The sequence below is a fragment of the Microcaecilia unicolor genome, chromosome 10 (assembly GCF_901765095.1).
Source record: "Microcaecilia unicolor chromosome 10, aMicUni1.1, whole genome shotgun sequence".
In the NCBI taxonomy this organism is placed as follows: Eukaryota; Metazoa; Chordata; class Amphibia; order Gymnophiona; family Siphonopidae; genus Microcaecilia; species Microcaecilia unicolor.
Window position 1 is genome coordinate 148533930 of NC_044040.1, and position 144179 is coordinate 148678108.

General features: G+C 43.0%; 1 protein-coding gene across 1 annotated transcript; it reads left to right on the forward strand.

Annotated features, from left to right (window-relative positions):
- Positions 1 to 12413: 12413 nt before the first annotated feature.
- On the forward strand, positions 12414 to 101309 carry LOC115478341 (ephrin type-B receptor 1-like). Its single transcript, XM_030215645.1, has 4 exons — positions 12414 to 12534; positions 15556 to 15620; positions 95748 to 96429; positions 101131 to 101309. The coding sequence occupies exons 1-4, from the start codon at positions 12414 to 12416 to the stop codon at positions 101307 to 101309; spliced, it is 1047 nt and encodes a 348-aa protein (XP_030071505.1).
- The last annotated feature ends 42870 nt before the right edge of the window (positions 101310 to 144179 follow it).

Consider the following 144179-nt stretch of genomic DNA (forward strand, 5'->3'; position numbering starts at 1 on the left):
AGGGGGGCGGGTGGAGGGTGGATGGGGGCGGCAGTGACGATGACCTTGGGGCCCGGCGCAGTCTCTTGGCGGCCCTGACTCCAAGGATCTGTACTGGGACCTGTACTGTCAAATGAACTGGGAAATTGAGCAGTGAGTGAGGTGATCAAATTGCAATTTTGACACAAAATTATTCAAAGTTGTTAAAACAGAGGAGGATTGTGAGGACTAGCAGAAAGACCTTGTGAGACTAGGATACTATGATATAGGTTACATTTAATGTGGACAAGTGCAAAGTAATGCATATAGGAAAAAATAATCCCAACAACAATTACACAATGCTGGGTTTCATGTGTGTCATGGGGGGGGGGGAGGGGGGGAGGTTTTGTGCTGCCCTTAGGTGATCACCTACAGCTGTGCTTTTCAACCACTGGTCAGTTGGGTCTTCAGAATACCCACAATGAATATACATGAGACGTGTTAGCATGCACTTCCTCCACTGCATGCAAATATCTCTCATGCATATTCATTATGGGTATCCTGAAAACTTCATTGGCCAGGTGGTCCCTGAAGTCTAGGTTGAAAACTACTGCTCCAGGAATGTGGATAACCCCTGTACATAAGTAGTATTTCTTGGATGGGACCAGGTCCAGGACCAGAATCCTCTGGGAGGCTATAAGCAGCTTCATTCTCTTTCCATGCTTTCTACATTCTCAGTAAGTCAGGCATCTCCAAAGTTGTTGTTCTAAATTAACTGTTTGTTATAACAATGGCTCTCCAGCAAACAATAACAACGTGGCAGAGGAAGATACAAGGCAAGAGGCAACAAATAGCATCTTAATTAAGCAGGCCAAAGCGGTTTACAATAAAGTCAATAAAAGAGAACTGCAATAAAATAAATTGGAAAAGGAATGGCAAATAACGATAGGCTAGAATACAGTCATGCCTGCTATGCTACTTGTTGGAGACAACAAAAAAAGGAGGCAAAAGAAGAGGAGAAGAATAAGAAGAGACAGAAAATACACACATTTATTATTAGGTAAAAGAGAGGGTACACAAGCACACCAACCAAACTAAAATGAAAAAAGCACAAATGGGCCTTCTAGACTAGGGCAATCAAGAGTATTAAAAGAGCAAATACGATGCCCATGGTTTCGTAGGGTGGCCCAGGCTAGTTACAGAGGGATTTTTCTTAAGGCTGAGGGGCAGGGTTCTATAACCCCCCCCCCCCCCCCCTCAGACCCCTTATTGAATTTCTTGAATCTTAAATAAATTGTAAGCTCTGTTGAACCGGACTATCTCTTATGTGTTTGTCTAGTAGCCCTGTAGAAATGATAAGTAGCAGTAGTATTGAATACTCTATTTTGATGCATTGTAATCTGCTATGCACCCCTGTCTAGTGGGTAAAAGCAGAATAAAAATTTCTTAATAAATTAAATTAGTTTGGCTCTGGAGACAAGGCCTGAATTGGCTCAAAAGTTTACAGTATATAACACTTCATCTCTTTTGTTGTTCTTTTAAGAATGTTGCAAACTATAGATACCCCTGCACACATTTGAAAAAAACCTCATGGGTAGACATAGGTTATACCTTTATAAGACTAACAAAAGGTTGTATTTTTTTGTTTAAAAAAATTATGTCATAAGCAAATTGCTTAAAAGGAAAAACAAGAATTACGCAAAGAAAATTATAACAATTAAATGATAACAGCAAACGTAATCCTTACAATAGTCTACAATGCAGAGAGTAAGAGTCAATAGTCCAAGTAGAGCAACAAAAAAGTATATACAGAAATAGACAGTGAATAGGAGTCCATACAGGGCTGGAGGATTGTAGGAACAGCCACAGACCTTTTGGGCATAAATTCTAACAGGTGAGAGGGATTAATAGATTTGTACCTGACTCATTTATAGAGCACACTGGATTTACAAGGATAGTGCAACATGAAAGATGCTTCCAATGGTCATAACAATGAAAGGTACCCTTGTTTTTGAGAACACGTAAAGTAATACAATTTATAGACAAAACATCTTTGTACTTAAAACATTTTAAGCAACCACTGCCTATCTGACTTAAGTGCAAGCTGACCTGATCTCTACAGTGCTCTCTAGGAATATAGTTAAATTAAGGATATCAAAGGACAGTGAGGATTCTTAAGGTAAATAATAACTTATTCAAATATGGAAGGACAGGCGACTCAGGCTTTCAACACTTTATGGAGATATTTTTTAAGAGATCATAAGGTGTCAGAAAAAAAATAATCTGGAGTACTTAATTAGGTGCAAATTTTTTTTTCTTACATTTATACCCCACACTTTCCCACTCATAGTAGGTTCAATGCAGCTTACCTATTATATACAGGTACTTATTTGTACTTGAGGCAATGGAGGGTTAAGTGACTTGCCTAGAGTCAGAAGGAGCTGCCTGTGCCTGCAGTGGGAATCAAACCCAGTTCCCCAGGACCAAAGTCCACCACTCTAACCACTAGGCCAAGCTTGTCTGATCATAGTCTTCAAATTTGAATATTTATGTATTCAATATTCGTTGAATATTTAAGCTATTTGTCATAAACAAGTCACTAGCTTCAGCTTTTTGTTTTAAATTCTTGAGCTTCTAATTTCTTTATTTTCTTAACACAGAATCTACATTTTTCACAAAAGTACATTCTCCTACCAAATGATCCTGTTGAGCTGATAGTCTTGCCATTTGCTTTGTATATTATATATCAACAACATAACAGCTCAGTAGTGGAGATAGAAGGTCATTGAAAGGCAGTGCTCTTCAGCCCAGTTGGAGCAATGCAACTAAGCTTGCAACAGGCTTCCTCTGACCAACAGTATCTGGATTCAATAAGTTCTGAAACACTCTTTTTTTTCCTCTGTCATCTTCCCTTTTTTATGCCTGGCCTCACTGACAGATCACCTCCTACACTGTTCTCCTCCTTGTGGCCTTTCATCTTTTCTGACCACTGTGTCATCATGAAGGGCCAGAACCGGGAAGGAAGTGGCTTCTCTTTCTACTGGCATTGCAGGAGGCACCTACTCTTCCAGAGAAAAGCTCTCAACCTTAAGAAAACACATTTGGGCCTTCTGTTTCCCTTGCATCCCCAGCAAATACTTCACTAAGGTGCCCTTTTACTAAAGGGTTGGCATGTGGTAGTTTAAATCCCCAGCACATGCCATTTCCAGTGCTAAATGAATTTTTTTAAAAAGATTTTTGTAACACCAGAACTTAACTGGCATTAATCGGGCAGTGCCGTGTGCTGCCTGGTTACTGCCAGGTTAGCACGGGAGCCCCTACCATCATCTCAATGGGTGGCAATAAGGGCTCCCTGCCAAAATGGCTGAGTGGTAAATGGTTCACGTACCATGCAGTCATTCTTTTCGTCAAAAATGGACAGCCTTTTACCCGCTGTGGTAAAAGAGGGTCTCAGTGTGCCTAGTAAAAGGACCCCAAGGCAGCCAGAATAACTCATGGATCACAAAGTTGTCTATAGAGTAATAGTCCTGGTCCAGAATAAGAACATAAGTATTGCCATGCTGGGACAGACCGAAGGTGCATCAAGCCCAGCATCCTATTTCCAACAGTGGCCAATAAAGGTTACAAGTATCTGGCAAGATCCCAAAACAGTACAATACATTTTATGCTGCTTATCCTAGAAATAAGCAGTGGATTTTCCCCAAGTCTACTTTAATAATGGCTTATGGACTTTTCCTTTAGGAAGCCATCCAAACCTTTTTAAAACCCCGCTAAGCTAACCGCTTTTACTACATTGTCTGGTAAAGAATACCAGAGTTTAATTACACATTGAATGAAGAAATATTTTCTCTGATTCGTTTTAAATTTACTACTTTGTAGCTTCATTGAATGCCATGTAGTCCTAGTATTTTTGGAAGGAGTAAACAAGCGATTCACTTCTACCCGTTCCACTTCATTCATTATTTTATAGACCTCTATCATATGTCCCCCTCAGTGTCTTTTCTCCAAGCTGAACAGCCCTAGCTGCTTTAGCATCTGGATTCCTACCTTATTTTGACCATCAGGTAAGCTTCAAAGGTAACCAGATCAAGACCATCTTAACAGGACACCCCCACACTTAACAAATGTTTACCTTTGAAACCTGTTGCTATTCTACCTTCAAATGTCCTGAAGCTATTGTATTATTCACTTGTAAAAACTGGCCACCATTTTATCATACAATGGCAGGGAGTTTTGTAGTGAATTCTATTTGTGGTGATAAAATGTGATAGAAACTGTCATGTTATGGCAGGGAAATTCCATTAAAAAAATCCATGTCATGGCAAGAAGTGCCACAGCAAGTGCCATGTAAAACCAGGCGAGAATCTGTGTCAGGAGAGTAATAAATACCTTGTTAGAAAGTGCATGTCTCAGAGTGAAGGTGGAGGAAAATATCATTGCTCTCCAGCATTATTCACCATTTAGGCCACTACCATATGTAAAGCAATAACTGTTCACACTTGTTAACCAGTTAGTGTGCAATAATTTCAGTTAAGTTCATAGGGGCCCTTTTACTAAGGCGTGTAGGCGCCTATGTACATCAATTTGGAACTACCACCCGACTACCATGTGCCCGGGGCAGTAATTCCACTTTTTACGCACGTCCAATACATGCGGCAGAAAAGGGCGGTAATTGGCAGTGTACGCGCTGACGATTACCACCCGGTTAACGCGTGATTCCTTACCACTAAGTCAGTGGGGTACCTGCACACATCCAATTCACCCGCCTACAACAGTGCAGGCCATTTATCAGCGCACCTTAGCAAAAGGACCCCAGAGTTAGTAAATAGGCCCCAATGAGAATTATGGAAATTGCATTTTTTTAAATAACAAAATTCAAAAAACTGCCTAGAGCAATAATTTCAGAAACATATATACTGTTGTCTTGAATCAACCGTATGGATTATGCACTTACATTAAATGTCACTTATTGTAATTTTAATCAAATAAAGCCTCATAAGCCTAGGGTACCACTAAATTGGACAATACCTGAATTGGCTATCATCATTGGCTCCTACCATCTCTGAAAACACCTGAAGAGCAAAACAACTCCGAATGGAGAAAAAAGGTCTGCAGTAAAAAAAATGGAGGGGGTTAATTGTGACTATGTTATAATCGAGGTGCACAAACAATAACCAATATTTATTTATTTATTTGTTGCATTTGTATCCCACATTTTCCCACCTCTTTGCAGGCTCAATGTGACTTACAATACATCATGAATAGTGGAAATACATGAGAAAGCATACATTTAGTAATAACAGAAGGATTTCGGGTAACATGATAATGATAAAACATGATAGTATTTTAACAAGCAAACATAGTAAGACATATTTAAGAAATATCTAAGAATTATATAAGAAAATATACATTTGGTAATAGCAGAAGGATCTTGTTTCTAACTATCAAAAGTCAGAAGAATTAATTCAAAATGTGAACCATACATAAAAGGGAACAAAAAGAGTACTTAGCTTCACCGTGGTAATGCTGAGAAAACACAATCCAGGAAATACTCTTTTTTAAATATGCATTAATTGATTAAAGCTTTTCTTTTAGCAAATGTAAGCTCTCTGGGGACAGGGAAATACCTATTGTACCTGAATAGAACTTGACTAGGAAATACCTACTATGCCATACTTTGTAGTGTTGTTTGAATACTTTTATTGCTGAAATTGGCTATTGCTTATTCTTGCTGTACACTGCCTTGAGTGAATTCCTTCAAAGAGGCAGTAATTAAATCCTAATAAATAAATAAATTATACAGTTGCTGTTTTTACTATTCTCTGGGGGGTCTTTTTATTACGCTGCAGTAAAAGGGGCCCTGCAGTAGCGACAGAGTGTGTTTTTGCCGTGCACCAAGGCTCTTTTTACCACAGAAATGGCCGTACGGTAAGTTTGCACTTGCCATTTTGGGGGGAGCACTTACTGCCACCCATTGAGGTGGAGGTAGCAGCTCTCGCACTAACCCGGCAATAACCGGGCAGCATATGGTGCTCCCCAGTTAAAGCCGGGTAACCCCCTGCTGATTAATTTTTCAAAACTTCCAGCAGCGCCAGTCATGCCTTGCCCTGGGGGCGGAAATACTGCTGGTGGCCATGTTGGGCTGGCGGTACTTCCGGGTTGCCACATGGCAACCCTTTAGTAAAAGGGCCCCTAGGATCAGCCTACTCGTCCTGGAAAGAAGTCAGCAAGTTGATGATGATAATGTTGATTTTGTACAGGTTTATGGTTGTTGTAAAAATGCATGGACAGAGAGAGGAGATGAGATGGTGAGAGTCATTAAAAAAGAAAGGAGCACAGGACAGAGAGAGAGAGAGAGATTACAGTTATGGGTAGAGCCAGTTTAACCTAGGGTTGCAGCTTCTTGGGGGGGGGGGGGGGGGCAAAGTAAAACAGTAAGTCCTGATTCCACAGCACATACCTTTACCCATTAGGAGGGTGGACAATTTTCAGGTATCAAAGAACACAGCGAAGATGACTCAAGGATGAAAACTTGAGATGATGTAGAAAAAGTCAAAATTTATTATGTAGCTCAATAGACACGATGAGTCCAAATTAATAGTATACCTCAAAGAGACTCGACACAGCTGTGTTTCGGCCTACCGGCCTGCCTCAAGAGTCTTTATGGTCTAAATTAAAATACATAAGAAAGCATATTTATACATATACAAGCAAATAAAATTAAATTTTCAACACGACCTTATAAATGTGCAGACATTCTTGAAACGTGTAAATCAAAAGTACAGTGTATATACACAGAATACAACATGTCATTAAATCTAAACATCTAATAAATTTGTACTTTTTCTACATTGTCTCAAGCTTTCATCCTTGAGTCATCTTCTCTGTGTTCTTTGTGATTTTGAATTTGCGAAGACTGTTCTTCTCTGCATACATCAATTTTCAGATAATCCATTTACCTAGATAAATGGCTTTTGGAAATTGCCCTCAGTACATTTGTACATATGAAACAAATTTTAATATTTAATAGCTAGGGGTCAGATTCAGTAAATGGTGCTGAAAATCAGGTGCTGGGAAAAATCCACCCTTGTCACTATTCTATAAATAGTGCTGTGGGCTGAGTGCTCTTTATGGAATAGAGCTGAGCACAGATTCCCTCGCCCAACTTTGAACGTGAGGACATACACCAGCTGAAACTTTGTGTAAATCCTGACGCACAAGATGGACACACATCCCCAGTATTTTATAATACTGTGCCAAATTTTTGGAATGCCCCTGACCTACCAGTGCCTATCCCATGGCCATGCACCCTTTTGGGTTGCGCACCACGGGGCTCTTTTATAAAGTGGCGCTAAGCCCAGTGCGGGCCCTGGCATGTGCCATTTCCTATACTGTGGAAAATCAGCCCATATTTTTTAACATGGTACTAACCCGGCGGTAATCAGGCACCATCGTTCTCTACCTGTTTATTGCTGGGTTAGCATGGGAGCCCTTACCGCCACCTCAGTGGGTGGTGGTAAGTGCTTTCCCTCACATGGCCATGCTATTTTCAGCTTTTTTACTCGCTGTGGTAATAAGAGCCTCAATGCGCAGTAAAATCGGCCTCCACCACTAGTGCAGGGCCCTTTTTACCACAACTTGGTAAAACGACCCGTATGGAATTTGGGCACCCAGTGTTATAGAATAGCATGCAGCCAAATGCATACTCAAGTCTTAATTAGTACCAGTTAACATTGATAATTATCCAATTATTGATTGTTAATGGTTCATTAACCAATTAATTTGCATGTACATGTCAGGATCATGCCCAAATTTGGGTACACAGATTTAGGGAACCTTTATAAAATCGAGGGGATGATGCCTATCTATTCAGTTATACATGGTTGTTCTAGCATGGATGATATTGGGGATGATTATGATTACTGAATTTATCAAAATATTTGGGGAGGGGATGAGGGCACTTAGGAGCATGAAAGATTGAGCGGTTGTGCAAAGCTGAAGGTTAACCTAGGGCACCTGAAAAACCCTTGCACTAGTCCTAGATACAGGCGATCATTCACTATGAGGGAAAGAGAGAAACCAGTGGTTAAAAGAAAACATAATGATTTCTCTTTACTTCTGGTAGAAATTTCAGGAGCTCATGCATTCGTCCACTTTAGGTATAACAATGCAAGACTCTTGGAGCACTGAAGTCATTTTCTCTAATGGCTTAACAATGCTGATTTCCATCCATCCCTGCAGAGTAATAGCTGTATTTCTAAGGATTAGTTCACATTTATCTTTCTGAAGGTAAAATAACTCTTATCAATTTATCTGTCTCATTTATATATCTTTACTGTATATTTAGTAAGCTTCTTAACCGCTCGCTCACTAAAGCATTGCAGAGAGATCATGTAGGTTATTTTTATGCTACTGAAAGGACTGTTTCATGGGGGATCCCTCAGCGTGGTCCTAGACCTTACTATGCATTTAGAGCTAAATCCATTCTTTCCAGACATTTCATTTAGGGCAACCTGATCCTTTACCTCAGTATGAAGACTGGCTCAAAGCTTTTATATTAATTCAGTGGATTTTGGATGTCCAAAGAACATGATGAAAATCTATATAATAAAATATATTCATTCCTATTTATTTTACTGCTCTAATTGTTTTTTTCTGTATTTTGCTATGAATGTTTAGCCTTGAACAGTGGCTATAAGGTGAGTCAAAAATATGTAAATAAATACTTAAATATATATATTTTTAGTAAATATTGAAACAATAAACAGTAATACATTATTATAGTAAGCAAGAAAAAGAAATACAATAACTATAAAATACAATAAAACAATACACAATTTAAACATAAATAGTAAAAATTGATAATATACAACTAGATTAGATACATAAAGAACTATTATTCCAAAATCTTTAAAAGCCTTCCTGTTCAAAAAGTTCTTATCAATGGATGCCAAATAGTCATAAAGAAGGCTGAATGTTTTTCTAAAGCAAATGTATTTGTTAAAAACAAAAACAACTTTTTCTGCACATCTGTAACTTGTTAATTTCTCTGTTCCTTGTAATGTAACTCTATATTAATACATGTAAGCCACATTGAACTGGTACTATTTTGGCAAATGTGTGATATAAATACCAATACATAATACTAAAGCTCAGTGATAGTCAATAGCCTATCATAAGTACCACTTAGTACCAGTGGATCTCAAATTGTCTGCTGGGGTTGAAGACACAAAATTTCCCATTCAATGCATGAAAAACTAGAAAACAAATCTTAAATATGATTTGCTGGGCCATGGACAACTAGTGAAGGGATGCCTGCCAGTGTCACCAATGTCACCGGGTAACCTCCAGCTGCATTGTAGCGGGGATGTGTTTCAATATTGTGTTTTCAATCTCTAGGGACAGGCAGGTTCCCTGGCCTGCATAACTTGCCTGTCCCTCACTATTGAAAATGTGATAGTAAACCAGCACCACCCACTGGCAGGATTGTAGATGGAGGGCTCCCGCTCAGCTTAGAGCGAACAGTGATGCCAGCAGCAGAGATATCCTCTCCCAAGATACACAGCCACAAAACAACCTAGGAACAGAGGTTTAAACAAAAAGCACATTACAGTAATCCAAACAACATAAAACTAATGCTTGTAACAATGAATTGGAGTCGTCTGGAGAAACGTAGGGCAATTTTATAAAAAAGTGCCAGACAAGCATGTAACCAATCATATTACTGATATTTACACATGCATGTTGTATTGATTGAACCACAGAAAGACAGTATATTTTTATTTATTTATTTAGATATTAAATCCCACTCCCTCTATATGTGTATATATGCCAATATTCTGGTCATGTACCTGTATTTAGGGTTATCATATTTGCGGAGACAAAAAATAAAATGTTGCTCCACCCCGCCACCCCATGCCGTGCCGCACAGTCACCTTCTTGATGCCCCAAGAAAGCCAGATTCTATAAGCAGTGAAAATACTGGGGAAAAGTAACAAAAATGCATTTTCTTCCATACTCTGCAAAACACAAAATTAGAAAAGATGTACATTTCCAAAAAAAGCAAACATCCATGAACAGCACGTCCCCCTCTCCTTTCCATGTGCTGTATTTCTCACCATTCTTTTTTCCAGACCCCTCTCTGCTGTACCATAGATGTAATTTTCTCACTGAAGAGCTGTTCCACATGTGAAGCTTTTGTCCACATTAAATAGCCAGTCATAATTAGCTTCATAGTAATATTCCTTACAGCATGAAAAGTCTATGTAGGCACATTAGTGGCCTTCTTAATTTATTTTTATTACATTTGTACCCCATGCTTTCCCTTTCATGGCAGGCTCAATGTGGCTTACATTGGGCAATGGAGAGTTAAGTGACTTGCCTGAAGTCACAAGGAGCTGCCTGTGCCTGAAGTGGGAATTGAACTCAGTTCCTCAGGACCAAAGTCCACCACCCTAACCACTAGGCCACTCCTCCACTCCAATACATTTTCCGCTCTTTTCAAACTTGCAAGCAATAACTTTTGATATCTTGCTGATACGTAAACTTTGCTTCACAATTCAGATGTTTTTGACATGAACCTGTGCCTGGTAATTACATTCTTATGAACTGTGGCCACCACTACCATGGTAAAAGTCAAGCAAGCAATCCAACTTTCAATAAATTTGCTTTCAATAAATTTGCCAGAATCATCAGTGACCTTCTTAAATGCATCTAATGGCCCTTTTTAAAAAAAATGCATCACAATTGATTTTACCCCTAACCAAAAAATCAACCTGTGAATATTCCTTAATTGTATCAGACCAAGGGGTAATCTGAACTACATGATCTCACAGACCAACTAAAATTGTGGCATGGGCATACAAAAAACAGGAATCTAAAACATGGCCAGCAATGTATATTGGTTGGTTCACCATCTGAACAATACCGAATGCAACCATTGAAAACAGGGTTCCTCAGCTTGAAGAAGAGATGACTGAGGGGACATATGATAGAGATCAAGAAAATCCTGAGTGGAGTGAAACAGGTAAATGTAAGTTGATTGTTTATCAAAAAGTACAAAAACTAGGGGACACATAATGAAGTTTCAAAGTAGTACATTTAAAACAAATAAGGATTTTTTTTCACTCGGTGAATAGTTAGGCTCTGTATCTCATTGTCAGATGATGTAGTAAAAGCAGTTAGCATAGCTAGGTTTAAAAAATGTTTGGCTAAATTCTTGGAAGATAAGTCTTTAAACCATTATTATGGTTACTGCTACTGCATATCCCTGAGTGTCAATAATACAGAAACTATGTAATTTTTGGGATCCTCCCAGTGACCTTAATTGGTCACTGTTGGAAATAGGATACTGGACTTGATGGACCTTTGGTCTGATCCAGTATGGCAATTCTTATGTTCTTAATTCTCTCCAAAATACATGGAAGGCTATGAGGCTCATTTTTGAAAGATTAAAAATATTCAAAAAGTGTCATAAAGCCCAATTTGGACGAATTTCTTCTCAAAACGTCTAAATCGGTATTTTCAAAACCTATTTTGCAGATGCATATCTATGCAATTCATCTGCAGTGCATCTAAATCACAAGAGGTTATGTCGGGGGCATTTTGAAGGCAGGATTAGGGCGTGTCTAACACTTGGACGTTTTACAGCCATAATGGAACAAAAGCAAAACATCTATGGTGAAAACTTCAACATTTTGGTCTGTTTTTCTAATGAATAAGACACAAAAAGGTAGCCTAAATGACCAGATAATGACTGGAGGGATTCAGGGATGACCCCCCTTACTCCCCCAGTGGTTACTGACCCCCACCAACCCCTCCAAAATGTGAATGAAAATAGTATGCACCAGCCTCAGATGTTATAGCCAGGTCCAATACAGCAGCATGCAGGTTCCTGGAGTAGCCTAGTGGGGGGTGCTGCGCGCTGTAGACAGTTGGACCCAGGTCCATACCTCCCTCTACCTGTTTCACTTCAGGTGGAAACTGTGAGCCCTCCAAAACTCACTAAAACCCCACTGTAACCACATATAGTGCCCCCTTCACCCATAAGGGCTATTGCAGTAGTGTACAGTTGGGGATAGTGGGTTTTGGAGGGCTCGGCATACAAGGGAGCGTTGGTGAGATGTGTACCTGGGAGCATTTACATGATGTCCACAGCAGTGGATCCTAGGGTGCCCCATTGCTCTCCTGGGAAGTCTGGGGGACCAGGCTGCTAAAAATGCTGACCCCTCCTACATACCAATGACTTGATTTTGTACAGTTTTAGCTTATGCATTTTTTTCGAAAATGGCCTAAAACAATATATGCACAACAAAACCTTGTTTAAAATGGTATTTTCGAAAAAAAAAAAAAAAAAAAAAAGATAGTGTTATATTTTTCAAAAATGGTTACATTTGCTATTCGGATTTGGATATCACTTAGACCTCATATTGAAAATGCCCCTCTGTGTCACCAAGATGTTGGATAAATATCTGGATGAGTATAATATTTTGCATCCATCACAGTCTGGATTTTGGAAGAACTATAGTACAGAGACTGTGGTAGCTTCCATCAATGCACATGGCAAAGCTCTGTTAAGTTGGAGTCAGAATGCAATTATTATTCAGTTTAACATGTCTTGTGCCTTCGATTTAGTAGTCCATGACATTATATTGTCTAGTCTAAATGATATAGGCATCTGTGACAATATAATTGCGTTGGTTTAGTGTTTTTTTATCTATTCGAAAGCTACAGAGTTCAGAAAATTGGAGACCTCTCAGCCAATAAGAGCCCTGGTTTTGGAGTGCCACAAGGCTCCCCTTTGTCACCGACATTATTCAATACTAGTAAAAAAGGCCCATTTCCAAAACAAATGAAACGGGCGCTAGCATGTGGTTTTTTTTTTTGTTTTCTTTTCTGTTTGATATTAAGGGATATATACAGTATTTTTTTTTTTAAAGGAAAAGAGTTTTTTTTAAAGTTGTAAAGTCTGTATGAGTGTTTGTGGTTTTGAGGGGGGGGGTTGTGGGGGTCTATGGGTGTATGCTATTTTTTTGGGGGGGAGGGGTGTTTGTGGGGTAGGGTAGCGTTGTTCTGTATGAGTGTTTGTGGTTTTGAGGGGGGTTGTGGGTGTCTGTGGGTGTCTGTGCCATTTTGTGGGGGGGGGGGGGGGTGTTTGTAGGGGGGTGTTTGTGGGGTAGGGTTGTTCTGTATGAGTGTTTGTGTTTTGGGGGGGGGATTATGGGAGTCTGTGGGTGTTTGTAAGAGAGAGATGTAGGTTTTTACTGTTTCAGTTTTTGTATTAAGGGGGTTGGGGGAGGGAGTGTGTGTGTATGAGTGTGAAAGCAAGATGTTGTCTGTCCATGGCAGTGTGTGGCATTTTGGGTGGTGGGCAGTTTGGTTGTATGTATGTGTGTTAGTGAGTGATGCTGATTGTCCATATTAGATGTGGGGGTTTTTTTTGTGGCTGGTAGGGGGTGATTCTCTGCGTGTGAGTGTGATACAGTAATCTTAATTCAGCAGGGCACTCTGATGTGGTATTTGTAGGCACTTGTATTTTTGTTGAAACCAGAGGGATCCGTTGCAGGCAGGCAGTAGGAGTAGATATGGGTTTTTTTCGAGTGTGGAATGTGGGTGGTGTTCTGTAGGGGGGGATGGGGCTGAGGGCGCATGTGTCTGGAGGTCTCCTTGTAGGCACTGATTTCAGCTGGGCACTCAGGTGGGCTGTGATCCGTTTTTTTTAGGGGGGGTTGGGCGCCGGAGGTTTCCGTTTGGGTAGTTTTTTTTTTGGGGGGGGGGTTGGTTTGGTTTTAGTGTGGAATGTGGGTGGCGTTCTGTAGGGGGGCGGGGCTGAGGGCGCATGTGTTTGGAAGTCTCTGTTGTAGGCACTGAACGCCGGCTTGGAGACTCACCACATGAACAGCTTGCAGAGTAAGGTCTGCGATGTAGTGGTTGTTTAGTGGCGTTCTTCGTCCGCGCTTTCCTCGCGGTTGGTCCCCGTGCTGGTAGCTACCCCCTCCTCAGGAAGGGGTGGGACTCGTGTTTGTTTGTTTTTTCCTGAACGCCGCTGCATTTTCTTCGCTGTCCCACTCCTGCTCCTCTGCAGCACCGGTCCCATTCAAAGGCTTGGTGGTTTCTAAGTCCATGTGAGTGTTTGGGAGGTGGAACCGTACTTTGTGTGCATCACCTGAGGCACAGCCAATCAGCAGCGCGTGGGCGGGGCAAACACTGATGTTCAAAAAGTGGTCTCTGCCGCCTCACTTTAGAACGTTGGGAAAGTGAGGCTTCATTAGAATGTTGGAGGTGCGTTTTATATAGAGAGATACTACTCCAACCCCTAGGCACAGCATTAGAAAAGTTCATCTGTGCAGATGATATTACCATACTGTTTCCTGTGTCCAGGGATTGGACTAATACATTGAATATTACCACTATGTTTATGTTTATTCAGTGCTAGAGCCCGAACATGGCCCAGCATTGAATTTCCGGTGATAATGGCAACGATGATAAGCAAAACGCTGATTGCCGTTGGCTGAATATCGGACTTTATGTCACTATGAAGGTGTAAGTTAGTAACTGTACCCAGAAAACAATACACGAAGAGTCCCAATAGGGAGGATCTCTAAAGTGTATTCTGCTAAGGCTGTGGGCGAAGAGAACCCCTTTAGTGTTGCTGTTAATCGACTTAATTTTATGGAATGGTTCTGGATTTTCTATTACTGTATGGCTATCACAAGAATAAATTTCATACCCTGTCAAGAGTTTTATCCTGTCTAAATACTTCTGGACGTTTTAGTTTTGGGAACAACCCCAACCTATTAAGGCTGGAGGGACTTTGGAAGTGATATGTGGCTCTGAAGCTCCCAGAGGTGTCTAACTCTATGGAAGGGATGGACCAAGAATTACCTATAGTTTCTAGAGCTGATACCAGTTGGATCCTTCTATAGTAGGCTCTAATTTACCTTGTATGATTTGTGTGATATTCTGTGATCAATATGTTTCCTGGCCTCTATAGTAGTGTACTTTACTAAATATACATGTACATTGTGTGTTGCATGCCTCATTAACCTGCGAACAGTATTCTTGTATATACTTTGCAGTTGTGTATTCAGTCTGCACCATAGGCTTATTAACAAGTATGTAATTATAAATGCCTGATTCCTGAAAATTCATCTAGTGAATCCATAGGTACAGTTTGAGGGTGGGCATGGAGGGGATGCCCCACTCCCAAATGTTACAGGTGTTAATGCTGAAATGGTCACCTTCCCCCACTCCTAATATTACTTCCTCACAATTCACCCCCCCCCCCCCCCACCGCCAAAGTAAGCAGGTTAACTATACCTATGAGTGAACTCCATCTGATTTATGGTATATGCAAACATGGTTTATGCTTCTTAACTTGGGAAATTATGTGGATCCAGTAAATATGGGAATCAAAATATGTAAATTAACCTGTTCAGTGTATGCAGATATGTATCAGACATAGTTTTTGTGTCTATTCTGAAGACCATATCTGTTTTAAATGACAGGGGCTGGAGTTGGGACCTGTTCCTGTCTGTATGTAATACAGTATGTGTGAGATACATTGTTGTCTCACTTCTCGTTTTTTTGTGCTTATAGAAACCCTGATGGACACTCGAACAGCAACAGCAGAACTGGGCTGGACTGCTAATCCTCCATCAGGGGTATGTATGCTGTCATTAACTCAACTTTTCAATTTTCAGTCAGTGTGTTCTGGTTGTACACCATTAGACACTGTAGCAACGTAATAGATGATGGCAGATAAAAACCAATTGATCCTTCCAGCAGTAGAACCTTGACCATTGGAAGAATATCACTCCTTATCCAATGCACTGTTTGTTGTCTTTCTGTTTGTTTTTTTACCATTCTAAGGAAATGAGCACACAAGTTCTCATCTTTAATAGAACTCTCATCCCTCACTGCCATGTCTAAATAGCTACTAGAACAAATGTGGCTGTTGCCTGAATGTCTACCATCCAGCAAAGTTAGGGGGACTTAGAAGGCCATTAGGCTGCCATCTTGACCCATTTGGTTTCTGGGGAGTTGTATTCTCTTGGTTCCATCCTGGCTAGCACATGGTCCATCTGTTATGAACAATAATACAGAAACATAGCATGTGATGGCAAAGACCACAAGTCAGTCTAGTCTGCCCTTTACCCTTCCTCTTGCAATACTGTATCATAGATTCTGTTTGAACTCTGTTTTCACATTCATCTCTCTACAGCTAAGGATCTTCTTTGCCTATCCCAGTACCAATACTGTTTTGTCTCCTTCATGTCTCTGCATCATCCACCTTTTTTATACTGACACGGTCATGTCTCAGGTGACTATAATGGAAAATTCTTTTTCTATAGATATTTATATTAGCAGGCCTTGGGCGGGTATGTTAGATAGTACTTAGTCATATGAATATTGTCATATGGCAAAATAAATAAGCACCAATTAATTGTCTAACATGTTTGACAAGTACTTTGGAGTGAAGCATTGTGTAAGTGCATTATTATCTGAGACAATTTTTATAAGAGACCACACACGATAGTTAATTATCTTGTTGATTTATAACTAAGCAATAAGGCAAAATGACATAACGTTTATACTGATTAGTACACTTTTTTGGATCACCTTATTAAACCAGGCGGAAAAGGGGAGATGTAAATGAATGGGTGAGGCAAACATCAGGGTTCAGTGAATGGGAGATCTGAAGAAGAAAACAGACCATTTGCCCCCAGGGGAAAAGGTGTTGCAAATACTTAGACTGTGAGCCAAGGCAAAGCTATTCAGATATGCAGACTTCCAGCATCCTGGGATTGCCAAACTCCTGAAACCGAATACACAGTGCAAGCTAATTGTACAGCCTGCGGCCAGAGTGGCTTTAAAGGATTTGGCTTTGTCAAGAGGAATGACCTTTCAACTATGGACTTCTTTCATGAATGGATAACTGTGGGCTGTAGCCATATCCTCCCTAAAGGCCACTTGATGTGTATCAGGCCTGAGAGATCTCTTGATTTGGCAAAAGCCATTCTGTTTCTTTATTCCCTTTTGTCTCTCACAGTTTTGAATTTAGGCTTAATGATAAAACACAGTGAATGTATTCACTCTGCAGTTGATTTTGTCTATCCTGACTGGCATTACAATTGTTTTTTTCTGATTCCCCTATTGAACAGATTCTACAAATTGTTAGTGAAATTACTGATTGGTTGGCCATATCATTTTATTTATAAATAAAGAGGTCATTTTACTAAGCTGTGCTAAAGAGTGGCTAGCACTATCACTACCGAGGGGCTTTCCCACAAACTGAGGCCAAGCTGTAAAATGGCCATGTTTCTTATTTTCCCAATTAATGGCTATGTGCTATTTTCCTCATTAGCGTGTGGCCATTAGCACCTATTTTCTAGGTGGTAAGGGCTCCCGCGCTAATCACACGCTAATTGGTTGGTGTGTGCCGATGTAGCTGTGCTAACCAATTAGTACAGAGTACATCTACTCTCAACCCCCAAACACGCCCTTAGCGCTAAAAATTAGAAAGTACTTTTCAGCGCATGGGAACTGTGTGCCAATCCGAAAACTACCGCAGGATGCCTGAGTACGCCCCGCGGTAGTGTTTTGTACCCTGTGGTAAACACATGTTAGTGCTTACTGCAGCTTAGTAAAAAGGCCCTAAAATTAACACAGACTGTATGGTATGAAAATATTTTTTTTTGCTTGTTCTGGTGAGGACCCCTCCCCCTCCAGAATCCATATGCATATATATATATGAATTAGCATAAACATGAAGTCTGAGAACAGAGTTCCCTTAGTTTTGTTCTGTACTGAGGTTATCAATAGAAATCAAACAAAATAAAACATGGAAAAGAAAATAAGATGATACCTTTTTTATTGGACATAACTTAATACATTTCTTGATTAGCTTTCGAAGGTTGCCCTTCTTCCTCAGATCGGACGTTCTGTACTGATAAACCTCATTCAAACAGCTTCCATCTCCCAGTTTTAACTCACACACATCACTTGTGAGAAAAAAGAAAGAGAGGAAGCAAAATCGTCAAATATAACAATGAGATTGCTAGGAGGCGACAAAGAAGAGCATTGTTCTTACACAGCTGAGGTTCTCCCATTCCTCTTCCTCTCTGTTCTGCCTGTCATACTTGTATTTTATTGAGTGGTTTTAGGGTCCTGATAAGAATCTCTTAGACACTTGGCTTAAATCAACAACAGCCAAATAAGACATTCCTGTCACCTGACCTCAGGTCACCTAGAGGACTTGGGGTTAATCCTTTTTTGGTAACTCTCCATCTACAGGCAATTTAGCATCTGCTTTTACTATTTTAGAAAATGGATCCCAAGGCATCATGTTTTAAAAAAATAAACCAGACCTAATTTCCAAATCAAAAAGTTGACTTCGGGTGAGCTGGAAGAAATGGAAAGAGACAGTTTGGATCTAGATAAGCACTATAATAGCCATCTTTGTGCTACAGAAAAATGGAGTAATCTTAGGCTGTGATACCTTTTTCATTGGACCTACAACAATTTGATGTTATAGTAGCTGAGGTTTTAAAGACCACAAAGTTTCTTTCTTCAGATGGGATACAGGTAAAGAAATTAAGTTCTGGGTCACTACAGGAATCCAATCACACTAGTGCCTATTCCAGAACATTGTGTTATATAGTGGAAAAGTACAAACAGGGCAGGTGGCATCATGGCACTTACCTTTCATCACAAACACAACACTCCATATATCAACACGTGACAAATTATCCAATATAAGAGTGGAATTTATTATGTCCGCAACATTCTACTACTTACATATGCAAAAACATTACAGTATTACGTAATTACATTCATGCATGCAGCTTACAATATCAAGCAATTAAATACATGAATCAAAATTCCTATCTAGAGTATTTAGGCAGAGTGTATAGTCTTTCAAGTCACACAGCTCTAGCTGTTTCAGCCTTACTCATGAAGCTTGTTCCTGCGCCGCCTGTGGCATATGCCGTAGAAATGCCGAGGCACTACCATCACTTCCTTGAGAAGGGGTTGCCATAAAAGCACATTTCCCTTTTTAACCGTTGACTCTTTCTTGATGCCTTCAGCTTCCCCATACCATTCAAGTCTGAGGTAGGCACCGTTGACCTTCTCTTACTCTAGCACGGGATTGCCCGTGGTTTTGACATCATCCATACCATTGCTAGCATATGACAATACAACTTACATATTTGACCACTATTGAAGCTTGATTTGGTCTGAATCATACTACTGTGTGCTCTGTTAGACTAGGACCCACCACCGATTGCTGTAACATAACCTCTACCTCCCAGAAATTGGGGTGGGTGGGGCAGGTGACCCTGTTGGAGCAGCCTGCAAAATGACGATTGCAGCTTCGCAAATTTCCTTCTTTCTACCTCCAGTGGCCACCCCCTCTCCCTGCAACTAGGACCTCCCCTCCTATTACATACATCCAAACCCTCCCCATCTAACCTTTACTATCTCGCCTTCAGGTACCCCTGATCTATCCTGCCTACACCTGTCTGCGAGCCCTTCCCTCTGACCCCAGCCCCCCCCCCCTCTCTTCCCACTTCTTAGTACCCCCTTCTCTAGCTGGGCTGGGCTGCCGCACACACACACACACACACACACACACACACAAACACACACACACTATACATATCTATATATATGTGTGCGTGCATGCTTTTCCTCAAGAAACAGAGCAAAAGGGCAGCAAATATGTGGCAGGTGAGACCTCATTTTATGGCATTCATCCTTACACATTTATGAATAGCTTTCATGATTTATATTCACCTATTGTGAAAGGAAAACTAGAAACCTAAGGAGAATTTGCAAGAAGACAACAAGTAGATGTGGGTTACCTTGCTCCTCATGATCTAGAAGGATGCAACTTTGGCCAGCTCTAGGCTATCTGTCAACTTGTGCAAAAATTGAAACTGGTTCCTCTATTCATCTTTAGTGGTGGCACTTCAAGCATAGGGCTCCTTCCTTCAGTAGTGAGTGCAGCACCAGTATACCATCCCCCCTCTCTCTCTGCTCAGCATCTCTTTCTCACTTTTCGCCATCCCTCTGCCCAGTAGCATTTCTCCTCCCCCTAATCCGCTCTCTTTTCTCCCATCCACATACCCTCTAATTCTAGAACGTTGCACCCCAGATTTTTGACTAGCACACACATTTGTGCATGCAATGTATAGAATGAGTTCAGATGTGTGCATAACTTAATAAATTCATTAGCTGCTGTAATTGATGTTAAATGGTGTTACTTGACGCTAGTTGGCAGTTACACGTGTAACCGTCCCATAGTCAGTATTCTATAAGATATGCACTTAAATTCTAGAGCGTGCAACTCCAAGGGGGTGTGTAGATCTGGGAGGTGTAGTGGCAGGACAGGGGCATGTCAGGCAGTTATGAGTGTGGTTTATAGAATACTGGCATTTGAGTGTCCGATATTTAAAACCATTTAACTAGCCAGGAACGGCAACTGGCTGGTTAAATGGTACTTAACCATCTATTCGGCGATATTCAGTGGGAAATAGCCAGCTATCTCCCACTGAATATTGCCGGTTAGCATTTAGGACCAAATTCTATAAATGACGCCTTAAAAATCAATGCTGAAAAACCATGCTCTTAGCACAATTCTATAAACTACGCTGAAAGTTAGGTGTAGTTTATAGAATACTAGTAAAAAAGGCCCGTTTCCGAAACCAATGAAACGGGCGCTAGCATGTGGTTTTTTGTGTGTGTGTGTGTATGTGTCACAGAGTTATTTTGTGTGTGTGTGTGTGTGTGAGTGTGTGAGTGAGAGTGCGGTGTGTGTGCAGGTTGTTGATGTGTGTCTTTTTTTGTTTTGTTTTGTTTTTTGCTTGTGGGTTGGGGGATGTGCTGTGCTGTGCTGGCAAAGTGGGTTGGATTGGTGTGTCGCTTTGAGGGTGTGTTTCTGTTGTATTGTGTGTGTGTGTGGTTTTGTTTGTCAAGGAGGTTTGTGGAGGGGGGTCTTTCTGTTGGTGAAATGTAAATGTGAAATGTAAATGTAAATTTTTGCACATACCCACAGCAGGAATATTCTTCTCTCGTTCCAGCGGTGGTTCTGTGCTCTCCGTGCTACACAGATAATGAGCCATTCTGCTGGGGAATGCTCCTCCCTTATTGTCACGTAGTTTCCTCTGATTGGTCCGTCTTACGTTGCCTAGTGTTGCCTGGGAACGGTGTTGTGATGGTCCTTTGTGTTTCAGAATGTTGAGGGGTGTTTTTTCTGATTGGTCCGTCATGTGAGGGCGGGGCAGAGAGACATGGTCAGTGTTGAGGCTTCACCACCATGAATCCATGAACCCTTCAGTGACTGACTGAGTGACTTCAGAACATTGTCTTCAGAACGTTGAGGGTGAGTTTTATTATAGTAGATGCTTAGCGGCTGTTCTTGCAACTAAAATTTAGGTGCACCCATTTAGGCCATCTAAACCAGGCCTAAATACCAGCGCCTAACTTAGGCTCAGATCAGGTATATTCCATAATAGTGTACATAGTTTTTTTGAAACGCCCATTCCACGCCCATGGCCATGCCCCCTTTTTGGCTGCATGCCTTACACACACCACGTTGTAGAATATGCCTAAAAAGTTGAGCGTGTAAATTCTAATTAAAGCCAAATAGTGCTGCTAATTGATTAAGTACCAATTATTGGTGTTGATAAACTTGTTAATTAAGTTGTGTGTACAATTTGGTCATGTGGTCAATTAGCCTGAGTCCTTTATAGAATTTGGGGGTTAGTGGACAGCTGGTTATATCGCGCGATATAACTGGCTATCCACCAATATTCAGCGAATCGTCGGCTAAGTTATAGCAGGTATATCTTTGGCCATGTTAAACTTAACCGGCCTTCGCCGAATATCAGCTTGGATGGTTAAATTTAAAGTGGCCAAAATACACCCGGATTTTCAATGCCGGTCACCAGAAACGGCCCAGCATTGAATATCCAGGTTCAGCGCCGACCGCGGCAGACAGCCTGGCTACCTGTTGTGGTCTGAATATCAGGCCCTATGTATCTAACTGCGGTGCCGAAAGTTAGATGCGAGCATTTACACCAGCTATTGAGCTAGCACAAATTCTTGTGACTAAAGTTAGGCGTGTAAATTCAGACTTACACTAGCACAACTGACAGTGCATGTACCATTGCCATTATATAATCTGTGCTTAGCACGCATCATCCCGGTGCCTAACTTTAGGCGATCTATAGAGAATTATCTCCATAGCTTAGCACTATGTTTATTCACACAGGTCGCACATACCAGAAGCCAGCCTTGGATGCAGAGATCCTAGATTTCATACCATATAGTCTGTGTTCATTTTGAATTGTCTTCAGCTGATGATGTTTGATAATATGTGCTCAGGATGAGTAGTAGTTTCCCTTGTTAAGTTGATAACTTGAAAAAAATCTTAGAGAGCTGTGGATTGCCTTTGATTTTTTGTTTTATAACTGTGCTGTTTGCTGATCAAAGGATCCTTTGTTTACTCACTCAGGCCCCACTGATCAAAAGCAAATACCTTGCTAGAGGCCATTAGCATAAGTACATAACTATTGCCATACTGGGACAGACCAAAGGTCCATGAAGCCCAGCATCCAGTTTCCAACAGTGGCTAATCCAGGTCACAACTACCTGGCTAGGTCCCAGAACAGTACAATACATTTTATGCTGCTTATCCTAGAAATAAGCAGTGGATTTTCCCCAAGTTCATTTTATTAATGGCTTATGGACTTTTCTTTTAGGAAGCTATCCAAACCTTTTTTAAAACCCCGCTAAGCTAACTGCTCTTACTACATTCTCTGGCAGTGAATTCTAGAGTTTAATTACATGTTGAATGGAGAAATATTTTCTCTGATTCGTTTTAAATTTACTACTTTGTAGCTTCATTGCAAGTCCCTAGTCCTGGTATTATTATTATTTTTGGAAAGAGTAAACAATCGATCCATGTCTACCTGTTCCATTTCACTCGTTATTTTATAGACCTCGATCATCATTTCATCCCCATTATCATTTTCATTGCCCTTCTCTTTATCTTATTCTGCTATATCTTTTTTGAGATGCGGTAACCAGAACTACACACAATATCTGAGGTGCGGTCGCACCGTGGAGTGATACAAAGGCTTTATAAAATCCTCATTTTTGTTTTCCATTCCTTTCCTAATAATACCTAACATTCTATTTGCTTTCTTAGCCACCACTGCACACTGAGCACCGGACTAGTGCCCGCATTTGCTACTGCCTCATGCTCAGAGGGCTCTAGCATGATTTATAACGAGCACATGCAAGGATAGTGCAAGAGGCATTCAAATTTAGTCAAATCAAGTAATTACCCATTCCCTCCCAATGCTCAGAAGAACACCACACAAACCCAAGCAGCCTTACCGCCTCAGAAGTAACGCCAGCTCGGAGCAGGCGTTCGGGTGCTTCTGCCGAGCCAGAGACAATAGTACAAGGAATTGCATTTACAAAATCACAATAAGCTCAAAAAAAGGGAAGTGAAAAAAAAGCTAGGATGCTTTGCAAGAAAAATCCTGTAAGGTTTTCTTCTCCCACTGCCTGGATAGAGTACAGCCACAATTTATGCTAAACATGCTTCCAAACAGAACAAGGAAAGGTTGGTAGGGAGCAGCAGTTCAACTAGGGGATAAATTAAATTTGAAATGTGGCAGAAGAAGAAGAAGATATTGCAATTCTTTAAAATAAGAATTTGTGATCAGAAACAAAAAGGAAACAAAGTTCACAATTCTAATAAGAGATTAATATACCAGTGTGGTGTTTGCTTTCAGCCAGGAACTCTCAAACAAGCAGTACAGTATATCCAGGGCTTTTTTTTGAGGGGGTACTTGAGGGTACTGAGTACCGGCACCTTTTCCATTGTCTGCTAAAATTGACCCATGGTCCCCAAGTTTTAATGAAAGAGCTCAGACCCTACACACCAATTCTGCCTTGTCATAGATTCTGTGGCTGGTTGCAGGGGACCTGGCTATTGTGGAGTGGGTCCCTCGGTGATCATCCCACCCCACCCCTGAAGGGTGGCCTGGCATTTGAGTACCGGCACCCTTTTTGCTAGAAGAAATGCAGTGAGTGTATCTTGCTATAGCTGGTACCAGCACTTTCTCCTTCTCCTCCTTCTGGCGTTCTGGGCATGCGCTGAAGTGCTGTGCTTGATTCAGAACTTTTCAGGGCAGGCCCCATCCTTCCCCTAACTTTGAAACTGCTCTCTAATGCTCAGCCCTGACAGTGTGCCTAAACTTGTTTGTCATTAGAGCTGAGCATTAGGGAGCTGTGTTGTAGCGCTGTTGTGGTGGTATTTTTCTGACACTGTACTGAACAATGCCAGAGTTTTGAGCATCTGGGCATCAGCAACTAAAGAGTAGACTTGGTCTAGGAAGACAAAGATTCTTTTCTGAGCCGACATCCTTTGTAAATATGGCAGTAGAAGTTAGAGCGTGTCAGAGGAGGGAAGATCAGATCCTAGGGCTCTAAAACTTCATTGAGGTTTCCTGCACATGAGTTTTCATTTCAACTTTGAAGGTGTTTGAGCAAATATTTCAAACTCAGTGGTGAAGCAGTTTAAATAAAGACTGTGCTGTCTGAATAAAGTGATTTAAGCAGTTAAATGAGCAGAAGGTACTTGTGAATCAAAAGCAGGGAACATATGGATGAATAAAAGGTCTTAATTTTTACAGAGTGGTTGTTAGCAGCAGGGGAACACTCCTAGCATTTCCAGTTCTTCTTTTGGAAAGAAGCATATGGAAACCCGGAAACTGATTAAAAAGAGAGACTAGCGACGAGCAAATTTCTCCATAGTGAGAATGAAATAGCCTGATTTTGCTGTATCGTCTTTGGAGATTTTCTTATGGATGCTCCCTTATTCCACAAAGAAAAAAAAATGCCCTATTATAAGCTGAAACAGTTAATAGCATTTCTGTAATTTTAATGAGATTCTGTCATGGATGTAATGGTGGGGGAGGGAGGCAGACTCACCCTAGTTCCTGTGGGCTTCTCTTAGATGCCTCTTACAGCCTGGAAGTGAGAGAAAATTATTTCTATGGGGGCAATTTTTAATATTACATTACACTTCTTATATTATGCTACTACCTATTAGTTCTAAGTGGATTACAAATAGAGGCTAGGCATAGCCTAGGAATTATAATCAATAAGAGATATATTAACTTTCAAACAATATATATTTACAAATCAAAACAGTTTTCACAGCTTTCTTGAAAACTAAATGATTACTTAGCTGTCTTATTTCAAATGGTAATGAATTCCAGGCCTTGGCTGCCTGGTAGGGAAAAGATAATATAAACAATCTTTGCTATCTAATACATTTTGGATTTGGAAAACGGAAAAGCAATTGATTTTGAAGAGAGCCCCTTTCACATATAGAGAGTATATGTAGCATGTAAAAAGGAGTTTCATCATTCAAAATGTAAATATCATACTGCATAACTTAAATATTAACCTAGTTTCTATTGGCAGCCAATGCTACTGCATCTACAATAAAGAAACACCATCATATTTTCATGACATATATGTATCATAAGGACTGCTGTATTTTGTAATGTCTTTCCCATCGTGGCAGTACTTATGCTTATGGGGGTGTGTCGGAGGTGTGGTGAAGGCGGGACTGGGGCGTGGTTATCGGCCGAGGAGAGATGGGCGTCTTTAGCTGATAATCGAAACAAGAAGGGCGTTTTTAACGAGAATTTGGTCCGCTTTATTTGGACCCTTTTTTTTCAGGTCCAAGTTCCAAAAAAGTACCCCAACTGACCAGATAATTGGGGATCACCTCCCCTGACTCCCCCAGTGGTCACTAACCCCCTCCCGGCTAGTTTTCAACGGCTTATGGAGACAGTCTTGTCAGAGTATGTGTTCCAAATTCTATTGCTATACCTTGATGATATTTTAGTATACGCACCGAGTTTTGAGGAGCATCTGCGACGTTTGGAGCTGATTTTCCAAAGACTGAAGAGTGTGGGTCTGAAGCTGAAGCCTACAAAATGTAAGCTAATGTATGAAGAGGTGAAGTTTTTGGGTTACATTGTCTCCAATCGGGGAGTTTCAACAGATTCTGAGAAGATCCGAGCGCTGCAGGACTGGAGAACCCCCAAATCCAAAACTGAAGTCAGAAGTTTTCTGGGGTTCGCGAGTTTCTATAGAAGGTTCGTAGAGAACTTTGCACAGATCGCGGCACCCTTACACGCTGTCACAGGGAAAATGGTCCCGGAAGAGTCAAAATTCATCTGGAGTGAGGAGTGTCAAACAGCTTTTGAAGTTTTAAAGAGAAAATTGATAGCAGCTCCAGTCCTAGCGTACCCTATATTTTCAGAGCCATTCATTTTAACCACCGACGCTAGTAACAAAGGGCTCGGAGCGATATTGAGTCAAATGCAAGACGGTGAAGAACGAGTGATCGCTTTTGCGAGTAGAGGGCTTCGGAAATCGGAGAGAAATTCGAGCAACTACTCGGCCTTCAAACTAGAGCTGTTAGCCCTTAAGTGGGCAGCAACTGATAAATTTAGGGAGTACTTATTGTACAGAAGATTTCTCGTCCGTACTGATCATAATCCTCTGAAGTATCTTGAGACTGCCAAAGTACAAGCCGTAGAGCAAAGATGGCTTGCTCAGCTAGCGGAGCTTGATTTCGTGGTTGAATACAAGCCAGGCAGGAGCAATGGAGCCGCGGATGTACTTTCCCGATTACCAGAATCAGAAGAACCGGAACCACAGAAAGATGAAGAGAAGGATTTCTTGGCATTGACTTGTGGTTTAATCACAGTTCAACCAAAATCAGGAAGAAAGAGAGTCAAGAAAAGTTGTGGAAACTTGGGACCACAGGAATCCGAGATTTGGAAGCTACAACACGAGGATGAGACGTTGAAGAAAGTTATCGGTTGGTTGGAAAATAATTATTTACCTGAGTCAGAGGAATTGGATTCTGCTGAGAAGCGGGCATTGTGGAAGCACCGAGCAAGATTACGTGTGCATAAAGGGATTCTTTATCGTGCGTTTGAGGATGGACGTCGGGGAGAGGATGTCCTACAAATAGTGGTTCCTGATGTCCTAAAGGAGGAATTGTTGAAAATGTACCACGATCAACGAGGACATTTTGCGTTGGACACAACATTTAAGAATTTGAGGAAGACGTATTTCTGGTCCCAGATGAGAAAGGACGTAGAAAATTGGATACAAAACTGTGAGAGATGTTGCTACTCCAGAGACTTGTTTCCTAAAGAAAGAGCAAAGCTAACCTGCTTCAATGTCATTAGACCACACGAGGTCTTGGCAATAGACTATATGATGCTGGAGAGGGATAGCAGGGGTTTTGAACAGATACTAGTGCTGACAGACTTGTTCTCCAGGTTCACCATCGCCGTGCCCACTAGGAACCAGTCCGCCAAAACAACAGCAAGGGAGTTGGTAACCCGGTGGTTTTCTGTGTATGGTCTGCCAGAAAAGTTGCATTCGGATCAGGGAGCAAACTTTGAGTCAAGACTGATCAAGGAGGTGTGCGAATTATATGGGATAAAGAAAACCAGGACCACCCCGTACCATCCACAGGGGAATGGTCGTTGTGAGAGATTCAATCGCACATTCTTGCAGATAGTCAGAGCTTTCCCAGAAGAGAAGAAAAGGTGTTGGTCAAAATATGTCCCGGAAATCAACCAGATTTACAACAGCTCAATACATCAAGCCACTGGATACACGCCAGCCTATTTATTCCTGGGAAGGGAGGATTTGTTGCCTCAGCACATGCTGGTTAGGAGAGAAGAATGGCCGAATGATATGAAGTTTGGAGGAAGTTTAGAAGATTGGTTACGGCAACATCAAGAAAAATTGCAGTTTGCACGGGAGATTGCTAGCAGAACCGCCGAGCGACAGAATGAAAAAATGAGAGAACAATATAACAAGCATGCTAGGGCAGAGCCTCTCAATGAAGGGGATTGGGTTCTGCTCAGGAGACGGGGATTTCAGGGACGACATAAGATTCAGGATGTGTGGGAAGCTCAGCCATACCAGATTGTAGAGATTTTTGGGGAAAACTCCAATGTATTAAAGCTTTATAATGAGACAAAAGGTGAACAAATAGTTCATAGAAATCTAGTAAAGAGTTGTCTGTTAAAAAATGTGGGGAATGTGATACCTGAATCCTCATTTGAGGAGAAAGAGGTGAGGTCTGTAACCCCCAAAACAAAGAATAAATGTGGTTATGTCATTTACACTGAATATAGTGTGGAGCATACTATGGTGCGAGGTGAACCTGAACAGGGAAGGGAGGAAGGTACAAGAAAGTCACACAGGCAGAACAAGGGAACATGTTCCTCTTTTCTAAGAGAAAATTTTATTTTAAATTAAAGATATATGAAAAGAACTCTATACAAATCATTTTTGAAAGACTGTGTTCAGAATTAGATTTTTAGTTATGAGTTAGGATTGGGAGGGACATGGATAAAAATTCGGGTTAGTGGTGGAAGAAGGAATGAATGGGAATGTGGTTTGAAATTTGGAAATAGATAGGATAGGTTGTTTGAAGTGTGTGATGGTGAAAGGGGTGGTTTTTGGAAGTGGTCTGAGTTAGAATGTTGGTAGGTGTGAATGGAATATTGAGGACAATATTCGATTTCAAAGCCTGGGTGAATGTAATAGGGGGTTAAAAATAGGGGGGAAAAAAAAATAATATTTTTTTTTTTTACTTACCTCGGGCTCCGGGATGTTGGGGCTCCTCGGGGCAGGAAGGTTAGGAGGTGCGCTGCAGGGAGCAGCGTTGAGTTTTTTTTAAAAAACCCGGGGACAGTTCAGAACGTCCCCGGGTGGAGGAGCGCTGCTGGGGCCGGTTGGGCCCGAAAGAAGAAGGGCCGCGTTATGGGAGCGCTGCAGAGAAGGCGCCATCATTTTTTTAGCTCCCGGGGACGTTTGGGCACGTCCCCGGGTCAGATGCGGTCAGCAGGCTTTTCTTTTCCCGGGGGCGCCATTGTTTTTCATGCCCGGGAGCGCCGAAGGATGAGGGAGGCCTGTTCCAAGGCCGAAGAAGAAAGGAAGATGGCCGACGCGATGGGCGCGCGTGTGCATGAGGCGGCGAGCCTCATGCACAGATCGGGAATGTGCGCCGCATCGGAGCTCCGTTTAGGCCCAAGCCGGGGCCTAAATTTTCGGACGGAGCTCCGAGGGTTTTTTGTTTTTTAATTTTTTGGCTCCGTTTTTGTACTGGGACCAGCGGGACCGGAACCGATGGCAGGCGTTTGGTGAGGGAAAAATCCTGGATCAGGTAAGGGGTCACTTGACCCAAAATGTTAATCGGTTGATTTTAAATTTGTGTAAATTGCGTTTTTTATTTTTAAAAATTCGGGGTTTTGAGTTTTTTAAATTTGGTTTTCAGTTTTGGGGTCGGGGAATTTTTGGGGATTTTTGTGGCGGGTTAGATTTTGAATTTGAATATTTTTAGTGGGGGTTTTTGGTAGGGTGCTGTTTAAAGGGGTTTTGAAAGAGTTAATTTTTTTTATTCGACGGGGTAGGTCTATAGGGGGGAGTTTGAATTTTTGGGATATTTTTTGAATTTTTTTGGGATTTTTAAAAGGGGTTTTGGGGGAAAATAGTGAGGTATGGGTTAAAAAGGGTTAAATTTAAATTTTGAAATTACAGCTAGATAGGGAATAAAAGGGTTATTGAGTATGGGAATTTTGGGGTAGATTGGAAAATGTTTAATTGGGTTTTTATTTTAATTATTGATTTCCCATTATTTTCTATGGGAAATCAGTAATTAAAATGGAGATTTAGCACTGCTGGCCAAGATTCCGCCGGTCAGCAGTGAAGCTCGGAATGTTGAGGGAGATGACTGATTGGTTGGGAAGGGCTTGGAATGTCACTGAAAGCTCCGTATCCCTGGTTACGGAGTCATTGGCGGTTGGCAGAAGGAGTTGGGACAGCGAGGAGAGCAGATGTGTGTTGGTGGAGTGGATTTTGTGTGAGGTAGAGGAAAGATAGTTAGATTAAATTGGATTTGGGAAGGGTGGTGATTAGTAAAAAGGGAGTTCAGTGGAAGAATATATTAAGTAAAGGAGTGATTGTGTTATCATTTAATAGTTAGGGGAATTTTTAGGAAAGTTAGGATTTAAGTTAGAATTGGAAATAGAATTGTTGGGGTGGAGATTATTGGGAATTAATTGAATGTGTGATTTAAAGTGTTGGAATTTATATTTGGAATGTTTTGAATGATATGATATAGGTTAGGTGTTATCTGATAAGTTTATAAATTAAGAAGTGATTGACTGCATTGGAGTGTGATTGAAGAAAAATCTATGTTCCTGAAAACTTGCGTCACTCCTTCAGTAGTATAGGATATAAAAAAAAAAAACATAGCATAGGGGATCTAGAATAGGAAAATTAAATTATTTTGATTTTAAAGTTAGTTTTGGCCCAGTCTTTCTAAATAAAGATCCCTTTAGTAAGGAAAATCCTAGAATATATGTAAGGAGGTAGGGTTTTTCTCCTATTTAAGTTATTTAAGATAGGTTTAGGAGGAAGATACAGAGGACGCTGCATCATCTAAGAAAAAAACAACAGGCCCCCACGCAAGAAAGACCTTTGGTGTGAAGCAAGAAGTGGGACTGAGCGACGCACTGAAAGGAAAGTGACTTTCAAAAAGGAAAGAAAGAGGGTAGAAAAGAGGGATACTTACCTGGATCCGACGGGAGGGTTAAGGGTGCTTCTGAAAAACAAAAGGAAGTCAACACAAAGTATCAATTCTTGAAAGCTTGGGGAATTTGAGAAAACATTATTTCACATTTCTTTTAAAAAGTAATAGTTAATCTGAAAAGACTTATCTGATATCTGGTAGCTGTGAGGTGAAGGGTTAACCTGTTGACAACAAAAGCACAAGTTAAAATAAACCTGACATTGCTGTAGCATAATAGACACGACTCATTTTCTGAAAAAGTTAGAAGCTTTACCACCTCAAACTAAGACGGGATTTCTAGTCACGTTGGATGTTCAATCCCTATACACCGCGATACCCCAACGTGAAGCACTAAGTGTAATGGAACAAATTTTAGAACAACGTCCTAAGCCGGTGACTGTTCCCACTGAGTTTCTTTTGAAATTGTTGAAGTTATCTTTATTTAACAACTATTTTTTGTTTAATGGAGAAATTTTTTTACAACTATCTGGAATTGCCATGGGAGCGTCTTTTGCCCCTACGGTTGCTAATTTATTCATGGCACATTTAGAAGAAAATGTCATTTATAAGCTGCCTCGATACCAGCATGTTAAATGCTGGTGGAGGTTTATCGATGACATTTTTATAATATGGGAATCAACATTGGAAATGTTAGATTTTTTTCTGATAGATCTGAATGCATGCCATCCTACCATTAAATTCCAACACACAGTTCACATAAACGAAATTAGTTTTCTAGATGTAAAGATCACTAAACATAGAGATAAACTTGAAACTGATGTTTTCACGAAACCTACAGATCGCAATTCATTATTGTCTTATGACAGCATGCACCCTATACACATTAGGAATAATCTCCCATTTGCACAGTTTCTACGCTACAGACGCATCTGTGACACTTCACAGAAATATAAACACTCTGCCGTCCGATTAAAAGATAAACTAATTGAGAAAGGATATCCCACCAAAATCGTGAAACATGCGTACAAAAGAGCTTTGTACAACCATCGCGAACAGTTATTGGGATCTAAACCTCAGAACAATCAAGAAGTGAAAGATCAAAAAACTGTTTGCATCATGCAATACACATCGGTGGCACCTAGGGTTGCCAATATCATATATAAAAACTGGAAAATACTATCTGCCCATGAAGTGTTTGCTAGACAGAAATGTTTGATATCATATTCGAGACGTGCCAATTTATCCGAGGTGTTATGTCATCCGGACGTTAGAACGGGCACTCACCAACATAAAGAAGTAATGCCTGGTCACAAGAAATGTGGGCAATGTGTCATGTGTGTAGTGATGGAGGAAACAAACAAATTTTGGGACAAAACGAAAAAAGATTGGTTCTATTTGAAGGGAGAAACCTCCTGTACATCAAAAGCAGTGGTCTATATGACCACATGCCCATGTGGTTTGCGCTATGTAGGGCAAACGAAACGAATGTTTAAAGTCAGACTTTCTGAACACAAACATGCGATACAGTCCAGAAAGGTTCACATGCCTCTGGCTAAACACTGTGCTGATAATAACCATGAGTTCAGTCAGTTGCGATGTTTAGTAATAGAACAGCTTACTAATAATAACAGAAGAGGGGATGTTTCACGTGTCCTTCACCAAAAAGAACAGAAATGGATTTACCATCTTCAAACTATTCATCCGAAGGGTTTAAACGGACCGATGGAATGGGAGGCATTTTTCTAAATTGAGAATGCGTCCCTTTCTAACAACTGAATGTTTCGAGTTTAACAGTATGTTAATATATAAATTTTATTTGTTGAACATTTTTTTCTAACACTAGCTCTTTAAAGTTTTTCGAGATTAGTGGTGCGTTAATTGAAATGAGGAGTGAAGCCAGATGATTGGACACTAGAGATAATGACGCAACACCCACCGGGTGGAGCTACACAGTTGGCGTCCTATATCACCATTCGCCATTTTCTGAACCATTGTTCGCGATGGATTGAAAGGAAACATTTTTTTGTTTTTCAACATTTCTCCTGACGAAGATTGCGAAACAGTGGGTCCCTAGCTGTCGGGAAATTTAGTAAGACAACGCGAGTGAGAGCAATACCTTTCAGTATTGCCCACTTTGAAATGATTTAACTTTACAACCGGAGTTATGTGTGATTTAATACATTGAACATAGGAAATGAACTTCCCACTTGTTGACAACGTGGAATCAGGTCATCTTGGATATAGAAGAGACAAAAGCATCCACGTTTCAAGATAAGTGTTTGTTTTTGAATGCTGGAGTGGATTCTAATTGATGAGTCCACTATATAATTGTGTTTCCATTTAAAAAAATTATTTCCACATTACTAAAAGGTTTTCTGAAGTGACTATATAAGTTTTTTTTCTTCCATTTAGTATTCTCTGTAGTGATGAGCATTTATCTGGACTTCTTAATAATTAATTGAAATACTCCACTTTCCGTTTTTTGGTTCACAAGGCCTTTTTCTCCCCAAGATAGGGAGTTTTTTGGCACTTGTGAGGTTTTTTCGGAAGGTAGGAGGAGCCTATGATGCTGGCCAATTCAGTGGAGTCCTAATTTAAGGTTCCCTGGGCTATTGAGGCTATTTGATACACATATATATCATATATTATAGTTCATGGTTTTGCATCAACCTACAGAGCATACAGCAGGAGTGAATTTTTGTATTTTGTTGTAGCATAATAGTTGAATATTGTAGCATAAATAAGGGGTCTTAATTTAGGGTTTGAAAGAGTTATACTACACTGTTTTGTTTAACTTTTAACTTGAATAAAACCAATTTATTGTAAACACCAAGGCTTGCTTCTTTCAAATCTGACCGAGCCTAACAAATTAGTTTTTTTTCCTCCCATCTCTAGCATAGACTTGGGACGAGGATAGTGAACTGTGCCCTGTCCCTTTGCTCCAGGGTGGGTGACATTCTCCTGGCTCGACTACAGGAAAAAGGGGAACTCTGTCACCTAAAAGCTGAAGATCAAGCTTCCCAGAGCAGGGGGTCCGGATTACATTATAAGCATGACTTCTTGACTGTTTTTTTCTTACATTTGTACCTGGTGCTTTCCCATTCATGGCAGGTTCAATGCGGCTTTCATATTATATACAGGTACTTATTTGTACCTGGGGCAATGGAGGGTTATGTGAGTTGCCCAGAGTCACAAGGAGCTGCCTGTGCCTGTAGTGGGAATCAAACCCAGTTCTGCAGGACCAAAGTCCACCACACTAACCACTAGGCCACTGGCTGGCCAAGACTAGTCAAGATCATAGCTGTTGGAATTACGAGCTCTGCAAAGGTCTGCAAAATGATCAGAAACCATTGATGTAATCCAGTTAGAAATAGCAGGAAGGCATGGGTCTTTTCATCTTGCAACTATGACTAATCTGGCTGTCAGAAATAGAAAAACAAACAAATTGCTCTGAACCAACACTGTAAATTGGACTCCAGATTGAACCTGTAGCATGGCCAATCTATACAGCCTTACAAATTGATCTTGCGAGATAAGTTGCTTAAATTTCCACTTCACAATCCAGAATTGAGAAACTGTTGGACAGTCCCTCCACATGTGTTGGGATGTTCCCACCTCCTCACAGTTCTGCTAGCAGTAAACTGGCCTTAACTAATGTCCTAGCATGGGACTCAAGCACTTGGGTTATACCTTTGACTTAGCTCATGATCTCCAATACTGTCTCCATGGAACAGACCAAAGTCCCTTTTGTTCTATTTATTTATTTTGCAGTATCTCAGCTATATTCAGCCCTTACATTAGTTTGGATGTTTGGTGATAATATTATATTTCCATCTTTGTTTTAAATTTATTTAAGATATACAGATGGAGTACTGCACACACTTGTGAGAGTTGTATGTTTGTTATTATTTATGTTATTGACAATGTATATAGAATGTTGTAATGGTCATAATGCTTAGATTGGTTAACAGAATGCTATGTTGTGCTGCGGTGTTAAAACATGGTTAATAAAAATGTAAATAAACAAACAAAAAAGAAACAATTGATGTGAATTAAGAAAGATAAAAGAGCTCACAGAAAGTAAAAACAGAGCTCTGATACAGTTGTACTGGTTATCTGTAGTAGTTATTGCACCTGAGCTTGTTCTTCACATATGGACACTGCCTTCCTAAAGACTGAAAAGATTACTGAGTTCAAAGGAGCCTAAGAATACTCCAACAACAACATATAGACTACGTTCAGTGGAAATAATCTCTTACAAATATTTTCTTATGAAGGACATCTTTGAATTAATACAAACATCTACTCCCTTTGCAAATATATTTCTGTATTATGTTGTGTTTGTATGGGATCTTCTTCAGACAGAGTCTAACCCAAAATGATTCACAAAATGTAGAACAATAAATAAAAATACATCAAACATGATCAGAGCACAATTAAAATATACAGTACAGTTCATAAAAATATAAGCATTAGAACATAAGTATTGCCAAACTGGTCCATCAAGCCAAGTATCCTGTTTCCAACAGTGGCCAATCCAGGTCATAAGTACCTGGCAAGATCCCAAAAGAGTAAAATAGATTTTATGCTGCTTATCCTAGAAATAAGCAGTAGATTTTCCCAAGTCCATCTTAATAACGGCTTATGAACTTTTCCTTTAGGAAATTATCTACACCTTTTTTAAACCCTTCTAAGTTAAATGCTTTTACCACATTCTCTGGCAACGAATTCCAGAGTTTAATTACACATTGAGTGAAGAAATATTTTCTCTGGTTTGTTTTATATTTACTACTTAGTAGCTTCATTGCTTGCCCTTTAGTCCTAGTATTTTTGGACATCTATCATATCTCCCATTAGCCATCTCAAGCTGAAGAGCACAAGCTGCTTTAGCCTTTAATCTTAGTGAAGTCACTCCATCCCCTTTATCATTTTTGTTGCCTTTCTCTGTACCTTTTCTAATTCCACTTTCCATTACGTTCTATCCCACTTCTAGGACAAGTGGGTAGTTATATCCATCGACCAGCAGGTGGAGATAGAAAATCCAGAACTGAGCACTACTACTACCTAGCCACTTGCTAGCCACCCCAGTTCCTCAGTATCTTCTATCTCCACAGGTGGATGGACATACTTCGTTTCTCTCTGTGTTCCAGTTGGTTTCTCCTAGTCCAGTTGGTGACTGGTTCCCAGTTGAGACACACCTGAGGAAATTTAGACATAGTAACATAGTATATGATGGCAGAAAAAGACCTGCATAGTCCATCCAGTCTGCCCAACAAGATAAACTCATATGTGCTACTTTTTGTGTATACCTTACCTTGATTTGTATCTGCCATTTTCAGGGCACAGACTGTAGAAGTCTGCCCAGCACTAGCCCCGCCTCCTACCACTAGCTCTGCCACCCAATCTCGGCTAAGCTTCTGAGGATCCCTTCTTTCCGAACAGGATTCCTTTATGTTTATCCCATTCATTTTTGAATTCCGTTACCGTTTTCATCTCCACCACCTCCCGCGGGAGGGCATTCCAAGTATCCACCACTCTCTCTGTGAAAAAAGTCTTCCTGACATTTTTCTTGAGTCAGCCCCCCTTCGATCTCATTCCATGTCCTCTAGTTCTACCGCCTTCCCATCTCCAGAAAAGGTTTGTTTACGGATTATTATTATTATTTGTTGCATTTGTACCCCACATTTCCCACCTATTTGCAGGCTCAATGTGGCTTACATAGTACCGTGAGGTGTTAGCCACCTCCGGTGATGAAACAAATACAGAGATGTTGTTACACCTTAATACCTTTCAAATATTTGAACATTTGTATCATATCACCGCTGTTTCTCCGTTCCTCCAGGGTATACGTGTTCAGGTCAGCAAGTCTCTCCTTATACGTTTTGTAACGCAAATCCCATACCATTCTCGTAGCTTTTCTTTGCACCGCTTCAGTTCTTTTTACATCCTTAGCAAGATACGGCCTCCAAAACTGAACACAATACTCCAGGTGGGGCCTCACCAACAACTTATAAAGGGGCATTAAAACCTCTTTTTTTCTGCTGGTCACACCTCTCTCTATAAGCCTAGCAACCTTCTAGCTATGGCCACCGCCTTGTCACACTGTTTCATCGCCTTCAGATCCTCAGATACTATCACCCCAAGATCCCTCTCCCCGTCTGTACATATCAGACTCTCACCGCCTAACACATGTCTCCCTTGGATTTCTACTCCCTAAGTGCATCACTTTGCATTTCTTCGCATTGAATTTTAATTGCCAAACCTTAGACCATTCTTCTAGCTTCCACAGATCCTTTTTCATGTTTTCCACTCCCTCCCAGGTTTCCACTCTGTTACAAATCTTAGCATCATCCGCAAAAAGGCAAACTTTACCTTCTAACCCTTCGGCAATGTCACTCACAAATATATTGAACAAAATCGGCCCCAGCACCAATGTGCTGGGTCCCTGTCTTGCTCTTGCCTGGAGGTTTTCTTCTCTTTATTTCCCTCCTGAGCCTCTCTTGTGGCAGTGTCTGTGCAGCAACCAACAACAAAAAAAAAAGTTTCTTCTGGCCGTATCAGAACGGCTCCAGTCCGGCAGTGTCGGTTGTGGCTGGGGAGGTGAGGAGGTTGAAGAGTTTGGGGGGTGTACACCCTGTTTCAGGATCCAGGTGGTGAGTTGGGGATCTGTTAGTGGGCCGTGGTAACGGTCGTGCGGTTCCTGTGGTGCGCCTTTTTTTCTATTAAACACTAGCGCCAAAGTAAAAAAATAAATAAAATAAGAAGAGGTAGCAAGTTAGCGGGCTTGCAGTGCGCTCTTGCGAGTCAGGCCTCTGACTGGGTGTTTTTTGGTGCAGCGGCATGTCGGTCCCCGCTGATATGGTGAAGCGCTGCTCCTACTGTGGGGGTAGACACTCTTCCTCGGGCCGCTGCACAGTGTGCAGACTAGTGTCCCCGAGTGGAGGAGGAGATCCTGGTGGCCTTTCTCTGGGGACAACGGGCCTGGATCAGCGCTCTGGGTCCCTGGGGGGATCTCTTGGCGACTAATGTCTGGCAGAGGCGGGAACTTTGGCCATTTTGTCCTCTGCGGTCAGGGAACATGTCCTGCCAGTGGCAGAGAAAGGGGCAGTTGCAGCAGGGGGCGTACCTGATCAGGGTATGCCTTTTTCACCTGAATTTGTCTTGTTAATGCACCAGGCATTTTTATTGAAGCAGGGGGGCGCTGCTCTGCCTACTCCGGGGGTCCTGGGGGTTGCGGAGTCGGACTCAGACCCTCCTCCTCGGCCTATCCTGTTGGACGACCCTTTGGAGGGTTGTTCACCTGTTTCTCTGGGGTCAGACGCGGAGTCCGCTTCATCGGGGGGCCCTTTGGTCCTGGAGTCTTTAGAGGAGGGGGAACTCCCCTCGGGAGACGGGAATGACCCTCGGGTGCTCCGGCTTTTTCAAAAAGATGAATTGGGTGCGTTGATTTCGGAGTCCTTATCGTCTCTCTCCATATCTGAATCTGGGGGGGGGATTCTTCAGGTTCCCAGCAGTCTGGTCCCATGCGGGGGCTTAGGGATCCCTCTAAGGCATTCCCGATGCATCCAGATATTCAGGATTTAATCTCTGCAGAGTGGAATACTCCCGAGGCGGGTCTGCGAGTGGGGAGAGCCATGGCCCGTCTCTACCCTTTGGTTCTGGAAGAAAGGGAGAAGTTGGGCTTTCCTAAGGTGGATTCTTTGGTGACAGCGGTCACCAAGAAGACGACCTTGCCTGTGGAAGGCAGGGTGGCCTTAAAGGACCTTCAGGATAGGAAGTTTGAGCAGGCCCTGAAACAGGCTTTTGAGGTGGCTGCCTTGGGCTTGCAGGCTGCGATTTGCAGCTCCTTTGTGGCCCGTGCCTGTCTGCAGTGGCATCAAAGGTCGGGGGCCAGGAGTGGCTCGCGGAACGGCTAGGGTGGAGGCAGGTCTCGCTTATCTAGCGGACGCCGTGTACGACATGCTTAGGGCTTTGGCCAAGGGTATGTCATTGGCGGTCTCCGCAAGGCGACAGTTGTGGCTCCGGGCACGGTCTGCGGATGCGGTGACAAAGCCCGGTTGGTCAAGCTGCCCTTTCGGGGGAAGTTACTCTTTGGCGAGAACTTGAGTAATCTGGTGAAAGAGCTCAGAGAGTCTAGACCCCAGTGGCTGCCTGAGGACTGGCCTAGGTCGTCTGGTCGGCAGTCCGGGTTCTCTCGTCCTCGGTTTCAGGACAGTAAGAACTACAGACCAGGTCACCCGGCCTTTGGGAACGGCCTAAGTTTCAGCCCCGTCAGTCGTCCTTTCGGGGGGACAGGAAGGGGACCAGCAAGTCAGGTCGGACAGGTCCTCCTGCCTGACAGTCGCAATGATGGTGCATTGGTCCATGCGTTCAGTCCAATAGGGGGACATCTTCAGGCGTTCCAGGAAGCATGGGCCTTCATCACCTCAGATCAGTGGGTGCTGGACATCCTGTGCGATAGTTACCAGTTAGAATTCTGCCGCCTGGTTGCTCCTTTCTTCTTATAGTCTCCATGTCGAGGTTCTGTCCGAGAGGCACAAGTCAAGTCCACCGTTCAGGCATTACTGTCTCTTCAGGCCATTGTGCCCATGCCACTCGACAAGCGCGGACAGGGGAGGTACTCCATCTATTTCGTGGTCCCCAAGAAGGGAGGCATGGTCCAGCCCATTCTGGACCTCAAGAGTGTCAAGAAGTACCTGCGGGTTACGCACTTTCGGATGGAAACCCTCAGGTCTGTCATTGCCTCCATGCGGGATGGCGAGTTTCTCACCTCTCTCGATCTCAAAGAAGCATACCTTCATATTCCAATTTGGGGCCTCAATCAGCAGTTCCTTCATTTCGCTGTATTGGGTCAGCACTTCCAGTTTCGGGCGCTCCCATTTGGCCATGCTACGGCCCCACGGATCTTCTCCAAAGTGATGGTAGTGGTAGCAGCTTTCTTCCAGAAGCCGGGTGTTCAAGTGCACCCTTACCTGGACGACTGGCTAATTCGCGCGTCGTCCTATCAGGACAACTTGGAAGCGACTTCCACAGTTGTCAGGCTGCTTCAGTCCTTGGGATAGGTGATCAATTTTGAGAAGAGCTGCCTGATCCCCTTTCAGTGCCTGGAATACTTAGGTGTTCTATTCAATACCCAGCGGGATCGGGTCTTTCTGACCGACCCTTGGCGGGTGAAGCTGGTGAGGCAGGTATATTCCCTTCTGTTGGCTGCCAGGCCACGGGTTTGGGACTACGTTCAGCTTCTAGGGTCCATGACAGCGGCCATGGAGGTAGTCCCTTGGGCGCAAGCTCACATGTGTCCACTTCAGAGGTCTCTGCTCTCCCGCTGGTCTCCAGTGTCAGAGGCTTACCAAGTCAGACTGCCTTGGACATTGGAGGCCAGACGGAAGCATGAGATGGTGGCTCTGCTCCCAATCTCTGGCTCGGGGAATGTCCTTTCCCATTCTGCAGTGGGAGGTAGTGACAACGGATTCCAACCTGTCGGGCTGGGGGGCCCATTTCAGGGGCCATTTAGCTCAGGGTACGTAGTCACCGCAGGAGTCCCATTGGACCATTAATATTTTGGAGCTTTGGGCGGTGCGGCTAGCTCTGAAGTTGTTTCTCCTGTTCCTGAAGGGGACAGCGGTCCGAGTCTTCTCAGACAATGCGATGACTAGCTTATATCAACAGGCAGGGGAGACCCACAGCAGCCGTCTGGCCAGGGAATCCGGCCTCTTGATGGTCTGGGCGGAGTGGCACCTGTCTTACCTCTCAGCAGCCCACATTGCTGGGGTCCTCAACATAGAAGCCGACTTTCTCAGTCGTCATATTTTGGATCCCGGCGAGTGGGAGCTGTCTGCCGCGGCCTTCCAACTAGTGGTGCGGCGTTGGGGCCTTCCTTGCATGGACCTGATGGCCACGAAAGACAATGCCAAGGTTCCACAGTTCTTCAGTCGTCGCAGGGAGCAGGATTCATTAGGTCTGGATGCCCTACTTCAGCCGTGGCCGGTAGAGTGAGTCCTGTATGTCTTTCCTCCTTGGCTGATGTTGGGCCATCTGCTGAGAAGAGTAGCAACTCATCGCGGCAGAGTGATTTTGGTCGCTCCAGACTGGTCCAGGCGCCCTTGGTATGCCGACCTCATCAGTCTTCTGGACGGCCAGCCGATGCGGCTTCCGCAGGAGAGGGGTCTTCTCTGGCAGGGACCGGTAGCTATGGAAGATCCCTCTCATTTTGGTCTTATGGCCTGGCCCTTGAGAGGTCTCATTTGAGGAAGAAGGGCTATTCGGATTTGGTTATTACTATCATGCTTCAGGCTCGCAAGTGGTCTACTTCTTCGGCCTATGCCCACCTCTGGCGTATATTTGAAGATTGGTGCGCGGAAAGGGGTTTGGATCCCTTTAGCGGTTCGGTGGGCAGCATCCTTGATTTTCTGCAGCAGGGGGTGCACAAGGGCTTAGCGCTGGGGTCCTTGAAGGTCCAGGTGGTGGCCTTGGCCTGCTTTCAAGGGCACTTGCGCAATTCTTCGCTGGCGGCTCACCCGGATGCGGTCCATTTTCTGAAAGGAGTGGGTCGTCTTCGACCGCCCTTCCGGGCTCCCTGCCCTAACTGGGATCTCAATCTGGTGCTTGGAGCGCTTCAGCGTCCTCCCTTTGAGCCTCTTCGGCAGGCTTCCCTGAAGGATCTTACTCTGAAGGCGGTATTTTTGGTGGCTATTGCTTCGGCCCATCGCATTTCTGAGCTCCAGGCGCTCTCTTGCAGGGACCCCTTTCTCCGTTTATCGGAGGGGGGGTGTCTCTATGAACAGTGCCGTCTTTTCTGCCCAAGGTGGTCTCGAAATTTTATCTTAATCAGTCGGTAGAGCTGCCTTCCTTTCTTCGGCAGGATGTGGGGAGTCAGTATGCGTCCTTGCGACTTCTGGATGTTCGAAGAGTTCTTATCTGGTATCTGGAGGCGACTAACGAGTTTTGTCGCTCGGATAGATTGTTTGTTTTGTTCGGTAAACAGAAGTTGGGCCTAATGGCCTCCAAAGCATCCATTGCCCGCTGGTTGAAGGAGGTGGTGTTATCCGCCTACTTCCTGGCAGGGAAGGCTTTGCCTTTGGGTTTGAAGGCCCACACGACTAGGCGTGTGGTGATGTCGTGGGCAGAGACATCTTTGTCTTCTCCAATAGACTTTTGCAGGGCGGCGACATGGTTGTCGTTGCATTCTTTCAGCAAGCATTATAGGGTGGATGTTGCTGCACGGTCAGATATGTCCTTTGGGGCGGCGGTCTTAAAAGCAGCAGGGCCGATGTCCCACCCTCGCAGGGATTGCTTTTGAACATCCCACTTGTCCTGGAATAGTGGGATAGAACGTAATGGAAAGAGAAATTAGGTCTTACCTGGTAATTTTCTTTCCATTAGTTCTTCACACTATTCCAGGAGCCCTCCCGGTGTTTTCGGCCTATTTTGCTTTTGACTGCCCTGCTCACTGTTTTGGATCCTGTCGTTGGTTTGGATTTTTTTTGCCTTGTTTGTTGGTTGGTTGCTGTTCATGCATTTAGATTGGTTTTCTGCTGGCTTAGGTACAATACTGAGGAACTGGGCGGCTAGCACGTGGCTAGGTAGTAGTGCTCAGTTCTGGATTTTCTATGTCCACCTGCTGTTTGATGGACATAACTACCCACTTGTCCTGGAATAGTGTGAAGAACTAATGGAATTAGTTATCAGGTAAGACCTAATTTCTCCATTTCTTTTTTGAGATGCGGTGACCAGAATTTCATACAGTATTCGAGGTGTGGTCGCACCATGGAGCAATATAAAGGCATTATAATGTCCTCATTTTTGTTTTCCATTCCTTTCCTAATAATTCCTAACATTCTGTTTGCTTTCTTAGTCACTGCTGCACCCTGTCATTTGCCTTTCCTTTCTCCTTTTTTAGTACATGGAATATATCTGGCCTGGGCTTCCAAGATGGTATTTTTGTTTTAGTATTTTTATTGATTTTCAATACAAAGGTAAATCAAGAAATAACAACTATGTAACAATGAATGATTGTACAAAATTGGTAAGAAATCAAAGGGAAGGAAAGGAAAAAACCAACAACAACAAAAAACAACATTCGTCAACATTGCACTCTATGTACTTCTTCATGCATAGGGCTTTGTGGACGCCCCTTAAATTGCATACGATTGACCCCTCTAATTCCAGCCTTTGCTGGTCCTGCCAATCTCAACAAGGCAATATTAAGCGTCTTACATTTGATTGTGCATGTATTCAAAAATATTGGAAAGATATCTGGTCAATAATGGTAGATGTTTTCCACTTTCCTGGTTCAATAACTTATAAATATGTGATGGTTAAAGACCAATGCTTTCAGAATATCCTAAAATCTAGTGAATGTACAATTGTTAACATCATGCTCTCTTTAGCTTTGAAGGTAATTTTTTTGCATTGGCAATCCTTGGATCAGGCCACCTACCAAGAATGGTGGAACCTATTGTTTCAAACTTATAAATATGAAGCATACCTTGCTAAAAATCATTTCAATTTGCTCTGAATGAGGAGAAATGGTTTCCACTTCTTACTTTAAAGTTGCCTAGTGTGATATGTTGTGCTAATATCACTAGCCGCTTCTCTTTGGGTATCTATGGCTTATGCATGAAATGTACTTTGTCAGGATGGTATTTTTGATTCACATCCATGCCTGCTGTAAATTTTTGACCTTTGCAGCTGCTTCGCCAAGTTTTTTTTTTTTTTGACCATTCTCTTCATTTTATCATAGTCTCCTTTTTGAAAGTCAAATGCTACTGTATTAGATTTCCTGTATCTACTTACTCCAGAGATGATATGAAATCCGATCATGTTATGATCACTGTTATCAAGTGGACCCAGCACTATTACCTCCTGAATCAGATCATGTGCTCCATTAAGGACTAGGTCTAGAATTGTTCTCCCTCTTGTTGGTTCCTGAACCAGCTGCTCCACAAAGCAGTCCTTGATTTTATCATGGAACTTTACCTTACTAGCATGCTCTGATGTTATATCTACCTAGTCAATACTGGAGTAATTGAAATCACCCTTTATTATTGTGTAACCCAGTTTGTTAGCCTCCTTAATTTCTGATCACATTTTTGCATCTGCTTGTTCATTCTGACCAGATGCCAGAGGTATGCTCCTATCTCCAGTGCCGCCGAGAAAGCAGGGTAGGGGGGGGCAAAATTCCCCAGGTCCGGTCTCTGGCAAGCTTCTTCCTGCCTGCCTGCTTTCGGGTCTGTCCTTTCCTGCTCTTGCATGCTACCCAGGACCTGGATGATTGCATTAGTGCGATATCACATTAATGCAGTCATCTGGGGCCCAGCATGAACAACAGCAGGACAGGATAGATGGTGGGAGCAGGCAGGCAGGAAGAGCCTTGCCAGCACTGGGCCTGGGCCCTGCCTTGGGGGCAGAGATATAGAGGTAAGAGAGCGGGTGGGCGGGAGCGGAGGTGCGAGTGGGGGGGGGGGGGGGGGGGGTGGCAGGCGGCGGTCTGGTTCTGCCCCAGGCCTGGTAGTCCGGTTCTGCCATGGGCTTGGCCTTGTCTCTCAGCGGCCCTGCCTATCATTATCTAAAAAAAATTCTTTAAACAAAATATAAAATGTTAAAAATGCTTATTTGAGTCTATAATTTTTATTCTTTCAGTTGTAGTAGCAGCTGTCTATTTGCTATTCTCTTTGCTTTCATATCAGTTTAGAAGTTTGGAAATTCCTGTTAGACTCTCAGCAGGAATATTTTACACTGAGGTTTATAGCAGGATCTGATTGGTCTTTATGGCCTTTTTAAATTCATTGTTTAATAAGCGCTCAGCAAAATGGTCTGACTATAAAGAAGCATTTTTTAAAAATTCAGATAAACAGTCCTTGTCCTGCTTTTCCCACCCCCTGTCTTCACGCCAGGTATAAACCATTGCTAGAACCTATTTCTGAGCACCTCACTGGATCTCTCTCCTTCACTCACTCTTTTTCTTTCTACCAAAAGGCCTGTAATTAGGAAACATTAGCAGGCTCAAAGCAGCTTTCATACCTGAAACATCAGTGGTAATTGCACTCAGCAGTACTCTTCCATTGCTATTAATGTCACTTTTATGAAGTAATGAGGAACAAAACACCCGGAGGCACTTAAAACTGTTTTTTTAAAAATACAATAGCAGTCTTTAACGAATGGAAACACACAATAACCTGCCCCACTATCTGCTGAGAGAGCAGAAAGAGCCGAACAAGTAGCCTAAAACCAAAACATAGCATACAGACAGACAGACAGACAGACACATGGATAGGCCAAGTGGTACACACGGAAGATAAAATGTAATATATGGATGGAAACGAATGAGAGAGACATAGAAGTTGTTGGTAGAAAGGGATCATTTAGTGCATATGGTGTATTCAGTTTTGTACCTGCTGACTGTTCTGTCATATAATTTGGTGATCATTTTAGAAAGGCTGTTTGTGTTTGAGACATGCATAAACTGGCTCTTAGGGGCCATTTTACTAAGATTCATTAGGTGATAATGTGCCCCTATTACAGCTTAAAATGGCATACCATGGGACATAACCTCTGAGGGCTGCGAGAGTCAAACCCCTATTACTTATATTCAGAAACTACAATGGGCATGCTTTCTGTATTAAGGGGCATCAACTGCTTTTGAAATGGAAAGAGCCCACAGAGCTTTGCGACCCAGACTGGATGCTCCACTGCCTCCAAGAGCCTTTTTGGTAAAGTTTTTGAATTTTCAAGAAATAAAGATGGTTCTGATAACAGTCAGACAACTTAAACTTTGCCATTACGATAATGTTGATGTGAAGATTTTTCCAGACTTGAGCACTGAAACACATTGTAAAAGTAAAAAGCTCCTACAATATAAAAAAGATCTACAGTATAAGGGACTCCGAGTAAGAATGCGGTACCTTGCAAAATTGATGGTGGCCATGGATGGTAAGCATAGGCGCCCGGTATAAGAGGCTTGGGGAGGCAGCCACAGCAGGAAAGAGTTAGACGGGCGGGCGAACAGCTTCGTGAGTCTCCCTGTTCCCTCCCCTTGTTTACTATGCCCCGCACCATCTTTAATTTACCTGCGTCCCAGCGTCAGCTCGCCGCGTCATTTCAAAGCCTGCCCTGCTGCCTGTCTCTATTCTTCCCTCCCTTCGTGACATGTTCATTCGGCAGAGTCCCGCCCTCGAGGAAATGATGTCAGAAGGCAGGACTCTGTCGAACGAATCACATCGCGAATGGAGGGAAGAATAGAGACAGGCAGCAGGGCGCGCCGGGCTTTGAAATGATACGGCGGGCCGACGCTGGGACGTAGGTAAATTAAAGATGGCGCGGGGCAGATAGTAAACGAGGGAAGGGGAGAGGAGAATTGCGCTGGCGCTGGGTATGCATGGAGGGCAGGAGAGAGGAGGGTTGCTTGAATGGGTGGATAGAGGGGATGGCAGGGGAGAGGGTTGCTGGAATGGGTGGATAGAGGGGATGGCAGGGGAAAGAGGAGGGTTGCTGGAATGGGTGGATAGAGAGGATGGCAGAGGAAAGAGGAGGATTGCTGGAATGGGTGGATAGAGGGGATGGCAGGGGAGAGAGGAGGGTTGCTGGACATAGGTGGAGGGGAGGTCAGGGGAGAGGAGATTTGCTGGACATGGGTGGGTGGCTAGAGGGGAGAGGAGGGTTGCTGGACATGGGTGGATGGAGGGGAGGGCAGGGAAGAGAGAGGAGGGTTGCTGGACATGGGTAGCTAGAGGAGAGAAGAGGGTTGCTGGACATGGATGGCAAGACGGGAAGACAGGAAGGAGATGCACATGAATGAAGGGGAGAAATTCTGGACATGCATGGAGGGGAGGGAAGACAGAGGAAGGAGATGAGATGAGGGAAAAGGGGGAAAACCTGCACATCGATGGAGAAAATAGGCAGAAGCTGGATCCACTGGACAGTCAAGTCTGCAGAGGACCCAGCTTTTACTTACGGATGTAAGGCAAGAAATGAAGAAGAAAGGCAGAAAGAAATAAATGGAAAGGAAGCCCTGGAACCGGAGTTAAGAGGACAGATAACAGCAGAATCGGATACTTGGCCAGCATGATCAGAAAAACAAAGTCACCAGACAACAAAGATAGAAAAGATTATTTTATTTTCATTATAGTGTTTGGAATATGTCCACTTTGAGAATCAGGTGCTCAACATTAAAAGTTTATATTTATTTACTTATTTATGGCATTTTATCCCACATTAAACATGAATTAGGGTGTTTTGTGTGGATCTACATGAGAATTGTGATATTATGATCCCTTGTTTCATATTGTTGACGGTCTGCATTTTCCGTATGGGTGGTATATTGGTGTATTAGGTTCTGCCCAGTGTAATATTTATGGTACAGTAAGGTTCTGAGTGTGTTTTTGCACAAAGTTGTGCATAGTGCTTTGCAGTTGAGTGATTGTGGTTAGTATATGCTTTGAGCAACCACTTTATTCTTTGACATATGATACATATCTAATATCTAAATTTAATAAAAGGTATTAATTGTGACTTTTATTTTTATTTATTTATTTTTTCTGTGTGTTATCTTACAATTATGGATTTAAGCTCCACCTCTGGCCCCACCCCTAACCCCGCCCCCTTTAGCCTCCCCAAACAGTTGGGCCACCGACCGCCTATGATGGTAAGCATAAGTTTTTGGCCACTCCTAAAGAAATCAATAGATTCTTTGCATGTCACGATGTAGCAGCAAAAAGTCACAGGAAACTCAGTCAGATCTCAGTGGGCCGGCACCTTGACCCAAGGAGAAAGAGGAATGTCCCTGAACACACTGGCATCCCTCAATTACAACATTTGAGGCCTGGGGGAAAGACCAGACATCATGGAATCTCTAGGGAAGAAGAAGATTCGGCCTCCGGGAGCCCTGGTTCACTCTCTCCCCAGGGTAGGGGATGGCAGGCATCTCAGCCCCCCTGGAGGAAGGCCTGGAGTAGCAGTGAACTGTAATGTGGAATTTAGCTAGTCTCACGGACTACTGCATTGAACCGGTTTACTTGGAGGGGGCTGAAGGGGTGGGGCAGCAAGGGGTAGTGGGAGATGCAAACCGAGAGTCATTATTCCTTGTAGAGGAGGAACAATATCAGATCGGGGTCTATGGGGGAGAGGAGGGAGGAATAGGGAGGGGGATGGGAGAGAAGTGGAGAAAGAATTTGGTGAAATCAAAGGTGGTGGGACTAAGGGGAGACCCATATGGGGATAAAGAGGGGTGGGAGTGGGTGAAACAACAAGGTTCTGGCAGTTGGGGATGTGAGGGAAAGAGTATGGCTATTGGGTGGAGTGATAGACTCTTTTAGTCATGTATTTTCTTAGGGGAGCTGGGTCTAGGATGGCACCCCCTCTGTGGTCAGTCAGGGTTCTAAGTGGGCTCATTTATGTATATAGACTGACAGAATGGTAAAATTGATATCATGGAATGTGGGGATGGCAGGGAGGATTTCTTTCCTGATAAAGCAGTCAAAAATCTTACAGTCTCTGCTGAGACACAAAGCCTTTTTACAGGAGACCCACCTGCTGGTAACTGAACATGAGAAATTAAAAAAAAAATGGTCTGTGGGAGAATGTGTAGCCACTGTGGCAAGAGCTAAAAAGGGTGGGGTAGCAATATTGCTGCACAAGGTTAGGACTACCGAGATACAGAAGGTTCCGGAAGACACTGAGGGATGATTTGTGATATGTCATCTCATATTGGAATGACAACAGATTATACTATAAATATAGTAATTAAGGGGAGAAATTGTTGGCTGCAATGGTTTCATCACACAAGGGGCCTAAAAGAGTAGTGGGTCTCAAGGATATTGCGGGGGTGGAGAAGCACTCTGATAAGGACATTTATAATGTTATTTATAAAGTTTTTAAGGATAACTACACATGTCTATATGACAAGCCCTTGGAGGAGAGCCTGCAGGGATCAATGTACATAGAAAATTTGGAACTACCTAAACTAACCGAGACAGATAGGGATCTTTTAAATTCTCCTGTGGGAAGGAAAGAAGGAAGTAGAATGGGCAGTAAAGTGAGCTCCCTCCTTAAGACACCGGACTCGAATGCCTTTTGGGTGGAATTCTCTAAGATTTTGGGAGAGAACATTCAGACATGCCAAGTCTCCTGTATTCAGCGGGCAACTCCTGCTATGGCGGTCTATCTCTCACATTCCTGCCAAAGTGGGTAAGTCTCCTACTGAGCATCCCCAATATCAACCTAAACTTCTCCTCATTTCTGTTGCCACTGCTGCCTTCTCAGCTATGCAGCGCAGTAGGAACGGTAATAGCAACAGAAAAGATGCAGCATTGGGTCCATTTTCCTCCTATGTGCACCACTTCTAGATCAGCCAGTCCCACCTGCTTCCGACGCAGTAAGTTTATGTCAGACAGGGGTGGGACCGTCAAAATCAGCAGTGAGGCACACAGGGAAATCATCCTGCTATGTCTTTTCTGCTGCTTTTGCTGAAGCCAGTTGAGGAGAGCAGCAAGAGGGTAAGTGGGAGGGAGGGGAAACTTAAAGAAAAAGGGTAGTGCTGGAGTAGGAGGGTGGGAGAGAGATGGGGCAACACAGGATGGGGAGGGAAGAGAGATAGAAATAAGATAGTGATGGATTGGAGGTGGGGAGAGAGACAGAGAGATGAGATTATGGTGGATGGGAAGAAGAGAGAGGAAGAGAGGGTGATGCTGGATGGGGTTACTGTGGGTTTGAAGGCTGCTTTATGGAAGTCATACATACATACATTGTATTCCTCCCCGAAAGCCAGAGTGTGGGTAAATGGGATTTTTTTCAGAGGATTTTGCAATCTCTAGGAATACCCTAAAGGATTGCCCATTGTCCTCTATGCTTTTTATCTTGACTTTAGACCCTTTAATACAGGACATTACAGCTAACCGGGATGTGAGGGGTATAGAGATGGGGGATAATATATTTAAAATAGCTGCTTTTGCAGATGGCTTGTTGGCACATCTTTAGTTTGATGGGGAATAACCCAAAATGAAGTTGCATTAATTGTATGGTAACTGGCAAAATGGGGACTTAGAGCTACAACTATATAACTATGCTTGTCTTTTGGGGATCTAGGAGATTGGCTGCTGATTGGAAGAGATTATGCTCCTAATCAATATGAATGAGTATTATTCGTACCATATAATTTTAACTCTCTTATTCAGGTGCCCTTATAGCTGTTGCCATACTTCTTGAGTAAGAGTACTTTTTTGTCCATTGGGGGAGACTTGGAACAGGCTAGCACAGTGGTTGGGCAGTGCCCTTCGAGGAGCAAGGCAATGTACATTTCTAACCAGGCATGGGAAAGGGGATGGAACTTGATATACTGCCTAGAGAATGACACAGGGACAAAGTTTGTCCCCGTCTACGCCCCATCCCTGTGGGTTCTGTGTCTTTCCCCACCCCATCCCTGCAGGTTCTGTCTCCATACCCATACTGTCCCCATGGACCTTGTCTCTGTCCCCGCAGGTTCTATCCCTGTCCCATCCCTGTGGGCTCTATCCTCATTTGCAGAAGCCTCGAAGACTTATGATCTTATATTTAAATCTTTTTATTGAAGTATAAAAAGGAACAATATGCTGTGCAACTGTTTATAAATCGTGAATAGAAAACAATAATAACAATGAGCTCCCACTCAAAGAACGCATCACGTTCAAACTCTGTACCTTGGTCCATAAAATCATCCATGGTGACGCCCCAGCCTACATGTCGGACCTATATAGAACTAACACCCAGAAATGCAAAAAAAGCCTCCCGCACATTCCTCAATCTTCATCTTCCAAAATGTAAAGGCTTGAAATACAAATCAATGCATGCATCAACCTTTTCCTATACAAGCACACAGCTCTGGAACTCACTGCCACGTAACCTGAAATCGGTCTACGAAATGACCAATTTCCACAAACTCCTGAAAACTTATCTCTTCAACAAAATATATCATAAAGAACAACACGCGTAACTCTACTTTCTTTAAGATATCCAGGAATGTTCTTTAATGTCTTTTGCTTTCACACTATCATGCACCTAATGTCTATGGCTTTAACACTATCATGTATTTCACCATCATGTAACCAAAACTTCTGCTAAAACAAATGTATACTCTTTTCTATTTCCAATATTATGTATTTCACCATCATGTACCCAAAACTTGCTGTAAAACCAAATGTACATTCTTTTTTATATTACCAGTATCCACGATGAATTGTAAGCCACATTGAGCCTGCAAAAAGGTGGGATAATGTGGGATACAAATGTAATAATAATAATAATACGTAGGAAACTTACGTCAGAGGAGGGCGGGCACAGAAAGAAGGAGATAGACGTAGGTGGAGGCAGAAGCGATCGACGATCTGTTGTTTCATCCCGTGCAGCGCCTTCACACACAGGTGAGAGGCGCTGCACGGCCGGTAAAGCGGAGGGGGGGTCCGTTGGAGGGGGGGAACGGCGGCGACGAACTCAGGGGGCAGGGCAAGGGGCGGAGGATGGCAGGAGGCGGTGCAATGTTGGGAAAAGAAGAAGATCGAGAAAGGAAGGGAGGGGGGCCCGGCGCTGCAAAAGTTTAGATTTTTATTTTCAGTTTTTAATTTAGTAAAGGGCGGAAGCAGGGAACAGCGGTGATCTCGGGGGGGGGGGGGGGGGCAAGGCTGTCCATACAGGACGCTCCTGCTGAGCGTCTTTGCCCCCTCCCGATCCTTTTTTGATGTTTGTAAAGCTTTTATATTTTATGCAGGGGAAAGCGGGGAGCCAGTGTTTGTGGTGTTTTTATTTTTTTTATCTCACTTTTCTGTTTAAACATGCCAGCTTTGATTTTTATGGTGCAGGGGCAGCGGGGAGATGACAGCTCAGGCCTTTACGACTGCTCTGACCATACGTTTAATATGTCGCGGTAAATGATTTGGTGTGATCGTCGGTAGTGTTAGTGCATCCCGAATCGCCCACATTACAATGCTAGTTACTCTTTTGTATTCCATTTTCGTTAGCTGCTTGCTTCATTGGAAAAAGGCCTTTAATGCATGCAATGGTTAGGAATTTCCTTCCTTAAAGGGTTGTTAGAGGGTCATTAAGGTTTAGTGCATCTGGCCCTGAGTGTCAATCAGTAAGCTTATACTGAGGCAATGGAAGGTGGAGTGACCTGTTCAAGATCAGAAGGAGTCTTAAGGGTTCAGGCTATTCCTCCACTTTTTATATAAGGTTGTCTGGGTAAAAATACATTATCTATCTATAATTATCTATCCATCTATCTTTATTTAGACTCAGAAGAGAGATACAAGCACAAAAAAAGCACAAAGAAATCAAATATGTATGATGCAGACAGGAAAGAGAGACCAAGGCACAGACAAAAAGGAAACAAAATGTAATGTACAGACAGGAAAAAGTGAGGATGCAGACAGCAGGGTGGATGACATTTTAAAAAGCACTGATGAGGGATGTTATGAAGAGAAAACAAGAAAGGCATGGCAAAAGAAACCTGTTGTGAAACTCTGGCTGTAAGCATGTGGCTGCGGATATGCAATCTAACTAAAAATATTTTCTTTCTTAACAATGTGAAGTGCAATTTTCAAAAGAATTTGCCAGTGTAACAAATTACTTACCTGGATAAACAGCCCAGGCTGAAAATTGCCCTCTCCTCAATAGCTAAAATTAAGTGTGCTGAAAGGAACAGACCTGGGGAAAGGGTTAGGGCGAGAAAGGGAAAATACATGTTGAGATTTCATTTTGAAATCCATACATATACAGTACTTTACCACGTGTGTTTTGCACCTGCTTTTCTAACTGCAGTCTATGTTGGCCAGAGGAGTTCCCCACTGATAATGAACTTGTAGGATATACCTGTGGGGTTTCAAGTTACACCCTTGTTAAATAGTTCAACTAATACTTGGGGGAATTCTAAGCAAAATAAATAAAAATTCTGTGCAAAAAAATTGAAATTCTGCACAAAGTATTTTATAATTCTGCAAAGTACTGAATCATTTATTCATAAATTTTTTTGTGTAGAATTCCCCCATCAGAGAGGCCTGATTTCTTCCTACCATAGGATTGACTTCTCCAGTTTTCTCCTTGCTCAAGCTTGTCTCTCCCCCTCCCCCCCAAGCAGTGTCATGCCCAAGCTTAGCCTGAACCCCTCTCTAGGCTTGATTTCCTTCTCCTCCCTCAGCTTTCTGTCCCCTCTCCAGGATGGACATCTCCCAGCTTTCTTTCTCCCCTTCGGTTTAGTCCTTTCATCTCATTCCCCATCTAGATTCTCAGTTCTCTCTCCATCCCTCAGGTATCTCTATCCTTTTCTCTCTCAACTCCCATCAGCACATACTCCATAACCATCTGTCGCAACCCTCCCCATCAGGGACAGATTAACAGTATTTTGGGTGCTAGGCAAACTTAAATTTATGGGCCCCCTATCTTGGACCCCCATTCACTTCTTTTTTACTACCACTAGTAGTAATTATCATTCTCCGAGGACAAGCAGGCCTATCTATTTCCATTGGTAAGTTAAAATCAATTAAACAACTTTCTAGTTCTCTTTATAGGAATATATGGACATTTCTAATGTTTAGTGCACCCTTAATATTAGCACGTGCTAAAAACACTAGGGTGCCTTTGTAAAAGAGGCCCAATATCTGAATCTAACCATCTTCCTGCTTAAAAAGAAAAGCTTTTAATAACTTCCTAAAAAGTAAATAAAGTTGTTGAAAATATTGTAAAGAAGAAAGTAAAGAGTTCCACAAGTTTGGGCATTTGATAATAAGTAGAACAAGAAAGTTGTTTAATTGATTTTAACTTACTAACCATTGGAAATTCTAATAAACATTGATTCCTTGTAGTTGAACTATGCAGTAAAGATATTAACTCCAGCATGTAGATCGGAACGTTATCAGATAAGATTTTAAACAGTCACTCACACCTTAAAATATATACGTTTTACAAGCTTTAAGGTGTGGAATACATGAACTGCCTCATTAAAATATGCATGGAGCTTCCTTTTCCCTTTTCGGATATGCTTCAAAGACTTCAATAACATGGAATTATGTTTCGGGGGGGGGGGGGGGGGGGGGGGGGGGGGGGGAGGCAGCACCATGAATGGTATCAGTGCAAACTGGTGGTGAATTGGCCATGCAAGATTATGCTACAATTTTTGAAGATTCATGAATAAGGACAAATTATTTCATGATTTCTTTATTTTCATATTTTACATTTGTAGATTCCATTTTCTAAACAAGAAAACAGCACCACGGGCCTTTAAAAATGGAACACAGTTCTTTAATGAATAAGCCTTGACAAAAAGACCTGACATGGGCCGTGTTTCGGTGACTAGCACCTGCGTCGTGGGTCACAGTGATGACGTGGAAAACTCGGGGAATAACTCGAAAATATTCCTCTACATAGGGTTACCATTCGTCCGGATTTCCCCGGACATGTCCTCTTTTTGAGGGCATGTCCGGGGCGTCCGGCGGATTTTGCCTGCACCCACGTTTGTCCGGATTTCTGGACAAACGTGGGCGCGGGTGCGGTCAGGCGCGTGCGTGTGGGTGGGCGATCGGCGCCGTGGGTCTGGTCTCCCGTCCCCTCCCCTTCCTTACCATGTTCCCTGGTGGTCTAGTGACGTCTTCGGGGCAGGAAAGAGCCCCCTCTTTCCTGCCTGGAGCGCTGCCTCCCCTGTCTATCATCCTCCTCGGTCTGGCTGGGAATTCAAAATGGCCGCCGAGAGTTGAACTCTCGCGAGGCCGCTTCAACTCTCGGTGGCCATTTTGAATCCCCAGCCAGACCGAGGAGGATGCAGCAGGCAAGGGCAGGCAGCGCTCCGGGCAGGAAAGAGGGGGCTCTTTCCTGCCCCGAAGAGAAGACGCTACTAGACCACTAGGGCTAGATAGTAAGTGAGGGGGGGTATGTGAGAGGGGGGGAGGGGACTATGTGACAGGGGGGCGGGGAATAGTGGCGGAACGAGGACCCGAAGGGGGCGTGGCAGGGGCGGGGCATGAGGCATGGCGGGGGCAGGGTAGGGGGTGTGACATGTGTCCTCTTTTTCAGAGGACACAAAATGGTAACCCTACCTCTACAATATATTATTCCTTACACCACGTCTCATATAGTAAAGGCTACAAAGCAACAAGGCACTTTCACTTTCTGTATCCTTTTCATCCGTTAGGATACAGAAAGTGAAAGTGCCTTAGTGTTCCATTTTTAAAGGCCCGTGGTGCTGTTTTTTTGTTTGGACTTTAGTTTGTACTTCGTTCCCTCTCTTTTGCTGATTCCATTTTTTTAAACATGGCCGTGGTATGCTTAGCTCCTGGATTTTCCCACACTAAAAACACAGGAGAAAGTTTTGAGCAGCTTCAGTAGTTATAAAGTATGTGGATACTTTCTTGCTGGGGGGAGGATTTGTTTGTATGCTTATTAATATATCAAATATGCATGCTGTTTTACTCCTTTAACTTTTAAACACATTCAAAGGACACCCTTTTTTTGTGTGGCTACATACTTCTAACCAATCTGAGTTTTCAGATAGGCTAGTTTCCCAGGGTTGATGGCCTTGAAAATCTCCCTCTTAGCGAATAATTTTCTCCTTTTTATGTATATCATGCAGTGCTTCAGAGCATGGGTTCTTAACCTTGTCTTTGGGACACACCAAGCCATGCAGGTTTTCAGGATTCCCACAATGAATACCAGTGAGATAGATTTGCATGCAATGGAGGTAGTGCATACAAATTTATCTCATTCATATTCATTTTGGATAGCCTGAAAACCCAACTGGGGATTTGTGTCCCGAGGACTAGGTTAGAGTCCCTGCTTCAGAGGGTCTCAGTAGAAGCAGTGATCTCTCTTTGAAGACTTTCCTCTTGCACAAATTGTAGCAGCATGGGATTCTTCATCTACTGCTGGATAGATATTCTAGCATACAAATTGACTCTGTAGGGATAGGTGTTCTTCCAAAGCCACTTCAAAAATTCCCAGTAGGTGTCTTTGCATATGACAAGCCTTTGAAAATGAATTGATGAAAAGATAGATGTCAGGGACTCCTGGTAACATTATTCTTTGAAGTCCAGTTAATTGCTTAATTGGAGTATTAAGATCACATTTTTAAAATTGAATTGAGGTGGTGCTTTTGTTTCTTACTCTGCCATCAGCCTCCAGCTTGTTGCAAAATTAATTTTTGTGTTTAAGGATGATATTACTGAAAGCGCTATAGAGTCAAATAATGTTGAAGAAATATGGGGGAGGGATTACTTTTGATATGACAGTGACAACACTGTTGCAGTTCAAAAGTGGTCATCACAAATTTAACAAAATATGAATCTGAAAAATGTATTAACAAATATATCTCCATGAAGTGGCTATCATATAAGTTTCAATGCACACTCAGAGCAGATGATTATATGTTTCAGTATACAAATTCTTTGTCATCTACCAAATGGGAGATGATATTTAATATGAGCAAGTGCAAAGTGATGCATGTAGGGAAGAGGAACCCAAACTATAGCTACGTGATTCAAAGTTCCATATTAGTAGTCACTGCCCAGGAAAAGGATTTCGTTATCGTCTTTGATGATACGTTGAAACCCTCTGCTCAGTGTGCTGCAGCAGTTAAGAAAGCAAATAGAATGTTAGCAATTATTAAGAAAGGAATGGAAAAAAACCTGAAAATATTATAATGCCTTTATATCGTTGCAAGGTGCAACCACACTTTGAATATTATCGGGCTCATTTTTGAAAGAGAAGGACGTCCATCTTTCGACACAAATTGGAAGATGGGCGTCCTTCTCACAGGGTCATCCAAATCGGTATAATCGAAAGCTGATTTTGGACATCCCCACTTGCTTTCCATCGCAGGGACGACCAAAGTTCATAGGGGCATGTCGGAGATGTTGTGAAGGCGGGACTTAGGCGTGCCTAACACATGGATGTCCTCGACCCATAATGGAAAAAACGGCGTCCCTGACGAGCACTTGGACGACTTTACCTGGTCCTGTTTTTCTTACAACCAAGGCACAAAAAGGCGCCCGAACTAACCAGATGACCACCGGAGAGAATCGGGGATGACCTACCCTTATTCCCCCAGTGGTCACTAACCCCCTCCAAAAAATGTGAGCCCTCCAAAATCCACCACAAACCTACTGTACCCACATGTAGGTGCCCCACTTCACCCCTTAGGGCTATGGTAGTGGTGTACAGTTGGGAGTAGTGGGTTTTGGGGGGGCTCAGCACACAAGGTAAGGGAGCTGTGTACCTGGGAACAATTTCTGAAGTCCACTGCAGTGCTCCCTAGGGAGCAATGGTGAGATGTGTACCTGGGAGCTTTTAGGTGACATTCACTGCAGTGCCCCCTAGGGTGCCCCGCTACTCTGCTGGGGTATCTGTGTAGTCATTCCACTAAGAATGCAGGCTCCTCCTATATCCCAGCAACTTGATTTTCTGTGTTTTACATTGGATGTTTTTTGTTCTAAAATGGCCACTTGCTATATGTTTTTGTTTTCTGTGTGTGTTATCTTTTTAGTGCATAAAAAAAAACATCCCAGTGAAAAATGCACAAAATCAAGCCAATGGGATATAGGAGGAGTCAGCATTCATAGTAGACTGACCACACAGATACCCAGCAGATTAGTGGGGCACTACAGTGGACTTCACCTAAAAGTTTCTAGGTACACATCTCACCGTTGCTCCCTTATATTGTATAGTGAATCCTCCAAAACCAGCAAAAAACTACTATACCCAGCATAGAAAAACATCTGGAAAATGGATTTCAAAAATACTAATTTTGGCGTTTTGGTGAGAAAAATGTCCAAATGCTGCATTGTGCCACTTTTTAGATGCTCTTTGCTTTTGAAAATAAGCCCCTTAGGGGTCCTTTTACAAAGACGTGCTGAAGAGTGACTTGCGGTAGTGTAGGTGCGGATTTTGGGTGTGCGCAGAATCATTTTTCAGTGCGCCTGTAAAAAAGGCCTCTTTTTGTTTGCCCCGAAAATGGACATGCAGCAAAATCAAAATTGCCACGCGTCCATTTTGGATCTCTGACCTTACCGTCAGCCATAGATCTAGTGGTAAAGAATTTGGATGGTAAGGACCTACGTGCGTCAAATGCCACTTGGTGTGCATCCGATACGCATGCCCAAAAATAAAAATTATTTTTCTGACATGAGTAGCAGACACGCGCCAAAAATGAAATTACTGCAAGAGTCACGCAGTTATCGGGCGATAAGTCCATTTTTGCATGTGTTGGGTGCACATAGGCGCCTACGCGGCTTAGCAAAGGGGCCTTTAGTGAAATTAGAAAAGGTACAGAGAAAGGCGACAAAAATTATAAAGGGGATAGGACAACTTCCCAATGAAGAAAGGCTAAAGAGACTATAGTTCTTCAGTTTGGAGAAGAGACATCTGAGGGGAGATATGAAAGAGGTCTATAAAATACTGAGTGGAGTGGAATGGCTAGATATGAATTGCTTGTTTGTTCTTTCCAACAATTCAAGGTCTGGATTTGGATTTAGATTTATTATTTATAACCCACCCTTATCCAGGGTGGTGAACAAAAAATAACATACATAAAATCACATTAATAAAACAATCTCAAAACATACTCAATATGGGATACACAATGAAGCTACTAAGTAGTAAATTTAAAACAATTTAAGAAAATATTTCTTCTTGTAATGTGTAATTAAAGAAATTTTTTTTTTGCAGAGAATGTGGTAAAAGCTGTTAGCTTGCTAGGGTTTAAAAAGGGTTTGGAACAGTTCCTACAAGAAAAGTCCATAAACCATTATTGAGATGGACTTTGGAAAATCCCCTACTTATTTCTAGGATGAGCAGCATAAAATTTTTTTTTACTCTTGGCATTTTACCAGGTACTTGTGACTTGGATTGGCCACTGCTGGAAACAGGATACTGGGCTTGATGGACCTTTGGTTTGACCCAGTATGATAATGCTTATGTTCTTATGTTCTCATGTGAATATGCTTTGAAATTTATGTAGCAGCTGCTATACATATTTATTTATTAGTAATGGTATTTTGTTGAATACGTAATGACTGTTTTTTGACATTTTCTTGTTTATGTGTGGTTGGTTTAGCGTCCAGGTTTTGCTCAAGTAAGGACGATATTGAGGAGGACAGCATGAGGGAGGCAACCCTAAGGAACTATAGCTCTTTTTATCGCAGTCCACTGCCCTTTAGTTAGAGTATCTTTCTTCATGCTCCTTTTGGCTTACAGCTCAGTCAGAACAGGCCTCTGTTGAATTAGAGCATATGAGCCTTCACTGAAACCTGTAGTTATAACCATCAAGCTCAGCCATTGTATTGAAAGTCTGTAGCCAGGAGCTATAGACCACAGCTCCATAAGAACATGTTAGCCTTTGAGAGGACACCTTGACGTCAGCAGGACCGGGGAGTAAAAACTGGACCCAGGAATCAAACTTAGGTCTTCTATACAATAGTATGTAGGGAGGAGTAGCCTATTGGTTAGAGCAGTGGGCTGAGAACCAGGGAAGCCTGGTTGAAATCCCACTTCAGATCCTTGTGACCTTCAGCAAGTCACTTAATCCCCTTTTGCCCCTAACTTAGGTGGCAATTCTGTAAAGCGGTGCCTACTTTTTGGTGCCACAAAGAGACGTGCTTAGCGCATGTCTAAGCCATTACAGAATACCAGTGTAAATCCACTTTGGTGTTCATAATGGTAGACACAGTCACTTACGCCATGTTAATGGCATGTGTAAGTGGGTGCCCCTAAGTTCACCTTGCAATGCGGGCAACTGATAGTATTCTATAAGTTACATACATGCTAGGCAAACGCCCATGACAAACTTATGCTCCTTCCAAGTTAACACCTCCCTTGCAGTTGGATGCTTTGCAACTGATGCCTAGCACTTATGTGCACAAATGCCAATTCGTGACATCATTAATATGCATAGGTGTGCTTATTCTATAAATTAATGCACATAAATGGTGCCTAAATTTAGGTGTCCTTTATAGAATTGCTCTTTTACATTGTTCCCCCCCAGCCAGGAACGGCTCCTGGCTGGTTAAATGGCACTTAACTGGCTACCCGGCAATATTCAGTGGGAGATAGCCGGTTATCTGCCTCTGAATATTGCTAGTTAGCGCTTAGCAGGTAACCAGTTATATTGTGCGATATAACCAGCTATCTGTGAATATTTGGCGCGTTGACAGCTAAGTTTGGCAGCCAAAATAGCAGGCCTATCTTTGTCCATCTCAACATAACTGGCCAGTGCTGAATATCGGCTTAGTTGGTTAAGTTGAAACTGGACAAAAACCACCCGGATATTCAGTGCTGGTCGTATGAAATGGCCCAGCTTTGGATATTTGGGCTTGGCGCCAACCGCTGGAGTCAGCCTGGCTAACTCCCATGGTCTGAATATTGGGCCCTGTAAGTCCACCAGGGACAGGGAAATACCTACTCTACCTGAATGTAACTCACTTTGAGCTACAAATGAACAGGCATCAGCCAAAGCCTAGTAAAAACATATTGCCAGAGCCAGCACACCAGTCAATTTTTATGACAATTTATAAGTACAAATTCACAAAAGCAATTACCTGAAGCCATTTGGTAACCTTAGTAGCAATGAAACTTTTCCTGCTCAATTTACTGTCAAGGGGCAATACAAAAGCATTTGCAGTACTGATCAACCTTGATTAGCTCCCTATCTCTTGGTTTTAACTTGAGGCAGTCAGGATAGGAGTGATAGAGTCCATTCAGCTGACAGCTCAAAGATAATCACTTGTGTGCACTATTGGAATAATGGCACCTGAGCAGCAATGAGGTTGCTATGGTTACTAGCCTATTCTGGAAGAGTGGGCTTTTTTTTGTGGTGAGAAGATGGGCCTGTGTAAAAGATTTTACCTCAGAGAAAAAAAGGAAGAGTGGGACAGTTTATTATAATCTGTGCTAATCCCTCGGTTGGAATATGTTTGAAATCCCTGTGCAGGACGATCCACACAGACCTCATTCAAACATCCAATGCTTTCCTTGATATTACTGAAAGGAGAAACTATTGGGAGGGAAAAGGAGTCTTCTCACGATGAGAACACAAATGCTACACATTGGAAAGTGCATTGTTTAAGTATGTTTTGCTGAGTGAGTGGGTAGGGTGTGTGATATGCATGAGTAGTGAGCAACCAGATTAGGTATGTGAGTGGATGAAGAGACATAAGTATGCAGTGGTGGGAGGGAGGAGGAAGGATTTGAGTGTGGGCAGAATACGTTTCCCTCCTCTCTTAGTTCCTTTCCCTTCTATCCCCCTTCCATTCCCTTTCCCTTACCTCCTCTTTCATTTGGTATAGTGGTGCCTTCCAAGCAGTTGACCTAGGTTCACTTCTTGACCAATACATTCTTTTTAGCAGACATCACGGTGCAGTGGCAGCAGATTTGACTTCAGACTAGAAAGCTGTGTATTCAAATCATGCTGGGTTTTGGCATAGGGATCTCTCTTTAGCTCCATATGCAAAAACCTCTTTAATGAGGTTCCACTGGATTGGAGAAAGACAGATATGCTCTTCGCAAAAGTGGTAATAGAGAAGCAATGGAAAACTACAGGTGGTTGGAAAAGTAATAGAGACACTGCAGAAGGAAAGGATAGTGAACTTTCTAGAGTCCAATGGGTTGTAAAATTTGAGGTACCAAAGAAAGATCATGCCAAACAAATCTGATGGATTTCTTTGGTTGACAACAAAACTAGATTGAAGATGTGCGTGGATTTCAGCAAAACCTTTGGCACAGTTCTCTACAGAAGGCTCATGAATTAACTGAGCAGACTGAAATTACAAACCAAGTTGGTGAACTAGATTAGTAACTGGTTGCTGGACATAGGGTAATGATAAATGTAGTTCACCCAGAATAAAGAAAGGTGAGTAGTGGAGCGCCTCAAGGATTTGTCCTATGATGAATTCTATTCATTATCTTTGTGAGTGACATTGCTGATGGATTAGAAGGAAAACTTTGCTTTTTTGATGATGACATGAAGATTCGCAACAGAGTGGACTCCCCAGAGGGAGTGGACAACATAAGAAGTGGTCTGTAAAAAGTTTGGCAGTTCAGATTTATTGCGAATGTATTTGGGGTGTAGAAATGCTAGGGATCTAAATGTGATAGGGGTGAGAGGCTGATGTGCATGTACCAGAAGAGGGACCTCAGGGTGATAGTGTCTGAGAATCTAAAAGTGGTGAAATAATGTGACAAACAGTAGCCAAAGCTAGAAGAATGCAAGGCTCCATAGAGAGGGGTATAATCAGCAGAAAGGTTGTTGGTGAGGCTTCACTTGGAGTACTGCGTTCAGTTTTGGAGGCTGTATCTTGCTAAGGAAGATAATGTGATTCAGAGGAAAGCAACCAAAATGGTATGGAGTCTGTGCCAGAATACATATGAGAAGAGGCTTGATGATCTGAATATGTATATTCTTGAGGAGAGGAGGGACAGGAGATATATCACAGAAACCTTTACATACTTGAAAGATACTAACAAGTTGTAAAGAAACAAATCTTTACAAAGACAGGAAACTGTGCAGCAGGAGGACATGAAATAAGACTAAATGGAGGAAAACGTAAAAGCAACATCAGGGAATATTTTTTCACAGAAAAGTTGATGTATGCTTGGAATACCCTCCCAGTGGAGGTGGTGGGGAGAAAAACAGTGGTGGAATTCAAAAAGGCATGGATGTACACAGATCATCTCTATATAGCAAGAGGATGGAATCAAAAGATAGAGTATTTCTGCTCAAAATAAAACTTAAATTAATTTCATGCTTCAAAAAAGTATAGTGGGAAGTAACCTATATGGAGCCACAGTTACAACCATAGACAAAAGAGGGGGTAACCTGCACATAGTGACAGTTACGCCCTTAACTATCTTACTGGGCAGACTAGATGAGCCATGCTGGTCTTCATGGGCTATCATTTACAATGTTACTATCTTGCGGGATCTTCTCTTCTATCAGTGGAGGTTGGGGACTTGGAAACCCCACCAGCTCTTTTTCAATTGTACAGCTATAGGTCTAGGCCTCCTCTTCTGCTGCCAGCACTTCAGGCTGAATCACACCATGTGCATGCACAAAAACTAGATGTGAATGATACAGATGTTCAAATATTTGAAAGGTATTAATTCACAAACAGACCTTCTCCAGAGACGGGAAGGTGGTAAAACTAGAGGGCATGAATTGAAGTTGAAAGGGGGCAGACTCAGGGATAATGTCAGGAAGTATTTTTTCACAGAGAGGTTGATAGATGCCTGGAATGCCTTCCCGCGGGAGGTGGTGGAGATGAAAACGGCAATGGAATTAAAAAATACTACTACTGCTACTACTTAACATTTCTAAAGCGCTACTAGGGTTATGCAGCACTGTACAATTTAACATAGAGGGACAGTCCCTGCTCAAGGAGCTTACAATCTAAAAGAAAAGTGAACAGTCAGTCCGAAAGGGGCAGTCAAATTGGGGCAGTCTGGATTTACTGAACGGTAAGAGGTGCCGAACGCAGCATTGAAGAGGTGAGCTTTAAGCAAAGACTTGAAGTTGGGCAGGGAGGGGGCTTGGCGTAAGGGTTCAGGAAGGTTGTTCCAAGCATAGGGTGAGGCGAGGCAGAATGAGCGGAGCCTGGAGTTGGCGGTAGTGGAGAAGGGTACTGAGAGGAGGGATTTGTCCTGTGAACGGAGGTTTCGGGTGGGAACGTAAGGGGAGATGAGGGTAGAAAGGTAGTGAGGGGCGGCAGACTGAGTGCATTTGTAGGTAAGAAGGAGAAGCTTGAATTGAATGCGGTATCTGATAGGAAGCCAGTGAAGTGACCTGAGGAGAGGGGTGATATGAGTATATCGGTTCTGGTGGAATATAAGACGTGCAGCCGAGTTCTGAACAGATTGAAGGGGGGATAGATGGCTAAGTGGGAGGCCAGTGAGGAGTAAGTTGCAGTAGTCAAGGCGAGAGGTAATGAGAGCGTGGACGAGAGTTCGGGTGGCGTGTTCAGAGAGGAAAGGGCGAATTTTACTGATGTTAAAGAGGAAGAAACGACAGGTCTTGGCTATCTGCTGGATATGCGCAGAGAAGGAGAGGGAGGAGTCAAAGATGACTCCGAGGTTGCGGGCAGATGAGGAACAAACCCAAAAGAATCCAAGGATCAGATCCAAAGAAGATTCTTCTATGGTCTATGCCTTAAAAATGGCAAGGATAAATCAAGAACAGGTATACATTCCACATGTACTGAATTTATCATGTTGGACAGATTGGATGGACTGTACAGGTCTTTATCTGCCAACATCTACTATGTTACTATGGATAGACAAACCAGGCATGTGACAGTAAGGCATGGGCTCTCCACAGACACAGCCGAACCACAGCGTAAAGTGAAGCAAAACTCTTCTATTGGGTTGTGCATATACACCCAGACCTGTTTCTGATACAGGCTTGGTAACATAGGACTAAGCCTAATCTTCTTGTAACTCAATCTCAATACAAAGGCAGTGATTCCTGCAAGGCTACAGTTAATCACTGTGTACCAGAGGCAGACTGACCATTTGGGCAACTGGGCAGTGCCTGAGGGCCCAGAGGCTCTAGGGGGCCCAGAGACTCTCTCCCCCTACCTCTGCTGCTGCCACACACTACAGCCCCCGAGCCTCAGTGGGCCCTCCCCAGTTCCACCTTGAAGAGCCCTGGTCGTCTAGTGATCACTGTGGGGGCAGGAAAGAACAACACTCTTTCCTATCCGCTGCCGCTATTCTGCCCGGCGCCTCCGTGTTTTAAAGATGGCTGCCTAGACTCCCGGCAGCAGTCTCGCAAGACTGTCGAGACCTGCAAGACTACTGTAGGAAGTCTCAGCACCCATTTTGAAAACATGGCAGTGCTGGGCAGAATAGTAGTAGTGGACAGGAAAGAGTGGGGTTCTTTCCTGCCCCCAAAGAAGCCACTAGACCACCAGGGCACTTCAAGGTAGGACCGGGGAGGGCCCACTGAGGCTCAGGGGTCTGTAGTATGGGAGAGGGGCGGCAACTGTGATGGTGGGCGAGGGGCTGTAGTGTGTAGGAGGAAGGTGACGGTGCAGTGGTGGGGCAGCGGCTAGGGGAGGCCTTTACTTTCCAGGGGGGCCCAGGTCACTGTCAGTCCGCCCCTGCTGTATACACAGGAGTGGAAGGGCCTGGCTTCTGTCAAGTCACGAGGTCAGCATTTCACAATGCTCAATTGAGAATTTTCCTACCTTTCACAATGTTCAACTGAGAATTTTCCTACCTTGGCCATTCTTCTGGTATCTTGCCCATAACTTGTGGAGGCCTACACTGAAGGGCTGTTCCTTTCTGTTCTGGGCTTCCCAGTCTTGTTCCTGATTTGGGTTTTACTTCCCCTTAGCTGGACCGCACCTCCCAGGCTAAGAAGTCTAGAGCTAGAACTCTGAACTCTCTTAATGTCGCCCTGTGAAGGAGTATATTTAAGATGAACCAGGTTTATTCCACGCACTCCATCACAAGGCACTATCTCATTTTTTTTTTGAATGAAATGCTCCTAAAAGGAACTGCATCTGGAATCTTAAAATGCTCTCTGATTGCTGGTGTTGGAAACAGGGGGAGTTTCACATACAGCAACAGTAGATTCTATTCATAGAAAATTACACCAAAATGTTTTTTTGTGTCTGGTTTCTTTGGGAGCAGGGCAGCACTCATTTAATCCAGGAGATCTTATCACTTGTTTTGGTGTCAAGGGGCAGAGGGAACACAGGAATCACCAGGGGGGGGGGGGGGGGGGGATGGCACTAGGAAAAAAAAACAAGAAATTCACCCACCAAAATGAAGTGGTAAAACTATGAATTCAGCATGCAGCACACCAAATTCCATCTGATTGTTTATAGTGTCAATGTTAAGTTAGTACACTCTTGACTACAGTGTCAGAGTTGAAACTTTACCACCAGGTCAACTGAACAGGCTGAGCTAGGTGCAATTTTACCCCATTGAATGCATGGATTTGTAGTTCTGGAAAAAGCAAGCGTGTAAATTCATTCCCAGTAGGACAGAACTAGGACAGGATCTGTGTGTTTGGTTGACTTGGGTTGAGATCGCATTCTTATTTAATGTGTAATACAGTATACAGTATATATGCATTGTAACCAGGATAACATTAATCCACTCATGAGCTCCACGCAAGAAAGCATATTCAGCCTCTCACCATAAGTACATTTGTAAACTCATGAATATGTAAACATCAGAGCATCAACCTCTTCATAATTATGCCACATTGATGTGGGAGTGTAAAAATACCTTACAACAGGGGATCTGAACCTACTCTTTAGGACACATATAGCCAATCAGGTTTTCAAGATACCCACAATGAATATGCATGAGATAGATTTGCAGACAATGAAAAAAAAAGGACAACCAAAATATTATATTAAAAGAATAAGTGGATGTTTAAATTGAACCAAACCAAATTATAAATGTTATAAAAAGGCACCATGGCACAATTGCCATTCTGGGTCAGACCGAAGATCCATCAAGGTGTGGTCAACCCAGGTCATGAACACCTGTGAGAACCCCCAAAAGTAGCTAGATTCCATGCTGCTTACCCTAAGAGATAAGCAGTTGTTTCTCCAAGTCTGTCTTGTTAATCATGGTTTATGGACTTTTTCTCCAGGAAAAGACCCGCGTAAGGGCGTTCTAAGGCCACTTTTTGCTACAGCTTAGTAAAAGGACCCCAAAGTGGTATCATGGAGTGATACAGAGGCATTATAATATTCTTGTATTATTTTCCATTCCTTTCCTAATAATTCCTAACATTCTGTTTGCATTTTTAACTACTGCCATACACTGAGGAAAGGCTTCCTTTTCCTGGGTGGTAACCCCTAATGTGGACCCTAGGATCGTGTAGCTAAAATTTGGGTTATTCTTCCCTATGTATATCATTCTGCTGTTGTCCACATTAAATTTCATCTGCCATTTGGATGCCCGGTCTCCCACTTGCAAGGTCCTCCTGTAAATTCTCATAATACACTTGAGATTTAGCAACTTAGAATAATTTTATATCATCTCAAATTTGATCACCTCATTTGTTAGCCCCATTTTCAAATTGTTTATGAATATGTTAAAAAGCACCAGTTCCAGTTCAGATCCCTGGGACATTCCACTGACTATACACCTTTCTTCATTGAGAAAACTGACAATTTAGCCCTATTCTGTATTTCTATATTTTAGCCAGTTCCTAGTCCACTATAGGACATTGCTTCCTATCCCTCAACTTTTTAAAGTTCTTAGTAGTCTTTCATGATGGACTTTGTCAAATGATTTATGAAAATACAGATAAACTATATTAATTGGATTACCTTATTATTATTATTAGCATTTGTATAGCGCTACCAGAAGCACGCAGCGCTGAATACCTGACACAGAGAGACAGTCCCTGCTCAATAGAGCTTACAATCTAAAGTAATATAGACAGACAAGACAATAAGGGCAAGTACTGGGTGAGAAGGAACAAGGGGAGACAAATGAGTAGTGGCTAGGAGCCAAAAGCAGCAGTGAAAGGGTGGGTTTTCAGCATAGATTTGAAAATAGGTAGAGATGGAGCAAGACGTACAGGCTCAGGAAGTTTATTCCAGGCATAAGGTGCTGCGAGAGAAAAGGAACGAAGCCTGGAGTTAGCAGTGGAGGAGAAGGGGGACGACAAGAGAGACTTCTCCAGCGAGCGGCGATCACGGGGAGGAATGTAGGGAGAGATGAGAGTGGAGAGATAGTGGTGGGCTGCAGAATGGATGCATTTAAAGGTCATATTTATTCGTGACTTTAAAAATGTAGCAGACTTCCCTTGGTTAAATCACTGCTGACTTTGTTCCATTATGGCTATCTATATGTTCAGTAACTTTGTTCTTTATGATAGTTTCTACTATTTTGTCCAGCACTGACAATAACAAAGGATGTTTAGAAGACTTGCATGACATCTACACAAGTTAATAATAAAAATATTTAATATAAGAACATAAGAATAGCCATACTGGTTCAGACCAATGGTCCATCTAGCCCAGTACTCTGCTTCTAACAGTGGCCAATTCAGGTCACATGTACCTGATATAATCCCATATAGTAGCAAGATTCTAGGGCAAGCAGTGGCTTTCCCCATGTCTATCTCAATAGCGGACTATGGACTGCCCTTAGTGTAAGTAGGTAGGCCACTAAAAAGAACTCTGAGACAGTGATGACTATTTTATTTTTGTTACATTTGTACCCCTGTGCTTTCCCACTCATGGCAGGCTCAATGTGGCTTACATGGGGCAATGGAGAGTTAAATGACTTGACTAGAGTCACAAGGAGCTGCCTGTGCCTGAAGTGGGGATTGAACTCAGTTCCTCAAGACCAAGGTCCACCACCCTAACCACTAGGCCACTCCTCTCCTCCTACTAGCTGTGGGAAAAATGTGACCTCTCAATTACTTAACAATATGTAGTGCTCTGTAAATTCTAAAAATTAACAAAATGTGTTCTTTGTTCCCAACTTACCTTTATGCTGTCATGAGATTTCAGTAGAATCCTGTTTATTTATCCTCCATCACATTGCATTCTTCTAGTCTTCCTATTTTATTTGTTTTAACTTCCTTCCCAGTATGCTCTTGGACTTTTCACCTGGGGTGGTTTTAAAATTCCCAGTCCCCAATGCATTTTGGCATTTGCAGTGCATTGAACCAGAATGAAGTTCAGGCAGTAGAATGCATTGGGCAGAGATTTATCATTAAAATACAATAGTACTGACAGCTAATCTTTTATAGCCTGACCCAAAGTAAATTGGAATGCACCCTGCAGTCTCAAATCTTTGTTCTATTTTAATTCACAGGTAACAGATTTACTATAAATAACTTACATAGTTAGGAGAATGGTACGCCAATCCTTAAAAGCCTTTACTGGCTACCAGTAGTCTTCTGAGTATGGTTTAAGGCCCTAATTTTTGTTTTTAAGTCCATAAGTAGTAAAGGCCCTGGATATCCTCAGACACACCCTAAAACTTACATGCCTTTGTTTGTTTTATGTTTTGCCAGTAAAAATTTGCTGGTTGTGCCCTCAGTTACAAATATATGTTTGGTAAATGCAAACAGGCCTTTTCTTGTGCTAGCACCTTGCATGGAGAGATTACTTACAGTCTCTTGGTTCTTAAAAACTTACATGTCAATTGCCAAAATAAGTTAAATAGTCACTGGCAACTGGTGAAGGTATAACTTGCTTATCCATATATCTTTAAAACTTATTTGAATAATATCAGGATATTTAAATTGCTTAATAGCCTGATATTATCCACATAAGAAGTGGCTGGGTTTGGGGTGTGGAGAGAGTGGGCTAAAAATTGTTCATTTATGATTTATATAGCACTTGTTCTCCAAGGATCAGCAGTCCATTAATTATCACATTTGGGTGATGTCATCCACGGTGCCCAATGCAGGCATCGTGAACGATGTCACCCATATGTGAGAATTAATAGCCTGCTGTCCTCGGAGAATACCATCTACTGGTAAGTATCTTTGCTTTATGCTGCCTTTAGAGGATAACAAGAAAGCAATTAACATAGTAACATAGTAAATGACGGCAGATAAAGACCTGTACGGTCCATCCAGTCTGTCCAACAAGATAAACTCATTTTACATGTTATGTGATACTTTATATGTATACCTGAGTTTAATTTGTCCTTGCCTTTCTCAGGGCACAGACCGTAGAAGTCTGCCCAGTACTGTTCTTGTACTATGTTCTGAAGCTAACGTCGAAGCCCCTTAAAATTTACACTCCAGCCCATCCATCTATTCAGTCACGATCAGGGCGTAGACCTTAGAAGGCTGCCCAGTTCCCGTTTTGTTTCCAATTACCGGCGTCACCACCCAATCTCCGCTAAGATTCCACGGAACCATTCCTTCTAAACAGGATTCCTTTGTGTTTATCCCATTCATGTTTGAATTCCATTACCGCTTTCATCTCCACCACCTCCCGTGGGAGGTCATTCCATGTATCCACCACCCTCTCTGTGAAAAAATACTTCCTGACATTAGTCCTGAGTCTGCCCCCCTTCAACCTCAATTCATGTCCCTCTAGTTCTACCGCCTTCCCGTCTCCAGAAAAGGTTAGTTTGAGGATTGATACCTTTCAACTATTTGAACATCTGTATCATATCACCCCTGTTTCTCCTTTCTTCCAAGGTACACATGTTCAGGTCTGCAAGTCTCTCCTCGTACGGTTTGCAATGCAAATCCCATACCATTTTCGTAGCTTTAACGGAATTCAAACATGCGTGGGATAAGCATAAAGGAATCCTGTGCCAAAGGAATGGATCCTCAGGAGCTTAGTCAAGATGGGAGGCGGGGCTGGTGGTTGGGAGGCGGGGATAGTGCTGGACAGACTTGTACGGTCTGTGCAAGAGCCGGTGGTTGGGAGGCAGGGCTGGTGGTTGGGAGGTGAGGATAGTGCTGGGCAGACTTATATGGTCTGTGCCAGAGCCGGTGGTTGGGAGGAGGGGCTGGTGGTTGGGAGGCGGGGATAGTGCTGGGCAGACTTATACGGTCTGTGCCCTGAAGAGCACAGGTACAAATCAAAGTAAGGTATACACAAAAAGCAGCAAATATGAGTTATCTTGTTGGGCAGACTGGATGGACCGTGCAGGTCTTTTTCTGCCGTCATCTACTATGTTACTATGTTACTATGTTACTATGTAGCTTTTCTTTGTACTGCTTCCAGTCTTTTTACATCTTTAGCAAGATACGGCCTCCAAAACTGAACACAATACTCCAAGTGGGGCCTCATCAATGACTTGTAGAGGGGCATCAACACCTTTCTTCTGCTGGTTATGCCCCTCTCTACGCAGCCTAGCATCTTTCTGGCCACGGCTGTCGCCTTGTCGCCTTGTTTCTTCACCTTCAGATCCTCTGACACCAACACCCCAAGGTCTCTCTCCTGAGTCGAGCTTACTAATCTCTCCCCTCCTATCCGGTATCTCTCTTTTGGGTTTCCGCACCCCAAGTGCATCATGCTACACTTCTTGGCATTAAAGTTTAACTAGATATGAACCAATAAACCCTTAATGTATTGTTTATATACTGTATATTACATGCAGTGCTATATTGAAACAACACAAACTCTCCAAACAATCCTTTTTAAAAATTTTTTTCTTTTGCATTCAAATAGTGCTCAGTGACTGGAAAAACATTTCTAGACTGACTGGCAGTCTTACAGCGTGTTTTTCTCATTTAGTACATCATTGCATTCCACCTCCTGCCTATCCTATGTTGTATTATATTTCTAATAAGATGGAAATAATTTCTTTTGTATGTTATTCACAGACTCATAGGAAAACCACTTATCTTGGTGCTTGACAAGTTGGTCCAACTATCTAGAAGCGGTCCCAGTCACTTTAAAAACGTGCAGTGAAATAAATCAAAATGGAGTCTTTTAAACCAGTTCCCAGTTGTCATCCACAGTTGGTACCATTTTTTCCAAGGATTGTCTTCCGCAATCTGGTACAATCACTGGTACTCAGCCATCTGGACTATTGTAACTCACTCTACGCTGGCTGTAAAGAGCAAATACTCAAAAAACTCCAGACAGCTCCGAATACGGCAGCCAGACTAATATTCGGCACACCAAAATACGAAAGCGCGAAACCCCTACGAGAAAAACTACATTGGCTCCCACTAAAAGAACGCATCACGTTCAAACTTTGCACTTTAGTCCATAAAATCATCCATGGTAATGGCCCAGCCTACATGTCAGATCTAATAGAACTACCACCCAGGAACGCAAAAAAATCTTCCTGCACACCCCTCAATCTTCATCCTCCCAAGTGTAAGGGTTTGAAATACAAATCAATGCATGCATCTACCTTTTCCTATACGAGCACGCAGCTCTGGAATGCGCTGCCACGTAACTTGAAAACTGTCTATGAACTGACCAGTTTCCGCAAACTATTAAAAACCTATCTCTTCGACAAGATATATCACAAAGATCAACATGTGTAACTGTATAATCTTTTAAACTTGACCAATTTAGGTAGACCATTCCACAAATGAGCGCTAATATAGGAGAAGGTGGATGCGTAGGTGGTCTTATACTATAGCCATCTGATTAAATAAAAGGGGGCGAAAAGGCTTCTGTGTGTGCGTTGTGTAGCAATAATCAGCCGCTTAATGAATAATATGCAAATAGTACCGGCACAGTGACTGCATTGTCCATATTTTCAGTTCTGCTACCTATTTAGATAGTGGCGCTGAATATATGGATTGTTAAATGCCATAGCCAAGGTTTAACTTCATTTGGTCACTGTGCCAGCTCAAATTTGACTTCCTGACAAATGTGCTGAGAGACTATAAACTTTCTGATTGATATTCAGTGAGAGTTAACCAGACAAGGATGTTGGATTATAACTATTTTATAAAGACAACATAGGTGCCTATTGGGCTCATTTTCGAAAGAGAAAAACATCCAGAAAGTGTCAAAGCACCATTTGGACAGATTTCTTCTCAAAACGGCCAAATTGGTATTTTCGAAACTTATTTTGCAGATGTCTATCTATGCATTTCTGGAACAGCCATGAGATTGAGGTGTGTCAGGGGGCGGAGCCATGAGGTAGAGCAGGTGGGGCCAAGGCATATTGAGGAGGAGCCAGGGCAGAGTGAAGTGGGGCTGGGGGCGTGTACTAAAAGCTCCCTCTCAAAAATCAGCATCCCTTTGCAGCTCTGGTGTAGTAGTGGGTACAGTGCACTGCAGACAGATGGTCCCAGGCCCATACCTCCCCCTACCTGTTACACTTGTGGTGGAAACTGTGAGCCCTCCAAAACTCACCAGAAACCCACTGTACCCAAATATAGTTGCCCCCCTTCACCCATAAGGGCTATTGTAGTGGTGTACAGTTGGTGGTAGTGGGTTTTAGGTGGATTCGGAAGGGCTCCACAGACAAGATAAGAGAGCATTTATGTATCTGGGAGCATTTATATGAAATTCACAGCAGTGCCCCCTAGGAGGCCCCATTGCTCTCCTGGTATGTCTGTGTGGCCAGTCTACTAAGAATGCTGGCTCCTCCTACATCCCAATAGCTTGATTTTGTGCGTTTTTCACTTGGACATTTTTTGTTCGAAAATGGACCAAAAGGATAAACATATAGAGCACAAAAACATCTAGCAAATAGCTGTTAAAAAAGACATTTTTCTGTTTTGAAAATGGCTATATTCCCTACTTGAATTTTAGACGTTTTCAGCAAAACGTCCAAAGTTGGACTTAAGTCATATTAAAAATGCCCCTCTACATATAGATATTACTCAAAAACAGGGTTGTCCAACCTCAGTCCTTGAGGACCACAATCCAGTCGGGTTTTCAGGATTTCCCCAATGAATATGCTTGAGATATATTTGCATGCACTGCCTCCAGGTCTCATCGATATTCATTGAGGAAATCCTGAAAACCTGACCTGGCGATGACCGAGATTAGACACCCCTGCTCAAAAAACAACTTACTGTACTAGGTTGAAATTGATTCAGAGCACAGCTGCTAGGATGATCTTTTTTAAATCTAAGTTTGATCATTTGTCCCATTTGCTTGATCTTCATGGACTCCCTGCTAGTGCATGGGTGGTTTTCAAGTTATTCTGTCTAGCTTTTGAGATTTTGGAGGGCACAGGACAATTATGATGGCAATCACAACATACTCTACCTACACCTTTTCACTCGACTACAAGGAATTGTCTGACAGCCGCATCTTATCATGCCAGTTCACTACAAAAAATTTTACTACATAAAATTGTAAAATTGTCTATTGTTGGTCCCTGATGTTCAGAAGTATACTGCTACATACAGTCAGGGCTGCCAAGAGGGGGGGACAGGGGGGACAAAATTCCCGGGGCCCGGGCCTCCAGGGGGGGCCCGGCGCCGCAGTCCCACCCGCCACTGGGCTCCTTCCACCCAAACCCCCGCCAGCAGAAGTGCTGTCTTCTGTTCTGACTCCAGCGTGCGCGGCCCACACAGACGCGCTCCTCTCAGCTGATCTTCGCTGTACTCTGCAGGGCTTCTGTGCGTCTGATGTGCAGGATGTCAGACGCACAAAAGCCCTGCAGAGTACAGGTGGAAGAGGCCCAGCCCGGTGGCGGAGGCAGGTGGGACTGTGGCACCGGGCCCCCCTCGGGGGGGGGGGGGGTAAGGACGACAACCTGGGGGCAGGGGCCCGGGGGCGGCCTTGTCCCGGGCCCGGCCCAGTCTCTCGGCGGCCCTGCATACAGTTTATTACCAACAAGATACACATTGATTCACATTGTTAGATACACACGCTACCGGTCACCGCTGTTTATCTATATAAATAAATCCCACCTTGAACGTTCTGAAGCTCCCTCCAACTGTGGCAGTGAAGTTCTGAACTGCTGTAGTCCTCCTGGCTATTCGGACTACTTACCACCGCCCTCAGCCACGCCCCATCTGCGACCTACGCCACGCCCCAACTGGACATAAAAAGCACCATGAACGTTCTGAACCACACTCTGAGGCTTCAAAAGTTCGTATGTTCGAAGCTCTGTAACCACTTTTAAGCACAGTACATCTGTGCGCCGCCATGATCTGAACGAGCGTCACAGCTGCAACACCCACGGATGAGCGTCACACCAATAGGAATACAACAAGGGAGGAGCGTCTGAGGCGAAGGCGTCAATCGCCGTTGCCACGCAACGGAATGCAATCACGCGCCATGCACCTATCAAACAACTCAAACAAAAGAAGGGGCGGACCTACGGCTCGCACAGCACGAGACTGCCGCCCAGCTGAGGAGAATACCGCTGCCCTGACAGTGCTATCCTGCAGAACCTGCCGCTCCGAACTGCCATCCGAACCCGCACCAACAAACAAAAAAAGTGAACAGACAGCCTCCAGCAGCCTTCGGGATACACACTAACAACAAAAAAAAAAAAACAAGTGAAGAAACAGCCTCCAGCAGCCTTCGGGACACACACTAACCCAAAAAAAAAAAAACCCCCCGTGAAGAAACAGCCTCCAGCAGCCTTCGGGACACACACTAACCCCCCCCCAAAAAAAAACGTGAAGAAACAGCCTCCAGCAGCCTTCGGGACACACACTAATCCAAAAAAAAAAAAAAAACCTGAAGAAACAGCCTCCAGCAGCCTTCGGGACACACACTAACAAAACAAAAAAAAAAAAAGGTGAATAAACAGCCTCCAGCCGCCTCAACAGGGGACTTCACAAAAACTGAAAGCAGGAAGATAAAACCAACTGCAGTCTTCTCTGGACGAGGTTCACAGCCGCCCTGAACCGCCCTGATACTGCAGCAGTAACAACAGGGCAAGCTGGATGAGGTTCACTTTAAGGGAGGGGGCATGGAACTTGAAGGGGAGACAGACAAACACATGGAGAGGGGGTGAGAGAACAGAATGGGAGGGAAGGGGAGAGGAAAAATTATGCAGATGGAGGGCATAAAGAGAGCACAATCCCTGGATAAAAGAAATAATTCAAAACAGAAACACAGGGGGGGGGGGGGCACCCTTACATTGCCACTCACAGGAGGGAAGGGGGGAAAACTAACAGAAAGGGGGCGACTGCACTTCACACAGAAGGAGGGGGCCGTGCACACATACACACAGTCTTTCACTCTCTGTGTCACTGTGACACACACTCTCTCGAACACACACACACACACACACACACACACACACACACACACACACACACTCTGTCTCACTGTCACACCCACATTCTCACACAGGCATACACAAAACTCCTTTTTGTTTTCTTTTGTTTACACTTGCACAGCTGATAGCTGCTCGCTGCCTGCCGTGCCCCTCTTCCTTTTTACAAACATTATGCCACTTTTCCTCTTTTTCCCTCTTTTCTTTCTCTACAAACATGACAAGGGGGTTGGAACAGGAGGTCCTGCACAGCTCTCTCCACTGTTGCCACAGGCTAAGCAACAGTTCAGGCACAAGGAGGGGAGGATGAGGGCCAGAACAGGTACACAGACCACAGATGGAGGCGGAGGAGGGGGTCCTGACAGCACAGGTGAAGGGGGGAGGGGCGACCCACAGCCCTGAGAGAAGGGCTGTAGGGAGACCTGAAAGGAGGGGGGGAGACTGACCAGACAGGGAGATGAGGGGTTCTGCGACAACACAGTGGCAGACGCAGACGGAGGGGGGTCCTTCCAGCCAACATAGGGAGGGGGGGGGATGTATCTCCGTCACACACACTATCTCTCACACACACTCTCTCTCTCTCTCACACACTGACTGTCTCTCTCACTCTCTAACACTGTCTACAACACACACTATGTCTCACACTCGATCACATTCACTCTCTATGTGTCACACAGTCACTGTCAAACACTCTATCACTCTCATACACTCTCGCTCACATACCCACTCAAACACACTGTCAATCTCACACACACACTCTCTAACAGACACACTTGCAGCCACACACATTCAATCTGTCTCTCTCACAAAGTCACTCTCACACACACACTCTCTCAAACATACACACTCCGAGGAAAACCTTGCTAGCGCCCGTTTCATTTGTGTCGGAAACGGGCCTTATTTACTAGTTGTAAATAAATAGCATCTTGTTACAATGTAAGCCCACTGTTAATTTAGCTACATGTCGAAGATCACTGTTTATTTTTTATTCTCCCATGTTTCTCACTTTACTCACCTCACCCTCTTCCTGTGAGACTGTCATTGAAATGTTTTGATGTAGTAACAGTGGTTAGTGTATCTGGATTAAAAAAAAAAGGTTTGAACAAGTTCCTGGAGGAAAAGTCCATAGTCTGCTATTGAGACAGACATGGGGAAGCCACTTCTTGCCCTGAGATTGGTAGTAAGGAATGTTGCTACTATTTGGGTTTCTGTCAGATACTTGTGACCTGGATTGGGTAGTTTTGGAAGCAGGATACTGGACTAGATGTACCATTGGTCTGACCCAGTATGTCTATTTTTATGTTCTTAGAAAAAGACTGAAAAATGAATCTATTCTAGTAGGATTTTATAGCATATTCTTCTTTTTCATGCTTTCTTGGGGGTCATATGCGGTAAGGAGAAAATGGAATAATGCTGATGAATCACAGTATTACCATGCACCAGAGAGTTTGGTGCATACACTGCATTTGGTGGATTGTGTTAAACAGACGCAGCACAGTACTCAGGAAGCATCGAACATAACACGTTAATGGGTCCAAGTCTGAAGCTGCACCCTGCTGTTTCTGTTGTGACTTCCAGAAGAGAATTACTTTATACTCTGTTTCTTTTTTATTTAATATATGGTACCTGCTGCTAAAATCATCATAGCTATTGCTGATTTCCCTATACTGTGCATGAGTACTGGTGGTGGTTCATGTCTGGGATCTTTATATGTAGTTCAGGGAAGATAAGAGGAAGGCATCATTTAGGATTTCTACATTATCTTTCTATATCCCTAACCACCTAGTGCAGATCACCCTGAAACCAATAGCCTGGTGTTCACATTCACAAAGTAATTACAACTGCCCAGTTCTGCAAGTCTTGCAGTAGATTATTTATCCATATAAAATGTAAATAACTATTACAGAAGCAAATGATTCATGTCTCAATTGATTAGATGGGCTGTCTTAAGTCTAAACGATTATCTTCAAAGGGTTTACATGAATAAAGATTCATCAGCTGCAATCTTTAGCAGAACTAAAAGGTCAGTTTCCCACTGGATTAAAGCAGAGTTCTTTTATTTCTAAACATTTTCTCTAGTGAACGTAAAAGACTTTCACTAAAGAGTGGCAACCCATGTGTGGGTTAGTGAATCAGACATATTAAATATAATAGAGCCCATGGCAATTAGCATGTGCATTAACCTGTATTAGCACGATGCTTGTTAACTTAGTATGGATTACCATACTTTAATGAATACACCTTTAAGTAGTTTTGAAAGGTGCTAAACTGAAATTAGTGAAAAACAGTGTTTTTCTTTACCAACATAAGGGGGTCCTTTTACTAGGGTGCGCTAATGGATTTAATGGGCGTTAATGATTAGCACGTGGTAGATGATAAGATGCTCATTATATTCCTTATATTTACCCCCGGATTCTATGTAGCATGTCCATACGGAAATCCAAGCGTATTCTATAAAAACGCATATAACTTAATTGGTTTAACAAGCTAATCAGCATTGAAAACATCTCTTAACAAGCAATAATGAACACTAATTGGCAATAATTAGAATTTATATGCACAACTTGCTAAGTGCATTCTGTAATGCAATGCGTCTAACTTCTAACTTGTGCAGGCAAAAGGGGCATGGTTAAGGGTGGGGAAATTGGCATTTCTTGGGCATTCCAAAATTTGTGGGCATAGTTACAGAATATAGCTCAGTGCTCCTAAATCTACACACTGGGATTTACACCACATTTTCATTGGTGTAAATGGAGGTACGTAGTTTTATGTGCTGAGATAACAACTAAGCGTATTTTATATACCACACCTAAATCTAGGCGCTGCTTATGAAATATTCTTAGTCGGCACTGATTTCCATGTTGATTTTTTAGGCACCATATATAGAATCTCCCCCTTAATGCATGCTAATCAGTGTGCACTAAATCTGTTAGCACATGTTAGTAAAAGGACACCAAAATATTTGCAAGCTTTCTTATGCTATCTTATCCCACAATCCACGTGGACAACTTATTTCAGTAATTGACTATTAATTGGAGGTAGCCAATTATTGGCTATAATTGGTGCTAATTGGCACTAATTTGCAGTAATGCATATAATTGCCATTAGTTGCAGTTCTAGAAGTTGTGCATTCAAATTCCAGAGTGCACAACTTCAAATGGGGAATGAGCATGGGAGGGGTATGGGTGGGTCAGGGGTGTGCCAGGCAATTAGGTGAGCAGATTATAGAATACTGTAATTTATGTTCCTTACTGCCTAGAGGTAGGTGCGACCACGTATGCCAGCCTTTGAGCTGGCGTATGTGCTCACGTCTGTCATTAGGCATGTAGATATAGACTTACACTATTATTCTGTAGCAGCAGTTCAGCATGGAACTGCCATTATAGAATTCACGTTCAGCATACATCATCCCAGTGCCTACATTTTGGTGCCATTTATTGAATTTATTCCAATGTGTCTCTGCCCTGCTCTAGAGGGCCTACCTCCCAAGGTGAGAGGGAAAAAGGAACTGGCCAGAGATCACCAAATGATTTTGTATCAGTGGCATAGCCACGGGGGGGGGGGGGGGGGGGGGGGGGGAGCACAGGGACCTAAGGCCCCCCCAAATTGTCTCTGGGGCTCATGGTTTGGCTGGTGGGGACCCCCACCAGCTGAAGCTTTGTCCAGCGCTGGTCTGTAAAATTTAAAAAAAAATGATAAATGAATTCAGTAAGATAGGATGCTCATTTACACTATGAAGGTATTTATTCAGTTGAATTAGACTGGAAACAAAAGTATAGTGAAGTTTATTTTGTTAGAGATGATCATGGCTGGAGGTGGGATTTGGCATGCCACCCCCCAGAGGGTACACTGAAAATTTTGCGAAAGCTTTAAAAAAGGGTTATAGTGAGTAGGGAAAGGCCACAGCCCCAAGGCCTTGACTGCCTATTCACACTGTGAATGAATTCTTACTGCTCTATACTTTAAAGAAAATCCAGTCTGGGGGATATTTTCTTAAAGGCAACTTTTATTTGGTATGTCCCCAAAAAGAAGAAGTTCACATAATCAAAAGCAAGAATGCAATTAACAAATCCAAATGGTACAGTTCAAAGAGACAAAAGGGCGATAAACCAACAGAAGTAGCAGGCTTCTCTGCAAAGTCACTGGTAACATTTCTATCCTCTTTAATCTGGATTCACCTGCAATAAATAGCAGGCCTATCTTTGGGGTTTTTTTAACATAATTTTTATTAAGTCAGAGAAGGGTACGGGAACAAAAACAATTAGTGAATCTCAGGTACCGTTAACATACAGCAATATATCCAAGAGAGGCCAATTCAAAACCTAGCTTGACCAAGTATATGTACAATTCTCCTCCTCCTCCAACCTTTTTCCCTAATGCCCCCCCCCACATTCCCCCTCCCTCCCTCCCCCCACCCAACACCCCACCCCACCCCACCCTAGCTCTCCGCAGTACCTTTCACCCCATAGAGATCGGCATACCTTTGCCATAACTCTCGATATGCCTTGTGACGGCAGGCCCCTGGCACAGAATACTGCATAAATACCCAATGCACCATTTCTTTCATCATAGCATGCCATTGAGACATAGATGGAGGGGTTGAGTCTGCCCATACGCGTAAGATGCATTTTTTAACTAGCAGTGCAGTTCTAAATACAAATTGACATTGGGCATCACTAAGTCCTTCTCCTCGGAGCTGAGTGTCATCACACAATAAAATAGCTCGATATGACCATTCAAATGACCGCCCAAATACGTCCTCAATGACCGCCAGAGAACCCCGCCAGATCTGTGACAAATATGGACATTCCAAAAACGTGTGAATAAGACTCCCTACTGCCGACTGACACTTTGCACGCCGGTCATTTTAGAGCAGGCCTATCTTTGACTGCTAAAATATTAACTGTTTAGCTGCATATTGGCATAGCCGGTTAACCTTTTAGCAGCCAAAATAAACCCAGATATGCAATGCCGGTTGCTGGAAAAGACCCAGCATTGAATATCTGGGTTTAATGCTTTTGGGGGACAATAAACGTGCTGCTCACAGCTGGCAGAATATCGGTCCTGCAGTGTTTTTGTGCCCTAGACCTATTATAGGCAGCTACAAAACTTATACTGCAAAAAATAATACGTCTAGGTAAGGGATCAGAAGAAGCAGCACGTCTTTCACAGGCAAAATCATCAAAAATTTGTGTTTGGCTTATTCTTGCTGTATGCCGCCTTGGGTGATAAATAAATCCTAATAAATAAATCAAACAATAGATAAAAATGCACAGAGGGCTCAGTTCAGTAAAGGGCACTAATACTTAGGCACCAAAATTGTGGGCGCTAAGCGCCAATTCTATAATAGAAAAATTGTGTGTAGTTCCCATTATAGAATATTATTGTAAGTCCACATTATGGTGTCTTAACTCTAGGCATGACCCTTACGCCATGTCAAAGGCTGGCGTAAATACTTGCACCCAAATACTGACAGTTATGTAGGTAACTGACAGTATTCTATAACTTAGTGGCAGATGCAGAAAAGTTACGGGACCAGCAACGAGTGTTTTTGACCAGTTTCAGCCAGTTCAGCAAGCTTGGTATTCAGGAGGAAATGCGCAAAAGGGCTCTGCGGGCTTTTTACCATTTTCACGGTGGCAGTCAACAAAAATTGTATGCTAAAGAATGCTAATGGACTGATCAGTATTCAAATATGCATTCTGAGGGATGCATAGCCGTTTACGAGCAATACCCAGAAAGGCCCGCCTAACTTTAGCAGGGAAACTTTTACGGGAGGTCTGGAGCAGCCATAGCAGGCAATTCTTCATGTAGGTGGTGGGATAACAAGTCTTGGGAGCTGGGATCCTCTTGGCTGTCCTGTTGGGCAGAGCTGCTGGCAGACCTTGCAGGGGGCCATGGGAGACCTGGAGCAAGAGCATCCAAATTTCCACATCTTCCTGACAGTGAAAGGCAGCAGTTTAGAGACTGTGTGCAGCATATGCACTTCCTGGCCACCCTCAGCTTCTGGAAAAATGCTTAAAAAATTTAAATCACTCCTTTCCCTCTGGCCCCAACTGAGGTTTGAAAACAAGCTACCCATGGCTTTCATACACGCAGCTTGTATGCGTATAAGAAATCCATGGTTATCACACGCTGTTCTGAGCATGTGCAGAGCAGCCAAGCTTACCGATTGGCTTTCCCCCTACCAAGCTGCTCGCTGTTTTTGCAAGCAGGCTCATTTGCATGCAGTTCCCTTTGGGAATCGCTCACCATTTCAGCTCAGTAACTTTTGCCGAGGATCTCAATGAAGACAGATGTTTCCGGGCACTTTCATGTATCTGCCCCTTAGTGCCTAATTGCTTGTCACGTCCTTGACCCAATCACATCAACACCCCCTTTTCAGTTGTGCACCAATAAAATTAGGTGCTAAATTTATAGAATAGGGGCATAATTCATTTATGTGCGCAGCTACAAATTAGTGCCAATTAGTGTTTGTTGATGCTGTGTCATTTGCAGGGCTCTTTAAAATCTTCAGCTCCTTCCTCAGTCCCCTCTCACTTATAGATCTTGCCATTTGCAACATCTGGATCTGGCTTCCTGCCCTCCTCTCTTCTCTTGTTTTCCCAATAACTTTGCATCTATGCCTCTGGAGGATTAGACACCATGTTGGAATTAGACCATACACAAAGGACTTGATTCATTTGCATCTTTTCATGCTTGCACCAGTTCTTAACATTGCAAGGCTCCATGGTTCCATTCTGCACTTTGTCTACTCAAGTTTAGGGCAGAACACATTTGGCAGAAACATTGTGCACTGGAATCATATAATCTTTGTGAGTCAGTACTTCACCTTTTCAATTTTGAGCTAAAAAGAATTACTTTTTGACCCTAATCAATTCTTCTACTAATCTTACTAGATGTGTCTTCTATTCAGTCTTGCAGGTATATACAAAAATATCAACAGCCCCCCTGTTTCTCTCCCAACAGCAGACTCACTGGCTCTATACTTATAGAGAATATTGACCTTTTTTGTTGAGGGTAACCCAGCCTCCTCCTTTGTTGACTTTCGTCTCCTAATGGTTCCCCCACTAGTCAGTTATTGCCTCACCCTGGTCAACTTTTTCTCTTCCCACACTGGTTCCTTCTCTACCATACTAACCTCTTTGAGGCCAGCAAACTGCTCACTAGATCCTCTTCCCTCTTCTTGGCTACGTTCTTCAATACAAGGGTTGCTCCCCTAACCTTAACCAAGGTCTTTTTTCTGGTTCTGTTCCTTCATTGTAGAAAAATGTGTTGGTCCTCCTTATTCTGAAAAAGTCTTCTTTTGACCCTGCTTTACCAGCCAGTCTCTAATCTCTGTTTTTTTCTAAGCTCATTGAAAAAGTAGTTTTTCTACAGCTTCTTTCTAATATTGAACATTTACTTATTCTTTGTCCGCGTCAAGCAGAATTTCGACAGCATGACAGTACAGAAACTTTTGTTACCTCTCTCCTTAGTGAACTTTATTCTATACTTGACCAAGATAATATTGCTTTAGTTGTTTCTCTTGACCTCTCTGTAGCCTGTGATCTTATTGATCATTCATTATTTCTTAACTGCCTAATGGCTATCAGATTGACTGGGGCAGTACATGATAGTTTCACTTTATTTTTACAAGGAGATGTTTTTAGTTAATTTCTCTTTGGCCTAATCTTCTACTTAACTCCTCTTCATCTGGGGTCACTCAGGAATCTATTTTGTCACCTCTGCTCTTTAACATCTTTAAAAATGTATTGGTCGCTCTTCTCCAATCATTTAATATCAGCTTTTATTTTATGCTGAAGATATCATATTTCACCACTTAATATAGATGTCCTTTTCAAACTTGTTAAACTGCTTTGGCCACTTGACTTACTCAACATAAATTAGTCTTAAACCCTTAGAAAACTATTACTTGTTGAATGATCACAAGATTTTTACCCCTACCTAGTACGATTCTAGTTCTGTTTGTTCTTCCTATCCCAACAGTACTGTATTAGATTTGACTCATATTTGTCATTTCAAAGCAAGTTTCTGCACAATAAAGGCAAGACTTGCTATTTTACATAAACTACATTGTATGGTGCTTTACAATTTTCCATAAGTCTCTTACGTTGGGCCAATTGATTGAAGATAGTTTTCTAGTGGTGACCAAATTTTTTTTATAGAGACTGTCGTCCGAAATTTCTCTGCCATTGCAAATTCAAATTTCTGATGCTGTAGAACTGTATTCCACCAAAAGTGTACGTTCAATAAATGCGCAGACTTCCAGTTTTGTAATATATGTCTTTGGGTAATGGTAATGTCTAATAATCTTGCTTGGGTGGAGGGCGGAGAGCAGAAGGCGGGGGAGGAATTTCATGCCCACCCACTTTGGACTCAGTTCCAACCAAAGTCAGCAATCTGGCTATGCCCCTGCGCAAAACACATAAGAGACAATCCCTGCTCAATAGAGCTTACAACCTATTCAAGACAGACAAACAGGACAAATAAGGGATTAGGGAATTTCATTTGTTTTGGGAATGATTTAAACAACATGGATATTGAACTGGTGAATAAAAGGTGCTTTGAGTGGCAATCCATACCAGACCAAGTCTATGCTCCTTTTCAAAGAGAATTAGTGCATGACTGGGGGTAATTTACGAGACTATTGTATAAAAATACATAAGTGACAACGTTGCCTTTTTAAAACAGGCACTTGTTTGGGGGTAAAATCGTTAAGGTATCTGGTTAAGAAATTACCTTCCCACTTACTTTATGCAGCATGTATTTCAGTTGTGTATTTATTTATTAAGACTTGATTTTCTTGCCCTTTCAAAATAGCCCAGAGTTATCATTATATCATCAAGGTAAAACTATAAGACTAACACAGCAAACCCAACAGTAATATGAATAAATTCATATGTTTCAAATGATGGTCATATGCAAAGCATACATGTAAACATTTTGTCATCAGGAAACATACTTCTCATGTCTCCATACATGAAATGAAAGGAAAATGGCTTCACAATATATCCCTCATTTAATAATGGAATTATGCCTTGTGATTTCGCTATTCTGATGTTCCATTTATTTATCTATTATTGTAATTTATGAACTACCCATCAAATAAATTCTCTGGATGGTTTAAATATGTGAGTGGCATGGGTTGTTGTGTCAGTCTATATAGAAGCACTGTTTACCCTTGAAAAGCATTTTTTAATTTGGCATGGGCAAGCTGCACAAGCCTCTCTGGCCCTCTGTCTCTCTGACTGCTCCTGCTGAGTCATTTAGTAAACTGGCATTAGTTGAGCAAGGTTTCATTGCTCTTAGTGTCACCTACCCCTACTGCAGCATTTAACAAGGATCTTAACATGCATCAGACCCTGCTACAACACCTGCTGTTGGCCAAAGTGATAACATGGTGCATCCTGTAGCTCGTGGAATATATCATCTGAAGGGGATAGTGACTGCCACCATAAATCATGTAACCACAAGTGACAATGTAGATATCTGCTTTATTTTCAACTTCTGCTTTATTTACATTAGGAGCCTGCATGTCTGGGGAATGCTTCCAAGTTACCATTAATTTTCCCAAAATTCTGATTTATGAGTGAAGAAGGACTCATAAAATTACATCACATATAAAAGTATACCAACAATGTGACCAAAACAGAAATTTAATAAGCAGGCAGGATTGAGATGGGAGAAGTAGTGGAGGGGGATAGGGAAGGGGGCTAGTTTGGGGGGAACTTTGATGATGTTGAGTTCTATGCAATTTGAACTGATGGTTGATTATATGAAATGTTGAGAAACTTAAAAAATTAAAATGTGCAAGCAGTGCAATTAGGTGCGTATGTGTGTATGACTGAAAAGAAGGCAGGTGCACCACACAGAACATAGCCAAAAAGTGTGTACAATAAATAAACAAAACCAGACAAGCAAACAAAACAACAGAGCTCTGTGTTTAAATAAAATTTAGAATGAGGTTAATAACAAAGAAACCTGACGTGTTTCGCCATCAGGCTGCATCAGGGGTTTGGTATAGTCCATACAGGTTCTTTTTTCTAGGCACGAGAAATAGCATACAGAAAAGGTTGACAAGTGCTGTATTTATTTGCTGTTTAATGATTGTTTGTTGCATATAAACAACAATAACATCTGATGCAGCCTGATGACAAAATATGTAGGATTTTTCTGTTCTTACTTCATAAGTAACTTTATTCAAATACAGAGCTCTGTCATTTTGTTTTTTTATAATGTGTCTGCTTTTTTGTTTTTTGTTATTGTGCGTACTTTTTTTTTTTTTTTTTTTTGCTGTAGAGTGGGAATGTTCAAGAAAGGAGTTTGGGTAGAGCAAGAGTGAAGGTGCTGTTTCTGCACGCTTTGTGTTAGTTTTTAAAGATACATGGGTGCCTTTATAAATCCTTGGAGACGGGAGAGGTTCCGAGGGATTGGAGAACGGCGGAGGTGGTCCCTCTTCACAAAAGTGGGGATAGGGAAGAAGCTGGAAACTACAGGCCGGTAAGCCTCACTTCGGTTATTGGAAAAGTAATGGAAGCCATGCTGAAGGAAAGGATAGTGAATTTCCTGGAAGCCAATAAGTTGCAAGATCCAAGACAACATGGTTTCACCAAAGGGAAGTCGTGCCAAACGAATCTCATTGAATTCTTTGACTGGGTGACAGGAGAATTAAATCAAGGACGGGCTATGGACGTCATCTACTTAGATTTCAGCAAGGCTTTTGACACGGTTCCCCACAGGAGGCTCTTGAATAAACTAGAAGGGCTGAAGATAGGACCCGAAGTGGTAAACTGGATTAGGAACTGGTTGACGGGCAGACGCCAGAGGGTGGTGGTAAATGGAGTTCGCTCGGAGGAGGGAAAGGTGAGTAGTGGAGTGCCTCAGGGATCGGTGCTGGGGCCCATTCTGTTCAATATATTTGTGAGTGACATTGCCGAAGAGTTACAAGGTAAAGTTTGCCTTTTTGCGGATGACACCAAGATTTGCAACAGAGTGGACACCCCAGAGGGAGTGGAAAACATGAAAAAAGATCTGAAGAAGCTGGAAAAATGGTCTAACGTTTGGCAATTAAAATTCAATGCGAAGAAATGCAAAGTGATGCACTTAGGGAGTAGAAATCCAAGGGAGGCGTATGTGTTAGGTGGGGAGAGCCTGATAGACACGGACGGGGAGAGGGATCTTGGGGTGATAGTATCTGAGGACCTGAAGGCGATGAAACAGTGCGACAAGGCGGTGGCCGTAGCGAGAAGGTTGCTAGGCTGTATAGAGAGAGGTGTGACCAGCAGAAAAAAGGAGGTTTTAATGCCCCTGTATAAGACGTTGGTGAGGCCCCACCTGGAGTATTGTGTTCAGTTTTGGAGGCCGTACCTTGCGAAGGATGTTAAAAAAATGGAAGCGGTGCAAAGAAAAGCTACGAGGATGGTATGGGAGTTGCGTTCCAAGACGTATGAAGAGAGGCTTGCTGACCTGAACATGTATACTCTGGAGGAAAGGAGGAACAGGGGTGATATGATACAGACGTTCAAATATTTGAAAGGTATTAATCCGCAAACGAATCTTTTCCGGAGATGGGAAGGCGGTAGAACGAGAGGACATGAAATGAGATTGAAGGGGGGCAGACTCAGGAAAGATGTCAGGAAGTATTTCTTCACGGAGAGGGTGGTGAACGCTTGGAATGCCCTCCCGCGGGAGGTGGTGGAGATGAAAACGGTAACGGAATTCAAGCATGCGTGGGACAGGCATAAAGGAATCCTGTGCAGAAGGAATGGATCCACAGAAGCTTAACTGAAATTGGGAGGCAGGGGGAAGAGGGGTTGGTGGTTGAGAGGCTAGGATGGGGGAGGGCAGACTTTTTATACGGGGTCTGTGCCGGAGCCGGTGATGGGAGGAGGGACTGGTGGTTGGGAGATGGGAAATACTGCTGCACAGATTTATACGGCTGTGCCCTGGAAAAGACAGGTACAAATCAAGGTAAGGTATACACATATGAGTTATCGTGGGCAGACTAGATGGACCGTGCAGGTCTTTTTCTGCCGTCATCTACTATGTTACTATGTTACTATGTTTATAAAATAGGATGACCTGTTATAAAATAACACTCTAAGAGGGCATTTCTGTAAAGGGGAATGTACACAGAGGTGCTTAAAATGTGTCTACTTGCGTGCTTTTCTTTATAGAATACAAGCATAACCTGTCAAACATGCCTAGATTTAATGCACAGTCTCTCATATTGGCCGTAAAGCTGATGTAATGATTGTGCCCAAATTGCAAAAGAATGCATCTATATTATAATATTCTATAAATCTATGCGCATAACTTTGTAACATGCCCAAACTCTGCCCATGTGAACACCCACCTTCAAACTACATGCCACCATATTTGGGCACCATTTTATAAAATAGGGCATAGATAAAATATTGGCATTTACATGCATATGTGTGCACATATACACATATTATATGACACTTCCTTAGCATCAACAGCAGATGAATCCAGGAACAAATGGGTTATGACCATCTACCAGCAGGTGGAGATAGAGGAATGCATACTGAACTGTGCTATATAGGACAGAGTGCATTCTGGTCAGCCAGTATTTTTCTCTATCTTCAGCAGGTGGTGGATGATCTCTCTGATTCTCCTGGTCTCATCTGAGTTCTCCAGTTCCTGATTGCCTGATTCAGTGGAGCCTGGGGATACTAGACTAATCTTGGGCCAACCTTGGGGGTACACCTGGTGGTTCCAGGTTCCTCCTCCCCCCCCCCTCCATGCCACTTCCTTCCCTTATTCTCCATCCTCACATTAAAAAAAGCCTCTTGGGAAGACATCAGATTTTGCTTGAAGTGGTTGACAGTGAGAGATCCCAACACTGTGATTGCTGCCTGAGATCAACAGCCCGGTCAGAGAGCCCTTGGGCTGGGGTGCCAGTAAGGCCAATGTTGGGGTGAATACCCTTTAACTTTATCCCTCTGTCAGGTCATTAGACTTTCCATGGAGTTCCCTTCAAATGCATGGTAGCAGAGATAGTCCAATGCTGCCTGCGCTGCTGGGCGCACAGAACAGCTTCAGGGCAGTGCATGGTATGTTCTGCAGCACAAGCAGCCTTGGAATTCTCAGAGGAGATGGTGGGGGCAACTGTTCCTTGTGCGGGGGGAGTTTTGGCGCACTCATGTTTCAGGGTGCCTCATTCTTCTGTGGAGCCAATGGGGGCTATACTGAATCTTCTCAGGTGCCCTTCTCCCTTGAGTTCATTGTGCTGATACACCAGCCTTACTTAATGAAGTGTACCCTGCCTGGGACTGAACCCCAAAGTGCTGTGCAGCAGCGGCAGCAAGACACTGTCTAAATGGAGGCATTTGGATACAGCCTCTGAATTGGACCTGGTCTCTCTTCCTTCCCATGGGCCCTCAGTGGGTGGAGTGTGTCAGACTTGTACCAAGTAGTGCGCTGCTGAGCCCAGTACTCGGGCCAGGTTCTGCTTGGCGGCTGGACAATCCTGGGTTTCACCTGCACTGACCGCCGTTCCCCAGAGGTTGAGCCCCTCAGTGCGGGTGGCCTGCAGGACTTACGGGACGGAGCTGGAAGCGGGGTGATGAATGTATTGGCCAGGCAGGCAGCAGGTCAAGAGAGTAATCTAGTTACAAGCGGCAGTCAGTAGGCAGGCGGCAGGCAAGAGAGTAATCCAGGTATAGGGAAGTCAGTAGGCAGGCGGCAGGCAAGAGAGTAATCCAGATGCAGGCGAAAGTCAGTAGGCAGCAGCAGGCAAGAGAGTAATCCAGATGCAGGCGAAAGTCAGTAGGCAGGCGGCAGGCAGAAGGGTAATCCAGATACAGGCAAAGTCAGCAACGAGGGACCAGTAGATAAGAAGCAGACTACAGAGTTAGAAGCACCTAGCAAAGTAGAAGCCGAAGCATGGAGTCCAGGGAGAGCTCAGCTGATGTAGTGCTGGCTTCTGACATCAGCAGAGAGAAGGGGCACAGCCATAGAACAAGAGCAGGGGAAGGAGGAACTGGAAGACCAATAGGAGAGAAGCAAGGGAAGCCAGGCAGAGGAAGAGCAGACCCTGGTGGGTGGAAGCAAAGCAATCAAGGAGCCTGGAAGCCAGGCAGAGAGAGAGAGAGAGAGAGAGAGAGAGAGCAGAAACAGGTGCATGGAAGCAAAGCAATTAAGGAGCCTGTAACCACCACTCTCTGAACAAACCCAGAGAGGACTACACACACATGGCTCAGGCAGTGCCAGTCAAGTGTGCATGTTGACGGGACCCCGCACAGCCTGAGGACACTGCTTGCGTTGAGGTAGGGGACATGACAGAGTGTCTGCAGCTTCTTTGCAGTTGGGAGTTCCGAGATGCTGAAGGAGGGGGAACTGGGGCCTGAGGAGCCTGATGATCCCATGGTGGTCCACATGTTTCATAGGGAGGAAATGCATTCCTTCATCACTAAAACCTTGGAGGTGCTGCACATCTCCCCTCTTGCCGCTCAGTTGGTGGCTGCATCTAATCCTTTGATGGCCAGTACTAAGAAGCCTCCCAAGTCTCATCCTGTCCATGAGGCAATGCAGGAGTTAATTTCTACCCAACGATCTACCCTGGATTGCAGCCTCAAGTTGGCTAGGGCTATGGCCCACCTGTACCCCATTTCAGCCTAGGAGCTGGACAAATTACAGTTGCCCAAGGTGGATGCCATGGTGGCTGCTGAGATGAAGACCACTCTCCCAATGGAGGGTGGTGTGGCTGTGAAGGATGTCCAGGATAGGAAGCTGGATTTGGCCTTGAATCGTTCCTTGGTTTTTGCTCTCTCCTTGTTTGTATGCCGCCAGGGCATGCCTCACTTGGGCCAGTGTGGGGCGGACTCTGCGTCTGGTGCTGGTGGTTCGGACGCCCTTGATTTGCTGACTATGGAGTCGGGCTTAGCTTACTTAGTGGATGCGCTGTATGATTTCATTAGAGCCTTGGCCAAGCACATTGGCAGTTACTGCCAGGCATTTGCTCTGGCTGAGACATTTGGGCGGTGGATGCTGCATCCAAACAACATCTCACCAGATTACCCTTTTAAAGTAGGCTTGTTTTTGGGGAGGATCTGGAGAGGTTGGTGAAGGACTTGGGGGACTCAATGCTGCAGAGTTTGCCTGAGGACAAGCTAAAGGGTTCCTCTAGGTCAGGTCAGTTTCAGCCTTGCCTTAGGGACTCAAAGCGCTATAGGCCAGGAAGGGTCCCTTCCTACCAGAGACCCAGATATCAACAGAAGCAGTCCTTTTGTTCAGACAAAAGATATCCTGCCCTGTCCATCAAGTCTGCTTCCGCCTCTCTTCATCAACATGATGGGGCACCAGTCCACTCTTCACAAGCAGCCATGGGGGGGGGGGGGGGGCATGCCTGTCCAAATTCTTAGAGGAGTGGACCACAGTTATGTCAAATTAGTGGGTACTGGATCTTATCAGAGATGGTTACAAGTTAGAGTTCTCCTCTCCAATCAGAATTTTTTTTCTTGGAATCCCCATGCAAAGCTGCCCACAAGTGAATATGGGTTCATTTCACTCTGCAGACCTTTCTAGACTTAAGGGCAGTTGAGCCAGTACCGGTGGATGAATGGGGTTGGGGCCAGTACTACATCTATTTTGTGGTTCAGAAGAAAGGAGATTCCTTTCTTCTGGTCTTTGACCTCAAATTTGTCAACAGGGCCCTGCAGGTCTGTTATGATTCTGCTGGATTGGCAGGGGAATGTTTGGGACTCACTCTTGATTGGCTTGTCAGGGGCTGAGCCAGCAGATATCAGAAGCCTGATCCATTTAAGCCTGCCTTTCCCCTGCAATCATTGCTTTGGCGTTGATTGCTCTGATTGCTTGCTGAAGCCAGTCTGCGCTTGGTTGCTTGTGTTCATGTTGGAGTTTAGCCTTTCTCCTCGTGCTTGCTTATTCTGTGTGTGTGTGTGCTGGGTACTCCCAGCATGAGCCTGATTGCCTCACTCCCCAGACCTGGTTTGCTTTCTCCTTCTCTAACGTAGTGCTGTCTGGGGTAAGCTTGTGCCTTGAGTTGTTTCAGTTTGTTCGTTTGACTTTCTCTCCCTCGGTGTTCCCATTGTTGTGCAGAGTTTCTGCTCTGCTCCCTGTGGTTCTGCCTCCCCCTGTCCTTGTATTTTGCTCTTGTTTGTTTGTTTTAGTTCTCTTTGTTTGCTGCAGCTGTCTCCTGTGTATGGTCTGTGTGTGTCAAGGCAGCTTCCTCTGTTTGTTTACTCTCCCCTTTATCTTTGTCTTCTGAGTAGTTCTGCCCTGTTTTTTCCTTTTAGCAGTTCCCTTTTCCCCTAGGGGATTATGGGGCCAGCTTTGTATATTCGTATTCCCTTTGTATGCTGTATATTCAGCCTAGTGTGTTCCCTGTATCGTTGTATGCTGTAGGTACAGCCTAGTTCCCTTGTGTGCTGAATGGTTCAGCCTCGAGTGTATTCCTATAGGTGGTTTTCCTTCCCCTTTTCCCTGAGTGCTGTAAGGTACAGCCTAGAGTATTACTTGAGTGGCTTCTCCTTTCCCTGAGTGCTGTAGGTACAGCCTAGAGTGTTCCTATGAGTGGCTTCCCCTTTCCCTGTATTGTTGTATGCTGTAGGTACAACCTAGTTCCCTTGTGTGCTGAATGGTTCAGCCTAGAGTGTATTCCTATAGTTGGTTTCCTTTTCCCTTGAGTGCTGTGTTGTATAAGTCTAGAGTGTTTCCTTCTGGGGCTTCTTGTATTCTTGTTCGCCTGTGGCACAACCTTGTATACCTTTAGAGGCTTCTGCCTTTCACCCTTTCCTTTGTGACGCTACTCTGCACTGTGTGTGCTGCTTGTGGCCTGGTTCTGTGTGGAACCCTTGTTGTTTTTTCTCCCTTCCCAGAGTGTGACTTGGTTCCCGGTCGGCCGTGAGGCCTGCTTGCTTGGTCAAGCTTCAGTCTCAGATTCACCTCTTGCTGCAGGTTCCAATCCCTCATGCCTGGGATCATGTTCAGGTCTTAGGGTACATGGCAGTGATGTTTGATGTGGTCCCTTGGACCAGAGCTCACACAAGTCCTCTCCAGCAGTCTCTTTTGTCCTGTTGGTCTCCCATGTTGCAGGAGTACTCCCTTTGGCTGTTCTGATCACTCTAGAGAGAATCAGCATATCATGGTGGCTCCAGTTGAGCAGTCTTCTCAAAGGGGTCTCCCTTGTTATCCCGGCAAAGATGGTGGTGATGATGGATGCCAGTCTGACCTGCTGGGAGGGTGGGGCTCACTGCCTCCATCTCAATGCTCAAGGCCTGTGGTGCAAAATAGAAGCGAGCTGGCCTAGCAATGATCTGGAGCTCAGGGTTGCCCATCTAGCCCTGCTGGCCTTTCAGCATGTCCTTGAGGGCACTCCGGTCTGGGTGCTCTCAAACAATGTCATGATTTGTAGATATCCCATATTTTGATTGCTTTCAAACAATGTCATGGTGGTTGCATACATAAACAGACAGGGGAACACCTGAAGTGCTCACCTGGTGATAGAGGCTCCTTTCCTAATTCAGTGGGAGAAGTTGCACGTGCCTCTGATCTTGGTGGCTCACATAGCGGGATTCATGAATGTTGAGGTGGATCCTGGAGAGTGGGAACTTGCATTGTTAGTTTTTCAACAGATTATGGGGGTTTACAGTTCTGGATCTCATGGTGTTGTGCCAAAACGCCAAAGTTCCTAGGTTCTTCAGGAGGAGGAGGGATTTCAGCTCGTAGGGAATGGATGCCCTGCACCAGTCCTAAGCCTGGTTGAGTTTTGGCCTGCTCTATATGTTTTTGCCCTGGCTTATGATAGGGAAGGTGCTTCACCACATCCGCCTTCATCCAGGTTGGGTGATCCTCATTGCACTGGACTAGCACAGGAAGCCTTGGTATGCGAATCTGGTCCATCTGCTAATCGACAAACCTTTCTGACTTTCTCTGGAATAGGGGTTACTCTGGCAGAGGCCAGTTCAGATGGAGGATCAATCCCATTGGTCTTACAGCCTGGCTCTTTACAGGGCCAAACTGAGGAAGAAGGGGTATTCAGATGCTGTCATTGTTATATTATTGCAGGCAAGAAAGTGCTCTACATCGGCTGCCTTTGCTGCTCTTTGGAGAGTGTTTAAGGCCAGAGGCATAGCTAGGTGGGATGCCAGGGGAGCGACCACTCCCCCAAATGGACTTCTGACAGCTCCGGCGCCTATTTTTGACGTGATCTGTCGCATTTAAATTAAGCGCCGTTACCATCAGCAGTCCGCTCTCACTCCCCCAGCACCCTCAAATTGGCTACGCTTCTGTTCAAGACCTGGTGTTTGGAGCAGTCTATCTCCCCTCTGTGCTCCTCCTTACTTCAAAATTTGGCCTTTCTACAAGACAGGCTTGGAAAGATTTTGACCTGTAACTCTCAGACTTCAGGTGGCAGCTTTGGCCTGTTGTAGAGGTCGCATGCTTAATTCTTCTTTGGCTGTGCATCCTGACATTGTTTTTTTTAAAGGAGTCAATCACTTTAAGCCCCCCTCTGCAACCTCCATGTCCGGACTGGAATCTGAATTTGGTGCTCTGCTCTCTTCAGAAGCTGGCCTTTGAGCCATTTCGGAAGTTCACATTAAAGGACCTTGAAATCTGTCTTCTTGGTGGCTATAACTTTGGCTTGCAGGATTCAGAATTGTAGGCCTTGTCATGTAAGGATCCTTTCCTTTGCTTCTCAGAAGTGGGGGTGACCATATGCACCGTGACTTCTTTTTTGCCAAAAAAGGTTTCTGCCTGCCATCTAAATCAGCCGCTGTTCCTCCCGTCTTTTCATAGGGAGGATTTTGAGTCTTTATGGTCCCTGGATCTTCCTCGAGTGCTCATTCAATATCTGCAAGTTTTCAGTGAATTCTGGCAGTTGGATCACCTTTTTGTCATGGTCGCAGCGCCTAATATGGCTAATGTAACTTCTAAGGCGGCAGTTGCTCACTGGATTAAGGAAACTATAGTTTTGGCCTATCTGTTGATTGGTAACTCGCCTCCTCTTTCTTTGAGAGCTCATTCCACCAGGGCTTTCTCCACCTCGTTGTCAGAGTCTTGTGCTATTTTTCTGGACAAGATCTCTAAGTCAGCGATGTGGTCCTCTTTGCACACCTTTTCCAAGCACTATCATTTGGATATCTCAGCGTGTGCAGATGCTTCATTTGGGGTGTCAATTATCTCTGCAGCTGTCTCTGTTTTCCACCCAGTGTGATGGCTGCTTTGCTACATCCCATTTGTTTCTGGATTCATCTGATGTTTACCCTAAGGAAGGAAAAATTATGTTTTACCTGATAATTTTCTTTACTTTAGTCACAGCAGATGAATCCAGGATCCAACCCTATTTCTGTGTCTGTCTGGTATTCTTGGTTGGTTTCTCTATTTAGGGTTGTTGATTCAAGTTGTTATTGGGGCTAGTTCCATGAGGAGAATGTTTTTGAATTGGACTGTGATGAAGGAGAATGACTGACATATTGTCAATTTTTGCTTTATTATGGGAAATACTGGCTGACCAGGGTACACTCCATTCTATATAGTATAGTTCAGTATGCTTTCCTCTAGCTCCATCTGCCGGTAGATGATCATAACCCATTTGTTCCTGGATTAATCTGCTGTGACTAAAGGAAAGAAAATTATCAGGTAAGATATAAATTTTCCATGTTCCTGGCACTTATTTCTTGGCACATTCTTTGCAGAGTTATCCCTACATATATGGTTGGACATATGATTCTACATGCATAATTTGAATTTTTTAATCCAGCCCTGGGTTTGATAAATCCCATGTCACTGAATTCCTTGTCATTGTTTGAGAGGGTCTTGAATGCAATGGAAAAGAATTAAGGAAAAGGATTTACTTAGGGGTCCTTTTACTAAAGTGCGGTAAAATCTGGGTTTAGCACATTCTAATGCAAGGTTTTCCTGTGCACTTAGCCCAGATTTAACATGGCATTTTAGTGAGGCTTTTTCTTTCTTTTATTTTTTTGGCAGGTCAAGTGCTAATGTTCCCATTAACATGTGGTATCTGCAAAAAAATTAATGCGGGAGCGTTTACCACCTCCTATGTAGGAGGAACTAAGTGCTCCTGCATTAACCAGTTAGTGAATGCTAATCATAGCATACTAGCTGGATAACACAGGAATGCACACTCTCTGCCCATGACACATCTCCTCCTAAAAATATTTTTTTTTAATAGGTAACGCATGACAAACTACTGCAAAATGCTTTAATGCATTCTTGGTAGTGTGTTAGCATTAAGGTTTTAACACTCTTTGGTATAAGAGCCCCTTAATCTGGCAGTTGACCTGAAGTTAAAGTAGAAACATTATCTACCCCTATAAAAATCCCTGGATACTGAATAATTTAATAGCAAGCATTATGTACAATGTGCACATGATATCTGCAAAGGTAGACACTTCTGGATTTTAAACCTAGGGTTCAAAATATTTCCTGTAAGCCTTTTTGTAACTTAATGGTTCTGTTTCATTGTCTCTCTTTTTTATTTTTTCTGTTTTCCTTTTTTTTTTTTAAGTGGGAAGAAGTGAGTGGATATGATGAAAACCTAAACACCATCCGCACATACCAGGTGTGCAATGTCTTCGAACCCAACCAGAACAACTGGCTCCTCACCACATTCGTCAACCGTCGAGGTGCACATCGCATCTATGTGGAAATGCGTTTCACCGTGCGGGACTGCAGCAGCCTACCCAATGTGCCAGGTTCCTGCAAAGAAACTTTTAACCTCTACTACTATGAAACAGACTCTGTGATTGCCACTAAGAAGTCTACCTTCTGGACAGAGGCCCCCTACCTCAAAGTTGATACTATTGCTGCTGATGAGAGCTTCTCTCAGGTGGATTTTGGGGGAAGACTGATGAAGGTCAACACTGAGGTACGCAGCTTTGGGCCACTCACCCGCAACGGGTTTTATCTTGCCTTCCAGGATTATGGGGCCTGCATGTCCCTGCTCTCTGTCAGGGTTTTCTTCAAGAAATGCTCCAGTGTTGTACAGAATTTTGCTATATTCCCTGAAACTATGACTGGAGCAGAGAGCACCTCTCTCGTGATTTCACGTGGCACATGCATTCCAAATGCAGAGGAAGTAGATGTACCCATAAAACTGTACTGCAATGGTGATGGGGAGTGGATGGTGCCTATTGGTCGTTGTACCTGCAAGGCTGGCTATGAGCCCGAAAACCTTGTCCTGTGCAGAGGTAAGATTGTCTTCTTCTCAGTAATCATGGCAAGGTATAATATTTGTGAAAGGATTTTTTAAATATAGACAGGATGCCAAAGCATACATACAGTCCAACCATTCAGGGGCAGCAAAACCCAATCAGTGAGCAAATGCAGAAATGTGAATAGCACTGAAAACAACCAAGAGAACAGATAGCAAAGACAGTATTTTGTAACTCTTAAATACGAATGTTGTGAGCAGTAACATTAACATTTATATAGAATCTTGGTTTATTCACTCCTTTAGAGGATAAAAATTACAATGTCAGTAGTGGATGTGCAAACTTTTAGCTTAGAGTGATTTCCATATTGAAGTGATTCACTTCTCTGTGTTCCACAGTATCAGTATTTACAAAGTTACACTGATACTTTTGAAAATCATTGTGCAGACTCTTTGCAGTACAGATGAGCAGCTAAAAAAATTCTCATGTCATATTTTTCAGTTTTTATTTTGTTATGTCACTAAATGTGCGTACTCTTTGCAAAGGAGTGCTCACTGTCCCTCAGATTCTATATACGGTGCCCACATTTGAGTGCACGTGTTCAACTTAATTTGCTGACGAGCTCTTAACCATTAATAATTGGGTGCTAACAACCAATTGATGTTAATTGGCACTAATTAGTATGTGTGTATGCATCTGGCTGTGGGCTATTCTATAATGCTGGAAGCCTACATCCTATAGCATGTATCTTAAAAGGGGGCACAGCAATGGGAGGGCATGGGCGTATTATGGGCGTTTCAAAAAGTTTCACATGTTGTTACTGAATAATAGGTCAGCGTGCCCAACCTAGGTGCCAGCACCAGGGTTCAGCAGGCATAAGCCTGGCACCCAAAATTAAGGCACAGGAATCAGCATTATTTATTTATTAAAAAATGTCTATTCCACTTACAACTAGGCAGATTAGAAATCAACATATACAATAAAAAAAACAAACAATGAAAACTTTCCAATTTCTCCAGCATTATCACCTTATGACTTCCTAAAAAAATACCTACAAGAGATCTTGAAGCTCTCTCCTAAAGATATTCCTCCATTCAATAAAGTTTATTACCTCCCAAATGTTCAGAAACGAGGAGAGGCTTCTCAATCAGTAAAGTGTTACCCCAGAAGCCTGAAATTGACTTACAAAATTTGACTGCATTGATAGAAGATTCAATGGTTGAGATTTCAAATCGGGGGACTCTGATCACATCCTTAGTTTTTGAGCAGGACGTAAATATGCTTAGGAAATTATACTTTAAAAATTCTGCAGCAGTGTTTTGTGGTCAGAAAATATGGGTGTACCCAGACGTAACCAAAGTGACTCAGCAAAGAAGGAAACAATTTTTGATTTTGAGAGAAGAAGTGAGAAATTTAGGAGCGACGTTTACATTGGCTTACCCCTGCAAATGTTTGATACGCTTCTTAGGGGTTAAATATGTCTTTTTTGAGCCGAATCAGCTAAAGACTTTCCTGGACTCTAAAAAACCAACTAGCCGGCCGATTGGAACAACTGTATCAGCTGATAAAGAATGAGATTAGGACTATGCCAATTTGGTTTATTAAGTGTTTATTGTATTTCCTTAAGTTTTTCAAATCCACTCCCCCCAAATAAGGTGGTGGTCTAAGGAAGAGTTTGAATGTTCTGTTTAATTACAATTATTTCTTCTTCTATTTTCTTATAGTTATTTCTCTGTATTGCCTTACAAACTGATGTCTGTTTGTAAAAATTTGAAATTTAATAAATAAAAAAAATAAAAATAAAAAATAACAATGAAACTAACATACAATCAAAAGCAAATCAATAAATCATCACTCATAAAACACACAAGAATATTACTACTACTACTACTATTTAGCATTTCTATAGCGCTACAAGGCGTACGCAGCGCTGCACAAACATAGAAGAAAGACAGTCCCTGCTCAAAGAGCTTACAATCTAATAGACAAAAAATAAATAAAGTAAGCAAATCAAATCAATTAATGTGAACGGGAAGGAAGAGAGGAGGGTAGGTGGAGGCGAGTGGTTACAAGTTCCAGGCGTAGGGTGCAGCGAGACAGAAGGCGCAAAGTCTGGAGGCAGTAGTGGAGAAGGGAACAGATAAGAAGGATTTATCCATGGAGTGGAGTGCACGGGAAGGGGTGTAGGGAAGGACGAGTGTGGAGAGATACTGGGGAGCAGCAGAGTGAGTACATTTATAGGTTAGTAGAAGAAGTTTGAACAGGATGCAAAAACAGATAGGGAGAGCCATGCGTGTTAAAACAAATATGTCTTCAGTAATTTAGAAAATTGACAACTGCTGCTGCATAATCTCAAGTAACCCTGCAAATTGTTCCAAATTTGTGGTCCTGCTATCGAAAAGGTGGTATTCCGGGTACTAGCATTCTTACAGTACACAGTTTAACATTTGCTAATAACTTCAAATTTCACTGAAGAAAGAGATAGATTTAAAGAATAATGACTGCAAGTAGGTCGATCTATAGAAGAATGGTGGATCAGAGTAATGTGGTCAGATGGACTAGAAGCATAGAAGATCTTATAAATTAAACAAACCATCTTAAATTCAACCCTTACAGAGACAGGCAGCCAATGAAGAGCTCTAAGCAAAGGTGTCACATGTTCATATTTCTTGCAGCTAAAGATCATCCTTGCAGCACAGTTCTGCAATAATTGAAGTCTTTTTACAAGAAGTTGATTAATCCCAACATACAAAGAACTGCAGTAATCTAGCTGAGGTATTACTATGGCCTGGACCAACAATCTAAATTGTATCAAATTAAAAGAGGATCTTATCCTTCTAAACTGTCATAATTTTACAAAGACTCTTTTGGACAGATTAGCAATTTGATGTTTCAAAGTGAATTGTGTGTCTAGAATAAAGCATAGCACTCTAGAATATTTCTAAAAAGGGAGAGATTCCCCAGTGTTGAGAACCAGATTTTGTGGTACTCTGTTTAAAGATGTATCAAAGTAGAGCAATTTAGTCTTAGCAGCATTAAGCTTTAACTTGTTCATTGACACCCAGTGATGTGTCTTAGAAATGCATTCTGAAATAATCATCTATATCTGTAGTACCATTTAGCAATGGTACCAAAATAAAAATGTCATCTGCATAAGAAGCAGCATAAAATACATAGTAACATACATAGTAGATGACAGCAGAAAAAGACATGTATGGTCCATCCAGTCTGCCCAACAAGATAAACTCATATGTGCTACTTTTTGTGTATACCTTACCTTGATTTGTATCTGCCATTGTCAGGGCACAGACTATATAAGTCTGTCCAGCACTAGCCCCGCCTCCCAACCACCAGCCCCGCCTCCCCCCACCGGCTCTGCCTTAATAAGGATATTAAGAAATTACCAACAGAACTCGTAAAAACATTAAATAAAATCAGTGACAAAGGTGAACCTTGAGGGACTCCACAAACTGAGCTCAAAGACTCTGAAAAATTTCTATTTTTTCTGACACTATCTGCCTTATTTTCGAAAGAGAAAGACGCCCATATTTCGACCCAAATCGGGAGATGGGCGTCTTTCTCCCATGGGCGCCCAAATCGGTATAATCGAAAGCCGATTTTGGGCATCTTCAACTGCAATCTGTCGCGGAAACGGCCAAAGTTGGCTTGGGCGTGTCGGAGGCGTGGTGAAGGCGGGACTGGGGCATGTTTATCGGCCGAGGGCGTCCTTGGCTGATAATCGAAAAAAGAAAGGCGTTTTTAGCCTCAATTTGGGTCACTTTTTTTGGACCCTTTTTTTTCACAAGCAAGTCCCAAAAAAGTGCCCTAAATGACCAGATGACCACCCCTGACTCCCCCAGTGATCACTAATCCCCTCCCACCCAAAAAAACAACTTTAAAAACTTTTTTTTCCAGCCTATATGCCAGCCTCAAATGTCATACCCAGCTTCATCACAGCAGTATGCAGGTCCCTGGAGCAGTTGTTAGTGGGTGCAGTGGACTTCAGCCATGTGGACCCAGGCCCATCCCCCCCTACCTGTTACACTTGTGGTGGTAAATGGGAGCCCTCCAAACCGCCCCCAAAACCCACTGTACCCACATCTAGGTGCCCCCTTCAGCCATAAGTGCTATGGTAATGGTGTAGAGTTGTGGGGAGTGGGTTTTGGGGGGGAATTGGGGGGCTCAGCACCCAAGGGAAGGGAGCTATGGACTTCAGAGGTAGTTAACTTTTTTTTAATTGTTACAAGTGCACCCTAGGGTGCCCGGTTGGTGTCCTGGCATGTGAGGGGGACCAGTGCACTACGAATCCTGGCCCCTCCCATGACCCAATGCTTTGGATTTGTTCGTTTTTGAGCTGAGCGCCTTCGGTTTCCATTATCGCTGAAAAACGATACCGCCCAGCTCAAATCCGCACAAATCTGATGCATTTGGCTGGCACAAATCGTATTATTGGAAAAAAGATGGACACCCATTTTTTTTAGAAAATACGGTCTGTCCCGCCCCTTCACGTGTACCCGTTCTCTATTACCAAGAAAACTCTTAAACCACTTCAGAACAGTACCAGCCAAACCCAATCCATTCAGCCTATTTTGCAATAATATATGATCAACAATATCAAGGGCCCCCGAAACATTGAATTGAATTAAAGCAGACAGAATATTTCGACTTAATAAGGTCTTAATCTTAGTGACCAGTGTAACCAATAAAGATTCAGTACTGTGCATTGTTCTAAATCAGAATTGGGAGACATGGAGACAATGGTGCCTCAACTGGACCTCAACTGCACTGCAACTATCAATTCAGATAATTTAGCAATCCAAGGAATGGTGGCAACAGGTCGAAAACTAGCCACTTCAGCCAAATCCATTCCTTGTGACTTTGGTATAGGAGTCAAAATAATTTTCCCAAGTTCCTGAGGAAAATTTTCTCTTAATAAAGAAATAACTAATAATGTAATCCAATCAACTAATTGAATTAGGACAGACTTAAGTAAGCAGGAAGGACAATGATCAAGAATGCAAAATGTATTAGCTAACGTTTTTAGTATAGAATGAACCTCTTTAGTAGAAACTGGACTGAATTCAGAACAAACTAGGTTAGCTTTAATACCAATCCCATCTTTAAGATAACATGGAACACAATCTGAGTGCAATACTTGATGGATGAAACGCTCCTCCTTGTACTACGCTTGAGAGTGTACTGGCAACCAGTGCAGTGAGCGAAGGATCGAGGATACATGTTCAAACTGAGACGTACCTGCTAATAATCAAGCAAAAGCATTCTGTATTATCTGCAGTGCCGTGGAAAACAAAATAGCAGATCAGTATAATATAAAAAAAAAACTTTATTGAAGATACCGTGTATGAGACAAATGCCTGACACAGGCCGTGTTTTGCCCAACGATAGGGCTTCGTCAGGGGCTAGTCTGTATCTTTCTTGAATTAGAGCGGTATCAAATAATCTATCAGGACAAGGATATAAGAAATTTTCTTCATAACAAACCAGCATGAGCAGCTCAAAATAACATATCCTGCGTGATGCCAGATAGTCGATAAATAGTCTGCTGTCAGCCTAATCATTAGCGCGCATGAAAAACGCTAGCGCACCTATGTAAAAGGACCCCTAAGCATGCTGTTTATGAATAGGGGCATAAGTCTGTTATGTGCGCAACTGCAAATTAATGCCAATTAGTGCTTCTTAGCACAAATTATTGGTATTTATCAATTATTTGCTAATTTAGTGCCAATTAATTGTCACTAGCTTAATACTCTATTCTATGCCTATGTGCCCAGTTGCACGCCTAACTATGTGTGCTATTTATAGAATTTATCGGCAAATGATATTTTGTCCTTACTTTGCAATGCTTGTGATCTGAGCAAAGCAGTCATGCTTAAGAGTGCCACAATATATATTATATACATTAATTTATGACTGATTTATCTGATGTCATTTCTAATCTGAAAGCTATGACCCATGAAATCACTTGTAATGTATTTCCAAACACGGACATGCCCCAAAGAGGAAATGAAGGAAAAAGGATTTCAGAAAAGACCAGCCCCTTTGACAGGGCTGATTCTTCCAATAGGCATACCAGACAATTGCTTAGTATGTAGACATTTTGGGGGCAGCAAAAGGGACTTCACTTTGCAGAAGCACATATTGCTGTTCACAGATTGGCTGGTGGATTCCCCCCCCTTCAAATCTCAGGCAATAGAGAACAGCCCTCTGCTTCCACCTCTAGCTCCCTACAGGTCACAGGTGGGCCTGGGTGGGGATGCATAGACGACATGTGCCCACCCAGTTTGCCCATTGGCCCACCCAAAATGTGAGGTCTCACTATGCCTTTGTTTGCATTTGCTTAACTAGCTTCCAAATTATAACATTGATGCGTTGGTGAGTCTGACACAGAACAAAGCAAGGAAGAACCATTCTGCTCCCTAATCCATTCTGTCCCTTCCTGTTGTGCCCCGCTTTCCCACTTAGTTTATATTTAATGATGCTTTTTGTGAGTTTGCTGTGTGTCTGCTAGCATGCAGTTTGTGTAATCCACCTTGTTTTAATTTTTCAATAGCAGGTATAGTGCTAATAATTAATTTGTATTTTAAGCCTACTTTTTCAAATAAGGATCAGGGTGGCTTATAGCATTTGTAGAATTCAAGTACAAGTCCCTTTCACAATGGGTGTTTAAGACAACAGGAGATAAAGTGATTTGCTAAAGGTCAGAAGCATTGTCAGTAGAGAAATTGGCTTTCCTAGTTCAGTCCATTGCTCTTCTCACTAGGCCATGCCTTTTTTCTGCTGGAAAGAAGAGTAAAGCTACTGTAAACTCTTATTTTTTATTTTCAGCACTTGATGTACTGCAAGTAATCCCTGAGGTGACTATATAGTTTACAATTTCCATTACAGGTACTTTGCATAGTCCCTAATGTGCTCACAATCTAAGGGGTCCTTTTAGTAAGCCACGTAAGCGTCTACACGTGCCCAATGCGCGCCCAAAACCCATGCCTACACTACCGCAAGCCATTTTTTAGTGCTCCTTTGTAAAAGGACCCCTAAGTTATATATTGACCCTGCTTCCTCAGGGTCTGAACCCACTGCTGATTATCAGGCAGTAGTGGAAATCAAAGCCAGTTCCCTAGGTCTGCAACCTGCTGCTTTAACCATTTGGTCACTCCTCCACTGAATTCGCATTACTTTCTTTTCCTAGGTAATGTTGTTGCACTTTGATTTCGCGTGTGTGTGTGTGTGTGTGTGGGGGGGGGGGGGGGGGGGGGTCAGTGCTGTTTTGGTGGGGCAAGTTTGCTATATAAGTTCTAAGTGATATTTTTGCAAGATTTCATATTGTTTCACAATATACCTGAAAATGGAGGGTATTTGTTTTATATGGTGAGTAAAAAGGGGAAACATGATAGTTCAGCCAATGCATTATGGATTACTATTAGTGCAGAAATGTTATGCTCTTTCCTACATAAGCTAATATAACATTTACCTCCTGTTGGTATGTACTTAACCAAAGACCTCAGTGGTGCCACTTACTTAACTAGATTTTTGGGTCAGTAAGATTTATGCACCCACCTCTTCATCGGTCTAACGCATTCGAGATTTTTCTATGTGATTTTTTATACTTTTTTCATACTTTTTTTCTTTTCTTTATACCACACTCATCAGCTTCCCAATTTAAAACTTTGACTCACTGTTCAATAGAATTAATTAGATCATAATACTCATCTCAAGATGAATTCAGGAACAAGGATGTTAGCCAAATCTTTTTTTACACCTCGCTAAGCTAACTGCTTTTACTACATTCTCTGGCAACGAATTTCAGAGTTTAATTACACGTTGAGTAAAGAAATATTTTCTCTAATTTGTTTTAAATTTACTACTTTGTAGATTCATTGCATGCCCCCTACTCCTATTATTTTTAGAAAGAGTAAACAATCGATTCACGTCTACCCGTTCCATTCCACTCATTATTTTATAGACCTCTATCATATCTCCCCTCAGCCGTCTCTTCTCCAAGCTGAAAAGCCCTAGCCGCTTTAGCCTTTCCTCATAGGTAAGTCGTCCCATCCCCTTTAGCATTTTTGTCGCCCTTCTCTGTACCTTCTCTTATTCCACCATATCGTTTTTGAGATGCGGTAACCAGAACTGCACACAATATTCGAGGTGCGGTTGCACCATGGAGCGATAGAAAGGCATTATAATATCCTCATTTTTGGTTTCCATTCCTTTCCTAATAATATCTAACATTTGCTTTCTTAGCCGCCTCCACACCCTGAGCAAAATGTTTCAACATATCATCAACGATGTCACCTAGATCCATTTCCTGGTCAGTGACTCCTAATGTGAAACCTTGCATTACATAACTATAGTTCGGGTTCCTCTTTCCCACATGCATCACTTTGCATTTGCTTACATTAAACATCATCTGCCATTTGGATTCCCAGTCTCGTAAGGTCCTCTTGTAATTTTTCACAATCATTTCGCGATTTAACAACTTTGAATAACTTTGTGTTGTCAACAAATGTAATTACCTCACTAGTTACTCCCATCTCTAGATCATTTATAAATATACTGAAAAGCAACAGTCCCAGGTCAGACGCCTGGGGAACCCTACTATCTACCCGTCTCCATTGCGAATACTGACCATTTAAGCCTACTCTCTGTTTTCTATCTTTTAACCAGTTTTTAATCCACAACAGTCAAATGCCTTTTGAAAATCCAGATACATAATATCGACCGACTCACCTTTATCCACATGTTTGTTCACCCCTTCAAAGAAATGTAATAGATTGGTGAGGAAAGATTTCCCTTCACTAAATCCATGTTGGCTTTGTCTTATTAATCCATGCTTTTGAACATGCTATGTAATTTTGTTCTTTATAATAGTCTCTACCATTTTGCCCAGCACTGACATCAGGCTCACTCACTGGTCTATAATTTCCCAGATCACCTCTGGAACATTTTTTAAAAATCGGCATTACATTGGCCACCCTCCAATCTTCCGTATCCTCTGGCAAAAAATTCCAGAGCTTAACTATTCATTGAGTGAAAATTTTTTTCCTCCTGTTTGTTTTAAAAGTATTTCCATGTAACTTCATTAAGTGCCCACTAGTCTTTGTACTATTTGAAACAGTAAAAAATCGATTCACTTTTAACCGTTCTACACCACTCAGGATTTTGTAGACCTTAATCATATTCCCCCTCAGCCATCTCTTTTCCATGCTGAAGAGCCCTAATTTCTTTAGCCTTTCCTCATATGAGAGGAATTCCATCCCCTTTATCATTTTGGTTGCTCTTCTTTGAACCTTTTCTAATTCCACTATATCTTTTTTTTTGAGATATGGCTACCAGATTTGAACAAAATACTCAAGGTGAGATTGCACCATGGAGTGATGATACAGAAGCATTATAATATTCTTGGTTTTTATTTTGCATCCCTTTCCTAATAATTCCTAGCATCCAGCTTGGTTTTTTTGGCCACTTCTGCACACTAGGCAGAAGATTCCAGTGTATTGTCTACAATGACACCTAGATCTTTTTCTTGAGTGTGCACTCCTGAGGTGGACCCTAGCATCAGGCAATTATGATTCAGATTATTCTTCCCAATGTACATCACTGCGCATTTGTTCACATTAAATTTCACCTCAAGGAAGTGCCTTGAGGTGAAATTTACCTTTAACCCCTGGCCCTGTCATCAGGCTTAGTGGCACATAGGGGCATTATTGGGGCAGTTCTACAGCTGGGTGCCTCCATTTAGACGCCCCAAGGATGCGCAGTGAGAACCTGTTCCATTAAGGCTAGATTCCATTATGGAATACTCATGTAACCTTGTATCAGTGCGCCTTACATTTACACACCCTCAATTACACCGGGCTGGCATAACTGCGGCAGCATAAATGAATCCAGGATGCACATAACTGACAGTATCTTGTAATTTATGCGCATAAGGGGAAGCTCCGCCCACCCCTGCATTTACATTGTAGAATAACTCTTCTTTCACTTTTGCGGGTAAATGTATAGTTATGCATGCTGTTGCTAGCAGTCTACACATTTACACACACAAAGGTAGTGTAAATACGGTTGCCTAGTTTATAGAATTGCCCTTCAGGTGATTGGTGTGTTGAGGTAGGAGAGAGAGAAAAGATTTTTGCTAACACTTTGGTGGTTTCTGCTAGCCAATAAGTGTTGATGATGGTGAACCTCAGAGGAGATGCCCCTTCCTGCCATCCATCTGGCAAGTGTCCTCGGAGAGCCATCCAGGCATGCAACAGCTGAAAAGTTAAAACTGTTAATTAGCACTCTTTGAATTACTGCAGAGTTTTCTTTTAAAGGAAAGTAAATGTTTGATGATAGCAAAAGGTGAATTCCTAGGAGTCAGGCTGATATGTATCTGTGAAGAACTGGAGGGTGTGGAGTAGCAAAAAATGTGGACTTGGGAAATTCTACAGCTTATTTCTAGGATAAACAGCATAAAATCTATTTTACTGTTCTGGGATCCTGCCAGTACTTGTGACCTGGATTGGCCACTGTTGGAAACAGGATAGTGGGCTTGATGGACCTTCAGTCTGTCTCAATATGGCAATGCTTATGTTATGCTTATGTTATGTGGCTGATCAGGCTTTCACTCTGCCAGACTCAGAAACTTGGCTTGGTCGACATGCTATAGTGCACTAAAGTATGCCCTTATATTTCACAAGGTAAAACTATCTTTCTGGCAACTCTAACTTAAATGAAAAGTAATTTTCTCTGTAATTCAGGATACAACATGCAATAAAGGCATCTATTATCTGTCTGGCAGGACTCCAAGCCACTGCAGAGCCTACCAAGAAACCATATTTTCCCACAAAAGTCTCCAATAGACTTCTAAGGGTTACATGGTAACTGGCCTGTGAGCTCTGAATTGTGTGTAAAATAGCTTTTAATTAAATTATTTTCTCCTTTATGGGTGACTATTATAGTATAACAAATCCCTTACGGAGCTGACGGGACACCCCAGAGACCACTACCTAACATATATATGGTCAAAAACCCAATCTATTTCTCCCAACTCCGATGTATGGGCTAGTAAAGGGTTCCCCAATAATATGAGCTTAAATGTTAGGTGTGATTACGGACTTGTTCAATAATACGGGATTTTTGGCAGACTATTTTTTCGTTTATTAATACATTGTTTCCTTTGCCGCCGGATTTCACTCCCTCCAGCTTTCTGTTGGGGAATAACACAGTACAGACGCATTTTGTCTCAGTGGAGGAGTGGCCTAGTGATTAGAGCACTGGTCTTGCAATCCAGAGGTGGCCAGTTCAAATTCTGCTGCTGCTCCGTGTGATCTTGGGCAAGTCACTTACCCCTCCATTTCCTCAGGTACAAACTTAGATTGTGAGCCCTCCTGGGACAGAGAAATATCCAGAGTACCTGAATGTAACTCACCTTAAGCTACTACTGAAAAAGGTGTGAGCAAAATCTGAATTAATAATAATCAGGCACAGCATTTCAACAGCAAAACTAAGGGCCATGTGTGCTGTAGGCATGCACACTTTTTAGCACGTGCTATAAATTAGCATGCGCTAACAGTAGAGACACCCATTATATTCCTATGGGTGTCTCTAGCATTAGCTCATGCTAAAAAGTGTACACGCCTACAGTGCAGCTTAGTAAACAGGGCCCTTAGGTAACTGGAAGACTGTTTCAATGTTATAATAAAATTCCCCCCCTTTTTTTTAGTTCATGAATCTTTTATTAAAGAAAGAGCAGAACATTAGAGTAACAAGCATTAAGACAGCCACAAAAAGCTGCTCTTCAGTCATTCAAACTATACAAATGCCCAAACAGCTGAATAACACAAAGCATTGTACACAACACCGCAAGCATAAGCCGAATAACCACAAAAACACCAACCTCACTTTTTCAATTACTTTATAGAAAAGACAAACCCCCCTCCCCCCAGTCATAGCCAAGAATCCTCCCTCTCCCCCATACCAGTATGAATTGTATGGGCTTCGTTGCATTTGCTGCACCGGGAATCACTACCATGAGTTTGTAAAAAGAGCCCTTGGTTTCATCCGAACAGCACTCTCCCAGCTTCAGCGTCTTCCAGGCTTGTTCACAGGCTGAATAGTTGTAACAACTCCGTTTGGATCAACAGGTCCACAGTTTAGGGGTGATTTTAGAGGTTTATTTGAATTTTAAACCACATGTAAGGAAAGTAGTTCAGAGTTTATTTTTCAAATTAAGAATAAGTACATATAAGTACATAAGTAATGCCACACTGGGACAAGACCAAGGGTCCATCGAGCCCAGCATCCTGTCTACGACAGCGGTCAATCCAGGCCAAGGGCACCTGGCAAGCTTCCCAAACGTACAAACATTCTATACATGTTATTCCTGGAATTGTGGATTTTTCCCAAGTCCATTTAGTAGTGGTTTGCTGAGCAGATTGAAGAGTTGTATTCCTGTTGAAGATTTTAATCTGACAGTGCAAAGTTTGGTTATAAGTGGTTTAGATTGGTGCAATTTTCTGTATGTGGGCCTTTCAAAATCCGCCATTAAGACACTGCAGATTGTCCAAAGTACAGTGGCACGACTCATATCTTTTAAAAATGTATCAGCCTAACAGAGATTTGCGGTCAGTAGGCACATGCTGCTTATTTATTCTAGCTTTAAGAAAAATTCATTTTGAAGAGACTAGGCAAATAACATTTTCAATGGCAGGCCCAATATTGTGGAATAACCCCCCTTTACAAATTAGGGCAATAAATGATACCAGTCAATTTTAAAAATTGCTACAAATTCATGTAGTTTGTGAATCATTTTACAGACAAGGCTTTGGCCTATGAAGACTTTTTTCAGTTTATAGAAAGAGCTAAGGCAGTGCAAGCTGATTTTTAAGTAATGGGCTTTATTTGTTACGTCTGTTTGGGCTGTTTATTGTTTTAGTCTTATCAATAGAAATCAAACAGGTTATCTATTGATAACCTTTAAGAGTGGACTAACATGGCTACCACACCTCTCTACTTGTTTTAGTCTTGTAATTCTGGATGGGATTTATGATTATATATGTGATCTACTGTTATCCACATAGATAATTATGAGGAATATAAATTAATAAACTAAACTAAGGTACTTCTTAAGGTATCTTTATTCCTCTTGGTTGGTCAAAAGATTCTATTTCCCTTTTATCAGGACCGCTGAGGGGGAGCGGGGAAGATTCCCTGGGCCCAGCCTCCAGTGGGGGCCCAGCGCCGGCAAGGCTTCCAGAGGCAGACAGAAGGTTCTGCTCCTTCAGTCTGTTTCTCTCCTGCTCCTGTGTGTCTGGACCGAGGTGATTGCGTTAATGTAATAACCCAGATCCCGACACACAGGAGCAGGAGAGTGACAGACCAAGGGAGGAGGAGCAGGCGCAGGAAGTAAGGGGGCAGTGGCTGCCCGAGTGGGGGGGGGGGGGGGAGGCTGCGGCGGCGGCCCAAGTGGGGGACGGATCCGATTCTGTCTCTCAGCGGCCCTGCCTCTTATCAGTTGGTGTTACCCTTGTTGGCTTGGATTACGTCTAGTATTTCTCCTCTCTCTCACTCATAAATAGATGATCAGTAGCTCCTCTATGATCAATCTATCACCCTGTGATGTCTCTTATGATTTCTGAGTGCTGGTATTTCCTTTATTGAATGGATCAATGAACAAGACCTTGGATGGGTTTTTACCCTTGGTTAGTTATGGTGTTAGAACTCACCAGCTTCATTGCTCCCAGCTTTTAGGTCCTTTTCCTGATGAGGACCATCTTGTGGTAATGGCTTCACTCTTTGGCTCTCTCTGACAGAGGATCAGGTTCAAGCCTCCGTGATGACTAGACCCTGATTCCTTCAGGGCACTCTATGCCTCAGTGCAGTGGCATAGCCATGAGGGACCTTGGGGACCTGGACCCCCATACTTTGGGCTCGGGTCCACTCCAAAACTGCAGCACCCCTTTATCTTTGTGGCGGGGATGCCGAGGTCCTGCCAGTCAAATAAATACAGAATCCCCTCCTCCTTGCACTGCTTCCTTCCTGTGGAAGTCAGCACCTAGTGTTGGTGGCAGAAGGCCCCCAACTGAATTCTGCAGGAAGAAAGCAGCACGAGGAGGGGAATGGTGGCATTGTATTTATTTGTCTGGCAGGGCCTCGCCATCCCTGCCAACAAAGGTATGCTTAGTGCATGGGGGGGGGGGGGGGTGGAGAGAAGAGGAAGGAATGCGTTGCCTCCCCCCCCCAGTCCACCCCAGGATGTCCCGAAATTTGGAGAGCTGGCTATACCCCTACCTCAGAGGGCAGCTGTGGATCAAAACTGGCAGCCCGTATACTTTTATCTCATTCTCCTTTAGCCCCTTAAGCAAGGAGCAAATGGGCTTTTTACAACCGTAAAATCCGCCCCTTTCTTTCCGAGCACTCTACCAAAACCCTCATCCACACCCTCGTCACCTCTCGTTTAGACTACTGCAATCTGCTTCTTGCTGGCCTCCCACTTAGTCACCTCTCCCCTCTCCAGTCGGTTCAAAACTCTGCTGCCTGTCTCGTCTTCCGCCAGGGTCACTTTACTCATACTACCCCTCTCCTCAAGACCCTTCACTGGCTCCCTATCCGTTTTCGCATCCTGTTCAAACTTCTTTTACTAACCTATAAATGTACTCACTCTGCTGCTCCCCAGTATCTCCCCACACTCGTCCTTCCCTACACCCCTTCCCGTGCACTCCGCTCCATGGATAAAACCTTCTTATCTGTTCCCTTCTCCACTACTGCCAATTCCAGACTTCGCACCTTCTTTCTCGCTGCACCCTATGCCTGGAATAAACTTCCTGAGCCCCTATGTCTTGCCCCATCCTTGGCCACCTTTAAATCTAGACTGAAAGCCCACCTCTTTAACATTGCTTTTGACTCGTAACCACTTGTAACCACTCGCCTCCACCTACCCTCCTCTCTTCCTTCCCGTTCACATTAATTGATTTGATTTGCTTACTTTATTTATTTTTTGTCTATTAGATTGTAAGCTCTTTGAGCAGGGACTGTCTTTCTTCTATGTTTGTGCAGCGCTGCGTATGCCTTGTAGCGCTATAGAAATGCTAAATAGTAGTAGTAGTAGTAGTAGTGAAACAGGCTATAGCAAGTTTTTCCTCGGAGTGTGTATGTTTGAGAGAGAGAGAGAGTGTGTGAGAGAGAAAGTGTGTGTGAGAGATGGAGTGTGTGTGTGTGAGTGAGAGAGAGAATGAGTGAGAGACAGACAGACAGAGTGTGTGTGTGTTTGTGTCAGAGAGAGAGAGAGAGAGAGAGAGAGAGAGTGTGAGAGACAGAGTGTATGTGTGTGTGAGAGTGTGAGTGTGAGAGAGAGAGATAGAGTGTGTGTGAGAGAGAGAGTGTATGTGAGAGACAGAGTGAGTGTGTGTGTGTGGGGCTCCGAGTTCCATGACCCCCACCTTCCCTCCCTCCTCCCCTCCGAGTTCCAGGCCCCCCTTCTGTCCCAGGTGCAGGCCCCCCTCCCTCCCTCCCTCTCCTCTCCCTCCTCCCCTCCGAGTTCTTGGCCCCCCCCTTCCCTCCTAGTTCCATGTCTTCCTCCCTCTCCTCCCCAGCGTGTTCCTTGCCCCCCTTTCCTCGGAGTGTGTATGTTTGAGAGAGAGAGTGTGTGGGTGAGAGATGGAGTATGTGAGAAAGAATGAGAGAGAGAGAGAGAGACAGACAGACAGAGTGTGTGTGTTTGTGTCAGAGAGAGAGAGAGTGTGTGAGAGACTGTGTGTGTGAGTCTGTGTGTGAGAGAGAGAGTGTGTGTGAGAGACAGAGAGTGAGTGTGTGAGTGTGTGTGTGAGAAAGTGAAGCCTTCAAGCCTTGAAACATTCGTGCGCTCTGTAAGGCTCCATCTCCTCAATTGATGACACGTAGTTCCAGAACATTGCAGGAATGCTTCAAGGCTTGAAGGCTTCACTTTCTCGGCTTCAGAACGTTGGAGGTATGTTTTATTATATAGGATTTCAGAACATTTATAACCTGCAAATCCAAAAACATATTTGTTCAAAGTGCATGAAGCACATGCATAAAAATTCAGACTAGACACAGAATATAAGACTAAAGCAGACTGCATCAGCCTACAGACCTCAAAAGATAAGGGCTGATGATAGTAGACTAGTGGAAACAAGTAAGTTTTGACTTTCTACTGCAATACTGAATAGTAACCTTCAAGGTGAATCTCTGAGGGCAAATAACGAGAGGATTTTGGTGTCCAGTCTTTTAACTCTAGCACCTTTCACGAGCTATGAGCTCACTAGAAAAAAGAGAGAAATATATGGTGAAAACAACGCTGGATAAAAATAATTAAGACTAGATTATATGAGGGAGAACAGCTCTCCATAACTACCATGTCTCCTTGAAGGAGCCAGCAACAGCTGCCACATCAAGATAAAAATGTCTAAAGGAACTGTTTGTCATTTGCAGTCTTCAAAGGGCTGTACTCCTTCACTGTGTCGCTTTTATCTGCTCATTACTTCCTGAGCAAAACCTGTCGGAATCAGCACCAGCTCTGATTGGTTCTGAATTAATTGGAACTCTGGGAATGGTGTTCCATTTCTTTCAATTAATTGAAACTATTTTTTCTATTCTTTTTTTTCTGTTCCTAGTTCTTTCGTCTGTGCTTTCAATTTTATTTTATCGCATGCTACAGTCATCTGAGGATTTAGCCTGATTTATAAATATGGAAATAGTATTTCTTTGCCTTCTGAGTTTTTATTAATGTGCCAAAATCTTTAATCTGTGACTAGCCTCATTATGAAGCACAAGTTTTAAGCATGAAAGTGAAGCACGAATCAACAATGAAGGGTAAGGGAGTAAAGTCTGAGAACTCAGGTTGCGCAGCATGATGGGTTGAAGATGTTGTTGAAGGTGTTCTTCAGTGATGAGCTATTCCCAGAGATTGTTCTTTATGGGGCAGAAGATTGTTCTTCCTGCCAATAGAATCCATTGTAGAATCCTGTAAGGAAGTGCCTAAGTAATTTCTAGTTCTCCTTAAGGAACATCCTTCCCAGGCCACTTTAACAGACCCAAACTTTGGAAGCCTAGGCAGGAGGATGTGGCCTAGATCTGAGGGAATAAACCTTTTGAGCATGGAAGAGTCAGAGAGGCCCTGGGGGGAGTTGAGGGAAGACTCCCCTGCCAATGGTGACTGAAAGAAGCCTCCATTCTCTGCCAGCCACAGCTAGGGGATTCCTGAGAAAGAGTGTGAATACTACAGCCTTCAAGGTAGGGCAGGCCTTTATATACAATGGGCAGAGACTGCTAGAACCCATTTTTGTGTTTGACTGTTTCTCTTGTTAGAGACCAGGCCTTTATAGTGGTTACATGGAAGGATTACTTATGCTGAATTGATTAAAAGGCTTGCTGACCAGCTAGTTGATTAATAACTAAGATTATGGTTTCATGCACTGAAATTAGGTACAATATCTATATCTTTTTATATGTGTATTCTATCTAAGGCTGTTTTTATTTCTTTTTTTTTTTAAGTTTGTTTCTACATGTTTTTTTATGCTTGTTATTGTTAACACACAGTTTTTATATGGTATTTATGTTTTTACAGACTTTTGATACAGGCTTGTTGGCTGAAACACAGGCCCATGTCGAGCCGTTCTTTGTTTTGAGTAAAAGGTGTGACAGCCCCATTACTGACTTTGTGTGATTTCATTGTCATCTTCACTGTGTTTGGGCCTGTGCCTGCTGCCATACCAATGCTACCATAAATCTCATGATGTGAAGTACAGTGCTAGTCTCTGAAGTTCAGGAAACTATGAACAGAAAGGCAACAGAATTCATTAAAGGAGATGAAAATATTGCCTTGGGGGGCATTTTTATGAGATTAGAGTGGTGTATCAACATTTTGCTTTAGTGTTAAAATTATTCAGTTGTACCCAACATTTTCCACCTTGAAAAAGTAGAATTTTTTCGGTTAAATTCTTCTCATTTGGTAATGGTTGTTACGCCATCATGTCCTCAGTTTGGGTCATGTCACAGAGGTTCGTAGTCTTAAACAGGTCAACAAGGAACTGTTCTCAGCTCATAGCCCAGACACCGTACTTACATCTTAGCTAAAACAGAAGCAACAAACTAACCCAAACTGTAGTACTGGGAAAAGCAAATGCAAACAAAACATTTTATGCATCTATTTCTTGCTTTATTTTCCTCAGAGAAAGGAAGGTTCAGAGGAGGCATGATTATATTACAATCATTACAGAGTTTTGTGAAGATCAGATAATGGAACTCTACCACTCAGCCATAAGCAGAACAAAAAAACATTACTCAAAACAAGAGAAATAATAGATTTCATCACCTCCAGGTGATGGGTTTTTTTTGTTTACACTGAACTGTAAAATTATAGATTGTTTCCAGTAGAAGATGTCTTGGCTGCCTTGTGACCTTGGTAAGTCACTCCACTGTCCACTGCCTCGGGTACAAATTTATGAGCTCTCTTGCGTCAGGGAAATACTTAGTGTACCTGAATGTAACTCACCTTGAGCTACAACTGAAAAATCCTAATAAGTAAATAAATATGTCTATTGTTATGTATACAAAGATGTCAGATGAGTTCCTAATGGAGAAAAAGATTCAAAGTTTAGATTATATGTTCTAGGCATTGCAGATGATGTGCTTGGTGTCATGGAAGCAATGTCTCTACTGGAAGCCAAACTTGAATATGACAAATGATGTTATTTCCACTGTCACCCCAGGCTACTTATAGAAAGCTGCAAGAATGGCAGCTGAATAAGGTTAAACATGATGAACTTTTGGTTTCCTTTCATCCTAATGTTGTTATGTAACTACAGATTTAACAATTCCAGCCTATTTGTATTTTTAAAGATTTACTTGCCTAAGGTACTAGTGCTATTATGCAAGTATCTCCCCCACCTCAAAATGGACCTCTACTCTCTATAAACTCAGCAGCACACACTTTGCTATCTTTAGCAACTTTCTCTCTCTCTCTCTCTTTCTGCCATTGCCCTATAAATCCTTTAAACATCATAGTTTTCCTCCCAAGCTTCCTTCTATATCTCTTTCTTTACTTAAATAAGGTTGGACCTAGTCCTGGGACCCGGGATTGGCATAGGCCCATGGACCCTGTGCAGTAGTTGTGAGGGAAAGGGGTTGCACAGGGAGCATGAAGGAGGGGTAGACAGACGTCTGGGTGATAATATGTTCGTGGTGATTGAGTTACGATTGGCCCTTTTGGGGTATTTGGTTTTATATAGGCAGGCATGGGAGATTTGCAGCTGTTGATTGGCTGCTGACAGCAATTGGCCATAGGGTGCAGAGGATTAGAGGCAAGGGGCAAAGAACCTCATACCTGGCAGTAGAATACACCCATCCTCCCACCTATTGCTCAAGTTCGTTCATGTTTTCGGTGTGGTGTTCCTGTTGGATTGTTACTTACTCTTACAAATTGTCGCAGTGGGCTACCCAAGCAACCTGCTGGTTATAGAAGGCAATGCGGGGAACAATGTGTGGTCTGTATGAGTTTAGTCTAGGCCATGGAATGTTAGGCAGCTTGGGTCAGCCTAGATGGTATCCTAGCTAGTCATATGGCAGGGAACTGGAAAAAATGAGCCCTCAGCTAGTAATATGGTGACTGGCACATTTGGATTTATATTTATGCTAATGTAAGCCTATGGTGAATGGTTGTGGGCGCAGTTGGTTCATATACATGGTAATGTTGACATTGGGAGATATAGTACAGTTGTTTTCAACCCAGTCATCAGGGACCATCTGGCCAGTCAGGTTTTCAGGATATTTACAATTAATAGACACAAGATGTATTAGCATGCACTTCCTCCAATGCATACCAATATCTTTCATGCATATTCATTGCGGGTATTTTGAAACTTGAGTGGTCAGGTGGACCCTGAGGACCAAGTTGAAAAACAGGTATAGTGGATGGGGAAGCACTCTGGAAGGAATTCAGTAAATGGTGCTCAAAATTCCACACCCCCAAAAATTGGTACTAAGCATGGTTCTATAAAGGATGCGTGTGCTTTTCAGAATTGCACTTAGGCATGGATATTCGCCCAACTGTTGGGTGCGGGACGTACATCTGGTAACATTAGGTATAAATGCTGGTGCCCAACTCAGGCGTGGATCGACCTAATTCTATAATTCCATGTGACAACGTTTGCAAACACCATCAACACACCCCTGGCCATGCCCCCTTTTCAGATATGTGCTATAAAAGTTGCTATGTGCGCACCTGCCAATCAAAGCCAATTAACTGCAATAATTGGTTGTTAGTGCCCAATTATTGTTAGTTAGGGCTCATCAATCAATTCAGGTGCATGCGCATCTTGAGCGTGCTTAAAATTCAGTGCGCAACTTTCAGCACATTATATAGAATTAGGGGTCTGTCCAAAAGCATTAAATAAAACTGCAGCGTACTTGAAACCCCACCAAATACATATGACTGTTCATCTGGATTTGATGCAAGGAGGTTATGGGGCATATAGCATCATTTGGACATTTTTCTCACAAAAATTTCCAAATCAGTATTTTTGAAACCTTTTTTTGGATGTTTTTCTATGCAGTTGGACTGCAGTAAGTCCAAATCTCAATGGGGCATGTTGGGGGTGTGTTAAGGGTGGGATTTGGGCGTTCCTAAGACTTGGATGTTTTGCAGCCATCATGGAACAAAACAAAAATGTCCAGGACTAAAACTAAGACGTTTTGAGCTAGACCTGTTTTTAGAACAACCACAAAAATGTGCCTTAAATGACCAGAAGACCACTGGAGAAATGGAATTATCCCCCCCTTACTCCCATAGTCATCATTGATCCCCCTCCTACCCCTCAATAATGTAAAAGAAACAATACATACCAGCCTCTATGACAGCCTCAGATGTTACAGCCAGTCGTATTAGAGCAGCAAGCAGGTTCCTGGCGTAGCCTGGTGGGTAGTGGAGGGCACTGTTACACTTGTGGTGGAAAGTGTGAGCCTTCCAAAACCCACCAAAACCTACTGTATCCACATATAGGTGACACCTGCAGCTATAATGGCTATTGTAGTGGTGTACAGTTGGTGACAATAGGTTTTTGGTGAGTTTTAGAGGGCTCACTTTACAATATAAAGGAGTAACAGTGAGCTGTGCTTTTATGTGAAATCCACTAGGGTGCCCCACTGCTCTCCTGGGATGTTTGTGTGCCCAGTCTACTAAGAATGCTGGCTCTTCCTACAAACCAATGACTTGATTTTGTGTGTTTTTCATTTGGACTTTTTTTTTCTTAATGTACCAAAAAGATAAACGCACAGAGCGCAAAGACATCTAGCAAATAACCATAAAAAAAAAAGATGTTTTCTGGTTTGAAAATGGTCATTTTTACTACTCGATTTTTGGACGTTTTCAGCAAATTGTCCAAAGTCAGACTTAGATATCATATCGAAAAGGCCCCTCCACATCTAGTTCTGGGTATGCGGAGGGAGTCTTCTTTCTACTACTTTTCCTGTTACTGAATCCACAGCTTTTCCATCTACCTCACCTTGCTCTTCCCTCAAGCTTCTCCTCCACCTCCATCAGTTTCTTCTCTGCATTTTTTCTCCTTCATTTGTATCTTGTGTCTGTTTGCTCCAGGTATCGACCTCTGTGTGTTTGTATTTTCTAGTTCCCATTTTGTTCCAGTTGACTGTGTGTGAGTGTGTCTGTGCAGGACTCGTATTTATCACATATGTGGTTTTCACTGGGGATTGTTTGAAAAAACTTGCTTGTTATCTTGAGGTCAAACCAGAAAAAGACAACAGTAGAGCTCCAGTAAATTGAATTTCAAGGAATGGTGAACATTTCTTAAGTCCTGTATCCTTCCGATGTACTTCAGTAAAGAAAATGCCAGCTCATAGTGGGGATGACTAGTATAATAAATGATTACTAGGCAAAATAGGGTTTTGTGATGCAAACACATTTTGATTGAGCAATTTCAATTATAATGATTACTGTTATAATTACCATATAAATCTATAATACAATATATAATTTGAAATCATGAATGCAAGATTAAAATACATCTTAATACACTGTAGCAAAGCAAATTTGAACATTTGATAGGGTGAAGTAACATCATGATGAAAATGTATAAACAACTGATGTAAAGTAATCTGGACCCCCAGCTAGCTCTGCAAGAAGGAGCAACTCCTAGTGATCTAATTCTCCATTTAGCTTTGCAGGAGAATATGCAACTGTTGGGTCAAGGATACAATTCCTGCCTGGGGTAAGCAAGAGCAGTTACTTCTTTGGGACCGGGATAAAGTTTTGGCTTAACTCAGCAAGGGGAGCTGTTCTTTCAGCTAAGTGAAAGCTCCAGGTTTAGCTCAGAGGCAGAGATAGCTGTTCCTTTAGGTCAGCAAGACCTCCTGGTTTAGCTCAGGCCTGGGTTTAGGCATAGACAACATAGACAAATCCCTAGGGTGCCGAATATCCAGGTCAGATAGAAACAGTGTTAAAGTTTCTGTAATTTTCATTGCAGATTACTTGCGTTATAACACTTGTTATATCAAGTCTTGAAAATAAATAAATTTTAAATGGTTCATTTTTATGTTAAGTACTGATTTTACTGTTTACAAACTGGCTTGGTCATTGTAAGATGAGAAAGCTGTACAGAAACAAGTTAAAATAAATAAACTTTAAACAATATGCATGGCCTGCTTCAAATGCATGTAGATATGGCACTATGGCCACCTTCTGCTCTTTTCCAGGCTCTCCAATCTTTGGGATCACCAACATCTCTTCCACCCTTCCCTGAAGATCTGCTGTTTGGTCTTGCAGATGGGCATCAAAGTTTCAAATCTATCCTTGTTGGAGAAGGAATGAAGTAAGCATGACCATGTCATCAAAGAGGGACCACCCAACTGCCAAGTGTTTAACCTTGCTAACACACTTGCTGAGCTAAACAAAAAAATCTGTCACAAGCATGCGCATGGGGGTTGTCAGTGTCGGTGGCTGGAAGTGTGCCACCGACTGCCCCAGGGTTTGAGACAGTTCAGGGGAAGCTCCAGAAAGGACTTCAGCTGTAGAGGTTTCAGTATCCTTTCCACCTACACACTGACCATATACATTGATGCTGAGTGGGCCTCAACCAAAATTGGGTAGGCCCCTGCAAACCCAGGCCCATCTGTGGTCATGTCACTGGTTCTATGATAGATTCCTTTGTTTAGCTCAGCAGGAGTATTGCAAGGCTAAATGGTTGGCAGTTGGATGGTCCCTCTTTGATAACATGGCCGTGCTGGGGCTTACTTCATCCACTCTCCTGACAGTCATGGAATTGGTGCTAGGCAAGGCAGGCTTAGCCTGTCACTCTGGGTGAATGCCTATCTAATATGATCTATCAGATGAGCCTGGCTTTGCCTTTGAGATGGTGATAGAGTACTTGGCTAAGCTCAGCACCTTTGAAGCATGATGGGAGCTCTTAGTTTGTCTCAGCTCCTTTAGGTCAGTGGTAGGTGTTTTGGTTTATCTCAGCAAGATAAACGTCTTTAAACAAACAAACAATCAAAAAAAACCCCAGTGATAGATGTAATTAATTGTTTCCTTTAAGATGGTGATAGAGGTCTTGGCTTAGCCCAGCAAGACTAGTTGCTCCTTTGAGACAAAGTAGTGTGGTTCCCATGTTAGACCACTTTAAATGTAATAAATAGAAATAAAACAAAACAAAAAAGGAAAATAAGAAGAAGCCTTTTTATTGTACTATCTTAATACATAATTTTTTAATGCATCCCGTCCTGCAATCAGATTCAAAATTAAGTATTCCACATAAAAAGTTAACTTTCTAGACATCACAGTTTCTATCAACAATAGCTATACACAAACATTTATATATAGTAAACCAAATAGCAGATGCAGCTACCTCCACAGTTCAAACTTCTACCCTTAACATACAAAAAAGTCCATTATACACAGCGAAGCCACACAATACCATTGTATAAGTTCAGACCCAAGGGACAGAGATAAACGCCTCAAAATCCTGACTGAATCCTTCAGACAGAAAGGCTGCAACCCCAGAATGATCTCCAGGAAGATTGTATCTTCACTTAAAATAGCCATGGAAAACTACTGCAGTAGAAAGAAAAGAAAACGTCAGAGGGCATCTCTTTTGTAGTGACAAAAAAATGAGAAAAATCATGAAAAACCTATAGCCGCTATTCCAAGAAAATGAATTCATGAAAAATATATTCCCAGCTCCACCAGTGCTGGTCTTCTGACAACCACCAAATCCGAAAAAGAATTAGTGAAAAGCAAGCTCCCAACAGAAGCTCAAAAAGAGAATTGGACAAGTTTATTTTAATATAATAAACTGCAAATTGTGCCAGCACATACTGTATCACAGCAGCCCTGTCACAGACTCAGGAGAAGACAAGACAGGCAAGGGTTGGCTGAAGAAAAGGCAGGAATTGCAGATAGATGAGGCAAGGCTGGATCAAGGCAGGCAGGGCTTGACTGAAGACAAGCAGGCAAGTTTTGGCTGGAGACAAGGTGGGAACTGGAGACAGATGAGGAAAGGCTGGACAAGGCATGCAGGGCTTGACTATAGACAAGGCGGGCTAATCTTGGCTGAAGACAAGGCAGGCAAAGCTAGAGCTAGATCTAGAGTCAAGGTAGACAAGGCAAGAACAGGAGACACACAAGGCAAGGCTAGAACTGGAGACAATGCACAGCTTCTGGCGACCTATTGCAAAGGCCAGAACACCCCCTCAAATAGTCCCAAGGCTGGAAATGGAGCTTCTCTGGCATTCCAGAACTTCTGCCCCAATAAGGGCAGGTTTTTGGTGCATGCGAGGAATCTGTCACCCAGAAGCACCATGAGGCCTTATGACCTTCCCAAGACGCTGGAGGCAGCCAGGCCAGTGGTTTGCCAGACCCAACCACCTGCCATGGGGAGCGCCGCAGGACCCACCAGAAAAAAAAGTGTGTCGGGGCGGGAGGCATGGCGGAGCTGTGACAGTACCCCCTTCTCAAAGGGCCTTCTCTCAGTTCAGGGTTGAGTGTCTTGGGAGACTGAAGATAGAACCTTCTCAGGAGTTCAGAAACAAGACTAACAGACTTCCATGAGTTGTCCTTGAAACCGTGTGCCCTTCTGGAATCATGGTCCAGTTCTTTAGGCACTGTACATGACATCAGAACTGGAGGAAGTTCCTAAGGCAGATTCCTGGCCAATGCTTGAATCTTGGATGCAGAAAGCAAACAAGTCTTAGTCTGGGGAAGCCTCCCTCCCAGTAGGAGATCAAGGGCAACCTTGCTGTCCCAACACAGAGGACTCATTGGGGCGCATGGCCTTCACAATCTGTCACGGACTCAGGGGAGATGAGACTTTGGGCCATAGCCACGGACCGGCTACCGACAGGCAAGTCACTCGGGGTAGGCACAGCTCTAGGCAGGTAGGCTCGGCCTGGAGATAGGCAGAGCAGGCAAAGCTTGGCTGAGGCAAGGCAGGCAAGGCTTGGCTGAAGACAAGGTGTGTAGGAGTGGTCTAATGGTCAGTGTAGCGGGTTGCAGGCCTGGGGAACTGGGTTTGATTTCCGCTGCTGCCTGATGCTTGGCAGTGGATTGAGATTCTGGGGAACAAGGTTCAATTCCCTCTACAGCTCTGTGTGACCCTGGGCAAGTCCCTCAACCCTCTGTTGCCCCAGGTGAAACAGTAGTACAATGTACCTAGACTGTGAGCCCAATAGGGACAGACCCAGTACTTTAAAGTGATGTCCATAAACCACTTAAGTCTAAGTGGTATATAAATACTCAAATGAATAAAGGTAGACAGGCTTGACTGAAGACAAGGCAGGCAAGACTTGGCTGGAGACAGGTAGGGAAGGCAAGAACTGGATCCAGACATGACAAGGTAGGGCTGACCAGGAGATACATAAGGCAAGGCTTGAACTGGAGACAAGGTACAGAAGGCAAGCACAGGAGGCAAGGCTAGAACTGGAGATAAGGCACAGCTTCTGGAAAGCTGTTGTGAAGGCACTGAGGGGAGGCAAGAACCCCTCTCAAATAGTCCCAAGACTGGATTTCCCTGGCATTCTGGAAAACTTCTTTAGAAAACAGTCCTTTCCTCCCCGCTATGTGAAAAAGGTATGCTATCCACTATATGCAAATTCATGCTACTGAAAAAAGGAGGGATGTTGTGGGGTGGGACTCCTAGTGTACATGTTTGGTGTAGGTATGGTGGTTCCCCCTATACACAAACACCAAGCTGTGAATGACTTCCAAGTGTGACAGATTCCATGGCAGGCCCTGCTGACCTAAATCAAAAGCTCTATTTCTCACCTAAAGCAGCAACTACTCCTGTTGAGCTAAACCAAAACTATGACTGGTCTAAAGAACCATTTCCTGGCTGAGCTAAAGCAGTATCATAGACCTAAAGCCCTGTTCAGCTAACCTAAGCATTATATCACTAACCAAAGAAGCAGCTCTTCTTATTCTACTAAACCAAGAATTCTATTACCATCCTAAAGGACCAAAAAATGTATAATCATTGTAAAGGAGAGGTTTTTAAACAAACAACCTAAGGGAGCAGTTTCCTCTCTTGACATACCAGACATACTATCCTGCTTATAATCGAAAGAGAAAAACGCCTATATTGTGACCCAAATCGGGAGATAGACGTTTATCTCCCAAAAACGAATAAAGCGGTATAATCAAAAGCCGAATTTGGACGTTTTCAACTGCATTCCGTCGCGGATGCGGACAACGTTGATGGGGGCGTGTCGAAGGTGTGGTGACGGCGGAACTGGGGCGTGGTTATCTGCCGATCAGAGATGGGCGCCTTTCGCCGATAATGGAAAAAAAATATGCGTTTTTAGCGAGAATTTAGGGCACTTTTCCTGGACCCTGTTTTTCCACGAATAAGGCCCCAAAAAGTGCCCTAAATGACCAGATGACCACTGGAGGGAATCGGGGATGACCTCCCCTGACTCCCCCAGTGGTCACGAACCCCCTCCCACCACAAAATATGCCGTTTCACAACTTTTTATTTTCACCCTCAAATGTCATACCCACCTCCCTGGCAGCAGTATGCAGGTCACTGGAGCAGTGGACTTCAGGCAGGTGGACCCAGGCTCATCCCCCCCCCCCCACCTGTTACACTTGTGCTGGTAAATGGGAGCCCTCCAAACCGCCCCCCAAACCCACTGTACCCACGTGTAGGTGCCCCCCTTCACCCCTTAGGGCTATAGTAATGGTGTAGACTTGTGGGCAGTGGGTTTTGAGGGGGATTTTGGGGGCTCAACACCCAAGGGAAGGGTGCTATGCACCTGGGAGCTGTTTTACCTTTTTTTTTTTTTTGTAAAAGTGCCCCCTAGGGTGCCCGGTTGGTGTCCTGGCATGTTAGGTGGACCGGTGCAGTACGAATCCTGGCCCCTCCCACGAATAAATGTCTTGGAGTTATTCGTTTTTGAGCTGGGCGTTTTCGGTTTCCATTATAGCTGAAAAACAAAAACGCCCAGCTCAAAAAAAGATAAACGTCCATGTTTTTTCGAAAATACGATTCGGTCCGCCCCTTCACGGACCCGTTCTCGGAGATAAACGCCCATGGAGATAGGCGTTTCTGTTCGATTATGCCCCTCTATGCCAGACATACCAATATCATCAGTTTAAAAAGCAAATGCCACTGCTCAGCATAACCACAAACTTCATTATTATCTCAAAGGTAATAAATAGAAATAAAACAAAATAAAATAAAATAAATTGATACCATTTTTATTGTATTAACAATGCATCTTTCAATTAGGCCAGAACTTCCTTCCTCAGATCAGGACAATATGAGCCAAATATGATACTATTAAAATATATAAATAAAACATAAAAGCCTTCCAATGACACAGTCTCGAGAGAAAGGTGGGGGTAGAGGATAGGGAGGAGTGAGAAAGAGGAAGAGATGGCTGAGTGGTGAGAAATCAGTATACTTTTATGGTTTATAATGTGATAGGAAACCCAGATCTTTGTTATATCCTCTCAAATGGGTGTCAAAATATTTCATCTTAACATCAAAGGCCTTGTTTCTGGATAGTTTTAAATTTTTTCTCTTAGTATTCTAACCACAAGATCATTGATGCAGTATACAGGTCCTGAAAAATGCTCACTCACAGAGCTGTCAATTTGGCTTGCTTTGTGGTATCTGATGTGCTGCTTGTGTGAGGTGATTCTCTCCCCTTCTTCATATTTTCTGCATTGAATAATATACATTTGAGGAAAACTAGTAGGATCCCTTTATGTTTAACATTTTCCAATGCGGATAACTGTGGGGTAGTAACTGCTCCGCAATGCCTCCCGCCCTGCACATCTTTGTTCCTGGTAAGTTCCGTGGCACTCTCCCTGGCAGGCCTGTGCACTAGAGCTGCAGTAGCTGCATGCCACACCACTATAAGAACATAAGAATAGCTATACTGGGTCAGACCAATGGTCCAAATAGCCTAGTATCCTGCTTCCAACAGTGGGCAAACCAGGACACAAGTACCTGGCAGAACTGTTCACCACTACACTGCCACATACAACCGAGGCAGCTGCCTCAGTAGTAAAATAGAGGCAGCAGAGCCTGCTGGTAGAAAACTAGTATGGGAGCAGGACACCATCAATCATGTGATGCAAAAGACTAGAAAATCCTCAGTCACAAATTAATTTTCTGACCTGTGGGAAGATCTGAAAGTTGCACAAAGTCCTTAAGAGGTGGCAGAACTATTCACATGTAAGACTGGTAGTCCATAGAAAGCAAAGGAAAGACATACTCAAAATAGAAATGGAAGGATGGGGTGGGGTGGGGGGCAGCTAGGGGGTTGGAAAGCTGTAAAATTAAGGGAGGGAAAAAGGGATCAAAGCAAGAAGTGAGAGACAGAGAAAATTAGATGGATAAGGAGAATGTAGCACAGAAGAGAGTGGTTAGGGAATGAGAGAAGCAAGGGCCCACCCTACATGGACTTGCTCTGCTGGCAAGTCTCAGATGTTTTGTAGAGTGCTGTTGATTTCGCTAGAGACTCAAATATATTAGATTGATTCTTCAAGTGCTGAAAATGTCAGAGAATTCATTAAAGATTTAGAGGATACATGCTAAAGAGAATTAGACAGAGAATAAAATAAATTTACAGAAAAAGAGCAAAAAGAAAAGAGCTAAAGAGAACAAGCTGAAAATGAAAAAAAAGAAGAGGAAGAAATAGAAAGAAGCTAGTTTTATATAATGAAAGTTGAGGAAATACTTCTGTTGTAGTAAAGCAACTGTGCCAAAAACATTATCTCCGAAATTCTATATATTGCACCTCAATTTCTGCGTGGAAATCGAAGCATACTCTGTAATAATGTGCATATCTTAATTGGTTACCTAGCTAATCAGTACTGTCAATTGCATATTAACAAGTAATTATCAGCACTAATTGCATTAATTACGATTTACGCACACAACTCGCTAAGTGTATTCTGAGAAGTTCTGAGAGAAGACATTTCTCTGGTAAGTGAACATTATTTTGCTCTGTGCTTTGGGAACTTAAAGATTGAGATTTAAAGAAGGAATTGTAGGTTATTGATAGGTAGAATAAAAAAAAGCAAATTTTATCAACTAGTCTCCTTTCAGCATTAACAGATAGCTTCTAGCAAGCATAGTAGGGTCTAGTTCAGTCTTAAGGGTGGAAAAAAAGAGAGACTAGCAAGCATTATTAACTAGTTTACATAGAGGGGCATTTTCGAAAGGGACGTCAAAGTTTTGATGAGGATGTCCTCTCAAAACTTCCCCATCCAGGAGTGGGGAAACCCATATTTTCGAAAGAAGATGGACGTTTCGATAATATGGTCCGTGACATCCAAATCCTGAAATTTGGTCATCCCTAGATTTGGTCGTCCCTAGACTTGATCGTTTCTGATTTTCGGTGATAATCGAAACCAAGGACGTCCATGTCAGAAACAACCAAATGCAAGCCATTTGGTCGTGGGAGGAGCCAGCATTTGTAGTGCACTGGTGCCCCTGACATGCCAGGACAGCAACCGGGCACTCTAGGGGGCACTGCAGTGGACTTCATAAATTGCTCTCAGGTACATAGCTCCCTTACCTTGTGTGCTGAGGCCCCAACCCCCCCCCCCGAAACTCACTACCCACAACTGTACACCACTACCATAGCCCTTACGGGTGAAGGGGGGCACCTAGATGTGGGTACAGTGGGTTTGTGGTGGGTTTTGGAGGGTTCGCTGTTTCCTCCACAAATGTAACAGGTAGGGGGGGGATGGGCCTGGGTCCACCTGCCTGAAGTGCACTGCACCCACTAAAACTTCTCTAGGGACCTGCATATTGCTGTGATGGAGCTGAATATGACATCTGAGGCTGGCAATCAATATTTTTAAAGATATTTTTTGAGGGTGGGAGGGGGTTAGTGACCACTGGGGGAGTAACGGGAGGTCATCTCCGATTCTCTCCTGTGGTCATCTGATCATTTCGGGCACCTTTTTGTGCCTTGGTCTTAAGAAAAACACGACCAGGTAAAGCCGTCCAAGTGGTTCGTCAGGGACGTCCTTGTTTCTTTCGATTGTGGGTTGAGGACGTCCAAGTATTAGGCATGCCCAAGTCCCGCCTTCGCTACACCTCCGATATGCCTTCTTGAACATTGGCCATCCCTGCGATGGAAAGCAGTTGGGGACGTCCAAAATCAGCTTTCGATTATACAGATTTGGCCAACCTTGGGAGAAGGACGGCCATCTTCCGATTTATGTCGAAAGATGGGCGTCCTTCTCTTTCGAAAATGAGCCCAATAGTGTACAACCCTTTTCCCATAGTTTTAAACTGAAACTTTTTCTAGAAGTAGAAACTTAACAGCGAAAGAACATTATAAAGGATAGTGGCAAGGCTCAAATTTTGTTCTAAAAGAAAGTTATTTTCTGTTCTTTGGCTTCTGGAGCGGCAGCACTGCTACTGACCTGAATTAGATGTTAATTAAGGTGTGAGGCAGTAGAATACTTGCAAAGGTTATTAAGGGCATTCTGATTACTGAGTTAGTTTGAACTTTCTGCCACAGCCTACAACATTAACAGATAGCCTCTAGAAGGCACAGGAGGACCAAGTTTAGTCTTCAGTCCCACCCACACTCCCTGACTCCTGCCAACCCCTAGCACAACTCTTAATTTATAGTCAGTTATTCTAGTTAGGATAACAAGGGAGGATTGTCTTGGTACATATGGGTACCAATGACAAAGGAAAATGTGGGAGGGAGGTTCTGGAAACCAAATTTAGGCTCATATGTAGAAATCTGAAGTCCAGATCCTCCAGGGTAGCATTTTCAGAAATGCACCCCTTTCCACATGCAGAGCTCCAAAGTTTCAATGCGTGGTTGAGACATTGGTGCAGGGATGAGGGATTTAGATTTGTTAGGAACTGGGCAACATTCTGGGGAAGGGAGAGACTGTTCTGAAAGGATGGGTCCACCTTAACCAGGATGGACCCAGGCTGCTTGTGCTAACTTTTAAAAAGGAGATAAAGCAGCTTTTAAACTAGAATGAGGGATAAAGTTGACAGTCACCCAGGAGCATATGAAAGATACTATTGAAACAGGACATTTAGGGAATCCCTGTACAGAGGTTTCAACAATGCTGAAAGAAAGCCAGGTGTGCTTAATGAGAGAGCAAGATAAAGGATGCACATTATCCCCTTCAACTTCTAAGCAGCTTATAGATCCATGGAAAAAAAACACAATTTTAAGTGCTAGAAGTCTAAAAAATAAGATGGGAGAGTTAGAATGTATAGCACAAAATGATGAGTTATCTATAATAGACATCTCAGAGACTTGGTGGAAAGAGGACAATCAATGGGACACTGTGTTAATAGGGTACAAATTGTATCACAATGATAGGATCAAAATGGAGGGGGGAAATTGAGTCAAATAAAATATACATTCCACATGAAACAGCACAGTGGAATCATTATGGATAGAAATTCCATGTGTGAGGGGAAGGAGTATTCTTGTATGTCTGTAGTACCGTCTGTGGGACAGAATGAACATATAGATGAACAAATGTTTACAGAGATTAGGAAAGCTGGCAAATTGGGCAGTGCTATAATAATGGGTGATTTCAATTTCCAAAAATTCTCCCACAATTCTACTCAATGCACAATGTGTTTATGGGCTACTGTGGCAGGAAATAATGAAAACAGTGGAGAAAAAAAGACCTCAGAAAAATCGGAACTTCCTCGTTTTTAAAGGACACACCTTTTGTATAATGAGGGAACCACTTTTAATCATGCGTCTTCAAAAAAAACTCCACTGTATCAACTTCACAAAAACACTGCCACTGTGCCCTTACAAACACTCGTAGCAGAGACTCAACATATATTGGGAAATAACTTGGAATAAGTACTTATCTTAAATGACAATTTTCCATAGATTTTTATGGTGTCCAGCCTTGTAAAAATGACTTCTAAACTTGCATAAATGATTTCAATTACCCCAATATTGACTGGATAAATGTTACTTCAGGGAGTGCCAGAGAGAGAAAATTTCTAGATGTAGTAAATGACTGCTTCTTGAAGCAACTGGTCTAGGAACCGACAAGAGGGGGAGCCATTTTGGATCTTTTCATTGGTGGCATGCAGTGCATAGTGCGAGAAGTGGTGGTGTTGGGTCCCCTGGGAAACAGTGATCATAACATGATCAAGTTTGAGCTACTATCTGGGATGAACCCGCAAAGAAATCTACTGTAGCTGCATTTAATTTTTGAAAGGGTGACTATAATGAAATGAGGAAAATGGTTAAAAAGAAGAAGGATCGGCTGCTAAGGTAAGGACAAGTGTTGATGTTATTCAGAAATACCATTTTGGAAGCCCAGACCAGATGCATGCCACATATTTGCAAAGGTGGGAAAAAGAGAAACAAGAGCCAGCATGGTTAAAAGGTGAAGTAAAAGAGACTATTACAGTTAAAAGATTGTCCTTCAAAGAATGGAAAAGGACACAAATGAAGAAAATAAGAAGCAACATAAGCACTGGCTAATAAGGAAGGCTAAAAGAGAATATGAAGAGAGTTTTAGCTGCAGAGGCTAAAACTCACAGTAACAATTTTTCAGGTACATCAGAAGCAGAAAGCCTGAGAGGGAATCCTTGGGACCATTAGATCATGAAGGAGCAAAAGGGGCACTCAGGGAGGACAAGGCTGTAGCGGATAAACTGAATTTATTTTTGCTTTGGGCTTTAAGGAAGAAGATGTAAGAGATCTACCTGTACCGGAAATGGTTTTCAAGGGCAGGGCCGTGCCTAGGGTCTCCGGCGCCCCCCTGCAGTTGGCCCCGCCCCTGAAAATGATCGCTACACTACCCGCCCTCTTCTCCCCAGATCCTTTTCCTTTTTTTTTGTTTAAATTTACCTCTGTCCGGCGGCAGCGTAGCGTTAGTGAGAAAGAGGCGGCGCTCCCCCGCCCCGACGTGTCAGTCTTCCCTTCGCTCAGTGTCCCGCCTTCTTCTGACTTCATTTCTGATGTCAGAAGAAGGCGGAACTGAGCAAAGGGAAGACTGACACGTCAGGGCGGGAGAGCGCCGCCTCCTTCTCACTAACGCTACGCTGCCGCTGGACAGAGGTAAATTTAAACAAAAAAAAAAAGGAAAAGGATCTGTGGAGAAGAGGGTGAGGTAAGCATGGTGCGGCAGGGCGCCCCCCAGAGGATGGCGCCCTCCTGCCATGCTTACCTCGCTTACCGTGTTAGCACGGCCCTGTTCAAGGGTGATGATGCGGAGGAACTGAAAGAAATCTCTGTGAATGTGGAAGAATTACTGAGCCAAATTGACAAATTAAAGAGTAGTAAATCACCTGGACCAGATGGCATACATCCAAGAGTACTCATAGAACTCAAGCATGAAATTGCTGATATGCTGTTAGTAATATGTAACCTGTCGTTAAAATCGTCCATAGTACCTGAAGATTGAAAGGTGGCCAATTTGATGCCAATTTTTAAAAAAGGGTTTCAGGGATGATCCGGGAAATTACAGACCGTTAAGCCTGACATTGCTGTCGGACAAAATATAGTGGAAAACATTATAAAAAGTAAAATTACAGAATAGTAGACAAACATGGTTTAATGGGAGAGAGTCAGCATGGGTTAGGCCAAGGGAAGTCTTGTCTCACCAATTTTTTTCATTTCTTTGAAGGCATGAATAAACATGTGGATAAAGGTGATCGGTTGATGTAGTGTATCTAGATTTTCAGAAAGCTCTTGAAGTTCCTCATGAGAGACTCCTGAGAAAATTAGAGTAATGGGATAGGAGGCAAGGTTCTGGTATGGTTTAGGAATTGGTTATTGGACAGAAAACAGATGGTAGGGTTAAATGGTCATTTCTCTCAATGGTGGAGGGAGAACAGTGGAGTTACTAGGACTGGTGCTATTTAACATATTTATAAATGATATGGAAATCGGAGCACTAGTGAGGTGATTACATTTGCAGATGACACAAAACTATTCAAGGTTGTTAAAACATGTTCGGACTGTGAAATATTGCAGGAAGACCCTAGGAAATTGGAAAACTGGGTATCCAGTGGACAAATGCAAGGTGATGTACATTGGAAAGAATAATCCAAATCATAGTTATCTGATACTAGTGTCCACCTTGGGGATCAGCAGTCCAAAAAAAAGATCTAGGTGTCGTAGATATTATGCTGAAATCTTCTGCTCAGTTTGCGGCGGCGGCCAAAAAATCAAACAGGATGCTATGAATTTAGGAAAGGGGTGGTGAATAAGACCGAGAATACTATAGTGTCTCTGTATTGCTCCATGGTGCAACCGCACCTTGAGTATTACGTTCAGTTCTGGTTGCCATCTCTCAAAAAAGATATAGCAAAATTAGAAAAGGTTCAAAGAAGAGCAACCAAAATGATAAAGGGGTTGGAACTGCTCCCATATGAGGAAAGGGTAAAGAGGTTAGGACTCTTCAGCTTGGAAAAGAGATGGATGAAGGGAGATATGATTGAGGTCTCCAAAATCCTGAGTGATATAGAACAAGTAGAAGTAATCGAATTTTTACTCATTCCAAAAATATAAAGACTAGGGGACACTCAAGGAAGTTACATAGAAACACTTATAAAACAAATAGGAGGAAATATTTTTTTCACTCAATGAATAGTTAAGCTCTGGAACTCTTCTGGAGGATGTGGTAACAGCAGTTAGTGTATATGGGTTTAAAAAATGTTTGGACAAGTTCCTGGAGGAAAAGTCCATAGTCTGCTATTGAGACAGATATGGGGAAGCATGCAGGACACTGGTTATGAAGCTGTTTTTTGCTCCCGTGATTTTTTAGCACCTATTCAACATTTCAGACGTTCATCCGAAAAATATTGACTGATTTGACATTATTGAACAAAGTCGATACTGATATACCCCTGACTCAGGCGGTTTCACCAAAACACGGACCGTGTTGGGTCTGATTAATAAATACTGAGTTGACGCTCCCACCCTTGAAGTTTCTTTGTGCTTTTGTTTTTCATTAATGCATTTTCAAAAGTCATACTAAGGGGTACTTTTAGTAAAGTTTAGCATGTGCTAAATGCCGTACGTACATCATTTTTTATACCTATAGACCACATGGTAGTTAGTGCACGTTAAGCTTTAGTAAAATGGGTCCTTATATGTTTAAAAAATTGCAAAGTATTTTGAAACTATGTAAAGGGTCCCTTTCTTTTTGGGACACCATTTATGGTTTATGGACTTGTCCTTTAGGAAACCGTCCGACCCCTTTTTAAACTCTGCCAAGCTAACCGCCTTCACTACGTTCTCCGGCAACGAATTCCAGAGTTTAATTACACGTTGGGTGAAGAAATAGTTTCTCCGATTTGTTTTAAATTTACTACACTGTAGTTTCATCGCATGCCCCCTAGTCCTAGTATTTTTGGAAAGCGTGAACAGACGCTTCACATCCACCTGTTCCACTCCACTCATTATTTTATATACCTCTATCATGTCTCCCCTCAGCCATCTCTTCTCCAAGCTGAAAAGCCCTAGCCTCCTTAGTCTTTCTTCATAGGGAAGTCGTCCCATCCCCGCTATCATTTTTGTCGCCCTTCGCTGCACCTTTTCCAGTTCTACTATATCTTTCTTGAGATGCTGTGACCAGAATTGAACACAATACTCAAGGTGCGGGGTCGCACCATGGAGCGATACAACGGCATTATAACATCCTCACACCTGTTCTCCATACCTTTCCTAATAATACCCAACATTCTATTCGCTTTCCTAGCCGCAGCAGCACACTGAGCAGAAGGTTTCAGCGTATTATCAATGATGACACCCAGATCCCTTTCTTGGTCCGTAACTCCAAACGTGGAACCTTGCATGACGTAGAAGTGTAGTCACATAAAGTCACTCCACAACAAGGGAAATGAAAAAGAAGGATTGCAGTGAGAGAATTAAAACAATGTTTCCTGTGTTGGTCCTGGAGTACTACTCCCTTGCCAGTCAGGTTTTCAGGATATCCACAATGAATATGATTGAGATTGATCTGCATACACTACCTCCATTGTATGCAAATCTCATTTATGCATATTCATTGTGGATATCCTAAAAACCTGAGTGGCAAGGAGGTACTCCAGGACTGACTTGGGAAACACTGAATTAAAACATATACAATGCTTTTAGAAATGCTATATTCATTTTAGGGAAAAATTGGAGAACTGACACTTTGACCCTTAATATATTGGCTTAGAAGAAATTTTTATAAGGGGCAGTGAAAATGGTCAACTCTTTTAATGTGGGATACTTGTCAGGTCTGTCATCTCCTTTGAAGTCTCCAGTACTGGAGTCCAAACACATTTTTTTAAACCCAGTAATACTGCAATATGGGCTCGGTCCTCGCAAAATCTTTTTGACCTTTGGGATATGAATAAAAGAAAATTCCCAAATCATAATGCTTATAAATGCTAATTGAATAGGATTGGTAAAATTAAATACTCAGCATGACAAGACAAAGTTTATTTGGCGTGGCCAAGTGGGCGTACTGTAGACCTTTTATTAAACACCCTCCGTTTTCCACACAAACATCAATTAGAAATTTTGTTTTTAATTTCATTTTACACAAGTCCTTTTCAATCCTGTATAGCAACAATTTTGTTTTTCTACCAAAATTTACAGTTTTGTATTCTTTTCTTTTTTCTTCTCCCCCATTGCTTCCTATAAAGTTCAGCTGCAAAATACAATACAAATACAGTACAAATAAAACTTATATTCCACAAGTAACCAAATTAGGTCTAAGATGGATCACAAAAGAGTTCTTTAGAAATTTCTAGGATATAAAGAATTAAGGTTAATTACCAATATGCATAATGCAACTCAATTACACAAAGATTTCTTAAACATTTACTGGTCAATATGCATCCTTTGGCGGTGTTTTTTAAATCTGTGGTCCAGCATCTCCCTTTTCGGTACCCCTTATGGTCCAGCATTTTCTTTCTCTTCCCTCCATGGTCCAACATTCCCTTTTCTCTTTGCCCCCTAGTGCTCCAGAATTTCCCCTTTTACTTCCCCCCACAGTGCTCCTGCATTTCCCTTTTTATCCCCCCCCCCACTGTTCCTGCATTTCCCCTTTTACTCCCCCCCCCCCCCACACTGCTCCTGCATTTCACCTTTCTCTCCCCTCTTCAATCATGGTCCAGCATTTCCCCTTTCTCTGTCCCGCACCATGGTCCAGCATCATCTGTCTCTTCCTTAGCCCCACACGTGGTGCAGCATCCCCCCTCTCATTCTTCTCTATGCTCCCATCCAGTGCTGCATTTTCCTTTTAATGTCCCTCTTGCCATGACACCTTCAGCTAGCTGGGCCAATGGCAGTGAAAACAGCAGAGTCAAAGGAAGTAGTAACAGGAGGCAAATGAGCATTGCAGAGCTTTCACACCCATGGGCTCTCAAAACTCTGACCTTGCCCTGCCCCACTCTGATGCTACTACCTGTTGCTGTGGGGATGGAGTAGGACTGGGCATATGAGAGCACAGAGTGTGAAAACTCAGTGGCACTCATTTGCTTCTTATTGCTACTGCCTCCGCCTTGGCCGCTGGCGCACTCCTTTTTGATACCTCTAGGTCTCCAAAGCCCAACTTCCTTAATTCAGCACCTAGAGGCCACAGTCCCCCACCCCCATCCCCTAGGTACATCACTGGACTGCACTATGTAAAGAATAAGCTGTGTTATTATTAGAAGTAGAAGAATTATCCTCATTAAAGCTATTAAATGGTATTAACATCTTGTATCATTGATATATAAACTTGAGAGGTGTGAATGTATTCTCATAGCCTGGGGATCATGCAAGTTCAATAATATTTACATTCTAAATGTCTGTGTCCCAGATCAACTGTATTAATTAAACAGAATGTTATAATTCATATATTGATTTATTTTCATTGAACATCAAGAATTATTATCCCTGGGGAAAGAGATTGACTGAGGCAAAGCTTTGGTCAATATTTACTTCTTGGTAATCTACTTCTTGGTCAATACTTCTTGATGTTCATGTTAGCAAAAGTCAGAAGGCTGCACATACAAAGAAATTTCCCATATACTGTATAGTGCATTTAGGCCAATGTTTGCTTATTACAAACAAAAAAAGACAGAGTTCAACTGTAGGTTCAAGGCTCCCTGGTAGCTAGGAACTGACTGGTCCCCATGTCCCCATCATTTACCTTTTTTTTTTGGCCCTGACTTGTTTCATCTGCTGCTGACTAGGTGAACCTGACTACAAAGTGGAAGGCCTACAGACATGCCAAGTCACACGCATTTGGGCCCTTCCTCCAGATCACATGGTTAAAGGGCCTGACCTCACGTATTGGCTTTCTGTGCTGTCCACATCTCTCCCCACCTCCCCCTCGAGTGTTGCACCTCTCTCACTCTTTGTACACCCCCCCCCCATGCAATCCGATACCTCTGTTTCCCTTTTCTTCTCTCCTTGCCATCCTCAAGGAAACAAACATTTGCTTCAGAAGGGGTGGGATGCATCTGAAGGAAGGCCACCCAGGATTGGTTGAAGCCAGAAATGCACAGAAAGATTAATCATGGCAAGGAGAGAAGAGAAGGGAAAGAGAGGAATCAGAGGGAGACAGGTGCTGCATTGGGGGGAGGGGGCAAGGAAGTGCTGTATCGGGGAGCAGGGAGGGAGAGATGTACTGCATCAGGGAGGGGAGCAGGGAGGGAGAGAGGTGCTGCATCGGGGGGCAAGGAGGAAGAGAGAAATGCTGGACAGAGGTTAGGTAGGGAAGAGAGAAAAATAATGATGGAAATGAAGAAGAAAGGGGGCATGGAGAGAGAAAGAGGTGTTTGACTTGGGGGGAGAGAGGGAAATATAAGAAAGGGGAGGTGCCAGGACTTGCTGGGAAAGAAAGAAAGGGGAGAGTTGCCAGTCCTGTAAAGGGGAAATAGAACAGGAGTGAGGGAAGAGAGCGGAACACTTGCTGGCCCCCGGGGGGGGGGGGGGGGGGGAGAGGGGGGCAGATGGAAGGGAAGAGAGAGAGTTGCTGACACGTGGCAGGTGGCATAGGGACGCAGAAGAGTTATGTTGGACAGGACAAGTAGGGACACAGAGATGGGAGATTCTCAACATGGTAGGAAGGCATGGGTGGTGCTGGGTCAGATAGATAGGGATGCAGACAGAAGATGAATGGTGGCCATGAAGAGAAGAGATGTGCCAAATAGGCAAGGAGACTCTGGCAAGACAGGAGAAGAAAGAGGAAAGTAAAAACCAGAGACTGGGAATATCACAATAAGAAAAATAAAATGACCAGTTATAAAAGGTAGAAAAAAGAATTTTGTTTTCTATTTATTGATTAGAATATGTCAGTTTATTTATTTGTTACATTTGTATCCCACATTTTCCCGCCTATTTGCAGGCTTAATGTGGCTTACATAGTACCGTAAAGGCGATCGCCAAGTCCAGTATGGAAGCAAATACAATTTGATGTTAGGTCAGGTAGGTTGGTATATTCAGGTACATAGGGATCGAGGGTAGGAAGGAATATACAGTGTTCAGTACAGTCTAAGGTTTTGCTGTGTTGCAGAGTTGATGCATCTAATTTATGTCGGTGGGGAATGCTTTTCTGAATAAGTAGGTCTTTAATGATCTCCTGAAGTTTAGATGGTCGTAGATTGTTTTCACAGACTTTGGCAGTGCATTCCACAGTTGTGGAATGTGCTGCTGCCATAACTGGTTTTAGACATGGCTGGGGCCCGTGAGAAAAACCTCACTCGTCTCCAGCATAGCGGTGGTAATTTTCCAGCTGTGCGATGGGCCACCCTTGGCGTCTCTGGGCCTAGGCCCTCCTGTCCTACTTATGGTTATGTTCCTGAGAAAAGGTCTAAAGAAGAGGCACCCTGGGCCTTTATTTATGAACCTAAGGTTCCCCTCCTCCAGCAAGAGTTTTTATTTAGGGAGCCATAGAGCAGACTCTCAAAAAAACTTAATGTGTGCAGCTCCTATGGTAAGGTAGCTTGTGCATTAGTTAGAATTCCTTCTCTTTTGTTTCCCTTTTTCTCCTGATTTTTTTGTTTTGCCCCACCAGAGGCCTTTAAATCCAGAGTATTGCTATTTGTATAATTTTCTTTAGTTTTATTCCTATTGCTGTATTTCTTTGGTTTGCTCTTTATTTCCTTACTTGGGTGTAATTGATGTGGAAATGTCATAAATACAAATGCACTGTGAATGTTATTTTGATAGTATAGCTAGATCACGCTTGTCTAATGAGAAGAAGCAAGTTTTCAGAATCATGACCAATATAGGAGCATGCAGCTTCTTGATTGGCTCCGCAAGGGCTTGAAACACTGCTAAGGAGGGACAAATGTTCTCTTGGTGCATGTCAAATCTTGTATTATAGAGAAAATAGCTTGTCATTCTGATGTAGTCTTCTCCTTTAGAGGCAGTATTGTGTTAATAGTTTGGCACTATGCACTGTGGCTAGCATTTCAATCTTGTCAACATGCAGTGTCTGCCAAGTCGAAATGGTTCTTTAATTAGACTTATATGGAGGTTTAATTAGACACACCATGGCTTCTAGCTGTACCTGCAGAGATACAGGTAATGGTTTCTTACTTAATCAGCTCACATTAAAATCTGGAATGGCTCAAAGTTCAGTACAATGGGGTTCTTATTTCCATTTGTGGAAAGTACTGAGCTATGTGCTTACTGTTTACCAATTTTGTAATGGCTGAAAATATTTCATTCTCATTTCCAGCATCCTCAGAGCCGTAAGTATTAAATGCATTAGAACAGTGGTCTTCACTAATGTTTAAGCTGGGTTGGGGTCACTTTGGACCTAAATGGGCTGAAGGAGAGCTGCCAAATATTCTCCCATGTGGGGTTGCAGAGTGTCTTCAAGAGTTCTCTCTCCCCATCCTTCAGCCTTCACTGCCCTCCTTATGCTGTCCCCCTCAGTGATAACCTCGCACTGCGGCACACAGGAGCAGGAGACCAATCAACCTTGCTGGAGCCAGGCAGGAACCCTTGGAGGCCTGGCCTGGGAGAATCTTGCCCCCCACTTTCAGCAGCCCTGTTCCATCCACCTTTTGCCAACCCTCCCTCTCTCAAGAAGATGGAGAACAGATGAACAGAAAGAGGGTGGAGGAGGGGAGAAAAATTGGGGGTATTCACCTTAGAGAAGGGGTAGAGAAAGCCAGGAACTGAACTTTCCAAGGGAAGGGATACAAGCTAAGAGGGAAAAGGAGAACGTTGGCATTGAGGAGGGAAATTGTGGTAGTGGTGGTGGGGGTATTTCATGCCTGGGGGGAGAAGCCAACCCTTATAAAGGGAGAATTCTGCACAAGAAAATTACAAATAAATTGTGCAGAATTTTGGAGAATTTTCAAATATTGTGTGCAGAGCTATGAATTTTTTGTGCAGAATTTCTTCAGGAGTAATATATCAGAGATGCACATTTCTCAAAGCTACTTTCTTTATCAATCCTTCCTGCTCTCTCCATTAATCCCCCAATCCTCTTGTACCTCCCTCATTCAGTCTCCAAATTTATGCTCTTCCCCTCAGCAGAGCTGTCAAGGGGTCTGAATTTTTGAGAGGGAGATTTTAGCACATGCCCTAGCCCCGCCCCACTTTGCATTGGCTCCACCCACTCTACATGGCTCCACCCACTCTACATGGCCCCACCCCGGCACACCTCAAACCTACGGCCATTTAGGAAAATATTTTATTTAATAACCTAATACCCTTTTCAATTAGCTTTCAGAGGCCAAAACCTCCTGCCTCAGGTCAGTATAATGCTGTTATGGTATCCTCTCCTGACCTGAGGAAGGAAGTGTTGGTCTCTGAAAGCTAATCAAAAATATTTTAAAATCAGTGAAGGTATCACCTTATTTTCTATTTTATGTTTTATTTGCATTTATTAAACTTTATTAACACAGCTACCATATTACTTGATCCTAAATTAAAAATAAAATTATTTTCTTTACTTTTGTTGACTGTCCATTTACTTTTTCTAATTGTGTTGCTCCCAGTCTCTTGATTCTGCTTTCCTTCATCTTCTCTTAACTCTTTTGCCAGGGTTTCCTGTCCATTTGTAATTTTTCTCTCCTTTTTCTTTGTTTTCTTCAATATTTTTCTGCCTCTCTCTCTGTCCAGATTTAATTCATTCTTACTATCCATTCTTTAATTTCCTTCTTTTTACTTCATCCACCTATGGCTTTTTATCTTTTCCTCACCCTTGTTCTTCCCATGCCCCTTCCTCTTATTCTCCAGTCTTTTACTACTCTGTCTTCTCCCCTTTTCCATCCAGCATCTCTCCTCTTTCTCTCCCCATCGTTCCAGTGTCTCCCCTCTTTCTTTCTGTATCCTTCTATCCAGCGTCTTCTTTTTCTCCTTACCCTTCCATCCAGCGTCTTCCCTCTTTCTCTCCCCATCCTTCCACCCATCTACCCTCTCTCCACAGCCTTCCATCTAGTGTCTGTCTCTCTCCCCCCTCCTTCTATCCAGTGTCTATCTCTCTACCCTTTTCTGTTCAGTGTCCCCTCTCTCTCCACATCCTTCCAGTCTCTCCCCTTTCTCTCTGCATCATTTCATCCACCTCCCCTCTTTCTCTTCCTATCCTTCCATCCAGCGTCTTTCTCTCCCCATCCTTCCATCCATCTACTCCCTCTCCCGATCCTTCCATCCAGTGTCTTTCTCTACCCTTTTACATTCATCATGTCCCCTCTCTTTCTCTTCATCCTTCAATGTCTCTTCTGTTTCTCTCCCTACCCTTCCTTCCAGCATCTTCCCTCTTTCTGCTCTCAGCCAGGATCCCACCCCTTTCTCCCCATTCCGATCTCCAGCAGCTTCTCTCTTTCTCCAACCCTTCTCCATCTCCCCTCCTTCTCTCCCCAGCTTCCCACTCTCTCTATTTTACCTCCTGCTCCTCCTTCCACCTGATATTCATTTCCTGGCCATGCACTGCTACTTCTCCTGTTGAGCAGCAGTGGCCGCAACAAAAACAACAAAAAAAAGAGCTAACAAAAAAATTAAAAAAGCAAATGCGGCGCCGCAGGCAGCCTTCAGGCATTGACTGTTGGCTCTACAGCCACTTCTCTCTCTGTCCCCGGAGGAGCGTAGCAGGAAGTCGATCTCAACTAAGTGACGCATGGGAAATCTCTCCTGATCTGCCCCCTTGACAAAAAACTTGAATGGCAGACACTTCTGACAAGAGGAGTAGGGAAGCATGGATCTTCAGAAAGAAGGCATTTCGCTGGCCACGTGTGATTCGGCAGCACTATTCAGGGAGTCATGCCTACACAGCTCCAGCCTGGGTTTGCTTTCCCCCACTTCAACTCCACATGCTCAACCAAGAAAGAAGGATGCGCCTGTGCTGTATGACCTTTTTTTTTAAATATGCGGAGCAGTGGAGGGGCCTAACCTACAGCCTGATCAGTGAAAGCTTCAAAGAGTAAGACTGCCTGAATCCAGCCGCCAACCCTTCCCCCCAAAAAAACCCAATGACAGCGTGGACCGCTAAAGAGGTCCCTGGGGGGCTGCCATTGTCCCATTGACCTTACATTGAAGAACACCGCACTAGATGGTCGTGCAATCCACAGCCGTCAAACTTTTACACAATGTACACAAACTTGATTATGTAACTTCATTACTCAAAAAAGAACACTTGGCCACCTGTTTCCTTTTGCATTAAATACTCTTATTGGTTCACAAGCACCTTCTACCTTCTGCCCCTGAATACATTTCTAATTTTGCTCATTCCCTGAGTCTCCCCCCAGTACCTGTGTTCCTCCCAACAAGCTCTCTTCCACCTTGCTTCTCCCTCCACTATAAGGCTCGACATTACTTGTGCCATGGCATTTGCTTAGCTGGACCTAAACTCTGGAACACATTACTGCTGAATCTTCATACTTCACTTTTAAAAAGCTTCTTAAACTCTGTCTTCTTAATTAAGCTTTTCCTTCGTAATACAGGGAATTTTACATTAACAGCCTCTCTGTCCTTCTCTATGTTTCTTTCTATTGCTCATCTTGAGCTTTTATTGTAAACTGTCTTGCTGCCATTTTATCAATTGGTATATCGAATAAAGGAAAATAAATAAATAATACTGCTTGCTGGTCTATAATCTCTTGATCTGGTCTTCTCTATGAAAAAAGTCAGTAATCCTAGTAGAATATTTACTAAGAAAATCATAGGCTACATAAATAATAGCCCCCCAATATTCAGCCGGTGGTGGGCAGCACTTTAACTGCCCGCTGCCGGCGTTCAACCCAGATACTCAATGCTAGGCTTTTTTTGGCGACCAGAACTGAATATCCAGGTTTTTCAACGCTGGCTAGCACATGACTGGTTACATTGATATTCAGACTTAACTGGCCATGGCTTAGCAGGTAAAGATAAGCCTGTTTTTTTATGCAGCGTTATTTGGCCACTAAGCGTGGCCAGTTAAGTTCTGAATATTGGGACTTAACCAGTGATGCCCCCAGAACACCCCAACATCGTTGGCTTTATTTTTGGCAATGATAACTGGTTAAATGCTGCTGAAAAAGAATGGTTATCCGCTGAGACACGAATTAACTAATTGGCGGCCATCCCAGCCAGTTAACTCGCACTAAATATCAGGCCCATTGTTTTAATTTTAGTTGTGTTAGAGCAGCTTTCATCAGGATATATTCCTATATGTAACTATGCTATCTAGCTTCTGTAATGGGTACGACTAAATATTAGCAGCCATAGGACTGAATAATAAACAGTCGAATTATGAAACAAGGATACCTCCTGCATGGAATGCTCTTCTTTGCATTCAGGGACTTGAGGCAGTCATGCACTGCTTCAAAGATAGAACTGGCAGGTTCTCTCCTGGGGAGCTGTACTTTTATTTCGATCACTGCGTGCTTTGAGCATATTGTACTGCTCACACCATCAAAAGCATGTAGTGTAGTAATGAGCTGGCCTCATGGGCCGTGTCTCCCTTGCAGCAGTCAGTCTATTGGGATTGCCCATTTCTCTAGTCTCCATTTTTTCTGCCTTTATTGTCAACGCCTCCTCCATCTTCTTCAAAAGTGTTCTGTCTTTTTCTTTCCCTTGTTATTTCCTCTCTCTTTATCTGTATCTGTTTCTTTTTCTACTCCCTCAAACTAATTGATTTCTCTTTCCTATTTTTATCTGCCTGTATCTATTAGAAATGGGTCAAATCATGCTGTATTAACTAGAAACTTCTTTGGACTATGGCCTACAATTCATAAAACAGTGGATCAGAGGTTCACGGAAAGAGAATTGCGGATCACTAGTTGGGAAGTTCATGGCACATGGTGAGGAGATAACACCTTTGGTGTGTCTACTTCTTGTATGAACAAAATATCACTCTGAAAAGAATTAGAATGGGTGATATTTCAAATGTTCTGCTTACTGCTCACCACATATAGTATTTACTGTAAAATGTTCTAACTTACTATTTGTTTATGAATTCATCACAGGAAAAACTTCCAAAAAAATTCACAAATCATGAATTTTAGTTTGAGTCACAGAGTGGGAGTGCAAAAATCCAAAAGATCCTGGGATCACTTGTATGTGGAACATAAATTTTGGGGAAGCCCATCTCCAGTACCAGCCTCCTTCTCTTTACTTCGCTTTTGTTCTTTTTTTTTTTTTTTGGTTTGGAAGTTTTCTCCTGTTCCTTTATACTACCAGCTCAGTTGGAACCATGAACCTTCGTTAGCAACCACTGCAGAACTTTTCCCTCATTTTATTTATCCCCTACATAGTTGGTCTGATCATTGCAATGAGGGCTTTCAATAGGGGTATATGGTCCTGGGGTCCTTCCAAGACCTGCAGTCATGGTTCTTGAATCTGGCCACAAGGTATCACACTTAAGCAGACCAGACTCAGGGAGTGTGAAAGAGAGAAAGTATGTTTCACACAGATACAGTGTGTGTGAGAGAGAGTGTGTGTGAGACAGAGAGAGTGTGAGAGAGTATGTGTGCAATACACAGACTCTCTGTGAGCAGCCACCCATGTCCAGTGACCCTCCTCTCTCCCCTGCCCCCTCCAGCCACCCATGTCCAGCGACCCTCCTCTCCCTCTGCCCCCCCTCCAGCCACCCATGTCCAGCGACTCTCCTCTCTCCCCTGCCCCTCCAGCCATCCAGGTTGTCCAGCGAATGGGGCAGGCAGGAAAGATCCCCAGTCTTGCCTGCCCGCTGCCTGCGCTGACCCTCCTCCGTTGCCAGATCACTCTTCAAAATGGCTGCTGAGATTTCCAGCGGCAGCCTCGCGAGATTCTCGGCAGCCATTTTGAAGAGCGATCCGGCAGCGGGGGGGGGGGGGGGGGGAGGGGATGGGGGCAGGCAAGACGGGATCTTTCCTGCCTGCCCCAAAGAATTTGCTGGACAACCTGGGTGGCTGGAGGGGGGAGCAGTGGCTGCGGTGACCTCGGGGGGGTGGAGGGGGGGGAATGGTGGCGACCCTGGGGCGGTGGAGAGGGGAGCGATGGCGACCTTGGGGGAGGGGCATGGCGGCGAGGGTGGCAGGGGCGGGGCCTCATGTTGGTGTCGTGCGGTTGGTCAGTGCTGCTTGTGACGTCAGTCTGGGCTTCAGAGCCTAGCAGACCAACTCTGAAGAAAGCCACGGACACAGGCAGCCAGACGCATAGAACATTGGAGGTGAGAATTATTATATAGGAAAGCTTGTTTTACACATGGAAAATGGCTTTTCTAAAATTGCATGGCCATATACAGATGTAAAAAGTATGCACACAAAAAGTGCACACTTGCTTTTAGGTGATCTGTGTGAAATGCTTTCTATAAAATATTTGGTTATAAACACAACTTTAGAACAGCTGTAAATTTGTACATTGTTGGTGCATGGGATCTGGGAGCCTGTTTTCGAAACACATATACTGTATGTGTCAATGTTGCCTTATAAAATAGACTTAAAATGGACACCTTTTGGGACTTCTTGTATATGTGTCCTGCTATAAAATCAAGCTCAGAAACCATAATGAAAATTTTGGGAATGGGAAGGTGTGCAGAGTTTTATAATAGAAGGTAGAGGCAGTGAAGCAGTGATGAATTGGAATGCTTTTTTAAATATTGGATTGAAATTGGAAGTTTGTGACTTGAGGAGAACAATGGGATTTGTCATGTTGCTAGTGGGAGGATTAGTGTAATCCATAAGAAGGAAGAGACAAGAAACTAATAGAGGGAGATAGAAAAACATCTTATTTATTGATATCACAGTTTATATACCACGCCATCTTATATTCTAGGCAGTCCACAACATCTTATATTCTAGTCACATCCATAATATATAATCTTAGAAACTCTACCTGCTTGTAGATGTGAATTCACATTAGTGTGTGGGTAGAAAACGGTACTG

Excerpts from the sequence above, each read along its gene's own strand:
- LOC115478341 (XM_030215645.1), top strand. The coding sequence starts at position 12,414 with ATGTTGGATAAATATCTGGATGAGTATAATATTTTGCATCCATCACAG. Across the intron at positions 12,535-15,555 it reads ACATGGCAAAGCTCTGTTAA|AAACCCTGATGGACACTCGA; the intron begins GTTGGAGTCAGA and ends TTGTGCTTATAG. Across the intron at positions 96,430-101,130 it reads AAACCTTGTCCTGTGCAGAG|AATTGGGAGACATGGAGACA; the intron begins GTAAGATTGTCT and ends GTTCTAAATCAG.